General features: G+C 41.8%; 2 protein-coding genes and 4 non-coding genes across 12 annotated transcripts; all 6 read right to left on the minus strand.

Annotated features, from left to right (window-relative positions):
• Positions 1-8206: 8206 nt before the first annotated feature.
• LOC106591277 (immunoglobulin superfamily member 1) lies at positions 8207-110779 on the minus strand. 7 transcript variants are annotated; one of them, XM_082965211.1, is made up of 14 exons: positions 110587-110779; positions 75755-75799; positions 75213-75494; positions 74832-75110; positions 72824-73084; positions 72357-72638; positions 67644-67904; positions 67174-67458; positions 63888-64148; positions 63417-63698; positions 58054-58326; positions 57477-57581; positions 8599-8715; positions 8207-8432 (listed from the first exon to the last, which is right to left on the minus strand). In XM_082965211.1, the coding sequence occupies exons 1-14, from the start codon at positions 110615-110617 to the stop codon at positions 8353-8355; spliced, it is 2844 nt and encodes a 947-aa protein (XP_082821337.1). In that variant the 5' UTR covers positions 110618-110779; the 3' UTR covers positions 8207-8352. The 7 variants fall into 7 exon arrangements, with proteins under 7 accessions (XP_082821337.1, XP_082821336.1, XP_082821341.1 ...); XM_082965210.1 differs by lacking the exons at positions 8207-8432; positions 8599-8715 and adding exons at positions 53481-56603; positions 56769-56885 and having other exon boundaries at positions 110587-110777; XM_082965215.1 differs by lacking the exons at positions 8207-8432; positions 8599-8715; positions 110587-110779 and adding exons at positions 53481-56603; positions 56769-56885; positions 99181-105358.
• Positions 8895-52135, minus strand: LOC145861833 (neural cell adhesion molecule 1-like). Its single transcript, XM_082965446.1, has 7 exons — positions 52006-52135; positions 44063-44200; positions 43397-43546; positions 26915-27199; positions 22999-23283; positions 19083-19367; positions 8895-9779 (listed from the first exon to the last, which is right to left on the minus strand). The coding sequence occupies exons 1-7, from the start codon at positions 52133-52135 to the stop codon at positions 9682-9684; spliced, it is 1371 nt and encodes a 456-aa protein (XP_082821572.1). The 3' UTR covers positions 8895-9681.
• On the minus strand, positions 17496-17572 carry trnat-ugu (transfer RNA threonine (anticodon UGU)). Its single transcript has one exon. It is a non-coding gene; the product is annotated as a tRNA-Thr (tRNA).
• trnat-ugu (transfer RNA threonine (anticodon UGU)) lies at positions 21499-21575 on the minus strand. Its single transcript has one exon. It is a non-coding gene; the product is annotated as a tRNA-Thr (tRNA).
• On the minus strand, positions 25415-25491 carry trnat-ugu (transfer RNA threonine (anticodon UGU)). Its single transcript has one exon. It is a non-coding gene; the product is annotated as a tRNA-Thr (tRNA).
• On the minus strand, positions 29182-29258 carry trnat-ugu (transfer RNA threonine (anticodon UGU)). Its single transcript has one exon. It is a non-coding gene; the product is annotated as a tRNA-Thr (tRNA).
• Positions 110780-117501: the final 6722 nt, after the last annotated feature.

Raw genomic sequence — 117501 nt, forward strand, 5'->3', positions numbered from 1 at the left:
CAGCAGAGTACAGTTCAGTAGAGTTCAACAGACCATTACAGTAGAATAGGGTACAGTACAGTACTGTAGAGTAGGGTACAGTTCAGCAGAGCACAGCACAACAGAGTAGGGTACAGTACAGTAGACGCAGTGCAATTAAGTAGGGTTTTGTTCAGTACAGAGCAATAGTACAGGGCAATAGAGTAGGGAACAGTACAGTAGAGCACATTACAACAGAGTAGGGTACAGATCAGTAGAACACAGTACAATACATTCAACTAGAGTACAGTAAAGTAGGGTACAGTACAATAGAGCACAGTACAACAGAGTAGGGTACAGATCAGTAGAACACAAAACAGTACATTCAAGTAGAGAAGAGCAGATTAGGGTTTAGCTCACTAGAGCACAGTACAATAGAGGAGGGTTCAGTTCAGTAGAGAACAGTACAATAGAGTAGGATACAGTACAGGAGACTACAGTACAGAACAATAGAATAGGGTACAGTACAGTAGAGTAGGGTACAGTTCAAAAGAGCACAGTAAAATAGAGTAGGATACAGTACAGTAGAGTACAGTACAGTAGAGTAGGGTACAGTACAGTAGAGTACATTACAATAGAGTACAGTACAATAGAGTAGGGTACAGTTCAGTAGAGCACAGTACAAACGAGTAGGACGCTGTTCAGTTGAGCACAGTACAATAGAGTAGCATCAAAACACATTTTATTTGTCACATACACATTGTTAGCAGATGTTAATGAAAGTGTAGCGAAATGCTTGTGCTTCTAGTTCCGACCATGCAGTAATATCTAACAAGTAATCTAACCTAACAATTTCACAACAACTTCCTTATACACACAAGTGTAAAGGAATGAATAAGAATATGTACATGAAAATATATGAATGAGTGATGGCCGAACGGCATAGGCAAGATGCAGTAGATGGTATAGAGTACAGTATATACATATGAGATGTGTAATGTAGGATATGTAAACATTATATAAAGTGGCATTGTTTAAAGTGGCTAGCGATACATTTATTACATCAAGATGGCAAGATGCAGTAGATGGTATAGAGTACAGTATATACATATGAGATGAGTAATATAGGGTATGTAAACATTAGTGGCATTGTTTAAAGTGGCTAGTGATACATAATTACATACATTTTTCCATTATTAAAGTGGCTAGAGATTGAGTCAGTATGTTGGCAGCAGCCACTCAATGTTAGTGATGGCTGTTTAACAGTCTGGTGGCCTTGAGATAGAAGCTGTTTTTCAGTCTCTCGGTCCCCGCTTTGATGCACCTGTACTGACCTCACCTTCTGGATGATAGCGGGGTGAACAGGCAGTGGCTCGGGTGGTTGTTGTCCTTGATGATCTTTTTGGCTTCCCTGTGACATCGGGTGGTGTAAGTGTCCTGGAGGGCAAGTAGTTTGCCCTTGGTGATGCGTTGTGCAGACCTCATTACCCTCTGGAGAGCCTTATGGTTATGGGCGGAGCAGCTGCCGTAACAGGCGGTGATACAGCCCGACAGGATGCTCTCGATTGTGCATCTGTAAAAGTTTGTGACTGTTTTCAGTGACAAGCCAAATTTCTTCAGCCTCCTGAGGTTGAAGGGGCGCTGTTGTGCCTTCTTCACCACGCTGTCTGTGTGGGTGGACCATTTCAGTTTGTCCGTGATGTGTACGCCGAGGAACTTAAAACTTTCCACCTTCTCCACTACTGTCTCGTCGATGTGGATAGTGGGGTGCTCCCTCTGCTGTTTCCTGAAGTCCACAATCATGTCCTTTGTTTTGTTGACATTGAGTGTGAGGTTATTTTCCTGACACCAAACTCCGAGGGCCCTCACCTCCTCCCTGTAGGCCGACTCGTCGTTGTTGGTAATCAAGCCTACCACTGTAGTGTTGTCAGCAAACTTGATAAATGAGTTGGGATTTTAGCAAACTTGATAAATGAGTTTACCCACGACTGCGTATGGCTACGCAGTCGTGGGTAAACAGGGAGTACAGGAGAGGGCTGAGAACGCACCCTTGTGGGGCCCCAGTGTTGAGGATCAGCGGGGTGGAGATGTTGTTTCCTACCCTCACCACCTGGGGGCGGCCCATCAGGAAGTCCAGGACCCAGTTGCACAGGGCGGGGTCGAGACCCAGGTTCTCAAACTTATTGACGAGTTTGGAGGGTACTATGGTGTTAAATGCTGAGCTGTAATCGATGAACAGCATTCTTACATAGGTATTGCTATTGTACAGATGGGTTATGCCAGTATGCAGTGTGATTTCGATTGCGTCGTCTGTGGACCTATTGGGGCGGTAAGCAAATTGGAGTGGGTCTACGGTGTCAGGTAGGGTGGAGGTTATATGATCCTTTACTATTCTCTCAAAGCACTTCATGATGAATGAAGTGAGTGCTACGGGGCGATAGTCATTTAGCTCAGTTACCTTAGCTTTCTTGGGAACAGGAACAATGGAGGCCCTCTTGAAGCACGTGGGAAAAGCAGACTGGGATAGGGATTGATTGAATATGTCCGTAAACACACCAGCCAGCTGGTCTGCGCATGCTCTGATGACACGGCTAGGGATGCCGTCTGGTCCCGGCAGCCTTGCAAGGGTTAACACGTTTAAATGTTTTACTTACGTTGGCCGCAGGTTTTGGTAGCGGGCCGTGTCAGTGGCACTGTATTGTCCTCAAAGCAAGCAAAGAAGTTGTTTAATTTGTCTGGGAGCAAGACGTCAGTGTCCGCAACAGGGCTGATTTTCTTTTTGTAATCCGTGATTAACTGTAGACCCTGCCACATACTTCTCGTGTCTGAGCTGTTGAATTGCGACTCTACTTTGTCTCTATACTGACGCTTAGCTTGTTTGATTGCCTTGCAGAGGGAATAGCTACACTGTTTGTATTCGGTCATGTTTCCGGTCGCCTTGCCATGATCGAAAGCAGTGGTTTGCATTTCAGTTTTGCGCGAATGCTGCCATCAAACCACGGAGTAACATTTAAACCTATTATATTTATCATAGTAATTCAGGAGTAACATTAAAACAGAATAATATGCCCACCAACAGACAACTAAACAGAAAACCCTCAAATTACTGAATCCAGTTAATTAAATCAATGATGACAGAATGGTCAGATTAACTGATAACAAAAATAGCAGTGCAGATGGCATTATTTTGCAGAGATGTATTATAGGTAATTAATCTGTAGGGGACTTCTTAGAACGCTACAGACTTTGTAGCGCAGCAGAAATATCAGCGTTCCTCAAACCCAGAGGTTGTGAGTTAAATCCCAGGTGGGTTCATATTGAAAGTCAGGACTAAGTGATCATGTCGAATGTGAAGTGTATGACTTACCTAATAACCCCCATACCTTTTAATTACATCCCTTACAAAACACTTGTATTTTCACATGTGAAATAGCTGTTTTCACATGTTGAGCTGAAATGTTAACATGTGAACGTGTAGTTGTCATGAGTAGTTTCATGGTATCACATTAAAATGTATCCCCATGTTGTCACATTTATTTCATGAGATCATGTGTTGTGTGTTGACGTGCTAAAATATTTTCACATGTGTAGTTTAATATTATCACATGTTGCGATAACAACCCTGGTGCCATGGCAAAATTCCCCATTCCATCATCTCCCCCTCATTAATGATTGGCATAATACATTGTCTTCTGAAAGTATTCACACCCCTTGACTTTTTCCACATGTTGTTGTGTTACAGGCTGCATTTCAAATTGATTACATTGAGATGTTTTGCCTCTTGCCTACACACAATACCCCATAATGTCAAAGTGGAATTATCTTTTTGAAATGTTTACAAATTAATTAAAAAGGAAAAGCAGACATTTCTTGAGTCAGTAAGTATTCAACCCCTTTGTTATGGCAAGCCTAAATAAGTTCAGGAGTGAATTGTGCATAAGAAGTCACATATGTTGCATGGACTCACTCTGTGCAAATTTTGTGTTTAACATGATTTTTGAATGACTACCTCATCTCTGTACCGCACACAGACAATTATCTCTAAGGTCCCTCAGTCGAGAAGTACATTTCAAACACAGATTCAACTACAAAGACAAGGGAGGTTTTCCAATGCCTCTCAAAGATGGGCACCTACTGGTAGATGGGTAAAATAAAATAAAAACAGACATTGAATATCCATTTGAGTAAGGTGAAGTTAGTAATTACACTTTGGATGGTGTATCAATACACCCTGTCACTAAAAAGATACAGGTGTCCTTCCTCACTATGTTGAGGCCAATGATGACTTTAAAACAGTTTCAGAGTTTAAAGGCTATGATAGGAGGAAAGTGAGGATCGATCAACAATATTGTAGCTACTCCACAATCCTAACCTAATTGACAGAGTGAAAAGAAGAAAGCCTGTACTGAATAGAAATATTCCAAAACATGCATCCTGTTTGCAACAAGGAACTAAAGTAATATTGCAAAAAATGTGGCAAAGCAATACACTTTTTGTCCAGAATGCAAAGTGTTATGGTTGGGGCAAATCCAATACAACACATTAATAATGACTACCACTCTCCATATTTTCAAGTGGTGACTGCATCATGTTATGGGTATGCTTGTCTCGGTCGTCGTAGTAAGTGGACCAAGGTGCAGCGGGAATGTGTATACTCATCTTCTTTATTTGGTAAAAGGAAAAAAACAAAAGAAACACGTATACAAAAATGAACGAACAACAAACAGTCTTGCATGCTAACCCTAGCAGTGCAAAGAACAACCTCCCACAATTCCCATAACAAACACACCCCTAATTATAGGACCTTCAATCAGAGGCAACGAGAAACAGCTGCCTCCAATTGAAGGCCCAACCCCAATTAACTAAACACAGAACTAAACACCCTTGATCAGACATAGAAATACACAACATAGAACAAAGCCCAAAACCCCCGGAATACACTAATCAAACACCCCTCTACATAAACACACACCCCGAACCACAGAAAACAAATACCCCCCTGCCACGTCCTGACCAAACTACAGTAACAAATAACCCCTTTACTGGTCAGAATGTGGCAATGCTTGTAATCGTTAAGGATTGGGGAGTTTTCAGGATAAAAAAAGAAAACATAAGCACAGACAAAACCCTAGAGGAAAACCTGGTTGTTTGCTTTCCATCAGACACTGGGAGATTAATTCACCTTTCAGCAGGCCAATAACCTAAAACACAAGGCCAAATCTACAATGGAGTTGCTTACCAAGAAGACAGTGAATGATTGTCTAAATTACAGTTTGGCATAAATCTACTTGAAAATCTATGGCAAGACCAGAAAATGTTTTTCTCGTTATGATCAGCAACCAATTTACAGAGCTTGAATAATTTTAAAAAGAGTAATGGAAAAATATGTCACAGTCCAGGAGTGGAAAGCTCTTAGAGACTTACCCAGAAAGACTCACAGCTGTAATCGCTACCAAAGTTGATTCTATAAAGTAATGACTCAAGGGTGTGAATAATTATGTAATTAAGATATTTCTGTATTTCATTTTCAATACATTTGCAAACATTTCTAAAAACATGTTTTCACTTTCTCATTATGGGTATTGTGTGTAGATGGGTGAGAAAAATAAATAATGTAATCAATTTTGTCTTGCATCAACCAGTTTCCCCCTACTATGTAAAGCGTTTTGAGTAACTCAGTTAGTAGAAAAGCTCTATATAAATCCAATATACTTTACATTTTGTTATCACAGTAACTTCTCATAAGATCATGTGATAACATGAGATCACATGTGAAATGCATGTGTTTTTTCCATAAGGGTAGTGCCACTGTCTTATCCCATCATAACACAAAATAAACTGCTATTTTATGACAATGTTTGTTAACAATGTCAGTGTAAACCAACAAAGTACATTCATTAATTACTCTAGCACCATTCCTCAGCCGTATACCACTGCCGTATACCACTGCAGCTTGAAATGGCCATTGACATGTTCTGCAGCAGGTTTGTATGTATTAGGATGACTCATGTACTGGAGGCAGCTCTGCAGTGTAGTCACTATCTGGCACAGCCACAAAGTCATAAAATCTGATTTTGATTTTTAACCTAAACCTAACCCTAACTTTTACCACATTGCTAACTTTATGCCAGACCCTAAATTAGGATAAAAATCGTATTTTTGTTTTCATGTATTTTTTCGTTATGTAGACAATTTAGACTTTGCAGCTGGCCAATCTAGTGGATATTGCTCAACTCTGCCTCCAACAAAAGATTCATCCCAATAAACATCAACCTGTTGTTCTGGATACAAAGAAAGGACAGAGACCAAAATCTCAAACACCATTCAATCTCTTAGTTCAGTTTACTATAACTGTAGTGACGGAACTCTCAACCATTTACAATAATCACAACTTGATACTAGAACACATCCAACAAATATAGCATGTTGTATTCATTGTCATTTACAGCACATTTTGCAACCACTGAGTTAGCGCTACTCTTTAGTTCCTGAGTGGTGACCTGGTTAAATGCACACCACACCACCACACCATATGCTTTACAAGCTCAGGTTCTCACAGAGATTCAACATCAATGTAGGATGGTCACTCACTCTCACATCACATACAGGTGTAGGATCTTAATTTGACCTATATTTTCAGTGCAAAATAAACAGGATTTGAAAAACTAGTTAAAAATGTTGCTTGATTGGTGGTTAGGTGAAAAGCAGGCCAAAAGTAGGCTACATGGAAAGTGCAATACTGTTAAAGCTGCAAAATGTAACTTTTTGAGCGACCCGACAAAAGGGTTTCCAGGATAAAGTGTTAAGTTTCATTTTGATTCACATATTTACATTGTTGTGCTGAATACATGAATCCAAACATTTTAGCATCTTCACATTTTTACCAACTATTTACCTCTAAGTATTTGAAAGTGTATTTTTGTAGAGTGTGTGACACTTGTACAACATGTGAAGGAGCAAACATAAATAGAGAGAGAAAGGTTACCAGGGAAAAGCAGTCAGACTTCACCTTGAGTGGGTATAGCCAGGTAAACATCTGGGGTTTCTTATCGCCCCCTTCAGGGACAGGCCTGTAACTACTCCACATTCTAGTGGATCACAATATAGAAACTAATATGGTCATTGGTCACATAGCAACAGCATAAGCCCTCAGTCTACTGGGGGTGCCCTCTTATTCCTTCCTCTCTCTATCTCATCATAATAGTACAGACATGGAACACTTCTGTATGGGTTCATATCAGTACAAGTCAATCTGAATGTGGTTTACAGAAGACTGACAGCAATATATTGCATATAGATTTAGTTAGAAAGTGTTGCTTTACGTAATAAGAAATGTATAGGAACATTCAAGATGTAAATGCATTGTTTCAACGCAGAAATACAGAGAGTAAAATGAATATGTCCTTAAATCAAGTTATTATATATTGTTTGATATATGAGAATTCATACATCACACCTTCTCCATTTTAAGTTCCATAGTGGAACACTCATCTTTTAACAACTACTGAAACCATTTTACAAAATACTAACATGTTGAAAATGTATATCTGCTGTAAAGCATTTTTTTAATACAAAATACTTAGTAGACAGTATTTCAAAATGAATATAAGTCAAAAGTAAGTGGAGTTTAAAGGTAGACTCAGCGATATGACGTAGATGTAGAAAGTAAACTGCATAGTGGTTCAATTTCCACAACAACTAAGAGCGTTGAAGCATGATACTCAACTGCTCCTCTGTTTCGATCCTGTGACTTCCAGACTGAACAGCATGAAGTGAACCCGTGCATATGTGCAGATACTGTGTGTGCCTGTGAAGTCGTGCATCTCGCTCATCTCAATATCTGCGGTGGCTCTTGTGGCAATGTCATTTTGCTGAGTCTACCTTTAATATAAAAATAAGCATTAAAGCTGCATTATGTAAGTGTACATTTTTAATAACAAACTATAGCTACGTGTTCTATCTTAACTGTTAGAGCAGGTCGGCCAATCAAGAATAAACACATCTTTAGTATTTAAATTAGAATAAAAAACAGAAAAGATTCACGTACTGTATATATCCACCTGCATTTAAAAAGCATTACGGTATTTAAAATACAACATATACAAATTCGACTTTTAAATTAAAAAAGGCACTACACTCTTGTTTAATTAACAAACTGAAATAAAGACAGGTAAGTGTAATATTAAAAAAAATATATCTACATCAATCAACAATAACAAAGGAAAGCATACGATCCTCCAAAAGCTGAAAATGTAAACTTACAAAATCATAACATTCAGCATTTGTGAAATTCCATTCAGTGATATTAAACTCAGTAAACACTATCATATATCAACGGTAAAAACTTAACAATCAGAAAAGTGGTTGTTCAGCTTACAGTTCATACTGTAATGATCACACTGATGATTCGTTCTGTTCAATGACATCATCACATGGTATCTGGTCTTGAGGAGATGTGACTGTTGAACACAAACCTACAGGAATATAATGGATGGAAAGTAGCACTAGAGTTAAACTGATCCAACTGCTCTTTCAACTGTACACAGTTATACAATGTAACCCATCAGAGAGCATGACATATAGAAGGAGATAATCAAGCTGGATAAGCTGATTGGAAATACACTGAAAGAAAGTTCTCACCTCGAGCCCTGCAGCATTTCACCGTCAGCACGATGGACACCAGTAGAAATGGAGACACCACCAGTAGACCACACAGCAGCCTGGTCAGAGAGATGGAGACAACGGAACCTGGAGGGACTAGAAAAACACATGTTTTACCATCAAGACAAATGAACACACACACTGCTCTTCTCACATGCACACACACTGCTCTTCTGACCTCTCACTGTCACCCAGCTCTCTGGTGATTCTCCTTTACCAGATTTACACTTATAGAATCCTTCATCTGACTTGGATACTGTAGGGATGGTCATCTCTCCTGTGGTCTCATTCTTGATGAGTATTCCATCTTTGTAGAAATCAGCCTTGGGGTTAGGATTTGTTTCCTGATATCTAAATGTACAGGTCAGAGTCACAGAGTCTCCTTCAGTCACGGGATGGACAGGACTCTCTCACATCACCATCTGTATAACATAATATATAAATAATACTGTAAATCTGGATTCTCAACATCTTATGAGTTTGTAAATTTTTACATTTGACATTTTAGTCATTTAGCATATGCTCTTACCCAGAGTGACTTACAGTTAGTGCATTTATCTTCAGATAACTAGGTGGGAGAACCCACATTTATCAGTCATAAATTAGTAAGTACATTTTTCTATAGTAAAGTATTTATCAGGAAAGCTGTTGCTAACAGGGGAGAAAAGTCAAGTGTGACTGTTAGTTCAGATCTTTGGGGGTGGCGGGGTGTTTTATGAGATGCAGTCATTCAGTTACAGAATTTAAAATCATATCATACGTACCTGTAAAAAATAAAGTTCATGTTGTACAGTGGGAAGAAAATCCACGGTGATATTGACAGCATTACTGTACTCCCCTGACTAAAAAAATATCAGCAATTTATCATGAAACTGTTTTAGACTGACCAGTAATGTTTATCTGGACTGGGTCACTGTACAGGGTGTAGTAGACTGGGTCTCCTCTCCCAGCTCTGCACCAGTACTGTCCTCCATCAGAGACATTGAGCCTGCTGAGTGTGTAGGAGTATCCAGAGGTTGTGGTTACTGGTGTAGAGTCTGGTCTGTGTCTGTACCAGTAAAACTACCATCCAGGAGACTCTACAGTACAGCTCAGTGTCACACTGTCTCCTGTGAATATGTTCTCTTTGTCTGAAGTCAGTGTGGTCTTTGGCTGATAATCTGTTGGTATTTCAATGGGTTTGAGTGATAAGATAACAACAACAACAACAACAACTAAAGTTCTCACTATTCACAGTAACAGTGACAGCATCACTGATGGATGAAGATGTGGGTCTGGATCTTCTCTCTCCCTGACACCAGTAGAGACCCTGGTCAGACTCAGTAACTCTACTGATGGTGGATCTAGTATTAAGGTATTTATACTGGGACAAGCTAATCTCACTGTTGTCTTTGTACCATTTATAGCTCCAGTCACTGTAAGACCCAGCTGAACACGTCAGAGTGATGTTTCTCCGGGGTACACAGGGTTTGGATTTACGGTCACTGTAGTTTCAGGCAGAGCTGAGAGAAAAGAGCACTGAATATCAAAACATATGGAAACCTTAGAAATTTCCATCGATTTAGCGATGTTGGGATCGGCTAAACTTTGAACATTGAGATATTAAATGAATGATAGGAAATGAAAGATACTGGGTTATGTTAGAAGTGAATGGTTCTCAGAAGAAAGAGGAAGGCTTTGTAATGTGTTTGATAGAGGAGAGAGATGTGTTGATACAGGGGAGACAGATGGACATCTGCGTATTAGATGAAAGAGGGGTTGAGGTCAGGAGGTGAGGACAGATTCTCTTAAGAGAGTAATAAATGTTTGGAATCCTGTTACCCTCTTTATTAGCTTCCTGTTCAGCCATAAAATGTAAGGATTGGAGAAAGGGGAGTGTCTTAAGTAGGATGCATATAAACTGTGAAGTCTGAAATCTTTAGCTGTCTGTTGTCAGCTGTACAGAACCTTTGAGGAATGATTAAACTTGGTTAAAGCTTCTCTAGTGTCCGTGAGTTATTTACTCTGAAAAATAAGAACCTAACAGTGGTTTTGGAAAGTTCATTATAGGTGTATGTTGAATTTAAAGCTAGAATAGTTAGTTGCTACATCCATTTTTGGACTTATAAATGAATGATATAATGTATACCGGTATTGATTCTTGAAGAATATAATCTGGTTTTACTCCAATGTTTGTAAACAATGTAAATGTAAACAAACAATGTAAAGCCTCAAAACAATGTTAAAACTATCATTTGTTTATGGATCATTCTACAGAAGTGGTGCACATTGGGGCTTTACATTTGTTTTCTAATTTGTATCCTATTTTTCCCAACTTTCAACACGTCTTCCAACATCTGTCAGATAGACGTATATACTTCTCACACACTTTGTTTCTATTGTATACCTGAATTCCTACCACCACACTAAACTGGTCACTACAGAAACATAGTGAAATAGAAGCAGTAAAGGATCACCATGAACAGTAGTGGTCATTTTGATTAACCTATTACAGATTCATTTTAGAAACTGTATTTGCATACCAAATTAACTAAATAGTAAAAACATGATTTTTAACCAATTTTCAAAACCTTTAAATTGAATTTACAGAAATATATTCTCTATTCTTCTCTGTAAAATGTTCAATGTTGATTGTATTAATCTGGAACTTGATTGATTTAATTACTTATGCATCTAATTAATTATGTTGTTAGATGTTTAATTATCACTTTTCCTATCATTATTTTGGCAAAATAGCAGGTGTTTCGGTGTAAGGTTTCAAAAATAGAGAAAGCTAGATGTATAAAACTCATTTTACTATAAACATTGCCATTGACGGCTTCCACCATAAATCCTGTTGGGGCTACAGGTTAGCAATGAACCCCGAGCCGGGATTGCTAACAAGGCTGGAAATTCAAAACATCAAAAATCTAATCATTTCAATTTCTCAAACAATCAACTATTTTACACAATTTAAATGATAAACATCTCCTTAATCTAACCACATTGTTCGATTTTCAAAGAGGCTTTACGGCAAAAGCATAAAGTTAGATTATGTTAGGACAGTACATAGCCACAAAAGTACAAACATCCATTTTCAATTCAAGGTCAGGCATCACCAAAAGCAGAAACCAGCTTGAATTATGCACTAACTTTTGTCAATCTCCATCAGATGACACTCCTAGGACATTATGTTATACAATACATGCATTTTTTGTTCCATCAAGTTCATATTTATATCCAAAAACAGCATTTTACAGTAGCGTGAAATTCAGATTTTTTTCTTCTCTGAAATGCTTCCGGTGAACATAACAAAATTACTATTCGAAAACATTGGTAAATTATAATATTGTCATTCAAAGAATAATATATTATCATCTCGTAATTGCTACCGAATGGCCAGATCTCAAAATAACTTTACTGGGAAATCACATTTTGCAATAAACGGGGTGCTATGCTAAGAACAACAGGCTATGCTATACAGTTAGCATCATCTAAAATCGATAATAACATTGTAAATACCCCCTTACCTTTGATTATCTCCATCAGAAGGCAGGATCCCAGGTCCGGAAGCCATTCCAGGTCCGGAACAAATGTGGTTTCTTTTGACAAAGTTCATAATTTATGTCCAAATAACACCAAGTACTTAGCGTTCATTATGCTCCCACAAAACGTGGTGTGGGGCTGGTAAAATCACGCCGAAAAGCTAAAAAAACCTAGTAAATAATCTATTTATGTTCGTTCAAACATGTCAAATGTTGTTTAGCATTAATCTTTTGGTCCATTTTTAACGTTAAACATCAGTAATATTTTCACACAACCTATCCTATGTCTAGATAAAAAATGATGACAAACTCACGTCTCTCAGATTTATGCGCAGGCGCAAAAAAATGAAGTGATGACATGTCAACTTCCTTGGATTCTAATTTGCTCTCTGTTTATCATAGACGCTTCAAACAACTTTATAAAGATCGTTGACATCTAGTGGAAGCCGTAGGTGTTGCGAAATGAATCCTTTCTCACTATGGTATCTATAAAACAATGACACTAAATAGTACAGTCACAAAATCCACATTTTTTTGGATCTATTTTTCACAGGTTTTTGCCTGCAATATGAGTTTTGTTATACTTACAGACACCATTCAAACTGTTTTAGAAAATTCAGAGTGTTTTCTATCCGAATGTGTTAATAATATGCATATCCTAGCTTCTGAGTTGGTGTAGGAGGCAGTTAAAAATGGGCACATATTTTTTTCAAAATGTCTCAATACTGCCCCCGAGCCCCAACAGGTTTTAAAGAAGTCAACTGGGTGGGGATTTCTATGGTTTGGGAGTGATCAGCCAATGATCAGAGAGTATTTTCTTCCTCCAATTGGGTTGCCTCATAGAGAAAGATAGAGGACTCTAGTGCCCAAAAGCATGTTTTAGCATGGGCAGCACTATTGAGGACTTTCACAATTTTTAAGTATTCAACTGGGTTGGACTTCCTATGGGTTAAGAAAGATCACATAATTCCATCCAGGTCATCAGTGGGGATACCCAATTAATTATAATCGTGAGTAAACATTCCATAACTGCAGGTGGCAGTAAATCCTCAACCTTGACTTTATACCTGTCCACACACTAGGTGGCAGTGTACACCCTTTCAATTTGTTTGCCAACTCATAGAAGTAGTAGAAGTAGACAGTTGATGATTTCAAAATGGAGATGGCCTCAATGAAGTTGCCCATGCTCTCATAGATGCCATAATGGGACATACAGGTAGACAATGAGGCAATGTCTATCTAAGTCCATGGGTTACCTATGGTTTGTAAACCAAGTTTAAGACCAGAACATTGGTCCCAATATCCAGAACCAGTGAACTGAGACCATAACAAGTTAAAGACCAAATGTATGTGTTATTGAGTGGTCTCAAGACCAAGTCCACTAGATCCTGAGTCCATGGGCCCTTTCTTCAATTGTAAGAAACTCAAGTTGAGTAAACTTGAGTACAGTAGAACACAGTAGAGTACAGTAAAGTAGGGTACAGTAAAGCAAAGCACAATACAGTAGAACACAGTACAATACATTCAAGTAGAGTACAGTAGAGTAGGGTAAAGTAGAGTTCAGTAGAGCACAGTAAAGTAGAGTACAATAGAGTAGGGTACAGGTCAATAGAGCACAGTAAAGTAGAGTACAGTAGGGTCGAGTACAGCACAATAGAGTAGGGTTCAGTTGAGCACAGTACAATAGAGTAAAATATAGTTCAGTAGAGTACTGTGCAGTATTGTAGAGCACAGCACAACAGAGTAGGGTACAGTTCAGTAGAGCACAGTACAATAGAGTAGGGTACAATTCAGTAGAGCACAGTACAAAAGAGTAGGGTACAGTTCAGTTGAGCACAGTACAATAGAGTAGGGTACAGTACATTAGAGCACAGTGCAAAAGAGTAGGGCATAGTTCAGTAGAGCACAGTACAGTAGAGCAGGGTACAGTAGAGCAGGGTAGGGTACAGTAGAGTACAGTAGAGTAGAGTAGGGTTCAGTTGAGCACAGTACAGTAGAGCACAGTGCAATAGAGTAGGGTACAGTACAGTACAGTAAAATAGAGTAGGGTCCAGTTCAGCAGAACACAGTGCAATACATTCAACTAGAGTACAGTAGAGTACAGTAGAGTACAGTAGAGTAGAGTAGGGTACAGTTCAGAAGAGCACAGTACAATAGAATAGGGTACAGTACAGTTGAGCACAGTACAATAGAGTAGGGTACAGTACAGTGGAGCACAGTACAATAGAGTAGCGTAGAGTTCAGTAGAGCACAGTACAATAGAGTAGCGTAGAGTTCAGTAGAGCACAGTACAGTAGAGTAGGGTACAGTTTAGTTGAGCACAGTGCAATAGAGTAGGGCAGAGTTCAGTAGAGTAGGGTACAGTACAGTAGAGTAAGCTATAGTTCAGTAGAGCACAGTACAGTAGAGTAGGATAAAGTACTGTAGAGTACAGTACAATAGAGTAGCGTAGAGTTCAGTTCAGCACAGTAAAATAGAGTAGGGTACTGTACAGTAGAGCACAGTGCAAAAGAGAAGGGTACAGTTCAATAGAGCACAGTAAAGTAGAGTACAGTTCAGTTGAGCACAGTACAATAGAGTAGCGTAGAGTTCAGTAGAGCACAGTACAATAGAGTAGCGTAGAGTTCAGTAGAGCACAGTACAATAGAGTAGGATATAGTTCAGCAGAGTACAGTAGAGTAGGGTACAATTCAGTAGAACACAGTGCAATACATTCAACTAGAGTACAGTAGAGTACAGTAGAGTAGGGTACAGTACAGCACAGTACAATAGAGTAGGGTACAGTACAGTGGAGCACAGTACAATAGAGTAGGGTACAGAACAATAGAGTAGGGTCCAGTTCAGCAGAACACAGTGCAATACATTCAACTAGAGTACAGTACAAGTTGGGTAAAATTCAGTAGAGCACAGTGCACTAGAGCAGTGTATAGTTCATTAGAGCACAGTACAGTAGGGTACAGTACAGTACAACAGAGTAGGGTAGAGGTCAGTAGAGTAAAGTAGATTAGGGTACAGTAGACAGAGCAATAGAGTGGGGTACAGCTCAGTAGACCACAGTACAGTAGAGTAGGGTACAGTTCAGTAGAGCACAGTGCAATAGAGTAGGTACAGTTCATTAAAGCACAGTGCAGTAGAGTAGGGTACAGTAGAGTAGGGAATTGTACAGTAGAGCACAGTAGGGTAGGGTACAGTACAGTACGGTAGAGTAGGGTAAAGTTCAGTCGAGCACAGTACAGTAGAGTAGGGTATAGTACAGTAGAGCACAGTACAATAGAGTAGGGTACAGTTCATTAGAGTACAGTACAATATAGTCAGGTACAGTTCAGTAGAGCACAGTACATTAGAGTAGGGTACAATTCAGTAAAGTACAGTACAATCGGTTAGGGTACAGCACAGTTGAGCACATTGCAATAAAGTAGGGTATCGTTCAGTAGAGCACAGTACAGTAGAGCACAGTACAGTAGAGTAGGGTACAGTACAGTAGAGTACAGTACAGTAGAGTAGGGTACAGTACAGTAGAGTACAGTACAGTAGAGTAGGGTACATTACAGTAGAGTACAGTACAATAGAGTAGGGTACAAATCAGCAGAGCACAGTGCAAAACATTATATTAGAGTACAGTAAAGTACAGTTCAGAAGAGCACAGTACAATAGAGTAGGGTACAGTACAGAAGAGTACAGTACAGCACAGTACAATAGAGTAGGTTACAGGTCAGTAGAGCACAGTACAGCAGAGTAGGGTATAGTTCAGTAGAGTAGGGCACAGTATAGTACAATATAGTAGAGTAGGGTAGGGTACAGTACAGTATAGTACAGTACAGTACAATAGAGTAAGGTACAGTTCAGTAGAACACAGTGCAACACATTCAACCAGAGTACAGTAGAGTACAGTTCAGTAGAGCACAGTACAATAGAGTAGGTTACAGGTCAGTAGAGCACAGTACAACAGAGTAGGGTACAGTGCAATAGAGTAGGGTATAGTTCAGTAGAGTACAGAACAGTGGAGTAGGGCACAGTATAGTACAATATAGTACAGTAGGGTACAGTACAATAGAGTAGGGTACAGTTCAGTGGAGTATAGTGCAATAGTGTAGAGTACAGTATAGTAGCGCACTGTACAATAGAGTAGGTTAGAGTTCAGTAGAACACACTACAATAGAGTAGGTTAGAGTTCAGTAGAACACACTACAATAGAGTAGGGTACAGTTCAGATGATCACAGTACATTAGAATAGGGTACAGTACAGTACAGTTGAGTAGGGTACAGAACAGTACAATAGAGTAGGCTACAGTTTAGTTGAGCACAGTACAATAGAGTAGGGTACAGTACAGTAGAGCACAGTGCAATAGAGTAGGGTACAGTTCAACAGACAACGGTACAGTAGATTAGGGTACAGTACAGTACAATAGAGTATGGTATAGTTCATTAGAGCAAAGGTCAGTAGTGTAGGGTACAGTACAGTAGAGTACAGTTGAATAGGGTACAGTACAGTAGAGTACAGTACAATAGAGTGGGGTACAGTTCAGTTGAGCACAGTGCAATAGAGTAGGGTACAGTACAGTAGAGCACAGTACAAATGAGTGGGGTACAGTTCAGTAGAGCACAGTACAGTAGATTAGGTTACAGTTCAGTACAATAGAGCAGGGTATATTTCAGTAGAGCACAGGTCAGTAGTGTAGGGTACAGAACAGTAGGGTACAGTACAGTAGAGTACAGTACAATTTAGAAGGGGTATAGTACAGTAGTGCACAGTTCAATATTGTAGGGTACAGTTCAGATGAGCACAGTACAATATAGTAGTGTACAGTTCAGTGGATCACATTAAAATAGAGTAGGGTACAGTTCAGTAGAGCACAGTACAATAGAGTAGGTTACATTTCAGTAGAGCACAATACAATAGAGTAGGGTACAATACATTTGAGTAGCGAACAGTACAGTGGAGCACAGTACAATAGAGTAGGGCACAGTACAGTAGAGCACAGTGCAATGGGGTAGGGTATAGTTAAGTAGAGCACAGTACAGTAGAGTAGGTTACAGTTCAATAGAGTGCAGCAGAGTACAGTACAATAGAGTAGGGTATAGTTCAGTAGAGCACAGTACAGTAGAGTAGGGTACAGTTCAGTAAAGTACAGTACAATAGAGTAGGGTACAATGCAGTTGAGCACAGTGCAATAGAGTAGGGTACAGTTCAATAGACTACAGCACAGTAGAGCAGAGAAGGGTACACTTCAGTAGAGTACAATAGAGTAGTCTACAGTACAGTACATTTACATTTTAGTCATTTAGCAGACGCTCTTATCCAGCGCGACTTACAGTAGTGAATGCATACATTCCATACATTCTTCTCCGTACTGGTCCCCCGTGGGAATTGAACCCACAACCCTGGCGTTACAAACACCATCACTCTACCAACTGAGCCACACGGGACCAGGGTACAGTACTGTCGAGCAGAGTACAATATAGTAGGGTATAGTACAGTAGAGCACAGTACAGTAGAGTAGGGTACAGTTCAGTAGAGTACAGTAGAGTACAGTACAACAGAGTAGGGTATAGTTCAGTAGAGCGCAGTACAGTAGGTAACAGTTCAGTAGAGTATAGTGTAATACATTCAACTAGAGTAGAGTACAGCTCAGTAGAGTACAGTAGAGTAGGGTACATTACAGTAGAGTACAGTACAATAGAGTAGGGTACAGTACAATAGAATAGGGTTTAGTTCAGTAGAGCACAGTACAGTAGAGTAGGGTACAGTTCACAGTAGAGTACAGTGCAATACATTCAACTACAGTACAGTAGAGTACAGTTCAGTAGAGTACAGTAGAGTAGGGTACAGTACAGTAGAGCACAGTTCAATAGATTAGGGTACAGTTCAATCGAGCACAGTACACTAGAGTAGGGTACAGTTCAATAGATTACAGTACAATAGAGTAGGGTACAGTTCGGTAGAGCACAGTACAATAGAGTAGAGTACAGTACAATAGAGCACAGAACAATAGAGAAGGGTACAGTTCAGTAGAACACAGTGCAACAGAGTAGGGTACAGTACAATAGAGCACAGAACAATAGAGAAGGGTACAGTTCAGTAGAACACAGTACAATACATTCAACTAGAGTACAGTAGAGTAGGGTGCAGTTCAGTAGAGCACAGTAAAATAGAGCAGGGTACAGTTCAGTAGAGTACAGTACAATAGAGTAGTGTACAGTACAGTTGAGTACAGTAGAGTAGGGTACCGTTCAGTAGAGCACAGCACAATAGAGTACGGTACAGTACGGTATAGTACAGTATAGTAGGGTACAGTTCAGTAGATTACAGCACAATAAAGTAGGGTACAGTACAGTAGAGTAGGGTACAGTTCAGTAGAGCACAGCACAATAGAGTAGGGTACAGTACAGTATAGTACAGTAGAGTTGGGTACAGTAGAGTAGAGTAGTATATAGTAGTATTATTGTTTTGGTCAAATTGATGTCAATGTTTGGGGTCTTGGAGGGTTGGAGCCCCCTGTTGGCTATTCATCTCAATACTCTACTCTTTTTCCTGAAGTGTCCACTACCCACATGGTGGTCCTCTGTAACACAGTTGGTAGAACATGGACCATGCAACATTAACATGTAGATGTGCTGCCCGTGTTGTAACAGACACCATAATGGCACAGATACAAAGATGGAACCTCTATATAAATGTTTTCCTTTATGTTCAAACATGAAGTTTAGGAGTCAGTGTACAGGACAGACTCTTCTCAATAGAAATAGGTGTATAAACAATGACTCTGTACTATAATAAATTAACAATGTGTTTGTTATTGATTCACAGAACAACAGAAAATATTTCCCTGTCCCAATCATTTTTAGAGCTCACTGTAACTAAGAATTCTGACATGCAGACCATGATTGACTCAATATAAATAGTCAACAACATCAATAAAGCACAACAAAGTAACTCACCTTTTACAGTGAGAGAGACAGGATCACTTGGTTGTGAAGATGTGGGTCTAGACACTCTGTTCCCTTCACACCAGTACCGACCCTGGTCAGACTCAGCAGCTCTCCTGATGGTGAGGGTGTCTCCTGTTATAGTGTGTCTGACAGACTGGGACACTACATTATAATTCCTGTCTTTGTACCACTGATAGTTCCAGATACTGTCAGACCGCGTTGAACACATCAGAGTAACTGTCTCTCCAGTGTATGCAGTGTTTGGCTTTACAGTCAGAGTAGATTTGGGAAGAGCTGTGAAAATAAAGCACAAAACATCTGGATACATGCCTGGTAATTCAGCTGATGCTGTAACGTTGTGATAAAAGTATATTTTACATATGTTGACTCCATTCAGTTAGAATTTACATACATTTATATAAAGACAAATGCAGTCAGAGCAACAATCTTTCCAAAGTATTGCCTGACTTCAGTAAGTAGTACGGTAACTGTTATTTTAGACATATAAACTATATATGCAAAAGTATGTGGACACCCTTTCAAATGAGTGGATTCGGCATTTTCAGCCACAGCTGTTGCTGACGTGTATAAAATCAAGCACACGGCCATGCAATTTCCATAGACAAACACTGGCAGGAGAATGGCCTTACTGAAGAGCTCAGTGACTTTCAATGTGATACCGTCATAGGATGCCACCTGTCTAACAAGTCAGTTTGTCATATTTCTGCCATGCTAGAGCTAACCCGGTCAACTGTAAGTGCTGTTATTGTGAAGTGGAAACGTCTAGGAGCAACAACGGCTCAGCTGCAATATGGTAGGCCACACAAGCGCACAGAACGATACCGTCAAGTGCCGAAGTGCGGAGCGCGTAAAAATAGTCTGTCATCGGTTGAAACGCTAACTACTGCGTTCCAAACTGACTCTAGAAGCAAACTCAGCACATTAAACGCTCGTCGGGAGCTTCATGATATGGGTTTCCATGGCAGAGAATCTGCACACAAGCATAAGATAACCAATACAATAGAGCAGGGTATAGTTCAGTAGAGCACAGTACAGTAGATTAGGGTATAGTTCAGTAGAGCATAGTACAGAGAATTAGGGTACAGTACAGTACAGTTGAGTAGGGTACAGAACAGTACAATAGAGTAGGCTACAGTTCAGTTGAGCACAGTACAATAGAGTAGGGTACAGTACAGTAGAGCACAGTGCAATAGAGTAGGGTAATGTTCAACAGAGCACGGTACAGTAGATTAGGGTACAGTACAGTACAATAGAGTATGGTATAGTTCATTAGAGCAAAGGTCAGTAGTGTAGGGTACAGTACAGTAGAGTACAGTTGAATAGGGTACAGTACAGTAGAGTACAGTACAATAGAGTGGGGTACAGTTCAGTAGAGCACAGTACAATAGAGTAGGGTACAGAACAGTAGAGCACAGTGCAATAGAGTAGGGTACAGAACAGTAGAGCACAGTACAAACGAGTAGGGTACAGTACAGTAGAGCACAGAACGAATGAGTAGGGTACAGTACAGTAGAACACAGTACAGTAGATTGGGTTACAGTTCAGTACAATAGAGCAGGGTATATTTCAGTAGAGCACAGGTCAGTAGTGTAGGGTACAGAACAGTAGGTTACAGTACAGTAGAGTACAGTACAATATAGTAGGGTACAGTACAGTAGTGCACAGTTCAATATAGTAGGGTACAGTTCAGATGAGCACAGTACAATAGAGTAGGGTACAGTTCAGTGGATCACATTAAAATAGAGTAGGGTACAGTTCAGTAGAGCACAGTACAATATAGTAGGTTACATTTCAGTAGAGCACAATACAATAGAGTAGGGTACAATACATTTGAGTAGCGAACAGTACAGTGGAGCACAGTACAATAGAGTAGGGCACAGTACAGTAGAGCACAGTGCAATGGGGTAGGGTATAGTTAAGTAGAGCACAGTACAGTAGAGTAGGGTACAGTTCAGTAAAGTACAGTAGAGTACAGTACAATAGAGTAGGGTACAGTTCAGTAGAGCACAGTGCAATGGGGTAGGGTATAGTTAAGTAGAGCACAGTACAGTAGAGTAGGTTACAGTTCAATAGAGTGCAGCAGAGTACAGTACAATAGAGTAGGGTATAGTTCAGTAGAGCACAGTACAGTAGAGTAGGGTACAGTTCAGTAAAGTACAGTAGAGTACAATAGAGTAGGGTACAATGCAGTTGAGCACAGTGCAATAGAGTAGGGTACAGTTCAATAGACTACAGTACTGTTCAGTAGAGCAGAGAAGGGTACACTTCAGTAGAGTATAGTACAATAGAGTAGTCTACAGTACAGTACATTTACATTTTAGTCATTTAGCAGACGCTCTTATCCAGAGCAACTTACAGTAGTGAATGCATACATTCCATACATTTCATACATTCTTCTCCATACTGGTCCCCCGTGGGAATCGAACCCACAACCCTGGCGTTACAAACACCATCACTCTACCAACTGAGCCACACGGGACCAGGGTACAGCACTGTCGAGCAGAGTACAATAGAGTAGGGTATAGTACAGTAGAGCACAGTACAGTAGAGTAGGGTACAGTTCAGTAGAGTACAGTAGAGTACAGTACAACAGAGTAGGGTATAGTTCAGTAGAGCGCAGTACAGTAGGTAACAGTTCAGTAGAGTATAGTGTAATACATTCAACTAGAGTAGAGTACAGCTCAGTAGAGTACAGTAGAGTAGGGTACATTACAGTAGAGTACAGTACAATAGAGTAGGGTACAGTACAATAGAATAGGGTGTAGTTCAGTAGAGCACAGTACAGTAGAGTAGGGTACAGTTCAGTAGAGTACAGTGCAATACATTCAACTACAGTACAGTAGAGTACAGTTCAGTAGAGTACAGTAGAGTAGGGTACAGTACAGTAGAGCACAGTTCAATAGATTAGGGTACAGTTCAATCGAGCACAGTACACTAGAGTAGGGTACAGTAGAATAGAAAACAGTACAATACATTCAAGTAGAGTACAGTAGAGTAGGGTGCAGTTCAGTAGAGCACAGTAAAATAGAGCAGGGTACAGTTCAGTAGAGCACAGTACAGTAGAGTTGGGTACAATACATTTGAGTACAGTATAGTAGGGTACAGTTCAGTAGATTACAGCACAATAAAGTAGGGTACAGTACAGTAGAGTAGGGTACATTTCATTAGAGCACAGAACAATAGAGTAGGGTACAGTTCAGTAGAGCACAGTACAGTAGAGTTGGGTACAGTACATTTGAGTACAGTATAGTAGGGTACAGTTCAGTAGATTACAGCACAATAAAGTAGGGTACAGTACAGTAGAGTAGGGTACAGTTCAGTAGAGCACAGCACAATAGAGTAGGGTACAGTACAGTATAGTACAGTAGAGTTGGGTACAGTAGAGTAGAGTAGTATATAGTAGTATTATTGTTTTGGTCAAATTGATGTCAATGTTTGGGGTCTTGGAGGGTTGGAGCCCCCTGTTGGCTATTCATCTCAATACTCTACTCTTTTTCCTGAAGTGTCCACTACCCACATGGTGGTCCTCTGTAACACAGTTGGTAGAACATGGACCATGCAACATTAACATGTAGATGTGCTTCCCGTGTTGTAACAGACACCATAATGGCACAGATACAAAGATGGAACCTCTATATAAATGTTTTCCTTTATGTTCAAACATGAAGTTTAGGAGTCAGTGTACAGGACAGACTCTTCTCAATAGAAATAGGTGTATAAACAATGACTCTGTACTATAATAAATTAACAATGTGTTTGTTATTGATTCACAGAACAACAGAAAATATTTCCCTGTCCCAATCATTTTTAGAGCTCACTGTAACTAAGAATTCTGACATGCAGACCATGATTGACTCAATATAAATAGTCAACAACATCAATAAAGCACAACAAAGTAACTCACCTTTTACAGTGAGAGAGACAGGATCACTTGGTTGTGAAGATGTGGGTCTAGACACTCTGTTCCCTTCACACCAGTACCGACCCTGGTCAGACTCAGCAGCTCTCCTGATGGTGAGGGTGTCTCCTGTTATAGTGTGTCTGACAGACTGGGACACTACATTATAATTCCTGTCTTTGTACCACTGATAGTTCCAGATACTGTCAGACCGCGTTGAACACATCAGAGTAACTGTCTCTCCAGTGTATGCAGTGTTTGGCTTTACAGTCAGAGTAGATTTGGGAAGAGCTGTGAAAATAAAGCACAAAACATCTGGAAACATGCCTGGTAATTCAGCTGATGCTGTAACGTTGTGATAAAAGTATATTTTACATATGTTGACTCCATTCAGTTAGAATTTACATACATTTATATAAAGACAAATGCAGTCAGAGCAACAATCTTTCCAAAGTATTGCCTGACTTCAGTAAGTAGTACGGTAACTGTTATTTTAGACATATAAACTATATATGCAAAAGTATGTGGACACCCTTTCAAATGAGTGGATTCGGCATTTTCAGCCACAGCTGTTGCTGACGTGTATAAAATCAAGCACACGGCCATGCAATTTCCATAGACAAACACTGGCAGGAGAATGGCCTTACTGAAGAGCTCAGTGACTTTCAATGTGATACCGTCATAGGATGCCACCTGTCTAACAAGTCAGTTTGTCATATTTCTGCCATGCTAGAGCTAACCCGGTCAACTGTAAGTGCTGTTATTGTGAAGTGGAAACGTCTAGGAGCAACAACGGCTCAGCTGCAATATGGTAGGCCACACAAGCGCACAGAACGATACCGTCAAGTGCCGAAGTGCGGAGCGCGTAAAAATAGTCTGTCATCGGTTGAAACGCTAACTACTGCGTTCCAAACTGACTCTAGAAGCAAACTCAGCACATTAAACGCTCGTCGGGAGCTTCATGATATGGGTTTCCATGGCAGAGAATCTGCACACAAGCATAAGATAACCAATACAATAGAGCAGGGTATAGTTCAGTAGAGCACAGTACAGTAGATTAGGGTACAGTTCAGTAGAGCATAGTACAGAGAATTAGGGTACAGTACAGTACAGTTGAGTAGGGTACAGAACAGTACAATAGAGTAGGCTACAGTTCAGTTGAGCACAGTACAATAGAGTAGGGTACAGTACAGTAGAGCACAGTGCAATAGAGTAGGGTAATGTTCAACAGAGCACGGTACAGTAGATTAGGGTACAGTACAGTACAATAGAGTATGGTATAGTTCATTAGAGCAAAGGTCAGTAGTGTAGGGTACAGTACAGTAGAGTACAGTTGAATAGGGTACAGTACAGTAGAGTACAGTACAATAGAGTGGGGTACAGTTCAGTAGAGCACAGTACAATAGAGTAGGGTACAGAACAGTAGAGCACAGTGCAATAGAGTAGGGTACAGAACAGTAGAGCACAGTACAAACGAGTAGGGTACAGTACAGTAGAGCACAGAACGAATGAGTAGGGTACAGTACAGTAGAACACAGTACAGTAGATTGGGTTACAGTTCAGTACAATAGAGCAGGGTATATTTCAGTAGAGCACAGGTCAGTAGTGTAGGGTACAGAACAGTAGGTTACAGTACAGTAGAGTACAGTACAATATAGTAGGGTACAGTACAGTAGTGCACAGTTCAATATAGTAGGGTACAGTTCAGATGAGCACAGTACAATAGAGTAGGGTACAGTTCAGTGGATCACATTAAAATAGAGTAGGGTACAGTTCAGTAGAGCACAGTACAATATAGTAGGTTACATTTCAGTAGAGCACAATACAATAGAGTAGGGTACAATACATTTGAGTAGCGAACAGTACAGTGGAGCACAGTACAATAGAGTAGGGCACAGTACAGTAGAGCACAGTGCAATGGGGTAGGGTATAGTTAAGTAGAGCACAGTACAGTAGAGTAGGGTACAGTTCAGTAAAGTACAGTAGAGTACAGTACAATAGAGTAGGGTACAGTTCAGTAGAGCACAGTGCAATGGGGTAGGGTATAGTTAAGTAGAGCACAGTACAGTAGAGTAGGTTACAGTTCAATAGAGTGCAGCAGAGTACAGTACAATAGAGTAGGGTATAGTTCAGTAGAGCACAGTACAGTAGAGTAGGGTACAGTTCAGTAAAGTACAGTAGAGTACAATAGAGTAGGGTACAATGCAGTTGAGCACAGTGCAATAGAGTAGGGTACAGTTCAATAGACTACAGTACTGTTCAGTAGAGCAGAGAAGGGTACACTTCAGTAGAGTATAGTACAATAGAGTAGTCTACAGTACAGTACATTTACATTTTAGTCATTTAGCAGACGCTCTTATCCAGAGCAACTTACAGTAGTGAATGCATACATTCCATACATTTCATACATTCTTCTCCATACTGGTCCCCCGTGGGAATCGAACCCACAACCCTGGCGTTACAAACACCATCACTCTACCAACTGAGCCACACGGGACCAGGGTACAGCACTGTCGAGCAGAGTACAATAGAGTAGGGTATAGTACAGTAGAGCACAGTACAGTAGAGTAGGGTACAGTTCAGTAGAGTACAGTAGAGTACAGTACAACAGAGTAGGGTATAGTTCAGTAGAGCGCAGTACAGTAGGTAACAGTTCAGTAGAGTATAGTGTAATACATTCAACTAGAGTAGAGTACAGCTCAGTAGAGTACAGTAGAGTAGGGTACATTACAGTAGAGTACAGTACAATAGAGTAGGGTACAGTACAATAGAATAGGGTGTAGTTCAGTAGAGCACAGTACAGTAGAGTAGGGTACAGTTCAGTAGAGTACAGTGCAATACATTCAACTACAGTACAGTAGAGTACAGTTCAGTAGAGTACAGTAGAGTAGGGTACAGTACAGTAGAGCACAGTTCAATAGATTAGGGTACAGTTCAATCGAGCACAGTACACTAGAGTAGGGTACAGTAGAATAGAAAACAGTACAATACATTCAAGTAGAGTACAGTAGAGTAGGGTGCAGTTCAGTAGAGCACAGTAAAATAGAGCAGGGTACAGTTCAGTAGAGCACAGTACAGTAGAGTTGGGTACAATACATTTGAGTACAGTATAGTAGGGTACAGTTCAGTAGATTACAGCACAATAAAGTAGGGTACAGTACAGTAGAGTAGGGTACATTTCATTAGAGCACAGAACAATAGAGTAGGGTACAGTTCAGTAGAGCACAGTACAGTAGAGTTGGGTACAGTACATTTGAGTACAGTATAGTAGGGTACAGTTCAGTAGATTACAGCACAATAAAGTAGGGTACAGTACAGTAGAGTAGGGTACAGTTCAGTAGAGCACAGCACAATAGAGTAGGGTACAGTACAGTATAGTACAGTAGAGTTGGGTACAGTAGAGTAGAGTAGTATATAGTAGTATTATTGTTTTGGTCAAATTGATGTCAATGTTTGGGGTCTTGGAGGGTTGGAGCCCCCTGTTGGCTATTCATCTCAATACTCTACTCTTTTTCCTGAAGTGTCCACTACCCACATGGTGGTCCTCTGTAACACAGTTGGTAGAACATGGACCATGCAACATTAACATGTAGATGTGCTTCCCGTGTTGTAACAGACACCATAATGGCACAGATACAAAGATGGAACCTCTATATAAATGTTTTCCTTTATGTTCAAACATGAAGTTTAGGAGTCAGTGTACAGGACAGACTCTTCTCAATAGAAATAGGTGTATAAACAATGACTCTGTACTATAATAAATTAACAATGTGTTTGTTATTGATTCACAGAACAACAGAAAATATTTCCCTGTCCCAATCATTTTTAGAGCTCACTGTAACTAAGAATTCTGACATGCAGACCATGATTGACTCAATATAAATAGTCAACAACATCAATAAAGCACAACAAAGTAACTCACCTTTTACAGTGAGAGAGACAGGATCACTTGGTTGTGAAGATGTGGGTCTAGACACTCTGTTCCCTTCACACCAGTACCGACCCTGGTCAGACTCAGCAGCTCTCCTGATGGTGAGGGTGTCTCCTGTTATAGTGTGTCTGACAGACTGGGACACTACATTATAATTCCTGTCTTTGTACCACTGATAGTTCCAGATACTGTCAGACCGCGTTGAACACATCAGAGTAACTGTCTCTCCAGTGTATGCAGTGTTTGGCTTTACAGTCAGAGTAGATTTGGGAAGAGCTGTGAAAATAAAGCACAAAACATCTGGAAACATGCCTGGTAATTCAGCTGATGCTGTAACGTTGTGATAAAAGTATATTTTACATATGTTGACTCCATTCAGTTAGAATTTACATACATTTATATAAAGACAAATGCAGTCAGAGCAACAATCTTTCCAAAGTATTGCCTGACTTCAGTAAGTAGTACGGTAACTGTTATTTTAGACATATAAACTATATATGCAAAAGTATGTGGACACCCTTTCAAATGAGTGGATTCGGCATTTTCAGCCACAGCTGTTGCTGACGTGTATAAAATCAAGCACACGGCCATGCAATTTCCATAGACAAACACTGGCAGGAGAATGGCCTTACTGAAGAGCTCAGTGACTTTCAATGTGATACCGTCATAGGATGCCACCTGTCTAACAAGTCAGTTTGTCATATTTCTGCCATGCTAGAGCTAACCCGGTCAACTGTAAGTGCTGTTATTGTGAAGTGGAAACGTCTAGGAGCAACAACGGCTCAGCTGCAATATGGTAGGCCACACAAGCGCACAGAACGATACCGTCAAGTGCCGAAGTGCGGAGCGCGTAAAAATAGTCTGTCATCGGTTGAAACGCTAACTACTGCGTTCCAAACTGACTCTAGAAGCAAACTCAGCACATTAAACGCTCGTCGGGAGCTTCATGATATGGGTTTCCATGGCAGAGAATCTGCACACAAGCATAAGATAACCAATACAATAGAGCAGGGTATAGTTCAGTAGAGCACAGTACAGTAGATTAGGGTACAGTTCAGTAGAGCATAGTACAGAGAATTAGGGTACAGTACAGTACAGTTGAGTAGGGTACAGAACAGTACAATAGAGTAGGCTACAGTTCAGTTGAGCACAGTACAATAGAGTAGGGTACAGTACAGTAGAGCACAGTGCAATAGAGTAGGGTAATGTTCAACAGAGCACGGTACAGTAGATTAGGGTACAGTACAGTACAATAGAGTATGGTATAGTTCATTAGAGCAAAGGTCAGTAGTGTAGGGTACAGTACAGTAGAGTACAGTACAATAGAGTGGGGTACAGTTCAGTAGAGCACAGAACAAATGAGTAGGGTACAGTACAGTAGAACACAGTACAGTAGATTGGGTTACAGTTCAGTACAATAGAGCAGGGTATATTTCAGTAGAGCACAGGTCAGTAGTGTAGGGTACAGAACAGTAGGGTACAGTACGGTAGAGTACAGTACAATATAGTAGGGTACAGTACAGTAGTGCACAGTTCAATATAGTGGGGTACAGTTCAGATGAGCACAGTACAATAGAGTAGGGTACAGTTCAGTGGATCACATTAAAATAGAGTAGGGTACAGTTCAGTAGAGCACAGTACAATATAGTAGGTTACATTTCAGTAGAGCACAATACAATAGAGTAGGGTACAATACATTTGAGTAGCGAACAGTACAGTGGAGCACAGTACAATAGAGTAGGGCACAGTACAGTAGAGCACAGTGCAATGGGGTAGGGTATAGTTAAGTAGAGCACAGTACAGTAGAGTAGGGTACAGTTCAGTAAAGTACAGTAGAGTACAGTACAATAGAGTAGGGTACAGTTCAGTAGAGCACAGTGCAATGGGGTAGGGTATAGTTAAGTAGAGCACAGTACAGTAGAGTAGGTTACCGTTCAATAGAGTGCAGCAGAGTACAGTACAATAGAGTAGGGTATAGTTCAGTAGAGCACAGTACAGTAGAGTAGGGTACAGTTCAGTAAAGTACAGTACAATAGAGTAGGGTACAATGCAGTTGAGCACAGTGCAATAGAGTAGGGTACAGTTCAATAGACTACAGTACTGTTCATTAGAGCAGAGAAGGGTACACTTCAGTAGAGTATAGTACAATAGAGTAGTCTACAGTACAGTACATTTACATTTTAGTCATTTAGCAGACACTCTTATCCAGCGCGACTTACAGTAGTGAATGCATACATTCCATACATTCTTCTCCGTACTGGTCCCCCGTGGGAATCGAACCCACAACCCTGGCGTTACAAACACCATCACTCTACCAACTGAGCCACACGGGACCAGGGTACAGTACAGTAGAGCACAGTGCAATAGAGTAGGGTACAGTTCAACAGACAACGGTACAGTAGATTAGGGTACAGTACAGTACAATAGAGTATGGTATAGTTCATTAGAGCAAAGGTCAGTAGTGTAGGGTACAGTACAGTAGAGTACAGTTGAATAGGGTACAGTACAGTAGAGTACAGTACAATAGAGTGGGGTACAGTTCAGTTGAGCACAGTGCAATAGAGTAGGGTACAGTACAGTAGAGCACAGTACAAATGAGTGGGGTACAGTTCAGTAGAGCACAGTACAGTAGATTAGGTTACAGTTCAGTACAATAGAGCAGGGTATATTTCAGTAGAGCACAGGTCAGTAGTGTAGGGTACAGAACAGTAGGGTACAGTACAGTAGAGTACAGTACAATTTAGAAGGGGTATAGTACAGTAGTGCACAGTTCAATATTGTAGGGTACAGTTCAGATGAGCACAGTACAATATAGTAGTGTACAGTTCAGTGGATCACATTAAAATAGAGTAGGGTACAGTTCAGTAGAGCACAGTACAATAGAGTAGGTTACATTTCAGTAGAGCACAATACAATAGAGTAGGGTACAATACATTTGAGTAGCGAACAGTACAGTGGAGCACAGTACAATAGAGTAGGGCACAGTACAGTAGAGCACAGTGCAATGGGGTAGGGTATAGTTAAGTAGAGCACAGTACAGTAGAGTAGGTTACAGTTCAATAGAGTGCAGCAGAGTACAGTACAATAGAGTAGGGTATAGTTCAGTAGAGCACAGTACAGTAGAGTAGGGTACAGTTCAGTAAAGTACAGTACAATAGAGTAGGGTACAATGCAGTTGAGCACAGTGCAATAGAGTAGGGTACAGTTCAATAGACTACAGCACAGTAGAGCAGAGAAGGGTACACTTCAGTAGAGTACAATAGAGTAGTCTACAGTACAGTACATTTACATTTTAGTCATTTAGCAGACACTCTTATCCAGCGCGACTTACAGTAGTGAATGCATACATTCCATACATTCTTCTCCGTACTGGTCCCCCGTGGGAATCGAACCCACAACCCTGGCTTTACAAACACCATCACTCTACCAACTGAGCCACACGGGACCAGGGTACAGTACTGTCGAGCAGAGTACAATAGAGTAGGGTATAGTACAGTAGAGCACAGTACAGTAGAGTAGGGTACAGTTCAGTAGAGTACAGTAGAGTACAGTACAACAGAGTAGGGTATAGTTCAGTAGAGCGCAGTACAGTAGGTAACAGTTCAGTAGAGTATAGTGTAATACATTCAACTAGAGTAGAGTACAGCTCAGTAGAGTACAGTAGAGTAGGGTACATTACAGTAGAGTACAGTACAATAGAGTAGGGTACAGTACAATAGAATAGGGTGTAGTTCAGTAGAGCACAGTACAGTAGAGTAGGGTACAGTTCAGTAGAGTACAGTGCAATACATTCAACTACAGTACAGTAGAGCACAGTTCAGTAGAGTACAGTAGAGTAGGGTACAGTACAGTAGAGCACAGTTCAATAGATTAGGGTACAGTTCAATCGAGCACAGTACACTAGAGTAGGGTACAGTAGAATAGAAAACAGTACAATACATTCAAGTAGAGTACAGTAGAGTAGGGTGCAGTTCAGTAGAGCACAGTAAAATAGAGCAGGGTACAGTTCAGTAGAGCACAGTACAGTAGAGTTGGGTACAGTACATTTGAGTACAGTATAGTAGGGTACAGTTCAGTAGATTACAGCACAATAAAGTAGGGTACAGTACAGTAGAGTAGGGTACATTTCATTAGAGCACAGAACAATAGAGTAGGGTACAGTTCAGAAGAGCACAGTACAGTAGAGTTGGGTACAGTACATTTGAGTACAGTATAGTAGGGTACAGTTCAGTAGATTACAGCACAATAAAGTAGGGTACAGTACAGTAGAGTAGGGTACAGTTCAGTAGAGCACAGCACAATAGAGTAGGGTACAGTACAGTATAGTACAGTAGAGTTGGGTACAGTAGAGTAGAGTAGTATATAGTAGTATTACTGTTTTGGTCAAATTGATGTCAATGTTTGGGGTCTTGGAGGGTTGGAGCCCCCTGTTGGCTATTCATCTCAATACTCTACTCTTTTTCCTGAAGTGTCCACTACCCACATGGTGGTCCTCTGTAACACAGTTGGTAGAACATGGACCATGCAACATTAACATGTAGATGTGCTGCCCGTGTTGTAACAGACACCATAATGGCACAGATACAAAGATGGAACCTCTATATAAATGTTTTCCTTTATGTTCAAACATGAAGTTTAGGAGTCAGTGTACAGGACAGACTCTTCTCAATAGAAATAGGTGTATAAACAATGACTCTGTACTATACTAAATTAACAATATGTTTGTTATTGCTTTGGAATTTGGAGACTTCACAGAACAACACTGTACCAATACTGTCCCAATACTGTCCCAACACTGTCCCAATACTTTAACTAAGACTTATGACACAATATAAATAGTGGCCATCTTTATGACAAAAAACACGAAGTAACTTACCTTTTACAGAGAGAGTGACAGGATCACTTGGTTGTGAAGATGTGGGTCTAGACACTCTGTTCCCTTCACACCAGTACCGACCCTGGTCAGACTCAGCAGCTCTACTGATGGTGAGGGTGTCTCCTGTTATAGTATGTCTGTCAGACTGGGACACTACATTATAATTCCTGTCTTTGTACCACTGATAGTTCCAGCTACTGTCAGACCGCGTTGAACACATCAGAGTGACTTTCTCTCTAGTGTATGCAGGGCTTGGCTTTACAGTCAGAGTAGATTTGGGAAGAGCTGTGAAAATAAAGCACAAAACATCTGGAAACATGCCTGGTAATTCAGCTGATGCTGTAACGTTGTGATAAAAGTATATTTTACATATGTTGACTCCATTCAGTTAGAATTTACATACATTTATATAAAGACAAATGCAGTCAGAGCAACAATCTTTCCAAAGTATGATCTGACTTCAGTAAGCAGTACGGTAACTATTATTTTAGACATATAAACTATATATACAAAAGTATGTGGACACTCTTTCAAATGAGTGGATTCGGCTTTTTCAGCCACACCTGTTGCTGACGTGTATAAAAACAAGCACACAGCCATACAATCTCCATAGCCAAACATTGGCAGTAGAATGGCCTTACTGAAGAGCTCAGTGACTTTCAACGTGACACCTTCATAGGATGCCACCTGTCTAACAAGTCAGTTGGTCAAATTTAGAGCATATGAGCACAGTACAAGAGAGTAGGGTACAGTACAGTAGAATAGGGTAAAGTAGAGTGCAGTACAATATAGTAGGGTACAGTTGAGTTGAGCACAGTGCAATAGAGTAGGGTAATGTTCAGTAGAACACAGTGCAATACATTCAACTAGAGTACAGCAGAGTACAATTCAGTACAGTACAGTAGAGTAGGGTACAGTCCAGTAGATCACAGTACAATAGAGTAGGGTACAGTACAGTAGAGTAGGGTACAGTTTAGTAGAGCACAGTGCAAAAGAGTAGGGTATAGTACAGTAGAGCACAGTACAATAGAGTAGGGTACAGTACAGTAGAGTAGGGTACAGTTCAGTAGAGCACAGTGCAAAAGAGTAGAGTATAGTTCAGTAGAGCGCAGTACAATAGAGTAGGGTATAGTTCAGTAGAGCACAGTACAATAGAGTAGGGTACAATACAGTTGAGTAGGGTACAGTTCAGTAGAGCACAGTGCAATAGAGAAGGGAACAGTAAAGTAGAGTATGGTACAATTCATTAGAGCACAGCTCAATAGAGTAGGGAATAGTTCAGTGGAGCACAGTACAATAGAGTAGGCTACAGTACAGTAGAGTAGGGTACAGTTTAGTAGAACACAGTGCAATACATTGAAGTAGAGTACAGCAGAGTTCAGTTCAGTAGAGTACAGTAAAATAGAGCAGGGTACAGTTAGGTAGAGCACAGTACAATAGAGTAGGGTACCGTTCAGTAGAATACAGTACAATACATTCAATTAGAGTACAGTAGAGTAGGGTTTAGCTCAGTAGAGTACAGTACAGTAGAGTAGGGAACAGTAGAGTAGAGTGCAGTAGAGTAGGGTTTCGTACAGTAGAGGACAGTGCAATAGAGGGTTTAGTTAAGTAGAGCACAGCGCAATAGAGTCGGGTACAGTTCAGTAGAGTACAGTACAATAGAGTAGGGAACAGTACAGTAGAGCACAGTACAGTAGAGTAGGGTACAGTTCAGAAGAGTACAGTACAATAGAGTAGGGTGCAGTTCAGTAGAGCACAGCACAGTAGAGTAGGGTACAGTACAGTAGAGCACAGCACAACAGAGTATGGTACAGTTCAATAGAGCACAGTGCAATAGAGTAGGGTACAGTACATTAGGGTTCAGTTCAGTAGAGCACATTACAATAGAGTAGGGTACAGTTCATTAGAGAACAGTATAGAAGAGCAGGATACAGTTCAGTAGAACACAGTACAATAGAGTAGGGTGCAGTTCAGTAGAGCACAGTACAATAGAGTAGGGTGCAGTTCAGTAGAGCACAGTACAATAGAGTAGGGTACAGTTCAGTAGAGCACAGAACAATAGAGTAGGGTACAGGTCAGAATAGCACAGTACGGTAGAGTAGGGTATAGTTCAGTAGATCACAGTACAGTAGAGTAGGGTACAGTACAGTAGAGTAGGGTACAGTACAATAGAGTACAGTACAATAGAGTAGGGCACAGTTCAGTTGAGCACAGTGCAGTAGAGCACAGTGCAATAGAGTAGGGTATAGTTCACTAGAGCACAGTACAGAAGAGTAGGGTACAGTACAGTAGAGTACAGTACAAAAGAGTAGGGTGCAGTTCAGTTGACCACTGTGCAATACATTCAACTAGAGTACAGTAGAGTACAGTAAAGTAGGCTACAGTTCAGTAGAGCACAGTGCAATAGAGTAGTGTACAGTTCAGTAGAGCACAGTGCAATTGAGTTGGGTACAGTTCAGTATAGCACAGTACTGTAGTGTAGGGTACAGTTCATTAGAGTACAGTGCAATAGAGCAGTATTGTTCAGTAGAGCACAGTACAGTCGAGTAGTCTACAGTACAGTACAACAGAGTAGGGTACAGATACAGTGGGGGGAAAAAAGTATTTGATCCCCTGCTGATTTTGTATGGTTGCCCACTGACAAAGAAATGATCAGTCTATAATTTTAATGTTAGGTTTATTTGAACAGTGAGAGACAGAATAACAACAAAAATATCGAGAAAAACGCATGTCAAAAATGTTATAAATTGATTTGCATTTTAATGAGGGAAATAAGTATTTGACCCCCTCTCAATCAGAATATGTCTGGCTCCCAGGTGTCTTTTATACAGGTAACAAACTGAGATTAGGAGCACACTCTTAAAGGGAGTGCTCCTAATCTCAGCTTGTTACCTGTATAAAAGACACGTGTCCACAGAAGCAATCAATCAATCAGATTCCAAACTCTTCACCATGGCCAAGACCAAAGAGCTCTCCAAGGATGTCAGGGACAAGATTGTAGACCTACACAAGGCTGGAATGGGATACAAGACCATCGCCAAGCATCTTGGTGATCAAGGTGACAACATTTGGTGCGATTATTTTCAAATGGAAGAAACACAAAAGAACTATCAATCTCCCTCAGCCTGGGGCTCCATGCAAGATCTCACCTCGTGGAGTTGCAATGATCATGAGAACGGTCAGGAATCAGCCCAGAACTACACGGGAGGATCTTGTCAATGATCTCAAGGCAGCTGGGACCATAGTCACCAAGAAAACAATTGGTAACACACTACGCCGTGAAGGACTGAAATCCTGAGGCGCCCGCAAGGTCCCCTGCTCAAGAAAGCACATATACATGCCCGTCTGAAGTTCGCCAATGAACATCTGAATGATTCAGAGGACAACTGGTTAAAGTGTTGTGGTCAGATGAGACCAAAATGGAGCACTTTGGCATCAACTCAACTCGCCGTGTTTGGAAGAGGAGGAATGCTGCCTATGACCCCAAGAACACCATCCTCACCGTCAAACATGGAGGTGGAAACATTATGCTTTCGGGGTGTTTTTCTGCTAAGGGGACAGGACAACTTCACCGCATCATTTGACGGGGCCATGTACTGTCAAATCTTGGGTGAGAACCTCCTTCCCTCAGCCAGGGCATTGAAAATGGGTCGTGGATAGGTATTCCAGCATGACAATGACCCAAAACACACGGTGGCTCAAGAAGAAGAACATCTGTGGAGGGAGCTGAAGGTTCGAGTTGCTAAACGTCAGCCTGGAAACCTTAATGACTTGGAGAAGATCTGCAAAGAGGAGTGAGACAAAATCCCTCCTGAGATGTGTGCAAACCTGGTGGCCAACTACAAGAAACGTCTGACCTCTGTGATTGCCAACAAGGGTTTTGCCATCAAGTACTAAGTCATGTTTTGCAGAGGGGTCAAATATTTGTTTCCCTCATTAAAATGCTAATCATTTTATAACATTTTTGACATGCGTCTTTCTGGATTTTTTTGTTGTTATTCTGTCTCTCACTGTTCAAATAAACCTACCATTAAAATTATAGACTGATCATTTCTTTGTAAGTGGGCAAACGTACAAAATCAGCAGGGGATCAAATACTTTTTCCCCCCACTGTAAGTTGAGCACACTACAATAGAGTAGGGAACAGTACAGTAGAGCACAATACAATTGAGTAGGGTACCGTTCAGTTGAATACAGTACAATACATTAAATTAGAGTACAGTAGAGTAGGGTTTAGCTAACTAGAGCACAGTACAGTAGAGAAGGGAACAGTAGAGTAGAGTGCAGTAGAGTAGGGTTAAGTACAGTAGAGGACAGTGCAATAGAGGGTTTAGTTAAGTTGAGCACAGTACAATAGAGTAGGTTACAGTTCAGAAGAGCACAGTACAATAGGGTAGGGTACAGTACAGCACAGCACAGTGCAATAGAGTAGGGTACAGTACAGTACAGTAGAGTAGGGTACAATAGAGCAGGGTACAGTAAATAGAGGACTGTACTGTTCAGCAGAGCACAGTAAAATAGAGTAGGGTACAGTACGGTAGAGTACAGTAGAGTAGGGTAACAGTACAGTAGGGTACAGAAGAGCAGGGTGCAGTTCAGTAGAGCACATTACAATAGAGTAGGGTACAGTTCAGTACAGTACAGTACAGAAGAACAGGGTACAGTTCAGTAGAGCACAGTACAATAGAGTAGGGTGTAGTTCAGTAGAGTACAGTACAATAGAGTAGGGTACAGTTCAGCAGAGCACAGCACAACAGAGTAGGGTACAGTTCAGTAGTACACAGTGAAATAGAGTATGGTATAGCAATGTAGAGCACAGTACAATAGAGTAGGGTACAGTTCAGTAGAGTGCAATACAATAGAGTAGGGTGTAGTTCAGTAGAGCACAGCACAACAGATTAAGGTACAGTTCATTAGAACGCAGTGGAATACTTTCAAGTAGTGTACAGTAGAGTAGGGTACAGTTCAGTTGAGCACAGTACAAAAGAGTATGGTACAGTTCAGTAGAGCACAGCACAATAGAGTAGGGTACAGTACAGTAGGGTACAATACAATAAAGTACAGAACAATATACAGTATAGTACAATATATACAGCACAGTACAGTGCAGCAGAGTAGGGTACAGTTCAGTAGAGCACAGTTCAATAGACCATTACAGTAGAATAGGGTACAGTACAGTACTGTAGAGTAGGGTAGAGTTCAGCAGAGCACAGCACAACAGAGTAGGGTACAGTACAATAGACGCAGTGCAATTAAGTAGGGTTTTGTTCAGTAGAGTACAGAGCAATAGAGTAGGGAACAGTACAGTAGAGCACATTACAACAGAGTAGGGTACGGATCAGTAGAACACAGTACAATACATTCAACTAGAGTACAGTGAAGTAGGGTACATTACAATAGAGCACAGTACAACAGAGCAGGGTACAGTTCAGTAGAACACAGAACAGTACATTCAAGTAGAGCAGAGCAGATTAGGGTTTAGCTCAGTAGAGCACAGTACAATAGAGGAGGGTTCAGTTCAGTAGAGAACAGTACAATAGAGTAGGATACAGTACAGGAGAGTACAGTACAGTAGGGTACAGTACAGTACAGAACAATAGAATAGTGTACAGTACAGTAGAGTAGAGTACAGTACAGTAGAGTAGGGTACAGTTCAGTAGAGCACAGTACAATCGAGTAGGACGCTGTTCAGTTGAGCACAGTACAATAGAGTAGCATCAAAACACATTTTATTTGTCACATACACATGGTTAGCAGATGTTAATGAAAGTGTAGCGAAATGCTTGTGCTTCTAGTTCCGACCATGCAGTAATATCGAACAAGTAATCTAACTTAATCTAACAATTTCACAACAACTTCCTTATACACACAAGTGTAAAGGAATGAATAAGAATATGTACATAAAAATATATGAATGAGTGATGGCCAAACGGCATAGGCAAGATGCAGTAGATGGTATAGAGTACAGTATATACATATGAGATGCGTAATGTAGGGTATGTAAACATTATATAAAGTGGCATTGCTTAAAGTGGCTAGTGATACATTTATTACATCAAGACGGCAAGATGCAGTAGATGGTATAGAGTACAGTATATACATATGAGATGAGTAATATAGGGTATGTAAACATTAGTGGCATTGTTTAAAGTGGCTAGTGATACATAATTACATACATTTTTCCATTATTAAAGTGGCCAGAGATTTGAGTCAGTATGTTGGCAGCAGCCACTCAATGTTAGTGGTGGCTGTTTAACAGTCTGATGGCCTTGAGATAGAAGCAGTTTTTCAGTCTCTCGGTCCCCGCTTTGATGCACCTGTACTGACCTCGCCTTCTGGATGACAGCGGAGTGAACAGGCAGTGGCTCGGGTGGTTGTTGTCCTTGATTATCTTTTTGGCCTTCCTGTGACATCGGTTGGTGTAGGTGTCCTGGAGGGCAGGTAATTTGCCCCCGGTGATGCGTTGTGCAGACCTCACTACCCTCTGGAGAGCCTTATGGTTATGGGCGGAGCAGTTGCCGTACCAGGCGGTGATACAGCCCGACAGAATGCTCTCGATTGTGCATCTGTAAAAGTTTGTGAGTGTTTTTGGTGACAACCAACAAGATATGGACACCAAGTCAGTGGAAGAATGGTGGGAAAGGAGAAACTGGACTTGGGGCCAGGTAATCGAGAGATTTCGGAACGTACCTGGAAGAAACGGGAGGCAGCCCCCAATTTGTTTTTTTTGGGGGGGGCACATGAGTAGTTTGGCTGGGCAAGGGTTGAGGCCTGAGTCAACTACTCGTGCTTATTGTAGCGAGCATGTGCCTGCCTCTCGCACTCTCTCTCCAGTGCGCCTCCGTAGCACAGTATGTCCTGTGCCTGTTCCTCGCACTCTTCCTCTAGTGCGTGTCCATAACCGGGTACGGCCAGTGCCTGCTGTGAGCACTCGGCCCTTAGTGTGTCTCCCCAGTCCTGTGAGACTGATTCCTTGCTCCTCGCACTCTTCCTCCAGTGCGCATTCCCCGTCCAGAGCTTCCGGCGACAGTTCCCCGTCCAGAGCTTCCGGCGACAGTTCCCCGTCCAGAGCTTCCGGTGACAGTTCCCCGCCCAAAGCTTCCGGCGACAGTTCCCTGTCCAGAGCTTCCGGCGACAGTTCCCTGTCCAGAGCTTCCGGCGACAGTTCCCCGTCCAGAGCTTCCGGCGACAGTTCCCCGCCCAGAGCTTCCGGCGACAGTTTCCTGTCCAGAGCTTCCGGCAACAGTTCCCAGTCCAGAGCTTCCGGCAACGTTTTTCAGTGCGGAACCTACTGAGACGGCCTACAGTCCAGAACCTACTGAGACGGCCTACAGTCCGGAACCTACGGAGACGGCCTACAGTCCGGAACCTACTGAGACGCGGTCAAACGACCACCCTTCATCACTGACAAACGCTCCCTAAAACACTTCAGCGAGCAGGCCTTTCTAATCGACCTTGACCTCATCCCTTCTGTAGAGGATGCCTTTCATGGAGAATAAGAGCACCTCCTCCCAGCTGCCCACTGCACTGAGGCTAGGAAACACTGTCACAATCGATATATTTTTTTCCACCTGGCTACCCCTACACCGGACAACAGCTCTGCCCCCCCCCCCACCCAAATCCAGATAGCTGATGTTCTGAAAGAGCTGCAAAATCTAGATCCCTACAAATCAGCTGGGCTAGACAATCTGCACCCTCTCTTTCTAAAATTATCAGGCGAAATTGTTGCAACCCCTATTACTAGCCTGTTCAACCTCTCTTTCCTATCGTCTGAGATCCCTAAAGATTGGAAAGCTGCCGCAGTCATCCCCCTCTTCAAAAGGGGAGACACTCTAGACCCAAACTGTTACAGACCTATATCCATCCTGCCCTGCCTTTCTAAAGTCTTCGAAAGCCAAATTAACAAACAGATCACCGACCATTTCGAATCTCACCATACATTCTCCACTATGCAATCTGGTTTCCAAGCTGGTCATGGGTGCACCTCAGCCACGCTCAAGGTCCTAAACAATATCATAACCGTAATAGATAAAAAACAGTACTGTGCAGCTGTTTTCACCGACCTGGCCAAGGATTTCGACTCTGTCAATCACCACATTCTTATCGGCAGACTCAATAGCCTTGGTTCCTCAAATTACTGCCTCGCCTGGTTCACCAACTACTTCGCAGACAGAGTTCAGTGTGTCAAATCGGAGGGCCTGTTGTCCGGACCTCTGGCAGTCTCTATGGGGGTGCCACAGGGTTCAATTCTCGGGCCGACTTTTCTCTGTATAAATCAATGATGTCGCCCTTGCTGCTGGTGATTCTCTGATCCACTTCTACGCAGACGACACCATTCTGTATACCTCTGGCCCTTCCTTGGAAACTGTGTTAACAAACCTCCAAACAAGCTTGTTAGGGACAGACGTTCCCTAACACGCCACGTTGGTATAGCGTGGCGCGAATTACAAATACATCAAAAATACAAAAACTTCAATTTTTCAAACATATGACTATTTTACACCATTTTAAATACAAGACTCTCCTTTATCTAACTACATTGTCCGATTTCAAAAAGGCTTTACAACGAAAGCAAAACATTAGATTATGTCAGGAGAGTACCCAGCCAGAAATAATCACACAGCCATTTTTCAAGCTAGCATATATGTCACAAAAACCAAAACCACAGCTAAATGCAGCACTAACCTTTGATGGTCTTCATCAGATGACACTCCTAGGACATTATGTTATACAATACATGCATGTTTTGTTCAATCAAGTTCATATTTATATCAAAAACCAGCTTTTTACATGAGCATGTTTTGTTCAGAACTAGCATACCCACCGAAAACTTCCGGTGAATTTACTAAATTACTCACGATAAATGTTGACAAAATACATAACAATTATTTAAAGAATTATAGATACAGAACTCCTTTATGCAATCGCGGTGTCCGATTTTAAAATAGCTTTTCGGTGAAAGCACATTTTGCAATATTCTGAGTAGATAGCCCGGCCATCACAGCTAGCTATTTTGACACCCACCAAGTTTGGCACTCACCAAACTCAGATTTACTATAACAAAAATTGGCTTACCTTTGCTGTTCTTCATCAGAATGCACTCCCAGGACTTCTACTTCAACACCCAATGTTGTTTTGGTTCCAAATAATTCATAGTGATATCCAAATAGCTCAAATCACGTGAGTTCAAATCACTATCCGAAGGGTGACGCGCCGGCGCGTTTCGTGACATAAAAATTCAAAATATTCCATTACCGTACTTCGAAGCATGTCAAACGCTGTTTAAAATCAATTTTTATGCGACTTTTCTCATAAAATAGCGATAATATTCCAACCGGGAGACATTGTATCCGTTCAAACACTGAAAGAAGAAAATGGAGTCGTCACATGCACGCGCGCACCAGTGCCTTTGTTCTCAGAAGTACCACTCTCCAAAACCCCTACTGTTTTTCGCCCAGAGACTGCAGAGTTATCATTCAACGTTCTGGCGCCTTCTGAGAGCCAATGAAAGCCTTAGAAAATGTCACGTTACAGCAGACATCCTGTATTTTCGATAAAGAGGCTACAGAAGGCCAAGAAATGGTCAGACAGGGCACTTCCCATATAGAATCTTCTCAGGTTTTGGCCTGCCATATGAGTTCTGTTATACTCACAGACACCATTCAAACAGTTTTAGAAACGTTAGGGTGTTTTCTATCCAAATCTACTAATTATATGCATATTCTAGTTTCTGGGCAGGAGTAATAACCAGATTAAATCGGGTACGTTTTTTATCCGACCGTGAAAATACTGCCCCCTATCCCAAACAGGTTAAATGCCATACAACACTCCTTCCGTGGAGTCCAACTGCTCTTAAATGCTAGTAAAACTAAATGCATGCTCTTCAACCGATTGCTGCCCGCACCTGCCCACCTAGCATCACTACTCTGGACAGTTCTGACTTAGAATATGTGGACAACTACAAATACCTATGTGTCTGGTTAGAGTGTAAACTCTCCTTCCAGACTCACATTAAGCATCTCCAATCCAAAATTAAATCTAGAATCGGCTTCCTATTTCGCATCAAAGCCTCCCTCACTCATGCTGCCAAACATACCCTCGTAAAATTGACTATCCCACCGATCCTTCACTTCGGCGATGTAATTTACAAAATAGCCTCCAACACTCAACTCAGCAAATTGGATGTAGTCTATCACAGTGCCATTCGTTTTGTCACCAAAGCCCCATATACTACCCACCACTGTGACCTGTATACTCTCGTTGGCTGGCCCTCGCTACATATTCATCGCCAAAAACACTGGCTCCAGGTCATCTATAAGTACGCGCACCAGCATGTATATTTCACTGGTCGTCCCCAAAGCCAACACCTCCTTTGGCCGCCTTTCCTTCCAGTTCTCTGCTGCTAATGACTGGAACAAATTGCAAAAATCTCTGAAGCTGGAGACATATCTCCCTCATTAACTTTAAGCATCAGCTGTCAGAGCAGCTTACCGATCACTGTACCTGTACAAAAAAGCACACCCAACTACCTCATCCCCATACTGTTATTTATTTTTTGCTATTTTGCACCCCAGTATCTCTACTTGCACATCATTATCTGCACATCTATCACTCCGGTGTTAATGCTAAATTGTAATTATTTCGCCACTATGGCCTATTTATTGCCTTATCTTCCTAACCTTACTACATTTGCACACACTGTACATAGATGTTTTTATTGTGTTATTGACTGTAAGTTTGTTTATTCCATGTGTAACTCTGTGTTCTTGTTTTTTGTCGCACTGCTTTACGTTATCTTGGCCAGGTCGCAGTTATAAATGAGAACCCTTTCTCAACTGGCCTACCTGGTTAAATAAAGGTGAAATAAAATAAAAAATCCAGGCAGCTTCTCATTTTAACCTCTTTTAACAACACATTGTCGCGGTCACCCCTTCTCCTATGGAGGATGACATGTTCGATGCCAATATAACGTAGGGATGAAATTGAGTGGTTTGCTTACAAAAAGTCATCCACAAAGTGTTTGCACCAGTGTATAGAACATTATCCTTACACAAAATCTGAATTTTGCAGGTTGCAGAGTAAATCTCTGGTGCTCAGAACAAGAGGTAAAGAAAAGCATGGAATGCCTGGAGCTGTTTTGCATCAGCCTTCATAGAAGAGAGTGATTGTGATTGGCTGGAGGTACAAAATAAGTATTTCTTCTAAAAGGAGTATGTGCAGGTGAGCAGCCTACATGTTCAGTTGAAATACCACGATTAGGCTTTCTAAAAAGCTTTAACATGTCTACCTTACTGTAACTCTAAATCATTGCACTGAGTTGTAGGCACAACATATAACCCTTTATTAAGTAAGGAGACATGGGCAGGAATCAACATCTTGCTTGATAAATTAAACATGATTGACTCAACAACAAAAACAGAGTCTATCTGTATGACAAAATAGACAACAGAACAAAGTCATTTACCTTTTACAGTGAAAGTGACAGGATTACTTGGCAGTGAAGATGTGGGTCTAGACACTCTGCTCCCTTCACACCAGTAGAGACCCTGGTCAGACACACCAGCTCTACCTCATGGTGTGAGAGACTCCAATGTTACTGTAACCAGACTGGGATACTACATTATCATTCCTGTCTTTGTACCACTTATAGTTCCAGCTACTGTCAGACACTACAGAACACGTCAGAGTCACTGTCTCTCCAGGGTACACAGGGTTGGGTTTTACAGTCACTGTAGCTTTGGGCAGAGCTGAGGAGACAGAGCACAAAACATCTGGATACATTCCTGGTAATTCAGCTGTTGCTGTAACGTTGTGATAAAAGTCTATTTTACATATGGGTATGTTGACTCCATTCAGTTAGAATATACGGTGTATATATCTGTATTTAGATTAACCCTCATTGGCTCAGAATTTACAAAGTCCAGATTGAAGACAAACAGTGAGCTCACCAGTGATGATGATGGGGAAAGAAAAGCTGAGATATGACTTCTGACACTAATTTATATAAACTGTCCAATCCATGAGTAGAAGTGACCCACCCTTATCAGCAGGGCGGGTAATGACTGACATATCGGATTGTTAATCAAGCAAAGATTGTTTTTCATCCTTAGATAAATTATGGAAAGATATGTACTCACCAGTGACGATGATGGGGAGAGAAAAGCTGTGATTTGACTTCTGTGGCCGACCTCTCCTCCTCCCAACACACCTGTACTGACCAGCCTGGTCAGGGAGAGAGATGGTGATGGTTTTTCTGGTCTGACTGGGAAGCTCTTCTTTGTATCTGAACCAGCGGTACGTCCAGTCTGTGTACTCTGATATGTCACACTGCAGAGTGACTGTCTCTCCAGGGTAGAGGAGACCCTGTGGAGTAACTATCTTCACTGAGGCCGTGGGCAGAGCTATGGAAACAGTTATATGAAGACAAAAGTCAGAGCACCAATCTTTCCAAAGTATTATCTGATTTCAGTAAGTAGTACAGTAAGTATTATTTTAGACATATAAACTATATATGTAAAAGTATGTGGACACCCTTTCAAATTAGTTGATTCTGCTTTTTCAGCCACACCCAATGCTGACATGTGTAGAAAATCAAGCACACAGCCATGCGATCTCCATAGACAAACATTGGCAGTAGAATGGCCTTACTGAAGAGCTCAGTGACTTTCAACGTGACACTGTAATAGGATGCCACCTTTCTAACAAGTCGGTTTGTCAAATTTCTACCATGCTAGAGCTAACCCGGTCAACTGTAAGTGCTGTTATTGTGAAGTGGAAACGTCTAGGAGCAACAACGGCTCAGCTGCAATGTGGTAGGCCACACAAGCGCACAGAATGGGACCGCCGAGTGCTGAAGTGCGTAACGCGTAAAAATAGTCTATCCTCGGTTGAAACACTAACTACTGCATTCCAACTGCTCTAGAAGCAAACTCAGCACAATAAATGTTTGTCGGGAGCTTCATGATATGGGTTTCCATGGCCGAGAAGCCGCACACAAGCATAAGATAACCATGCGCAATGCCAAGCGTCGGCTGGAGTGGCGTAAAGCTCACAGCCATTGGACGCTGGAGCAGTGGAAACACGTTCTCTGGAGTGATGTCTGACGGACAAATCTGGGTTTGGCTTCCCGTGACATCAGCCAAACCCAGATGTGTCCGTCGTCACGGGAAGCTACCTGCCCGAATGCATAGTGCCAACTGTAAAGTTTGGTGGAGGTGGAATAATTTTCTGGGGCTGTTTTTCATGGTTTGGGCTAGGCCCCTTAATTCTAGTGAAGGGAAATCTTAATGCTACAGCATAAAATGACATTCGAGACGATTCAGTGCTTCAACTTTGTGGCAACAGTTTGGGGAAGGCCCTTTCCTGTTTTAGGATGACAATGCCCCCCGTGCACAAATCGAGGTCCATACAGAAATGGCTTGTCGAGATCGGTGTGGAAGAACTTGACTGGCCTGCACAGAGCCCTGACCTCTACCCCATCGAACACCTTTGGAATTAATTGGAATTCCGACTGCGAGCCAGTTCTAATCGCCCAACATAGTTTCTCACCATTCAGGTTGATAGTGATTGGATCACTGATGATTGACTGATATGGATCTGGACTGGATCTCTCCCTGACACCAGTAGATATTCTGGTCAGACTCAGCATCTACTGATGGTGAGGGTGTCGCCTGTTATAGTGTGTCTGACAGACCTGGATACTACATTATAATTCCTGTCTTTGTACCACTGATAGCTCCAGATACTGTCAGATCCTACTGAACACGTCAGAGTAACTGTCTCTCCAGGGAACACAGGGTTGGGTTTAACAGTCAGTGTAGCTTTGGGCAGAGCTGAGGAGACAGAGCACAAAACATCTGGATACATTCCTGGTAATTCAGCTGTTGCTGTAACGTTGTGATAAAAGTCTATTTTACATATGGGTACGTTGACTCCGTTCAGTTAGAATATACAGTGTATATATCTGTATTTAGATGAACCCTCATTGGCTCAGAATTGACAAAGTCCAGATTGAAGACAAACAGTGAGCTCACCAGTGATGATGATGGGGAGAGCTGAGCTGTGATATGACATCTGGGGCCGACCTCTCCTCATCCCAACACACTGGTACTGACCAGCCTGTTCAGGGAGAGAGATGGTGATGGTTTCACTGGTCGGACTGGGAAGCAGTTGGTTGTCTATAAACTAGTGTTACGTCCAGTCTGTGTAGTCTGATATGTCACACTGCAGAGTGACAGTATCTCCAGGGTAGAGGACAAACTGTGGAGAGATACTCACTGAGGCTCTGGGTAGAGCTGTGGAAACAAAGTTAAATATGAAGACAAATGCAGTCAGCGCACCAACCTTTCCAATGTAGGGTCTTACTTTTGTAGGTAATATGGTACATTTTATTTTGGATTTACATACACAAATGTCCCCTCTAAACTGTGCGCAGGCGGGCCCGGGGAAGTACCATGTGCATAAGAAATGTCAGCCCAAGCAGAGAAGCATGAGATTGATTTTCCATTTAGTTAACACAATCAAAGTTGCACTCTAGGTTGGGGATTGTGATCGAATCAACGCAATGTTAGGCACTTTCAATATAACATACCAAAACAACACGAAATATGCAAGCCATAGTATGCAAAACTAACTGTGCAAGAGATTTTCTTGTAGGCAGAGTGCACTGGTGTAGGATTGTATTACACTGACAGGCACAACTCAGGCCCATACTCTACACAGACTGGTGCGTCATAACCAATCAGAGCTGCGGTAGGCCCATTATGCAAATAGCCATTGCCACATAAAATATGGATCTGAGCCATTCAACAATGGGGGAGTGGTGGCTTCCTACAAGAGCACAACCTGTGTGCATTTCTAGCCATCTTTGAAAAAGGAGTCAGGTAAAGAGCTATTTTTTATGTCTTAAAGGGGCAGTGTTGTATTTTGAGACGGTCTTGAGACGAGCATCTGATTCGCTAATAATGGTTTTGTAATAATAATATATTTTATTTTTGTAAAGTGGTTTCTTGAATTAAACAACACAACATTTTCAGTCACCTCCTTGTCTGAAGTACATTAGAGTGAATTAGAGGGAACATTTGCACACAGACCATGTCTACATGGTAGCTCAGTTGGTAGAGCATGGTGTTTGCAACGCCAGGGTTGTGGGTTTGATTCCCACGGGGGGCCAGTACGGGAAAGAAAAAATAATAAAATGAAATGTATGCATTCACTACTGTAAGTTGCTCTGGATAAGAGTGTCTGCTAAAATGTAAATGTACATACACTGAGTGTACAAAACATTAGGAACACCTGCTCTTTCCATGACATAGACTGACCAGGTGAAAGCTATGATCCTTTGTTGATATCACTTGTTAAATCCACTTCAATCAGTGTAGATGAAGGGGAGGAGCAAGGTTAAAGAAGGATGTTTAAACCTTGAGTCAATTGAGACATGGATTGTGTGTGTTTGTCACTACGAGGGTGACTGGGAAAGACAAAAGATTTAAGTGCCTTTGAATGGGGTCTGGTAGTAGGTTCCAGGAGCACCGGTTTGAGCGTGTCAAGAACTGCAACACTGCTGGGTTTTTCACGCTTAATAACCTGTTGGGGATAGGGGGCAGTATTTGCACGGCCGGATAAAAAAAACGTGCCTGATTTAATCTGGTTACTACTCCTGCCCAGTAACTAGAATATGCATATAATTGTTTGATTTGGATAGAAAACACCCTAAAGTTTCTAAAACTGTTTGAATGGTGTCTGTGAGTATAACAGAACTCATTTGGCAGGCCAAAACCTGAGAAGATTCCAAACAGGAAGCGCTCTCTCTGACTATTTCTTGGCCTTCTTGATCATCTCTATCCAAAACAGGGGATCTCTGGCATAACATGACATTTTCTAACGCTCCCATAGGCTCTCAGAAGGCGCCAGAATGTTGAATGATGACTTTGCAGGCCATGGCTGAAAAACAGTAGCGCATTTGGACAGTGGTCGATCTGAGAACAATGAGACTGGGGCGCTCGTGCACGAGACTCCACCATGTTTACTTTCTCTCTCTTTGAACGAAAACAACGACTCCCGGTCGGAACATTATCGTTTTTTTATGAGAAAAATTGCATAAAAATTGATTTTAAACAGCGTTTGACATGCTTCGAAGTACGGTAATGGAATATTTTGAATTTTTTTGTCACGAAACGCGCCGGGCCCTTCTTTACCCTTCGGATAGTGTCTTGAACGCGCGAACAAAACGCCGCTATTTGGATATAACTATGGATTATTTGGAACCAAACCAACATTTGTTATTGAAGGAGAAGTCCTGGGAGTGCATTCTGACGAAGAACAGCAAAAGTAATTCAATTTTTCTTATAGTAAATCGGAGTTTGGTGAGCACCACACTTGGTGGGTGTCAAAATAGCTATCCTGTCATGGCCGAGCTATCTACTCAGAATATTGCAAAATGTGCTTTCACCGAAAAGCTATTTTAAAATCGGACATAGCGATTGCATAAAGGAGTTCTGTATCTATAATAAAGCAAAGATCCTCAGTCTTCAATAAACAGAGACAAGAAGAACAAGATCTTGTCAGAGAGGGCACTTCCTGTAAGGAATCTTCTCAGGTTTTTGCCTGCCATATGAGTTCTGTTATACTCACAGACACCATTCAAACAGTTTTAGAAACTTTAGGGTGTTTTCTATCCAAAGCCAATAATTATATGCATATTCTAGTTACTGGGCAGGAGTAGTAACCAGATTAAATCGGGTACGTTTTTTATCCGGCCGTGTCAATACTGCCCCCTACCCCCAACAGGTTAACAGTTTCTCGCATGCATCAACATTGGTGCACCACCCAAAGGACATCCAGCCAACTTGACACAGCTGTGGGAAGCATTGGAGTCAACATGGGCTAACATCCCTGTGGAACGCTTTGGAAACCTTGTAGAGTCCATGCCCCAATGAATTGAGGCTGTTCTGAGGGCAAAAGGGGGTGCAACTCATGTTTTGTACACTCAGTGTATATGTAAAATTATATAAATAGTGTCCATCTCTATGACAACAAAACAGACTACAAAGTTACTCACCATTCAGGGTGATAGTGACAGGATCACTGATGATTGATGATATGGATCTGGACTGGATCTCTCCCTGACACTAGTAGAGACCCTGGTCAGACTCAGCAGCTCTACTGATGGTGAGGGTGTCTCCTGTTATAGTGTGTCTGCCAGATTGGGATACAACATTATCATTCCTGTCTTTGTACCATTTATAGTTCCAGCTACTGTCAGACCCTACTAAACACATCGGAGTAACTGTCTCTCCAGGGAACACAGGGTTTGGATCTCCAGAGTAGAGGAGACCCTGAGGAGAGACACTCACTGAGGCCACAGGCAGAGCTGTAGAAAGACACATGAAGTTAGTTGATTCATACATAGAATCTGCTCTATCATGATTAAATGTAGTTAGTTGAGTCATACATAGAATCTGCTGTATCATGATTAAATGTAGTTAGTGTCACATTTTGGACATGGGAGCAGATTCTGGCCGGAGAGGGCCCATGGAGGAAGTCGGGTAAAGACCGGGAACGCTACCGGGGAACACGGCTGGCGAGAAAGCCGGAGAGGCAACCCCAATAATTTTTTTTTGGGGGGGGGGCACACGGGTAGTTTGGCTGGGCCAAGGGTGAGCCCTAAGCCAGCTCCCCGTGCTTTTTGGGAAGGACGTATGGAGTGGAGAGCGCCTAGGTATGCGGAAGTACGCACAATCTCGCCCATACGCACGCACAGTCCGGTCGCAAATGCCGTGCTAGAGTGGGCATCCAGCCTGGTAGGAGGATGCCTGCGCAGCGCATCTGGCCACCGGTGCACCTCCTAGGTCCAGGCTACCATACGCCCGCTCTACGCACGGCAACCATCAGGCCCCTGCACAGCCCAGTTCGCCCTGTACCAGCACTCCGCTTCTACAGGGCTACTAGTTCCATCCAGCCAGGACGGGTTGTGCAGGAGGTGCGATCGAGACCGCCAGTGCTTCTCCACGGCCCGGTATATCCAGTACCAGCACCACACACTAGGCCTCCAATACGTCAGCCCAGTCCAACTCAGCCTGTTCCCGCTCCTCGCACTAGCCTTAAAGTGCATGTCTACAGTCTGGTAGCTCCACTACCAGCCCCACGCTCTAGGCTTCCAGTGCGTCAGCCCAGTCTCGAGCTTCCGACAACAGTGTCCAGTCCAGAGTGTCTGGCAACAGTGTCCAGTCCAGAGTATCCGGCAACAGTGTCCAGTCCAGAGTATCCGGCAACAGTGTCCAGTCTAGAGTATCCGGCAACAGTGTCCAGTCCAGAGTATACGGCAACAGTGTCCAGTCCAGAGTATCCGGCAACAGTGTCCAGTCCAGAGTATCCGGCAACAGTGTCCAGTCCAGAGTATCCGGCAACAGTGTCCAGTCCAGAGTATCCGGCAACAGTGTACAGTCCGGAACCGAATGAGACGGCCTACAGTCCGGAACCGAGTGAGTCGGCCTACAGTCCGGAACCGAGTGAGTCGGCCTACAGTCCGGAACCGAGTGAGTCGGCCTACAGTCCGGAACCGAGTGAGTCTGCCTATGGTCCGGAACTGAGTGAGTCTGCCTACGGTCCGGAACCAAATGAGTCTGCCTACGGTCCGGAACAGAGTGAGTCTGCCTACAGTCTGGAGCTAGAGTCGGCCTACAGTCCGGAGCCCCCAGAGACGCTCTACAGCCCTGAGTATTCTGCAGGAGTGGACAGGTTGGGTGGGGGTAGTAGACCGGAACCTGAGCCACCTCCAGTATAGGTGGGTTGGGGAGGGGGGGGGGGGTATTGCACGAGTGCCGTCGGTGACGGCAGCCACCCTCCCTTCCCTCCCTTTAGTTTAGAGGTTTTTTTTTGTTTTGGGGGGTATTTGTTTATTAATGTGAGTGGCATCTGGGGTCTGCACCTTTGGGGGGGGGGGGGGGGGGGGGGGGGTAGTGTCACGTCCTGACCAGTAATAGGGGTATTTGTATTGTAGTTTGGTCAGGACGTGGCAGGGGGTATTTGTTTTATGTGGTTCGGGGTAGTTGGTTGTTTAGAAGGGTGTTTGATTTATTATTTCCGGGTTTTGGTCTATGTTATATGTTTTGTATTCCTATGTTCATTCTAGTATTAGTATTTCTTTGTTTAGGTCATTGGGTGTTGGACTCTCAATTGGAGGCAGGTGTTTCCTAGTTGCCTCTGATTGAGAGTCCTATATATAGGTATGTGTTTGTGTTGGCGGTTTGTGGGAGATTGTGCTAGGTATAGCCTTAATGCCTTACCGGCCTGTTATTCGTCATTGTGTTTTGTGTACGTGTTTATTTTGGTTTTTCCTTCTTTGCCAATTTAATAAAGGAAGATGAGTGCACATAACCCCGCTGCGTTTTGGTCCGACAATGATTTTTCTTTATCATCTGACGAAGAAGATTGTGACAGTTAGTTGATTCATATATAGAATCTGCTCTATCATGATTAAATGTAGTGAGTTGATTCATACATAGAATCTGCTCTATCATGATTAAATGCAGTTGGTGCACCAATCTTTCCAGAGTATCATCACCATATTTATTTCATTATTATATGAAATTAGATTTTTTTTTTAATTGGGGGGGATTGTAGGTAACTAGCAAAATAAAGGAACCACTTGAGTCAATGAGGGATACAACATATATTGTAAGCAGGTGCTTCCACACAGGTGTGGTTCCTGAGCAATTCCTAAGCAATGAACATCCCATCATGCTTAGGGTCATACATAAAAATACTGTGCAGGCACAGTTGCCCATTATTTTGGCTACCATGACTATGCCCCCATAGGATGACAATACCACCCATCCACAGGGAACGAGTGGTCACTGAATGGTTTGATGAGCATGACAGCAATGATAATCATATGCCATGGCCGTATCAGTCACCAGATCTCAACCCAATTAACCACTTAAGGGAGATTGTAGAGTGGCGCCTGAGACAGCGTTTTCACCAGCCATCAACAAAACACCACAGACACTTAGAATCTATGCCATTGAAGCTGTTCTGGCTAAAGACCCAGCACCTTATTAAGACACTTTATATTGGTGCTTCCTGTATTTTGTCAGTTACTTGTATTGTTGCTATTTTAACTAAGAATAATGACAAAAATACAATGATTGACTCAAAATTAATAGTGTCCATCTACATGACAAAATAACACAACAAAGTTACTCACAATTCAGGGTGATAGTGACAGGATCACTGATGATTGATGATATGGATCTGGACTGGATCTCTCCCTGACACCAGTAGTGACCCTGGTCAGACTCAGCAGCTCTACTGATGGTGAGGGTGTCTCCTGTCATAGTGTGTCTGACAGACTGGGACACTACATTATAATTCCTGTCTTTGTACCACTGAAAGTTCCAGCTACTGTCAGACCCTACTGAACATGTCAGAGTAACTGTCTCTCCAGGGAACACAGGGATTGGCTTTACAGTCAGTGTAGCTTTGGGCAGAGCTGCAAAAACAGACAACAGACATTTTTAAAACAACTGAACAGCATCCTTAAAAATGTGCCGAATGTCAAGTGGTTATAACAATGGAGGCACAGTTCCTGTGGTTAACGACAATTCTTAGCAACAAAAGAGTGATAAAATTAAGATCCTACATCTTTAGACCTACACCATATTTGCTGCTATCCAACTTTAGTGTAATTTACTAATAAGTATTTGCACTGTTATATCAATAAGGTATAAAACACACTAAAAAGCTAAAACATTTAACTGTCTTAATTTGCGTGATTGTCTTATTCCTTTTTTCCATCAAAGGCTTAGTAAATCAGGTAATTAGTGTTCATACACAAACACACTAACTCAGTACTTACATAGTAACACACAGAGCAAGGTGTGCTCCATTCTGTCCTGACGATGATCTCTGAACTACAGTTCTTCTGACAAACCCCTCTACTTCCTATATGACGGCAGATGGATCAGTTCACGTCTCTTTACCGACACACAGAGAAATAGAGAGAGAAGAATTCTACAGAATGTACAAAGACTGCAGGGAAAAAACAGGGTAGCGGTTAAAGCCGTGTTTATTTTTTGACAAACTTCTGCTTATGGTTAGCTACATTGCCTCACTGGTTATTCCTCATTATTGGAAGAAAGGAGGATGGAACGAGAAAAGAGACCTGAGATGAGTTGAGAGCTTGTGGTTTGATTTAAGAATGTGGAGAAGTTTGTTACATTTGTATAGATAGATAGATAGATAGATAGATAGATAGATAGATAGATAGATAGATAGATAGATAGATAGATAGATAGATAGATAGATAGATAGATAGATAGATAGATAGATAGATAGATAGATAGATAGATAGATAGATAGATAGATAGATAGATAGATAGATAGAACAGTATGACTTTGATGGGTTATTTATGCTTGTGTTTTAATTTGTTTGTTTATGTGATCAGTCTAATTCATCACGAAGTGTGCACGTGTATGTGTGTGTGATGTGTTTGTGTAGGTGTGTGGTTTGTGTGTAGGTGTGTGGTTTGTGTGTAGGTGTGTGGTTTGTGTGTGCATGTGTGTGTGGTTTGTGTGTACTGTATGTATGTGTGTGTGTACATCAGAGGAATAGCTGTCGGGTGTTCATTACCACAGACCAAAGATGGGAGGTGTTACAAAGCTGTAACTGGGTTTCCAGGATAAAGTGTTAAGTTGAATTTTTATTCACATATTTGCATTGTTGTGCTGAATACATGAATCCAAACATTTTAGCATTTTCCCATTTTTTCCAACAATTTAACTCCAAATATATGAAAGTGTATTTTTGTAGAGTGTAGAGTGTGTGACACACGTACAACATGTGAAGGAGCAAACATAAATAGAGAGAGAAAGGTTACAGGGGAAAAGCAGTCAGACTTCACCTTTAGTGGGTATAGCCTGGTAAACATCATGGATTTCTTATCGCCACCTTCAGGGACAGGCCTGTAACTACTCCACATTCTAGTGGATCACAATATAGAAACTAATATGGTCATTGGTCACATAGCAACAGCATAAGCCCTCAGTCTACTGGGTCTGCCCTCTTATTCCTTCCTCTCTCCATCTCATCATAATAGTACAGACATGGAACACTTCTGTATGGGTTCATATCAGTACAAGTCAATCTGAATGTGGTTTACAGAAGACTGAGAGCACTATGGTGCATAGAGATTTAGTTAGAAAGTGTTGCTTTACATAATAAAAATGTATAGAAATGTTTAAGATGTAAATACATAGGTCTTAACTCAGAAATACAGAGAGTAAAATGAATATGTCCTTAACTTTGGGACAGGGGGCAGTATTTTCACGGCCGGATAAAAAACGTACCCGATTTAATCTGGTTACTACTCCTGCCCAGAAACTAGAATATGCATATAGTTAGTAGATTTGGATAGAAAACACTAAAGTTTCTAAAACTGTTTGAATGGTGTCTGTGAGTATAATAGAACTCATATGGCAGGCCAAAACCTGAGAAGATTCCATACAGGAAGTGCCCTGTCTGCCAATTTGTTGTCCTTCTGTTGCATCTCTATCGACATTACAGCATCTGTGCTGTAACGTGACACTTTCTAAGGCTTCCATTGGCTCTCTAAAGCCGCCAGAAATTAGAATGGGGTGTCTGCTGTCTCTGGGCAAAGTATAGGAGCAGAGTTTGTAAGTGGTCAGCCTGGGGACAGTGAGACTGGAGATGCGCGGTCACGAGAACTCGCCATGTTTTTCTTTCTCTCTTTGAATGAATACAACGTTGTCCAGTTGGAATATTATCGCTATTTTAGAAAATAGCATAAAAATAGATTTTAAACAGCGTTTGACATGCTTCTAAGTATGATAATGGAATATTTAGAATTTTTTTGTCACGAAATGCACTCGCGCGTTACCCTTCGGATAGTGACCTTAACGCACGAACAAAACGGAGGTATTTGGATATAACTATGGATTATTTGGAACCAAAACAACATTTGTTGTTGAAGTAGAAGTCCTGGGAGTGCATTCTGATGAACAACAGCAAAGGTAATCCAATTTTTCTAATAGTAATTCTGAGTTTAGGTGACCCCGAAGTTGGCGGATGTCAAAATAGCTAGCCGTGATGGCCGAGCTATGTACTCAGAATATTGCAAAATGTGCTTTCGCCGAAAAGCTATTTTAAAATCGGACATAGCGATTGCATAAAGGAGTTCAGTATCTATAATTCTTAAAATAATTGTTATGTATTTTGTCAACATTTATCATGAGTAATTTAGTAAATTCACCGGAAGTTTTCGGTGGGTATGCTAGTTCTGAACATCACATGCTAATGTAAAAAGCTGTTTTTTTATATAAATATGAACTTGATTGAACAAAACATGCATGTATTGTATAACATAATGTCCTAGGAGTGTCATCTGATGAAGATCATCAAAGGTTAGTGCTGCAGTTTTGGTTTATGTGACATATATGCTTGCTTGGAAAATGGCTGTGTGATTATTTGTGTCTATGTACTCTCCTAACAATCTAATGTTTCGCTTTCGCTGTAAAGCCTTTTTGAAATCGGACAATGTGGTTAGATTAATGAGAGTTATCTTTAAAATGGTGTAAAATAGTTGATTGTTTGAGAAAATTGAATTGTGGTATTTTAGTTGGTTTTGTATTTCGCGCCGTGCGATGCCATTGGCTGTTGGCTAGGGGTTCCGCTAGCGGAATGTCTGTCCTCAACAGGTTAAATCAAGTTATTTCAAAGCAATACAATGATGTGGGAAATCACCACTTATTATTAGATATATGAGAATGAACACAAAATACATCACATCTTCTCCATTTTAAGTTCCACAGTGGAACATTCACCTGGCTCCTTTAACAACTACTGAAATTATTTTCCAGCACTTACATGTTAAAAATGTATATCTGCTGTAAAACATACATTTTTTTACAATAAATTTAGTAGACAGTATTTCAAAATAAGTCATAAGTAAGTTAATTTTAAAGGTAGACTCAGTGATATGACAGATGCAGAAAATAAATAAATAGTGGTTACATTTCCACAACAACTAAGAATGTTGAAGCTTGAGGCTCAACTTCTCTGCTGTTTAGATCCTGTGGCTACCACACTGTGAACAGCGTGAAGTGAACCCGTGCATATGCGCAGGTACAGTACTTTATGTACAGTACTTTCAATATCTGCGATGTTACTTGTGGCAACGTCATTTCGCTGAGTCTTCCTTTAATATAAAAATAAGCATTACAGCTACATTATGTAAATATACATTTTTAATAACAAACTATAGCTACGTGTTCCAACTCAACTGTTAGAGCAGGTCGGCCAATCAAGAATAAACACATATTTAGTATTTTAAAATCAAATTAAAAACGGAGAAGTTTCACATACTGAATACTCTATTCCCACCCGCATGTAAAAAGCATGACATTATGTAAAATACAACACACAAAAAAATGCTACTTTTGAACAAAAACAGGCACCACACTCGTTTTATTAACAAACTGAAATAAAGACAGGTAAGTGTAATATTTCATGAAAAATCAACATCAACAATACAAAGGAAAGCATACAAGCCAGCAAAAGCTGAGAACGTCAACTTAGAAACTCATAATATTCAGCATTTCTGAAATTCCATTCAGTGATATTAAACTCAGTAAACACTATCATATATCAATGGTAAAACCTTAATCATAAAAGTGGTTGTTCAGCTTACAGTTCATACTGTAATGATCACACTGATGATTCATTCTGTTCAATGACATCATCACATGGTATCTGGTCTTGAGGAGATGTGACTGTTGAACACAAACCTACAGGAATATAATGGATGGAAAGTAGCACTAGAGTTAAACTGATCCAACTGCTCTTTCAACTGTACACATCTATACAATGTAACCCATCAGAGAGCATGACATAAGAAGGAGATAATCAAGCTGGATAAGCTGATTGTAAACACACTGAAAGAAAGTTCTCACCTCGAGCCCTGCAGCATTTCACCATCAGCACGATGGACACCAGTAGAAATGGAGACACCACCAGTAGACCACACAGCAGCCTGGGCAGAGAGATGGAGACAACGGAACCTGGAGGGACTAGAAAAACACTTGTTTTACCATCAAGACACTTGAACACACACACTGCTCTTCTCACATGCACACACACTGCTCTTCTGACCTCTCACTGTCACCCAGGTCTCTGGTGATTCTCCTTGACCAGATTTACACTTATAGAATCCTTCATCTGACTTCGATACTGTAGGGATGGTCATCTCTCCTGTGGTCTCATTCTTGATGAGTACTCCATCTTTGTAGAAATCAGCCATGGGGTTTGGATTTATTTCCTGATATCTAAATGTACAGGTGTCACGTCCTGACCATAGAAAGCTTTTATTTTCTATGGTAGAGTAGGTCAGGGCGTGACAGAGGGTTTTCTAGTTCTTATTTTCTGTGTGGGGTTCTAGTTTAGTTTTTCTATGTTTGGTGATTGGTATGATTCCCAATTAGAGGCAGCTGGTAATCGTCTCTAATTGGGGATCATACTTAAGTAGCTTGTTTTTCACTTAGGGGTTTTGGGGATATTGTTTATGTGTAGTTGCTTTGTAGTCACGGTTCGTTTATTCTTTATTTGTTTTGTATTTTTCTAAACGTTTCACTTTCTAATAAATTATGTGGAACGCTACTCACGCTGCGCCTTGGTCCGATTATTCCAACAAACGTGACAACAGGTCAGAGTCACAGAGTCTCCTTCAGTCACGGGATGGAAAGGGCTCTCCAGGATCACATCACCAGCTGTATAACATAATATATAAATAATACTGTTAATCTGGAATCGTCACTCACAATACATCAACATCTTATGAGCTTGTACATTTGACATTTTAGTCATTTAGCAGATGCTCTTATCCAGAGTGACTTACAGTTAGTGCATTTATCTTCAGATAACTAGGTGGGACAACCACATTTATCAGTCATAAATTAGTAAGTACATTTTTCTTCAGTAAAGTATTTATAAGGAAAGCTGGTGCTAACAGCGGGAGAAAAATCAAGTGTGACTGTTAGTTCAGATCTTTGGGGGTGGCGGGGTGTTTTATGAGATGCAGTCATTCAGTTACAGAATTTAAAATCATATCATACGTACCTGTAAAAAATAAAGTTCATGTTGTACAGTGGGAAGAAAATCCACGGTGATATTGACAGCATTACTGTACTCCCCTGACTAAAAAAATATCAGCAATTTATCATGAAACTGTTTTAGACTCACCAGCAATGTTTATCTGGACTGGGTCACTGTACAGGGTGTAGTAGACTGGGTCTCCTCTCCCAGCTCTGCACCAGTACTGTCCTCCATCAGAGACACTGACCCAGCTGAGTGTGCAGGAGTATTCAGAGGTTGTGGTTACTGGTGTAGAGTCTGGTCTGTGTCTGTACCAGTAAAACTTCCATCCAGAAGACTCTACAGTACAGCTCAGTGTCACACTGTCTCCTGTGAATATGTTCTCTTTGTCTGAAGTCAGTGTGGTCTTTGGCTGATAATCTGTTGGTATTTCAATGGGTTTGAGTGATAAGATAACAACAACAACAACTAAAATTGTCACTATTCACAGTAACAGTGACAGCATCACTGATGGATGAAGATGTGGGTCTGGATCTTCTCTCTCCCTGACACCAGTAGAGACCCTGGTCAGACTCAGTAACTCTACTGATGGTGGATCTAGTATTAAGGTATTTATACTGGGACAAGCTAATCTCACTGTTGTCTTTGTACCATTTATAGCTCCAGTCACTGTAAGACCCAGCTGAACACGTCAGAGTGACTGTTTCTCCGGGGTACACAGGGTTTGGATTTACGGTCACTGTAGTTTCAGGCAGAGCTTAGAGAAAAGAGCACTGAATATCAAAACATATGGAAACCTTAGAAATTTCCATCGATTTAGCGGTGTTGGGATCGGCTAAACTTTGAACATTGAGATATTAAATGAATGATAGGAAATGAAAGAGACTGGGTTATGTTAGCATTTAATGGTTCTCAGAAGAAAGAGGAAGGCTTTGGAAGGTGTTTGATGGAGGAGAGGAGAGAGATGTGTTGATACAGGGGAGACAGATGGACATCTGCGTATTAGATGAGAGGGGTTGAGGTCAGGAGGTGAGGACAGATTCTCTTAAGAGAGTAATAAATGTTTGGAATCCTGTTACCCTCTTTATTAGCTTCCTGTAGAGCCATAAAATGTAAGGATTGGAGAGAAAGGGGAGTGTCTTAACCTGTTTAGGATATGGGGCAGTATTTTCACGGCCGGATAAAAAAAACATACCCGATTTAATCTGGTTATTACTCCTGCCCAGAAACTAGAATATGCATATAATTATTTGATTTGGATAGAAAACACCCTAAAGTTTCTAAAACTGTTTGAATGGTGTCTGAGTATAACAGAACTCATATGGCAGGCCAAAACCTGAGAAGATTCTATATGGAAAGTGCCCTGTCTGACCATTTCTTGTCCTTCTATAGCCTCTTTATCGAAAATAGAGGATCTCTGCTGTAACGTGACATTTTCTAAGGCTCCCATAAGGCGCCAGAATGTGGAATGAGATCTCTGCAGTCCCTGGGCGAAAAACAGTAGGGGTTTTGGAAAGTGGTCGTTCTGAGAACAATGACACGGGTGCATGTGAAGACTCCATTTTCTATTTTCAGTGTTTGAACGAAAACAAGGTCTCCCGGTCAGAAAGTTCATTATAGGTGTACAGTGGAGCAAAAAAGTATTTAGTCAGCCAACAATTGTGCAAGTTCTCCCACTTAAAAAGATGAGAGAGGCCTGTAATTTTCATCATAGGTACACGTCAACTATGACAGACAAAATGAGAAAAAAAAATCCAGAAATCACATTGTAGGATTTTTTATGAATTTATTTGCAAATTATGGTGGAAAATAAGTATTTGGTCACCTACAAACAAGCAAGATTTCTGGCTCTCACAGACCTGTAACTTCTTTAAGAGGCTCCTCTGTCCTCCACTCGTTACCTGTATTAATGGCACCTGTTTGAACTTGTTATCAGTATAAAAGACACCTGTCCACAACCTCAAACAGTCACACTCCAAACTTCACTATGGCCAAGACCAAAGAGCTGTCAAAGGACACCAGAAACAAAATTGTAGACCTGCACCAGGCTGGGAAGACTGAATCTGCAATAGGTAAGCAGCTTGGTTTGAAGAAATCAACTGTGGGAGCAATTATTAGGAAATGGAAGACATACAAGACCACTGGTAATCTCCCTCGATCTGGGGCTCCACGCAAGATCTCACCCCGTGGGGTCAAAATGATCACAAGAACAGTGAGCAAAAATCCCAGAACCACACGGGGGGACCTAGTGAATGACCTGCAGAGAGCTGGGACCAAAGTAACAAAGCCTACCATCAGTAACACACTACGCCGCCAGGGACTCAAATCCTGCAGTGCCAGACGTGTCCCCCTGCTTAAGCCAGTACATGTCCAGGCCCGTCTGAAGTTTGCTAGAGAGCATTTGGATGATCCAGAAGAGGATTGGGAGACTGACATATGGTTAGATGAAACCAAAATATAACTTTTTGGTAAAAACTCAACTCGTCGTGTTTGGAGGACAAACAATGCTGAGTTGCATCCAAAGAACACCATACCTACTGTGAAGCATGGGGGTGGAAACATCATGCTTTGGGGCTGTTTTTCTGCAAATGGACCAGGACGACTGATCCGTGTAAAGGAAAGAATGGTGCCATGTATCGTGAGATTTTGAGTGAAAACCTCTTTCCATCAGCAAGGGCATTGAAGATGAAACGTGGCTGGGTCTTTCAGCATGACAATGATCCCAAACACACCGCCCAGGCAACGAAGGAGTGGCTTCGTAAGAAGCATTTCAAGGTCCTGGAGTGGCCTAGCCAGTCTCCAGATCTCAACCCCATAGAAGATCTTTGCAGGGAGTTGAAAGTCCGTGTTGCCCAGCCCCAAAATATCACTGCTCTAGAGGAGATCTGCACGGAGGAATGGGCCAAAATACCAGCAACAGTGTGTGAAAACCTTGTGAAGACTTACAGAAAACGTTTGACCTGTGTCATTGTTATATACCCTTTGTTGGCAAAGTATTGAGATAAACTTTTGTTATTGAACAAATACTTATTTTCCACCATCATTTGCAAATAAATTCATTAAAAATCCTACAATGTGATTTTCTGGATTTTTCTTCTCATTTTCTCTGTCATAGTTGAAGTGTACCTATGATGAAAATTACAGGCCTTTCTCATCTTTTTAAGTGGGAGAACTTGCACAATTGGTGGCTGACTAAATACTTTTTTGCCCCATTGTATGTTGAATTTAAAGCTAGAATAGTTAGTTGCTACATCCATTTTTGGACTTATAAATGAATGATAATGTATACCGGTATTGATTCTTGAAGAATATAATCTGGTTTTACTCCAATGTTTGTAAACAATGTAAAGCCTCAAAACAATGTTAAAACTATAATTTGTTTATGGATCATTCTACAGAAGTGGTGCACATTGGGGCTTTACATTTGTTTTCTAATTTGTATCCTATTTTGCCCAACTTTCAACACACGTCTTCCAACATCTGTCAGATAGACATATATGCTTCTCACACACTTTGTTTCTATTGCATACCTGAATTCCTTACCACCACACTAAACTGGTCACTACAGAAACATAGTGAAATAGAAGCAATAAAGGGATCACCATGAACAGTAGTGGTCATTTTGATTAACCTATTACAGATTCATTTTAGAAACTGTATTTGCATACCAAATTAACTAAACAGTAAAAACATGATTTTTAACCAACTTTCAAAACCTTTAAATTGAATTTGAGAAATATAATCTCTATTGTTCTTTGTAAAATGTTCAATGTTGATTGTATTAATCAGGAACTTGTTGATTGATTTAATTACTTATGCATCTAATTACTTATGTTGTTAGATGTTTAATTATCACTTTTCCTATCATTATTTTGGCAAAAGAGCAGGTGTTTCGATGTAAGATCTCAAAAATAGCGAAAGCTAGATGTATAAAACGAATTTTGCTATAAACATTGCCATTGATGACTTCCACCATTTAAAGAAGTCAACTGGGTGGGGATTTCTATGGTTTGGGAGTTATCAGCCAATGATCAGAGAGTATTGTCTTTCAGCACTTGGGTTGCCTCAGAAAGATAGAGGACTCTAGTGCCCAAAAGCATGTTTTAGCATGGGCAGCACTATTGAGGACTTTCACAATTTTTAAGTATCAACTGGGTTGGACTTCCTATGGGTTACGAAAGGTTCACAGAATTCCATACAGGTCATCAGGGGGGATACCCAATTAATTATAATCGTGAGTAAACATTCCATAACTGCAGGTGGCAGTAAATCCTCAACCTTGACTTTATACCTGTCCACACACACTAGGTGGCAGTGTACACCCTTTCAATTTGTTTGCCAACTCATAGAAGTAGTAGAAGACAGTTGATGATTTCTAAATGGAGATGGCCTCAATGAAGCTGCCCATGCTCTCATAGATGCCATAATGGGACATACAGGTAGACAATGTCTATCTAAGTCCATGGGTTGCCTATGGTTTGTAAACCAAGTTTAAGACCAGAACATTGGTCCCAATTTCCAGAACCAGTGAATTGAGACCATAACAAGTTAAAGACCAAGACCACTAGATCCCGAGTGGTCCCAAGACCAAGACCACTAGATCCCGAGTCCATGGGCCCTTTCTTCAATCGTAAGAAACTCAAGTAGATTAAACTTGAGTACAGTAGAACACAGTAAAATAGAGCACAGTAAAGTACAGGAAAGTAGAGTAGACTAGGGTACAGTACAGAAAAGCACAATACAGTAGAACACAGTAAAATACATTCCACTAGAGTACAGTAGAGTACAGTACAATAGAGTAGGGTACACTTCAGTAGAGCACAGTACAATAGAGTAGGGTACAGTTCAGTAGAGTAGAGTCCAATAGAGTAGGGTACAGTTCAGTTGAGCACAGTACAACAGAATAGGGTACAGTACAGTAGAGTACAGTTCAGTAGAGCACAGTTCAGTAGGGTAGGGTACAGTACAGTAGGGTACAGTACAGTAGAGTACAGTAGAGTAGGGTACAGTACAGTAGAGTAGTGAATAGTAGTAGTGTTTTGGTCAAATAGATGTCAGTGTTTGGGTTCTTAGAGGGTTGGAGCCCCCTGTTGGCTATTCATCTCAATACTCTACTCTTTTTCCTGAAGTGTCCACTACCCACATGGTGGTCCTCTGTAACACAGTTGGTAGAACATGGACCATGTAACATTAACATGTAGATGTGCTGCCCGTGTTGTAACAGACACCATAATGGCACAGATACAAAGATGAAACCTCTATATAAATAATGTTTTCCTTTATGTTCAAACATGAAGTTTAGGAGTCAGTGTACAGGACATACTCCTCTCAATAGAAATACTGCATGTGTATAAACAATTACTCTGTACTAAACTATTTTAACAATATGTTTGTTATTGCTTTGGAGATTGGAGACTTCACAGAACAACACTGTCCCTATACTTTAACTAAGATTTCTGACACAATATAAATAGTGGCCATCTTTATGACAAAAATACAAAGTAACTCACCTTTTACAGTGAGAGTAATAGCATTACTAGGTTGTGAAGATGTGGGTCTAGACACTCTGCTCCCTTCACACCAGTACTGACCCTGGTCAGACTCAGCAGCTCTACTGATGGTGTGAGAGACTCTAATGTTACTGTAACCAGACTGGGATACTACATTATCATTGCTGTCTTTGTACCACTTATAGCTCCAGCTACTGTCAGACCCTACTGAACACGTCAGAGTAACTGTCTCTCTAGTGTATGCAGGGTTTGGCTTTACAGTCAGAGTAGTATTGGGAAGAGCTGTGAAAATAAAGCACAAAACATCTGGATACATGCCTGGTAATTCAGCTGTTGCTGTAACGTTGTGATAAAAGTATATTTTACATATGTTGACTCCATTCAGTTAGAATTTCCAGTGTATGCAATTAGATTAACCCCCATTGGCTTTAAATTTAGAAAGCTCAGATTGAAGACAAACAGTGAGCTCACCAGTGATGATGATGGGGAGAGCTGAGCTGTGATCTGACTTCTGGGGCCGACCTCTCCTCGTCCCAACACACTGGTACTGACCAGCCTGGTCAGAGAGAGAGATGATGGTTTTTCTGGTCTGAATGGGAAGCTCTTCGTTGTATCTGAACCAGCGGTACGTCCAGCCTGTGTAGTCTGATATGTCACACTGCAGAGTGACTGTCTCTCCAGGGTAGAGGAGACCCTGTGGAGTGACGATCTTCACTAAGGCCGTGGGCAGAGCTGTGGAAACAGTTATATGAAGACAAATGCAGTCAGAGCACCAATCTTTCCAAAGTATGATCTGACTTCAGTAAGTAGTACGGTAACTATTAATTTAGACATATAAACTATATATGCAAAAGTATGTGGATACCCTTTCAAGTTAGTAGATACGGCTTTTTCAGCCTCACCCGTTGCTGACATGTGTATAAAATCAAGCACACAGCCATGCAATCTCCATAGACAAACCTTGGCAGTAGAATGGCCTTACTTGTAACGTCCGTCGTATGAATTGGACCAAGGCGCAGCGGGTTGAGTGCTCATTTTGACGTTTATTTTAAATAACCACAAACACTTCACAAAAACAAGCAAACGGACGAAAACATAACAGTTTGCAGGCTAACCCTAGCAGTGCAAAACAACCTCCCACAATTCCCAAAACAAACATACTCCTAATTATAGGGCCTTCAATCAGAGGCAACGATAACCAGCTGCCTCCAATTGAAGGCCCCAATCCCAATTACTAAACATAGGCTACAGTAGAGCACAGAGCAATTGATAAGAGAATTATCTAATAAATGTAAATGAATCAATAAACCATGATGAATTATTAGTCATACAGCAGGTTTAATGAATAATCAATGTAATGATCAATGTAGGGATCGATTAGTCTGATTAGTTCCGGAAAGTCCAGGAACCACTGGAGATGGAAAGAAATGTGTGTATGCAATTAGTATAGAGAGATAGAGGGACAGATGGTCAAGGGAGTAAAAGCTTCAAAGAGTTCTTAACCTTGAGGGAAAAGAACAGGCTGAGCTCTGGATAGTGATAAACAGTGTGAGAAGTTTATGGGGGATGCAGGTCACCAACGGATTGTGTGTAAATGCATGTGCGTAAGTTAGCAAGAACTATATAATGACTGTTTTGTTATCCTGACCTCAGAACGTTCTCTGAATAAAGCTACAGAAACCTTTTGCAGAAAGCTGAGTCCTTGCTTAATTATTTTAACACATTGTCTTACAAACCTTGGGCATTAGTCAAGGCGAATTGATTATTGATCATTATCATCGAGATATAAAATTCCTTTAACAGCAATACATTCAGCTAGAGTACAGTAGAGTACAGTACAATAGAGTAGGGTACAGTTCAGTAGAGTACAGTACAATAGAGTAGGGTACAGTTCAGTAGAGTACAGTGCAATAGAGTAGGGTACAGTTCAGTAGAGCACACTGCAAAACATTCAATTAGTGTACAGTAGAGTAGGGTACAGTACAGCAGAGTATGGTACAGTACAGCAGAGTGAAGTACAGTAGAGTAGGGTACAGTACAGCAGAGTAGGGTACAGTACAGAAAGAGTAGGCTTTCAGTTCAGTAGAGTACAGTAGAGTAGGGTACAGTTCAGTAGAGTACAGTACAATAGAGTAGTGTTTCAGTCATTAGAGTAGAGAACAATGGAGTAGGGTACAGTTCAGTAGAGTAGGGTACAGTTCAGTAGCGCACACTACAATAGAGTAGGGTACATTTCAGTAGTGTACAGTACAATAGAGAAGTGGACAGTACAGTAGGGTACAGTACAATAGAGTACAGTACAATAGAGTAGGGTACAGTACAATAGAGTAGGGTACAGTACAGTAGACTACAGTACATTAGAGTAGGGTACAGTACAATAGAGTAGGGTACAGGTCAGTAGAGCACAGTACAAAAGAGTAGGGTACAGGTCAGTAGAGCACAGTACAAAATAGTAGGGTACAGGTCAGAATAGCACAGTACATAAGTGTAGGGTACAGTACAGTAGAGTACAGTAGAGTAGTGTACAGTACAGCAGAGTGTAGTACAGTAGAGTAGGGTACAGTACAAAAGAGCACAGTACAATATAGTAGGGTTTCAGTTCAGTAGAGTACAGTAGATAAAGGTACAGTTCAGTAGAGTGCAGTACAACAGAGTAGGGAACAGTTCAGAAGAGCACAGTAAAATAGAGTAGGGTACAGTTCAGTAGAGTACAGTGCAATGGAGTAGGGTACAGTTCAGTAGAGCACAGTGCAAAACATTCAATTAGAGTACAGTAGAGTATGGTACAGTACAGCAGAGTGAAGTACAGTAGAGTAGGGTACAGTACAGCAGAGTAGGGTACAGTACAAAAGAGTAGGCTTTCAGTTCAGTAGAGTACAGTAGGGTACAGTTCAGTAGAGTACAGTACAAAAGAGTAGGGTACAGTTCAGTAGTGTACAGTACAATAGAGAAGTGGACAGTACAGTAGGGTACAGTACAATAGAGTAGGGTACAGGTCAGTAGAGCACAGTACAAAAGAGTAGGGTACGGTACAGTAGAGTAGTGTACAGTACAGCAGAGTGTAGTACAGTAGAGTAGGGTACAGTACAAAAGAGCACAGTACAATAGAGTAGGGTTTCAGTTCAGTAGAGTGGAGTACAATAGAGTAGGGTACAGTTCAGTAGAGCACAGTAAAATAGAGTAGGGTACAGTTCAGTAGAGCACAGTACAATAGAGTAGGGTGCAGTTCAGTAGAGTAATATATAGTTGTAGTAGTGTTTTGCTCAAATAGATGTCAATGTTTGGGGTCTTGGAGGGTTGGAACCCCCTGTTGGCTATTCATCTCAATACTCTACTCTTTTTCCTGAAGTGTCCACTACCCACATGGTGGTCCTCTGTAACACAGTTGGTAGAACATGGACCATGCAACATTAACATGTAGATGTGCTGCCCGTGTTGTAACAGACACCATAATGGCACAGATACAAAGATGAAACCTCTATATAAATGTTTTCCTTTATGTTCAAACATGAAGTTTAGGAGTCAGTGTACAGGACAGACTCTTCTCAATAGAAATAGGTGTATAAACAATGACTCTGTACTAAACTATTTTAACAATATGTTTGTTATTGCTTTGGAGATTGGAGACTTCACAGAACAACACTGTCCCAACACTGTACCAATACTGTCCCAATACTGTCTCTATACTTTAACTAAGATTTCTGACACAGTATAAATATAGTGGCCATCTTCATGACAAAAATACAAAGTAACTCACCTTTTACAGTGAGAGTGACAGGATCACTTGGTTGTGAAGATGTGGGTCTAGACACTCTGTTCCCTTCACACCAGTACTGACCCTGGTCAGACTCAGCAGCTCTCCTGATGGTGAGGGTGTCTCCTGTTATAGTGTATTTGACAGACTGGGACACTACATTATAATTCCTGTCTTTGTACCACTTATAGCTCCAGCTACTGTAAGACCCTACTGAACACGTCAGAGTGACTGTCTCTCCAGTGTATGCAGGGTTTGGCTTTACAGTCAGAGTAGTTTTGGGAAGAGCTGTGAAAATAAAGCACAAAACATCTGGATACATGCCTGGTAATTCAGCTGTTGCTGTAACGTTGTGATAAAAGTATATTTTACATATGTTGACTCCAGTTAGAATTTCCAGTGTATGCAATTAGATTAACCCCCATTGGCTTTAAATTTAGAAAGCCCAGATTGAAGACAAACAGTGAGCTCACCAGTGATGATGATGGGGAGAGCTGAGCTGTGATCTGACTTCTGGGGCCGACCTCTCCTCGTCCCAACACACTGGTACTGACCAGCCTGGTCAGAGAGAGAGATGATGGTTTTTCTGGTCTGAATGGGAAGCTCTTCACTGTATCTGAACCAGCGGTACGTCCAGTCTGTGTAGTCTGATATGTCACACTGCAGAGTGACTGTCTCTCCAGGGTAGAGGAGACCCTGTGGAGTGACGATCTTCACTGAGGCCGTGGGCAGAGCTGTGGAAACAGTTATATGAAGACAAATGCAGTCAGAGCAACAATCTTTCCAAAGCATGATCTGACTTCAGTAAGTAGTACGGTAACTATTATTTTAGATATATAAACTGTATATGCAAAAGTATGTGCATACCCTTTCAAATTAGTGGATTTGGATTTTTCAGCCTCGCCTGTTGCTGACATGTGTATAAAATCAAGCACACAGCCATGCAATCTCCATAGACAAACATTGGCAGTAGAATGGCCTTACTGAAGAGCTCAGTGACTTTCAACGTGACACCGTCATAGGATGCCACTTTTCTAACGTCAGTTTGTCAAATTTCTGCCATGCTAGAGCTAACCCGGTCAACTGTAAGTGCTGATATTGTGAAGTTGAAACGTCTAGGAGCAACAACGGCTCAGCTCCAATATGGTAGGCCACACAAGCGCACAGAACGGGACCGTCAAGTGCCGAAGTGCGGAGCGCGTAAAAATTGTCTGTCCTCGGTTGAAACACTAACTACTGCGTTCTAAACTTCCTCCAAAAGTAAACTCAGCACAATAAATGTTCGTCGGGAGCTTCATGATATGGGTTTCCATGGCCGAGAAGCCGCACACAAGCATAAGATAACCAATACAATAGAGCAGGGTAGTAGAGCACTGTACAGTAGAGTAGGGTACAGTTCAGTAGAGTACAGTACAATAGAGTAGGGTATAGTACAGTAGAGCCCAATACAATGGAGTAGGGTACAGTTCAGTAGAGCACAGTACAATGGAGCAGGGTACAGTTCGGTAGAGCTCAGTACAATGTAGTAGGGTACAGTGCAGTAGAGCACAGTGCTATAGAGTAGGGTAGAGTTCAGTAGAGCACACTACAATAGAGTAAAATATAATTAAGTAGAGTACAGTACAATAGAGCAGGGTAAAGTTCAGTAGAGCACACTGTAATAGAGTAGGGCACAGTACAGTAGAGTAGGGTACAGTTCAGTAGAGTATAGTACAATAGAGCAGGGTAAAGTTAAGTAGAGCACAGTACAATAGAATAGGGTATAGTACAGTAGGGTACAGTACAGTATAGTAGAGTAGGGTACAGTTCAGTAGAGCACAGTACAATAGAGTAGGGTACAGTTCAGTAGAGCACAGTACAATAGAGTAGAGTACAGTACAGTAGAGCACTGTACAGTAGAGTAGGGTACAGTTCAGTAGAGCACAGTACAATAGAGTAGAGTACAGTACAGTAGAGCACAGTACAATAGAGTAGGGTACAGTTCAGTAGAGCACAGTACAATGGAGCAGGGTACAGTTCGGTAGAGCACAGTACAATGTAGTAGGGTACAGTGAGGTAGAGCACAGTGCAATATAGTAGGGTAGAGTTCAGTAGAGCACACTACAATAGAGTAGAATATAATTAAGTAGAGTACAGTACAATAGAGCAGGGTAAAGTTCAGTAGAGCACACTGTAATAGAGTAGGGCACAGTACAGTAGAGTAGGGTACAGTTCAGTAGAGTAGGGTACAGTTCAGTAGCGCACACTACAATAGAGTAGGGTACATTTCAGTAGTGTACAGTACAATAGAGAAGTGGACAGTACAGTAGCGTACAGTACAATAGAGTACAGTACAATAGAGTAGGGTACAGTACAATAGAGTAGGGTACAGTACAGTAGACTACAGTACATTGGAGTAGGGTACAGTACAGTAGAGCACAGTATAATAGAGTTGGGTACAGTTCAGTAGAGCAGAGTGCAATAGAGTAGGGTACAGTACAGTAGAGTACAGTAGGGTAGGGTACAGTACAGTAGAGTACATTACAATAGAGTAAGGTACAATTTAGTTCAGCACATTACAATAGAGTAGGGTACAGTTCAGTAGAGCGCAGTACAATAGAGTAGGGTGTAGTTCAGTAGAGTACAGTACAATAGAGTTGGGTACAGTTCAGTTGAGTACATTGCAATAGAGTAGGGTATAGTTCAGTAGAGCACAGTACAGTAGAGTAGGCTACAGTAGAGCACAGAGCAATTGATAAGAGAATTATCTAATAAATGTAAATGAATCAATAAACCATGATGAATTATTAGTCATACAGCAGGTTTAATGAATAATCAATGTAATGATCAATGTAGGGATCGATTAGTCTGATTAGTTCCGGAAAGTCCAGGAACCACTGGAGAGGGAAAGAAATGTGTGTATGCAATTAGTATAGAGAGATAGAGGGACAGATGGTCAAGGGAGTAAAAGCTTCAAAGAGTTCTTAACCTTGAGGGAAAAGAACAGGCTGAGCTCTGGATAGTGATAAACAGTGTGAGAAGTTTATGGGGGATGCAGGTCACCAATGGATTGTGTGTAAATGCATGTGCGTAAGTTAGCAAGAACTATATAATGACTGTTTTGTTATCCTGACCTCAGAACGTTCTCTGAATAAAGCTACAGAAACCTTTTGCAGAAAGCTGAGTCCTTGCCTAATTATTTTAACCCATTGTCTTACAAACCTTGGGCATTAGTCAAGGCGAATTGATTATTGATTATTATCATCGAGATATAAAATTCCTTTAACAGCAATACATTCAGCTAGAGTACAGTAGAGTACAGTACAATAGAGTAGGGTACAGTTCAGTAGAGTACAGTACAATAGAGTAGGGTACAGTTCAGTAGAGTACAGTGCAATAGAGTAGGGTACAGTTCAGTAGAGCACACTGCAAAACATTCAATTAGTGTACAGTAGAGTAGGTACAGTACAGCAGAGTATGGTACAGTACAGCAGAGTGAAGTACAGTAGAGTAGGGTACAGTACAGCAGAGTAGGGTACAGTACAGAAAGAGTAGGCTTTCAGTTCAGTAGAGTACAGTAGAGTAGGGTACAGTTCAGTAGAGTACAGTACAATAGAGTAGTGTTTCAGTCATTAGAGTAGAGAACAATGGAGTAGGGTACAGTTCAGTAGAGTAGGGTACAGTTCAGTAGCGCACACTACAATAGAGTAGGGTACATTTCAGTAGTGTACAGTACAATAGAGAAGTGGACAGTACAGTAGGGTACAGTACAATAGAGTACAGTACAATAGAGTAGGGTACAGTACAATAGAGTAGGGTACAGTACAGTAGACTACAGTACATTAGAGTAGGGTACAGTACAATAGAGTAGGGTACAGGTCAGTAGAGCACAGTACAAAAGAGTAGGGTACAGGTCAGTAGAGCACAGTACAAAAGAGTAGGGTACAGGTCAGAATAGCACAGTACATAAGTGTAGGGTACAGTACAGTAGAGTACAGTAGAGTAGTGTACAGTACAGCAGAGTGTAGTACAGTAGAGTAGGGTACAGTACAAAAGAGCACAGTACAATATAGTAGGGTTTCAGTTCAGTAGAGTACAGTAGATAAAGGTACAGTTCAGTAGAGTGCAGTACAACAGAGTAGGGAACAGTTCAGAAGAGCACAGTAAAATAGAGTAGGGTACAGTTCAGTAGAGTACAGTGCAATGGAGTAGGGTACAGTTCAGTAGAGCACAGTGCAAAACATTCAATTAGAGTACAGTAGAGTATGGTACAGTACAGCAGAGTGAAGTACAGTAGAGTAGGGTACAGTACAGCAGAGTAGGGTACAGTACAAAAGAGTAGGCTTTCAGTTCAGTAGAGTACAGTAGGGTACAGTTCAGTAGTGTACAGTACAATAGAGAAGTGGACAGTACAGTAGGGTACAGTACAATAGAGTAGGGTACAGGTCAGTAGAGCACAGTACAAAAGAGTAGGGTACGGTACAGTAGAGTAGTGTACAGTACAGCAGAGTGTAGTACAGTAGAGTAGGGTACAGTACAAAAGAGCACAGTACAATAGAGTAGGGTTTCAGTTCAGTAGAGTGGAGTACAATAGAGTAGGGTACAGTTCAGTAGAGCACAGTAAAATAGAGTAGGGTACAGTTCAGTAGAGCACAGTACAATAGAGTAGGGTGCAGTTCAGTAGAGTAATATATAGTTGTAGTAGTGTTTTGCTCAAATAGATGTCAATGTTTGGGGTCTTGGAGGGTTGGAACCCCCTGTTGGCTATTCATCTCAATACTCTACTCTTTTTCCTGAAGTGTCCACTACCCACATGGTGGTCCTCTGTAACACAGTTGGTAGAACATGGACCATGCAACATTAACATGTAGATGTGCTGCCCGTGTTGTAACAGACACCATAATGGCACAGATACAAAGATGAAACCTCTATATAAATGTTTTCCTTTATGTTCAAACATGAAGTTTAGGAGTCAGTGTACAGGACAGACTCTTCTCAATAGAAATAGGTGTATAAACAATGACTCTGTACTAAACTATTTTAACAATATGTTTGTTATTGCTTTGGAGATTGGAGACTTCACAGAACAACACTGTCCCAACACTGTACCAATACTGTCCCAATACTGTCTCTATACTTTAACTAAGATTTCTGACACAATATAAATATAGTGGCCATCTTCATGACAAAAATACAAAGTAACTCACCTTTTACAGTGAGAGTGACAGGATCACTTGGTTGTGAAGATGTGGGTCTAGACACTCTGTTCCCTTCACACCTGTACTGACCCTGGTCAGACTCAGCAGCTCTACTGATCGTGTGAGAGACTCCAATGTTACTGTAACCAGACTGGGATACTACATTATCATTCCTGTCTTTGTACCACTTATAGCTCCAGCTACTGTAAGACCCTACTGAACACGTCAGAGTGACTGTCTCTCCAGTGTATGCAGGGTTTGGCTTTACAGTCAGAGTAGTTTTGGGAAGAGCTGTGAAAATAAAGCACAAAACATCTGGATACATGCCTGGTAATTCAGCTGTTGCTGTAACGTTGTGATAAAAGTATATTTTACATATGTTGACTCCAGTTAGAATTTCCAGTGTATGCAATTAGATTAACCCCCATTGGCTTTAAATTTAGAAAGCCCAGATTGAAGACAAACAGTGAGCTCACCAGTGATGATGATGGGGAGAGCTGAGCTGTGATCTGACTTCTGGGGCCGACCTCTCCTCGTCCCAACACACTGGTACTGACCAGCCTGGTCAGAGAGAGAGATGATGGTTTTTCTGGTCTGAATGGGAAGCTCTTCACTGTATCTGAACCAGCGGTACGTCCAGTCTGTGTAGTCTGATATGTCACACTGCAGAGTGACTGTCTCTCCAGGGTAGAGGAGACCCTGTGGAGTGACGATCTTCACTGAGGCCGTGGGCAGAGCTGTGGAAACAGTTATATGAAGACAAATGCAGTCAGAGCAACAATCTTTCCAAAGCATGATCTGACTTCAGTAAGTAGTACGGTAACTATTATTTTAGATATATAAACTGTATATGCAAAAGTATGTGCATACCCTTTCAAATTAGTGGATTTGGATTTTTCAGCCTCACCTGTTGCTGACATGTGTATAAAATCAAGCACACAGCCATGCAATCTCCATAGACAAACATTGGCAGTAGAATGGCCTTACTGAAGAGCTCAGTGACTTTCAACGTGACACCGTCATAGGATGCCACTTTTCTAACGTCAGTTTGTCAAATTTCTGCCATGCTAGAGCTAACCCGGTCAACTGTAAGTGCTGATATTGTGAAGTTGAAACGTCTAGGAGCAACAACGGCTCAGCTCCAATATGGTAGGCCACACAAGCGCACAGAACGGGACCGTCAAGTGCCGAAGTGCGGAGCGCGTAAAAATTGTCTGTCCTCGGTTGAAACACTAACTACTGCGTTCTAAACTTCCTCCAAAAGTAAACTCAGCACAATAAATGTTCGTCGGGAGCTTCATGATATGGGTTTCCATGGCCGAGAAGCCGCACACAAGCATAAGATAACCAATACAATAGAGCAGGGTAGTAGAGCACTGTACAGTAGAGTAGGGTACAGTTCAGTAGAGTACAGTACAATAGAGTAGGGTATAGTACAGTAGAGCCCAATACAATGGAGTAGGGTACAGTTCAGTAGAGCACAGTACAATGGAGCAGGGTACAGTTCGGTAGAGCTCAGTACAATGTAGTAGGGTACAGTGCAGTAGAGCACAGTGCAATAGAGTAGGGTAGAGTTCAGTAGAGCACACTACAATAGAGTAAAATATAATTAAGTAGAGTACAGTACAATAGAGCAGGGTAAAGTTCAGTAGAGCACACTGTAATAGAGTAGGGCACAGTACAGTAGAGTAGGGTACAGTTCAGTAGAGTATAGTACAATAGAGCAGGGTAAAGTTAAGTAGAGCACAGTACAATAGAATAGGGTATAGTACAGTAGGGTACAGTACAGTATAGTAGAGTAGGGTACAGTTCAGTAGAGCACAGTACAATAGAGTAGGGTACAGTTCAGTAGAGCACAGTACAATAGAGTAGAGTACAGTACAGTAGAGCACTGTACAGTAGAGTAGGGTACAGTTCAGTAGAGCACAGTACAATAGAGTAGAGTACAGTACAGTAGAGCACAGTACAATAGAGTAGGGTACAGTTCAGTAGAGCACAGTACAATGGAGCAGGGTACAGTTCGGTAGAGCACAGTACAATGTAGTAGGGTACAGTGAGGTAGAGCACAGTGCAATATAGTAGGGTAGAGTTCAGTAGAGCACACTACAATAGAGTAGAATATAATTAAGTAGAGTACAGTACAATAGAGCAGGGTAAAGTTCAGTAGAGCACACTGTAATAGAGTAGGGCACAGTACAGTAGAGTAGGGTACAGTTCAGTAGAGCACAGTACAATAGTGTAGGGTACAGTACAGCAGAGTACAGTAGAGAAGGGTACAGTAGACAATAAAATACAATAAACAATGACTCTGTACTGTACTAAATTAACAATATGTTTGTTATTGCTTAACAGAACAACAGAAAATATGTTTCACTGTCCCAATAATTTTAGAGCTCACTGTAACGAAGAATTCTGACACGCAGACCATGATTGACTCAATATAAATAGTCAAAAACATCAATAAAGCACAACAAAGTAACTCACGTTTTACAGTGAGAGTGACAGGATCACTTGGTTGTGAAGATGTGGGTCTAGACACTCTGTTCCCTTCACACCAGTACTGACCCTGGTCAGACTCAGCAGCTTTACTGATGTGAGAGACTCTAATGTTACTGTAACCAGACTGGGACACTACATTATCATTCCTGTCTTCGTACCACTTATAGCTCCAGCTACTGTAAGACCCTACTGAACACATAAAAGTAACTGTCTCTCCAGGGAACACAGGGTTTGGTTCTACAGTTAGTGTAGCTTTGGGCAGAGCTGTGAAAACATATCACAGATTAGACATATTACCTAAACTGGATACATGAGTAACTATTTCAAATGACACTGTTATAGTGATACTGACTATAGTGAACTTACCAGTGACACTGATGGTGACGTCATCACTGGGTAGTGACCTCTGGGGCCGATCTGTCCTCAGCCCCTCACATCTATACTGACCAGTCTGACCAGTCTGACCAGTCAGAGTGATGGGGATGTTGAATATGATACCTTTACTGGTCTGACTGGGAAGGTGTTGGTTGTCTCTGAACCAGTAGTACGTCCAGTCTGTGTAGCCTGGTATGTCACACTGCAGACTGACTGTCTCTCCAGAGTAGAGGAGACCCTGTGGAGAGACACTCACTGAGGCTCTGGGCAGAGCTGTAGAAAGACACATGAAGTTAGTTGATTCATACATAGAATCTGCTCTATCATGATTAAATGTAGTTCTGAATATCTGGGAGCTGTTGGGGTGTATGGTCAGAACAGCCTTCGCCGGTCCTGCACAAAATCAAACCAGCATGATACACACACTAAAAACTGAAAATATGTCCAGCCAAAATCAGCTTTAAAAATCACAAATACAGAAATAGGATGAAGCATTAAAAGATGGAGGCTTGATGAAGTGAACAAATATCTACCATCATCATCTTCAGAGTGTCCAGAGATGATGTGTGTATTCAGCACTACAACAAAGATAGTCACATTGCACCAATATTAGCTTGAAATAAATAACATGCCATATTCAGGTTACTGATTACCAAATACTTTATACTTACTGTACTTTATTTTAAAGGTGCAATTTCCACATTTTTTTTTAGCACCATTCATTCGGAAAGAGTGTAACTTGTTATTGCCTCATTCGGAAAAAACACATGATTCCAGAACAAATCAAATGTTTTGGGACACTACACATATCAAATCAAATCAAATTGTATTTGTCACATGCACCAAATACAACAGACCTTACAGTGAAATGCTTACTTACAAGCCCTTAACCAACAATGCAGTTCAAGAAAGAGTTAAGAAAATATTTACTCAATAAACTAAAGTAATAAATAGTCACATTAAAATAAAAAGTAACATAATAAAAATAATGATAATGAGTCTATATACAGGGGGTATGGGTACCAAGTCAATATGTGGGGGAATGGTAGTAGAGTTATTTTGTACATGTAGGTAGGGGTAAAGTGACTATGCATAGATAACACACATTGAGTAGCAGCAGTGTAAAAACAATGGTAGGAGGGACATGTCAATGTAAAATGTCCGGATGCCAATTTCATTATTTGTTCAGCAGTCTTATGGCTTGTGGGTAGAAGCTGTTAAGGATCCTTTTGGTCCTAGACTTGGCCCTTCGGTACCGCTTGCCGTGCGATAGCAGAGAGAATAGTCTCTGACTTGGGTGACTGGAGTTTTGAACATTTTTTGAGCCTTCCTCTGACACCGCATAGTATATAAACTCAGCAAAAAAAGTAACATCCCTTTATCAGGATACTGTCGTTGAAAGATCATTCGTAAAAATCCAAATAACTTCACAGATCTTCATTGTAAAGGGTTTAAACGCTGTTTCCCATGCTTGTTTAATGAACCATAAACAATTAATGAACATGCACCTGTGGAAAGGTCGTTAAGACACTAACAGCTTACAGACGGTACGCAATTAAGGTCATAGTTATGAAAATTTAGGGCACAAAAGAAGCCTTTCTACTGACACCAAAAGAAAGATGCCCAGGGTCCATGCTCAACTACGGGAACGTGCCTTAGGCATGCTGCAAGGAGGCATGAGGACTGCAGATGTGGTGCAGTCATGAGTGAACAGGGAGTACAGGAGGAGACTGAGCACCCACCCTTGAGGGGCACCTGTGTCGAGGATCATCGTGGCAGATGTGTTGTTACCTACCCTTACCACCTGAGGGCAGCCCGTCAGGAAGTCCAGGATCCAGTTGCAGAAGGAGGTGTTTAGTCCCAGGGTCCTTAGCTTAGTGATGGTCTTTGAGGGAACTGTGGTGTTGAACACTGAGCTATAGTCAATGAATACCTCATAGGTTCTCACATAGGTGTTCCTTTTGTCCCAGTGGGAAAGGGTAGTGTGGAGTGCAATAGAGATTGCATCATCTGTGGATCTGTTAGGGCGGTATGCAAATTGGAGTGGGTCTAGGGTTTCTGGGATAATGGTGTGTATGTGAGCCATGACCAGCCTTTCAAATCACTTCATGGCTACAGACGTGAGTGCAACTGATCAGTAGTCATTTAGGCAGGTTACCTTAGTGTTCTTGGGCACAGCGACTATGGTAGTCTGCTTAACTTCTTTAGGATAGGGGGCAGTATTTTCACGGCCGGATAAAAAATGTACCCGATTTAATCTGGTTACTACTCCTGCCCAGAAACTAGAATATGCATATAATTAGTAGATTTGGATAGAAAACACTAAAGTTTCTAAAACTGTTTGAATGGTGTCTGTGAGTATAACAGAACTCATATGGCAGGCCAAAACCTGAGATGATTCCATACAGGAAGGCCCTGTCTGACAATTTGTTGTCCTTCTGTTGCATCTCTATCGACATTACAGCATCTGTGCTGTAACGTGACACTTTCTAATGTTTCCTTTGGCTCTCTAAAGCCGCCAGAAAGTGGAATGGCATGTTTGCTGTGTCTGGGCAAAGTACAGCAGCTCTGTTTGTGAGTGGTCAGCCTGGGGACAGTGAGACTGGAGATGCGCGGTCACGAGACTTCTCCATTTTGTTCTTTCAGCCTTTGAATGAATACAACGTTGCCCGGTTGGAATATTATTGCTATTTTACAAGAAAAATAGCATAAAAATTGATTTTAAACAGCGTTTGACATGCTTCTAAGTACGGTAATGGAATATTTTGAATTTTTTTGTCACGAAATGCGCTCGCGCGTCACCCTTCGGATAGTGACCTGAACGCACGAACAAAACGGAGGTATTTGGATATAACTATGGATTATTTGGAACCAAAACAACATTTGTGGTTGAAGTAGAAGTCCTGACGAAGAACAGCAAAGTTAATCCAATTTTTCTAATAGTAATTCAGAGTTTAGGTTGTCCCAAACTTGGTGGGTGTCAAATTAGCTAGCCTGTGATGGCCGAGCTATGTACTCAGAATATTGCAAAATGTGCTTTCGCCGAAAAGCTATTTTAAAATCGGACATAGCGATTGCATAAAGGAGTTCAGTATCTATAATTCTTAAAATAATTGTTATGTATTTTGTCAACGTTTATCATGAGTCATTTAGTAAATTCACCGGAAGTGTTCGGTGGGTATGCTGGTTCTGAACATCACATGCTAATGTAAAAAGCTAGTTTTTGATATAAATATGAACTTGATTGAACAAAACATGCATGTATTGTATAACATAATGTCCTAGGAGTGTCATCTGATGAAGATCATCAAAGGTTAGTGCTGCATTTAGCTGTGGTTTGGGTTTATGTGACATATATGCTTGCTTGGAAAATGGCTGTGTGATTATTTGTGTCTATGTACTCTCCTAACATAATCTAATGTTTTGCTTTCGCTGTAAAGCCTTTTTGAAATCGGTCAATGTGTTAGATTAACGAGAGTCTTATCTTTAAAATGGTGTAAAATAGTTCATTGTTTGAGAAAATTGAATTGTGGCATTTTAGTTGGTTTTTGTATTTCGCGCCGTGCGACGCCATTGGCTGTTGGCTAGGGGTTCCGCAGGCGGAACGGGGTTCCGCTAGCGGAACGTCTGTCCTCAACAGGTTAAAACATGTTGGTATTGCAGACTCGCACAGGGAGAGTTTGAAAATGTCATGAAGACACTTGCCAGTTGGTCAGCGCATGCTCGCAGTACACTTCCTGGTAATCGGTCTGGCCCTGTGGCCATGTGAATGTTGACCTGTTTAAAGGTCTTACTCACATCGGCTGTGGAGAGCGAGATTACACAGTCTTCCGGAACAGCTGGTGCTGTCATGCATGTTTCAGTGTTATTTTCCTCGAATAGAGCGTAGAAGTAGTTTAGCTCGTCTGGTAGGCTCGTGTCACTGGGCAGCTCTCGGCTGTGCTTCCCTTTGTAGACTGTAATGGTTTGCAAGCCCTGCCAAATCCGATGAGCGTCAGAGCCGGTGTAGTACGAGCCTGTGTAATATGATTCAATCTTAGTCCTGTATTGATGCTTTACCTGTTTGCGTCTCTCTGTGTGAAGTAAAGGTGGTCCAGAGTTTTTTCCCCCCCTCTGGTTGCACATTTAACATGCTGATAGAAATTTGGTAAGATGGATTTAAGTTTCCCTGCATTAAAGTCCCTGGCTAATTGGAGCTTCGCCTCTGGGTGAGCTTTTTCCTGTTTGCTTATGGCGAATACAGCTCATTGAGTACGGTCTTAGTGCCAGCATCAGTCTGTGGTGGTACATAGACGTCTACGAAAAATACAGATGAAAACTCTCTAGGTAGATAGTGTTGTCTACAGCTTATCATGAGATACTCTACCTCAGCCGAGCAAAACCTCGAGACGTCCTTAGATATTGCGCACCAGCTGTTATTTACAAAAATACATAGTCTGCCGCCCCTTGTCTTACCAGATTCTTCCGTTCTATCCTCCCAATACAGAGTATAACCAGCCAGCTGTACTGTATGTTTATAATGTTGTCGTTCAGCCATGACTCCGTGAAGCATAAGATATGACAGTTTTGAATGTCCTGCTGGTAGTTTAATCTTCCGCGTAGGTCATCGATTTATTTTCCAACGATTGCACGTTTTCTAGCAGAATGGAAGGCAGTGGGGGTTTATTCCATAGCCCACGAATTCTCAGAAGGCAGCCTGCCCTCCGGCCCCTTTTTCTCTGCCTTCTCTTCACGCAAATGACGGGGATCTGGGCCTGTTCCCGGGAAAGCAGTATGTCATTCACATCGGGCTCGTCGGACTCAAAGGATAAAAAGGAGTATGCCAGTTTGTGGTGAGTAATTGCAGTTTTGATGTCCAGAAGTTATTTTCAGTCATAAGAGACCGTAGCAGCAACATTATGTACAAAATAAGTTACAAAATAAGTTACAAACAACGCAAAGAAACGAACAAAAAACACAATTGGTTAGGAACACGTAAAACGTAGGCCTTCTTCTCCGGTGCCATCTTGTGTCATGGCTCACATCAACACCATCATCCCGGAAACCCTAGACCCACTCCAAGTCACCTGTTCCCTGGAACAGGCACCCCACTGCCAGGTCTCTGACCTCCTCCCTATACGCTTTGCCTATTTGATGGTTCGTCTGAGGGCATAGCGAGATTTTTATAAGTGTCCGGATTAGTGTACCGCTCCATGAAAGCGGCAGCTCTAGCCTTTAGCTCAGTGCGGATGTTTGCTGTAATCCATGGCTTCAGGTTGGGATCTGTACGTACGATCACTGTGGGGACGACGTCGTCGATGCATTTATTGATGAAGATGGTGACCGAGGTGGTATACTCCTCAATGTCATTGGTCATCTGACCACTTCCGTATTGAGCGAGTCACTGGTACTTCCTGCTTTGGTTTTTGCTTGTAAGCAGGAGTCAGGAGGATAGAATTATTGTCAGATTTGCCAAATGGAGGGCGAGGGAGAGCTTTGTATGTGTCTCTGTGTGTGGAGTAAAGGTGGTGTAGGGTTTTTTTCCCTCTGGTTGCACATGTGACATGCTGGTAGAAAGTTGGTAAAACTGATTTAAGTTTGCGTGCATTAAAGTCCCCGGCCACTAGGTGCACCGCTTCTGGATGCACATTGTCTTGTTTGCTTATGGGCTTATACAGCTCGTTGAGTACGGTCTTAGTGCCAGCATCGGTTTGTGGTGGTAAATTGATGGCTACGAATGATATAGATGAGAACTCTCTTGGTAGATAGTGTGGTCTACAGCTTATCATGAGGTACTCTACCTCAGGCGAGCAAAACCTTGAGACTTCTTTAATATTGGAAATCGTGCCCCAGCTGTTATTTACAAACGGACACACACCCCCACCCCTCGTCTTACCAGACATAGCTTCTCTGTCCTTCCGATCCTCACATATGCATTCCTCTTTTCCAGGTGGTTGAGAGCTGTGTACATGGATCTTCACATGTGATCACATAACCTTTCACATGTGGAATCAATGAAAACCATTTGGTTTTAGAACACTTCACATGTGATGATATTTCATATGAAGTTTCAGATGTAGATATTTTTAACACTACATTTCACAGGTGATGCCCTAAAATGTGTCGTTAGGATGTCCCCGGGCCGTCACACAGTCACAGTGTTTTCAACGTTCATATTTGACACACTTTGACATGATTACATTGTGATTGTTTATTTATACTGTTATTATTATTCAAGATATCCACTTGACCAAGAAAGAGAAAGTAACTTAACTAAATGACTACCGACCCATTGCACTCACTTCCATCATTATGAAATACTTTGAGGGGCTTGTCAAAGACTACATCACATCCTCCCTCCCCGACACACTCGACCCTCTCCAATTCCCCGACTGTCCCGACAGATCCACGGACAACACAATCGCCATTTCAATGCACACAGCCCTCACCCACCTGGACAAGAGGAATGCATATGTGAGGATGCTGTTTATTGACTACAGCTTGGCTGTCAATACTATAGTGCCCTCTAAGCTCACCAGAAAACTCACAGCCTTGGGACTGAACTCCTCCCTATGCAACTGGGTCCTGGACTTCCTGACGGGCAGCCCTCAGGTGGTGAAGATAGGCAACATTACCTCATCAACACAGATTCTCAACACATGGGCACCACAAGGGTGCATCCTCAGTCAACTGCTGTACTACCTGTAATAACACAACTGCATGGCCACACACAGTTCCAACTCCATCATCAAGTTCACTGGCGACACAACAGTACTAGGCCTGATTATCAACAGCGGCGAGACACCATACATTGAGGAGGTAGGCACTCTGCCAGTGTGGTGCCAGGTAAACAACCACTCCCTCACCTTCAGCAAAACAAATTAGCTGATTGCGGACCTCAGGAGGAACCAGGTTGGACATGCCCCCATCCTCATCAATGGGGTCACAGTGGAAACAGTCAAAAACTTAAAGTTCTTTGGCGTACATATGTTAGAGGAGCTGAAATGGTCAAACCACATGGACACCGTGGTGAGGAGGGCTCGACAGCAACTCTTTAACCTCAGGAGGCTTATGAAATTTGGCCTTTTCCCAAGGGGCCTCACAGTATTCTACAGGAGCACCATCAATAGCATGCTGTCGGGCTGCATTACAGCCTAGTATGTCAACTGCATCACAGCCTGATACCGACAATTACCCTGCCCACACCCTAATGGACATTTGTATTTTTCATTGTCACAGTTGTAAATATGTATATATTATATTATTTTATTTATTTTTATTATTGTTTCATTTACACCTGAACTGTTGGATCTCAGAGCTTAAGTAATTCAGTGTACACTGCAATTACATCTGTGACCTTATGCATGTGACTAAATAAACAACTAATCTAAATGCAACATGTCCTCACAAGCATTTCACTACACCCGCAATAACATCTGATAAATATGTGTACGTGACCAATAAAATGTGATTTGATTGAAACTAACAATCTCTTGGTTCATGGCATTCCAATCTTCCACGGCACCGTTTCTGTGTCAATAACTGATTTCACCTGTATTCCTAAATGTTGAACTTTACTGTAAATCTCAGCTTTGTTTAAAAATACACTCAATAAAACCTATTATATTTATCATAGTTATTCAGGAGTAACATTAAAACAGAATAATATGCCCCACCAACATTAGACAATTATACAGAAAACCCTCAAATTACTGAATCCAGTCAATTAAATCAATGATGACAGAATAGTCAGATTAACTGATAAGTAAAATAGCAGTGCAGATGGCATTATTTTGCAAAGTGCAGAGATGTATAGGTAAATCATCTGTGGGGACATCTGAGAATGCAGAAGTACAGACTTGTTAGCACAGCAGAAATATCAGCGTACCCCAAATTTAGAGGTTGTGAGTTTCAAATCCCAGGTGGGGTCATATTGAAGTGATCATGTCAAATGTACAGCATGTCACTCACCTTAAAACTCCTACACCATTTAATTACATCCCTTGCAAAAAAGACTGTTTTCACATGTTGATCTGACATTTTCACATGTGAAAACAAGAGACGTGAGGTAAATCTTGAAACCATATGTTCACATGTATTAAATTAATATTAGCGGCACCTTTTCACGAGAGAAATATTACGTTTACACCTCACATGTGAACTGCAACAATTTCACGTGTGAAAGATTTTCACATGGGAAAACCTCTCTGTAGAATTGCATTTTCACATGTGAAAAAATGGTAAACTTGAAAATTGAAATTTGCTGTTTTAGTTGTGAAAATTTTATCACGTTTAGTTTCATGGTATCACATTGAAATTGTGTTGTCACATTTATTTCACGAGATCATGTTTTCATGTGCTAAAATATTTTCACGTGTAGTTTAATGTTGTCACAAGTCACTTTACATGTTGTCAGCTACAGTACGAGCAGCATACCACCTTTCATCCCACTGCTGTCTTGCCTCTGAAGCTAAGCAGGGTCGGCCCTGGACTATCTCTGGATGGGAGACTGCTAGAGGTGGTGTTGGAGGGTCAGTAGGGGCCATTCTTCTCTCTGGTCTAAGGAGATCCCAGGGCAGTCTAGGTGACATTTCCTTGCTTAGGGTGCTGTCTTTCTGATAGGAAGTTAAACGGTTGTCCTGACTCTCTGTGGTTATTAAAAATCCCAAGGCACTTATTGTAAGACTAGGGATGTTAACCCTGGTGTCATGGCAACATTCCCAACCTGGCCCCCTTCCATCATAGCTGCCTAATCATCCCCCTCATTACTAATTGGCATAATACAGTGTCTTCATAAAGTATTCACACTCCTTGCCTTTTTCCACATTTTGTTGTGTTACAGCCTGAATTTCAAATTAATTAGATTGAGATGCTTTGTCACTGGCCTACACACAATACCCCCTGGGATAATTACAAATGAAAAGCAGACATTTCTTGAGTCAATAAGTATTCAACCCCTTTCTTATGGCAAGCCTAAATAAGTTCAGAAGTGAATTGTGCTTAACAAGTCACATAATAAGTTGCATGGACTCACTATCTGTGCAATGATAGTGTTTAACATGATTTTTGAATGACTACCTTATATCTGTACCCCACACAGACTATTATTTCTAAGGCCCCTTAGTTGAGGTGAATTTCAAACACAGATTCAACCACAAGACAAGGTTTTCCAATGCCTCTCAAAGATGGGCACCTATTGGAAGATGGGCAAAATTTTAAAAAAAAGCAGACTTGAATATCCATTTGAACATGGTGAAGTTGGTAATTATACTTTGGATTGTCTATCAATACACCCAGTCACTAGAAAGATACAGGTGTCCTTCCTCACTAACTTGCCGGAGAGGAAGGAAACTACTCAGGGATTTCACCATGAGGCCAATGGAGAGTTTTTAAAACAGTTAAAGTTAAATGGCTGTAATAGGAGAAAACTGAGGATCGATCAACATTGTAGTTACTCTACAATACTAACCTAATTGACAGAGTGAAAAGAAGGAAGCCTGTACAGAATACAAATATTCCACAACATGCATCCTGTTTGCAACTACACACTAAAGTAATTCTGCAAAAAATGTGGCAAAGCAATACCGTTTTTTGTACTGAACACAAAGTGTTATGGTTGGAGCAAATACAATACAATACATTAAAAATGAGTACCACTCTTCATGTTTTCAAGTGGGGACTGCATCATGTTATGGGTATGCTTGCAATCGAGGACTGGGGAATTTTTCAGGATAAAAAATAAACAGAGTTAAGCACAGGCAAAATTCTAGAGAAAATCTGGTTGTCTGCTTTCCACCAGACCCTGTAGATTAATTCACCGTTCAGCAGGACAATAACTTAAAACAGAAGGCCAAATCTACAATGGAGTTGCTTACCACGAGGATTGTCAATGTTCTTGAGTGGCTGAGATACAGTTTTGACTTTACTTGAAAATCTATGGCAAGACCTGAAAATGATTGTCTAGCAATGATCAACAACGAATTTGACAGAGCTTGAATCATTTAAAAAATAATAATGGGAAAATATTGCACAGTCCAGGAGTGGAAAGCTCTTAGAGACTTACCCAGAATAACTCACAGCTGTAATCGCTTTCAAAGATGATTCTATAAAGTAATGACTCAGGGGTGTAAATAATTACGTAAGATATTTCTGTATTTCATTTTCAATAGATTTGCAAACATTTCTAAAAACATGTTTCACTTTGTCATTATGGGTATTGTGTGTAGATGGGTGAGAAAAGTAAACAATTTAATACATTTTGAAATCAGGCTGTAACACAACAAAATGTGAAATTAGTCAAGGGGTATGAATACTTTCTGAATACTTTCTCCACCTAATAGCTGATGTGTGGTGAGCGTTCTGACACACAAATGGTCGCCTTGCATCACCCAGGTGGGTGCAACACATTGCTGGTGGATGAGGTGAGTTTCCCCCTACTATGTAAAGCGCTTTGAGTACATCTGGTAAAAAAGTGCTATATAAATTCAAAATATAACACAGAATATACTGTTATTTCATGACAATGTTTGTTAACAATATCAGTGTAAACAAACATTGTACATTAACTCATTCCCCTAGCAACATTCCTCAGCTGTATACCACAGCAAGTGGTAAGGTGGCCGTTTTGTGGTAGTTTCAATTACGGACTAATAAGCATTTGTACTGTTTTATCAATAAGGAATAAAACACAAAACTAAAGCATAAAACTGTACATGCATGTCTTATTCCTTTTTTCCATCAAAGGTTTAGTAAATCAGGTAATTAGTGTTCATACACAAACACACTAACTCATTCTACAGAAATGAACAAAGGCTGTGACAAAAAATAGTAGCGTTTAAAGGCGTGTTTATTTTCTGACCAACCTCTCTGCATGGCCCCAAACTGCATGATCTCACACTGGTTCCTTCCTCTTTATTGGAGGAAAAGAGGATGGAACGAGAATAGAATAGATGCTTGTAGGCCCTTTGCTAAGTTGTCAGGTTTCAATACTACCCAGCTAATTTCAGTTGTTCCACTGATCACCAAGTAAATTTAACAACTTCAGCCTCCACCCACTTAACAAACACACACACACGTGTACACACTTACATGCATCCACCCGCACATACACACACACATGCATGCATGCTTGCACGCGTGTGTCCTTAGAGACAACCCAACAGCTGAGGATAAACTGTTACAGTCTTTCACTAAAGGACCTTTACAACGGTGAACTTTCTCTCCGTCTAATAGATTCTGCAAGGAGCATAGGACCATGGAAAACAGAGTAGGAAGGAACAACCTGTTTAGTCATACCACTTCTCCAAGAGAAAATAAACAAGTGTAAACAGAGAGTGTACATACGGGGCTGACACTCTTCTCCAATAGCTTGTCTCTTTCCCTTCTTTCTTTTCTCTATTCTTTAACCTTTCTCCCCGGCTCTGCCCCGAGGGCTAAAGCATCCGGGTGAGGATTGCCATGCCCTGATCTGTTTCACCTGTTCCTGTGATTGTCTCCACCCCCTCCAGGTGTCGCTTATTTCCCCCAGTGTATTTATCCCTGTGTTTCCTGTCTCTCTGTGCCAGTTCGTCTTGTATGTTTAGTCAAGTCAACCAGCGTGTTTTTCCCGTACTCCTTTTGCTATTCCCCTTTTTCTAGTCTTCCCGGTTTTCACCCTTGCCTGTTTCTAGACTCTGTACCCGCCTGCCTGACTATTCTGCCTGCCTTGATCACAAGCCTGTCTGCCACTCTTTACCTCCTGGACTCTGATCTGGTTTTGACCTTTTTGCCTGTCCACGACCATTCTCTTGCCTACCCCTTGGATTATTAACCTGTTTAGGATAGGGGGCAGTATTTTCACGGCCGGATAAAAAACGTACCCAATTTAATCCAGTTATTACTCCTGCCCAGAAACTAGAATATGCATATAATTGTTTGATTTGGATAGAAAACACCCTAAAGTTTCTAAAACTGTTTGAATGGTGTCTGAGTATAACAGAACTCATATGGCATGCCAAAACCTGAGAAGATTCTAAACAGGAAGTGCCCTCTCTGACCATTTCTCGGCCTTCTATAGCCTCTTTATCGAAAACAGAGGATCTCTGCTGTAACGTGACATTTTCTAAGACTCCCATAGGCTCTCAGAAGGCGCCAGAACGTTGAATGATGACTCTGCAGTCCTTGGCTGAAAAACAGTAGCGCATTTGGATAGTGGTCGATCTGAGAACAATGAAACGGGTGTGCGCGTGCACGTGAAGAGTCCATTTTACATTTTCAGTCTTTGAACGAAAACAACGTCGCCCGGTCGGAATATTATCGCTATTTTATGAGAAAAATCGCATAAAAAATTGATTTTAAACAGCGTTTGACATGCTTCGAAGTACGGTAATGGAATATTTTGAATTTTTTTGTCACGATACGCGCCGGCGCGTCACCCTTCGGATAGTGTCTTGAACGCAAGAACAAACGCCGCTATTTGGATATAACTATGGATTATTTGGAACCAAACCAACATTTGTTGTTGAAGTAGAAGTCCTGGGAGTGCATTCTGACGAAGAACAGCAAAGGTAATCCAATTGTTCTTATAGTAAATCTGAGTTTGGTGAGTGCCAAACTTGGTGGGTGTCAAAATAGCTAGCCATGATGGCCGGGCTATCTACTCAGAATATTGCAAAATGTGCTTTCACCGAAAAGCTATTTTAAAATCGGACATAGCGATTGCATAAAGGAGTTCTGTATCTGTAGTTCTTAAAGTAATTGTTATGTTTTTTGTGAACGTTTATCGTGAGTAATTTAGTAAATTCACCGGAAGTTTTCGGTGGGTATGTGTAATGTCTTGTCTGTGGTGTGGCGGAAAGAAGCGCAGGAAGCAGCGAACACTGTGTGGTAATTTTAATTAAGAACCACCCGTACAAAATAAGAGGTCTCCCAACAACAGGGAAAAAATACAATGAACAAGCACAGTCAACAAACGCAGTTGACATACAGAAAAACAATCCCGCACAATAGGGTGCGGGCCAGCTGAACTAAATAGCCCTCTTAATTACCTAACTCAGGGCAGGTGAGAAAACATAAAAAAAAGGGAAAAACAAAAAGGGAATCGGTGGTAGCTAATAGGCCGGTGACGACGACCGCCGAGCGCCACCCGAGCAGGAGGGGGCGCCACCGTCGGTAGGAATCGTGACAGTACCCCCCTCCTGACGCGCGGCCCCTGCAGCGCGCCGACACCGGCCTCGAGGCCGACCCGGAGGACGAGGCGCAGGGCGATCCGGACGGAGGCGGTGGAACTCCTTCAACATGGATGGGTCCAAGACGTCCTCCGCCGGCACCCAGCACCTCTCCTCCGGACCGTACCCCTCCCAGTCCACAAGGTACTGCAGGCCCCCCGCCCGGCGTCTCGAGTCCAGAATGGCCCTTACGCTGTACGCCGGGGACCCCCCGATGTCCAGGGGGGGTGGAGGGACCTCCGGCACCTCATCTTCTTGTAGGGGACCAGCCACCACCGGCCTGAGGAGAGACACATGAAACGAGGGGTTAATACGGTAATAGGAAGGGAGTTGCAACCGATAACACACCTCGTTTATCCTCCTCAGGACTTTGAAGGGCCCCACACACTGCGGCCCCAGCTTCCGGCAGGGCACGCGGAGAGACAGGTTCCGGGTCGAGAGCCAGACCCTGTCACCCGGTGCGAACACCGGCGCCTCACTGCGGTGGCGGTCAGCACTCCTTTTCTGCCTAGCACTGGCCTCCTTCAGTGAGTCCTGTACTGCTTTCCAGGTCTCCTTGGAGTGCTGAACCCAGTCCTCCACCGCAGGAGCCTCGGTCTGGCTCTGGTGCCATGGGGCCAGGACCGGCTGGTACCCTAGCACACACTGGAAGGGTGACATGTTAGTAGAGGAGTGGCGAAGTGAGTTCTGGGCTAACTCTGCCCAAGGAATATACCTCGCCCACTCCCCTGGCCGGTCCCGGCAATACGACCTCAGGAACCTGCCCACCTCCTGGTTCACCCTCTCCGCCTGCCCATTGCTCTCGGGGTGATAACCGGAGGTTAAACTGACCGAGACCCCCAGCCGCTCCATAAACGCCTTCCAGACCCTGGATGTGAACTGGGAACCCCGATCAGAGACAATATCCTCCGGCACCCCGTAGTGCCGGAAGACGTGGGTAAATAGGGCCTCCGCAGTCTGCAGGGCCGTAGGGAGACCGGGCAAGGGGAGGAGACGGCAGGACTTAGAAAACCGATCCACAACCACCAGAATCGCAGTGTTCCCCTGAGAGGGGGGAAGATCTGTCAGGAAGTCGATAGACAGGTGCGACCATGGCCGTTGCGGAACGGGGAGGGGCTGTAACTTCCCTCTCGGTAAATGCCTAGGAGCCTTACTCTGGGCACAGACCGAACAGGAAGAGACATATGACCTCACGTCCTTAGCCAAGGTGGGCCACCAATACTTCCCCCTTAGACTCCGCCCTGTCCTCTCTACACCAGGATGACCCGCCGCAGGTAGCGTGTGCGCCCACCGAATCAACCGATCGCGAACATCGAGCGGCACATACATGCGCCCCACGGGCACCTGCGCAGGCGCAGGATCCAACACCAGTGCCCGCTCGATGTCCGCGTCCACCTCCCACACCACTGGTGCCACCAGCCTAGACGCTGGAATGATGGGAGTTGGATCGATGGGGCGGTCATCCGTGTCATACAGACGGGACAGCGCGTCGGCTTTAGTATTAAGGGAACCCGGTCTATATGAGATGGTAAACCTAAACCGGGCGAAGAACATGGCCCACCTTGCCTGACGTGGATTCAGTCTCCTCGCTGCCCGGATGTACTCCAGGTTTCGGTGGTCGGTCCAGATGAGAAAGGGGTGCTTAGCCCCCTCAAGCCAGTGTCGCCACACCCTCAAGGCTTTGACTACCGCTAGCAACTCCCTGTCCCCCACATCGTAGTTACGCTCCGCCGAACTGAGCTTCCTTGAGAAGAAAGCGCAGGGGCGGAGTTTCGGTGGCGCACCCGAGCGCTGTGATAGCACGGCACCCACCCCAGCCTCGGATGCGTCCACCTCTACCACGAAAGCTAAAGATGGGTCCGGGTGCGCCAACACGGGCGCGTCGGTGAACAGGGTCTTCAACTTCTTGAAGGCTCCGTCCGCCTCCGTCGACCATCTCAAACGCGCCGGCCCCCCCTTCAGCAGTGAGGTAATGGGAGCCGCTACCTGGCCAAACCCCCGGATAAACCTCCGGTAGTAGTTGGCAAAGCCCAAGAACCGCTGCACCTCCTTCACCGTGGTTGGAGTCGGCCAATTACGCACGGCCTTAACGCGGTCACACTCCATCACCACCCCCGTGGTGGAAATGCGATAACCCAGAAAGGAGACGGCTCGTTTGAAAAACTCACACTTCTCAGCCTTAACGTATAGGTCATGCTCCAGCAGTCTACCAAGCACCCTGCGCACCAGGGACACATGCGCGGAGCGGGTGGCGGAATATATCAGAATGTCATCGATATAGACAATCACGCCCTGCCCGTGCAGGTCCCTGAGAATCTCGTCAACAAAGGATTGAAAGACGGCTGGAGCATTTTTCAACCCATACGGCATGACGAGGTACTCATAATGGCCTGATGTGGTACTAAAGGCGGTTTTCCACTCGTCTCCCTTCTTGATACGCACCAGGTTATACGCGCTCCTGAGATCCAATTTTGTGAAGAACTGTGCTCCGTGAAATGATTCCACCGCCGTAGCGATAAGAGGTAGTGGGTAACTAAACCCCACCGTGATCGCGTTTAGACCTCTATAATCAATGCACGGACGCAGACCTCCCTCCTTTTTCTTCACAAAAAAGAAACTCGAGGAAGCGGGTGAGATGGAGGGCCGAATGTACCCCTGTCCCAAGGATTCCGTGACGTATGTCTCCATAGCCGCCGTCTCCTCTTGTGACAAGGGGTACACGTGACTCCTGGGAAGCGCAGCGTTAACCTGGAGATCTATCGCACAATCCCCCTGTCGATGAGGTGGTAATTTAGTCGCTCTCTTTTTACAAAAAGCGATCGCCAAATCAGCGTATTCAGGGGGAATGCGCACGGTGGACACCTGGTCTGGACTCTCCACCGACGTGGCACCTATGGAAACTCCTAGACATTTCCCTGAACACTCCTCCGACCACCCCTGGAGAACCCCCTGTTTCCATGAAATGAGGGGATTGTGACCAGCCAGCCAGGGGACCCCCAGCACCACTGGAAACGCAGGTGAATCAATAAGGAAAAAGTTAATGCTTTCCCTATGATTCCCCAGCGTTACCATGTCCAGCGGCACCGTAGACTCCCTGACTAGCCCTGACCCTAATGGTCGGCTATCTAAGGAGTGCACGGGGAAGGGGGAATCTATCGGCACCCGTGGAATGCCCAGCTTAATGGCAAGTCCACGGTCCATAAAGTTCCCAGCTGCGCCTGAATCGACTAGCGCCCTATGCTGGGAAGAGGGAAAAAATTTAGAAAATGAAACAGGCAAAAACACATGACCAACAGGGGGTTCTGGGCGAATCTGGTGCTGACTCACCTGAGGTGACCGAGAAGTGTTCTGCCTGCCTTCTCGACTCCCAGACTGGCTCCTCCAGCACCGGTCGGCCGTGTGTCCTCTCCGACCACAGCTGGTGCAGGAGGAGCCACCTCCTCCGGTGCCCCTTGGCACGGCCCCCCCTACCTCCATAGGGGTAGGGGCGGGGGTGCACGGGGGTGGAACGGGCAGGACCCTCTCCGAACGCCCGCGGGCAGCCAGCAAATTGTCCAACCGTATGGACATGTCAATGAGTTCGTCCAGGGATAGATTGGTGTCCCTACAGGCCAGCTCCCTGCGGACGTCCGCCCGGAGACTACACCGGTAGTGGTCTATGAGGGCCCTGTCATTCCACCCCGCTCCAGCAGCCAAGGTCCTAAACTCCAGCGCGAAGTCTTGAGCGCTCCTCGTCTCCTGCCTGAGGTGGAACAGCCGTTCACCCGCCGCTTTACCTTCGGGGGGGTGGTCGAAAACAGCCCGAAAGCGGCGGGTAAACTCTGGGTAGTGGTCCCTCGCCGAGTCTGGAGCGTTCCAGACCGCATTAGCCCACTCCAGAGCTCGGCCCGTCAGGCAGGAAACGAGGGCACTTACGCTCTCCTCTCCTGTAGGAGCAGGTCTGACGGTGGCCAGGTACAACTCTAGCTGGAGAAGAAACCCCTTGCACCCAGCCGCCGTCCCATCGTACTCCCTCGGGAGTGCCAGGCGAAGCGCGCCAGAGCCAGACGTCGTAGGAGGAGGAGATGGTTGTATCGGGGGGGGTGTAGGTGGAGAGAGGATACCACTCCTCTCCCATCGTTCCATCCTCTCCATCATCTGGTCCATGGCGGATCCGATGCGATGCAGGACCGATGTATTGTGCTGGACACGTTCCTCCATTGAGGGTAGTGGAGTGCCCGCTGCTCCCGCTGATTCCATGCTCCTTCTGGTGGTGCGGGATTCTGTAATGTCTTGTCTGTGGTGTGGCGGAAAGAAGCGCAGGAAGCAGCGAACACTGTGTGGTAATTTTAATTAAGAACCACCCGTACAAAATAAGAGGTCTCCCAACAACAGGGAAAAAATACAATGAACAAGCACAGTCAACAAACGCAGTTGACATACAGAAAAACAATCCCGCACAATAGGGTGCGGGCCAGCTGAACTAAATAGCCCTCTTAATTACCTAACTCAGGGCAGGTGAGAAAACATAAAAAAAAGGGAAAAACAAAAAGGGAATCGGTGGTAGCTAATAGGCCGGTGACGACGACCGCCGAGCGCCACCCGAGCAGGAGGGGGCGCCACCGTCGGTAGGAATCGTGACAGTATGCTAGTTCTGAACGTCACATGCTAATGTAAAAAGCTGGTTTTTGATATAAATATGAACTTGATTGAACAAAACATGCATGTATTGTATAACATAATGTCCTAGGAGTGTCATCTGATGAAGATCATCAAAGGTTAGTGCTGCATTTAGCTGTGGTTTTGGTTTTTGTGACATTATATGCTAGCTTGAAAAATGGGTGTCTGATGATTTCTGGCTGGGTACTCTCCTGACATAATCTAATGTTTTGCTTTCGTTGTAAAGCCTTTTTTGAAATCGGACAATGTGGTTAGATAAAGGAGAGTCTTGTCTTTAAAATGGTGTAAAATAGTCATATGTTTGAAAAATTGAAGTTTTGGGATTTTTGAGGAGTTTGTAATTCGCTCCACGCCCTATCATTGGATATTTGAGCGGTGTTCCACTAGCGGGAACATCTAGATGTAAATTGCAAGACTCCAACCATCTGCCTCCTGCATCTGGGTCTCGCCTTGTGCCTTGATAGAGGAGAGACAATTTCTTTGTTCACTATGGTACAGTTTTAACCCTATGTGACAATAGTATGCCATTTTTCATTACTAACACTGGTGCTCCCAAAAAGTTAGGATCAGCACATGAAATTTAGGACCACCAGAAAATAATGTGTTATATTGATTGATATAGAGCTTATATTGGACCTACAGTGAGGGAAAAAAGTATTTGATCCCCTGCTGATTTTGTACATTTGCCCACTGACAAAGAAATGATCAGTCTATAATTTTAATGGTAGGTTTATTTCAACAGTGAGAGACAGAATAACAACAACAAAAAACAGAAAAACGCATGTCAAAAATGTTATAAATTGATTTGCATTTTAATGAGGGAAATAAGTATTTGACCCCCTCTCAATCTGAAAGATTTCCGGCTCCCACGTGTCTTTTATACAGGTAACGAGCTGAGATTAGGAGCACACTCTTAAAGGGAGTGCTCCTAATCTCAGCTTGTTACCTGCATAAAAGACACCTGTCCACAGAAGCAATCAATCAATCAGATTCCAAACTCTCCACCATGGCCAAGACCAAAGAGCTCTCCAAGGATGTCAGGAACAAGATTGTAGACCTACACAAGGCTGGAATGGGATACAAGACCATCGCCAAGCAGCTTGGTGAGAAGTTGACAACAGTTGGTGCGATTATTCGCAAATGGAAGAAACACAAAAGAACTGTCAATCTCCCTTGGCCTGGGGCTCCATGCAAGATCTCACTTCGTGGAGTTGCAATGATCATGAGAACGGTGAGGAATCAGCCCAGAACTACACGGGAGGATCTTGTCAATGATCTCAAGGCAGCTGGGACCATAGTCACCAAGAAAACAATTGGTAACACACTACGCCGTGAAGGACTGAAATCCTGCAGCGCCCGCAAGGTCCCCCTGCTCAAGAAAGCACATATACATGCCCGTCTGAAGTTTGCCAATGAACATCTGAATGATTCAGAGGACAACTGGGTGAAAGTGTTGTGGTCAGATGAGACCAAAATGGAGCTCTTTGGCATCAACTCAACTCGCCGTGTTTGGAGGAGGAGGAATGCTGCCTATGACCCCAAGAACACCATACCCACCGTCAAATATGGAGGTGGAAACATGCTTTAGGGGTGTTTTTCTGCTAAGGGGACAGGACAACTTCACCGCATCAAAGGGACGATGGACGGGGCCATGTACCATCAAATCTTGGGTGAGAACCTCCTTCCCTCAGCCAGGGCATTGAAAATGGGTCGTGGATGGGTATTCCAGCATGACAATGACCCAAAACACACGGCCAAGGCAACAAAGGAGTGGCTCAAGAAGAAGCACTTTAAGGTCCTGGAGTGGCCTAGCCAGTCTCCAGACCTTAATCGCATAGAAAATCTGTGGAGGGAGCTGAAGGTTCGAGTTGCCAAACGTCAGCCTTGAAACCTTAATGACTTGGAGAAGATCTGCAAAGAGGAGTGGGACAAAATCCCTCCTGAGATGTGTGCAAACTTGGTGGCCAACTACAAGAAATGTCTGACCTCTGATTGCCAACAAGGGTTTTGCCACCAAGTACTAAGTCATGTTTTGCAGAGGGGTCAAATACTTATTCCCCTCATTAAAATACAAATCATTTTATAACATTTTTGACATGCGTTTTTCTGGATTATTTTGTTGTTATTCTGTCTCTCACTGTTGAAAGTAACCTACCATTAAAATTATAGACTGATCATTTCTTTGTCAGTGGGCAAACGTACAAAATCAGCAGGGGATCAAATACTTTTTTCCCTCACTGTATATGAATTCTAGCTACTTTTGAAGCACATATTGTGCCCGGGAAACTAATATGTAACAATGGAGAGACATTGGTTTGTTATAAAAGCTAAAATGTGTATATGAATACCTGTCATTGAAATTGCTGTACTTTCTGGAATATTAGGATTCTACACTGTGTAAAAACACTATTTTCCTATTGAGTTGCATTACATTGAAAATTGTACACTGTCTCTCTAAAACGTCAGGTGACTGAACAAAGTGTAAACCAGGTATTCCCAAACTGGGGTACGCCAAATAAAAAATTTCACATTTTCAAACAGTCCATTTATATTTTCCAACGGGGCTATACATTTGGGTGAGTTTTTTTTCTTCACCTGAGTAGCCTCGTTTCACTGCCAAAAATGTTGTTAAACCATCTAGTGTTCAGCGAAATAACAACAATGTCAAATAAAGGTAGCCTAGTCAAATAATTAACATCCGCGTCCACATAACATCCACGTCCACATTAACCGTCACTCTCTCGCGGGAATTCCACTAACGGTCCGTATGTAGACAAACGTGGCTATGAAAAAGCCAACTGACACTTACTCTTGTGTTACTGACTTGTTGCACCCTCGACAACTACTACGATTATTATTATTTGACAATGCTGGTCATTTATGAACATTTGAACATCTAGGCCATGTGCTGTTATAATCTCCACCCGGCACAGCCAGAAGAGGACTGGCCACCCCTCATAGCCTGGTTCCTCTCTAGGTTTCTTCCTAGGTTGTGGCCTTTCTAGGGAGTTTTTCCTAGCCACTGTGCTTCTACACCTGCATTGCTTGCTGTTTGGGGTTTTAGGCTGGGTTTCTGTACAGCACTTTGTGATATCAGCTGATGTAAGAAGGGCTATATAAATACATTTGATTTGATTAGCTGCTGCTCACTCTGTTTGCCATTGATAAATGGTTAAAAGTAAGGCCCGCGTCCAGAAACACATAGCAGCTATACTGGTATACTGGTAGTATAGCTACGAGCAGTACTACACCTGCACCTGTCGATGACACAAGTTGTTCTGCTTCCACGAGCACATCCAATGCCAGCATCAGTAATTCTACATTTGTTGTGTTACAGCTGGATGAGTCAACAGACGTGGCGGGCCTGGCACAGCTCCTGGTTTCTGTCCGTTACGGTTATGGGGGCTCAATTAAGGAAGACATCCTCTTCTGCAAACCACTGGAAACCAGGACAACAGGAGAGGATATTTTTAAAGTACTGGACAGGCCTGACAATGTGGGGCAGAACCTGTTATGAGCCTCACATTTTTAGCAAAAATAAATTAAATGCAAATATTATTATAATTTTTCTTTTTTGGGGGGAGCTTGCCTTTTTGCATGTTATTTTGGCATTAATGTGTCATATCAGTTTACAAACATTGTAAAAAATATAGCATTGTTAATAAAGCCGCATATAAACATGGTGTCACGGTTGTCGTAAGGATTTGACCAAAATGCAGCGGGAATGTGTATACTCATCTTCTTTTTAATAGGCAGAAAGAAGGAAAACCGAAACAAAACACACGTATACAAAAACAACGACGAAACAGTCCTGTAAGGCAACTAGGCTATACAAAGAACAACTACCCACAGAAAAACACCCCTCTTAAATAGGACCTTCAATTAGAAGCAACTAGGAGCAACTGCTTCCAATTGAAGGTCAACGCCATTAACTAAACATAGAACTAGACATACTAGATAAACAGAAATATACTAACATAGAACATAGCCCAACAAACCCCGAAACACTCTAAACAAACACCCCTCTCAAAACAGAACATACCCCAACAAACCCCGAAACACTCGAAACAAACACACCCCTGCCACGTCCTGACAAACTACAATAACAAATAACCCCTTTTACTGGTCAGGATGTGACACATGGGCTGAGTCCGAATACCCATACTAACATAGTATATACTACATACTACATAAACTCAGCAAAAACAGAAACGTCCGTATCTGGTGTGGCCACTAGCTGCATTAAGTACTGCAGTGCATCTCCTCCTCATGGACTGAACCAGATTTTCCAGTTCTTGCTGTGAGATGTTGCCCTACTCTTCCACCAAGGCACCTGCAAGTTCCCGGAGATTTCTGGGGGGGAATGACCCTAGCCCTCACCCTCCAATCCAATGGGTCCACACATGCTCAATGGGATTGAGATCTAGGCTCTTAGTTGGCCATGGCAGAACACTGACATTCCTGTCTTGCAGAAAATCACGCACAGAACGAGCAGTATGGCTGGTGACATTGTCATGCTGGAGGGTCATGTCAGGATGAGCCTGCAGGAAGGGTACCACATGAGGGAGGAGGATGTCTTCCCTGTAATGCACAGCGTTGAGATTGCCTGCAATGACAACAAGCTCAGTCCGATGATACTGTGACACACAGGGCCCAGACCATGACGGATCCTCCACCTCCAAATCGATCCCGCTCCAGAGTACAGGCCTCGGTGTAACGCTCATTCCTTCGACGATAAACGTGAATCTGACCATCACCCCTGGTGAGACAAAACCGCGACTTGTCAGTGAAGAGCACTTTCTGCCAGTCCTGTCTGGTCCAGCGATGGTGGGTTTGTGCCCATAGGCGACGTTGTTGCCGGTGATGTCTGGTGAGGACCTGCCATACAACAGGCCTACAAGCCCTCAGTCCAGCCTCTCTCAGCCTATTGCGGAAAGTCTGAACACTGATGGAGGGATTGTGCGTTCCTGGTGTAACTCGGGCAGTTGTTGTTGCCATCCTGTACCTGTCCCGCAGGTGTGATGTTTGGATGCACTGATCCTGTGCAGGTGTTATTACACGTGGTCTGGCACTGCGAGGACGATCAGCTGTCCATCCTGTCTCCCTGTAGCGCTTTCTTAGGCGTCGGACATTGAAATGTATTGCCCTGGCCACATCTGCAGTCCTCATGCCTCCTTGCAGCATTCCTAAGGCACATTCACGCAGATGAGCAGGGTGTTTTTCAGAGTCAGTAGAAAGGCCTCCTTTGTGTCCTAAGTTTTCATAACTGTGACCTTAGTTGCCTACCGTCTGTAAGCTGATAGTGTCTTAACGACCGTTCCACAGGTGCATGTTCATTAATTGATTATGGTTCATTGAACAAGCATTGGAAACAGTGTTTAAACACTTTACAATGAATATCTGTGAAGTTACTTAGATTTTTATGAATTGTCTTTGAAAGACAGGGTCCTAAAAAATGGAAGTTTCTTTTTTTTGCTTTTTTTTCCTATTTAGTAATTTAAGTATACTGTAAACGAACAGTATCCTTTCAGTTGAGCATACTTGCGTAGCGCTATGCCTGTCTACTGGAAGTTGATGCTTGAAGTCGGAGCGTTCAGCCGTTCTGACCATCACAAGTGTTCATCACAAGTGTTCTGACCATCACAACGGCAGTCAAGCACACATCACAAGCTTACTGGCTAGCTACTTCCAGGCACAAATGAGAGAACACTTCACTCTGACAATTGTACTCACCACAGCGGAACTAGTTAGGCTGTTTTCATGTTATCCAGAGCATTGGTGACTAACTGTTGCTGGTAACAGTTTAATGACGCTTTTTTGCCAATGTTTACTGACACCGGCCATATTCAACGGGTGTTGAGCTTTCGCAAATTCATCAATTATTCTGCGCTCTTGCACACTCAGACCAGAGTGCTCTAAAATTAAAGTAGAAAGCCTGAGCGAATTTATGTTCATTGAAAACGCACAAAGACTATACCACTTAGCTAAGAATGATGTGAATAATCAAGTCAATAAATGTTGGGTAGTTAGGTAGATAGCATGTAGACAAGTTTGTGGTATTAGTAGCCAACTTACTAGGTAGCTAGCTAACATACCAGTACCTACTGTTGACTTACCCCATTCCGTATGAATTTGCGAGGCTACATTCAAACGAGGCTGCAATGAAAACTAATGCGACTGTAGCGACTGTGTTGGCATCACAATCTGTGGTGTGTTTCTATCCAAGCGTTGATTGACATGGGCCCTCAGACGCTGTTCGTTAAATTGTGACGTGTCATAACGTAATGTACAGCACGCATTAAAAACAAGAAAGGGACAGGGTAAGGGGGGATACCTAGTCAATTGTACAACTGAATGCATTCCTTTTTTGCATCATCATTGGAAGCCATCATGACTCTCAAAAGCCGCGACAGCCGCTGTTTACTTCTGAAGATAACTTTAGCACCGCCCTAAAAGCCCGATTCAAATTCGACACAAACCTTCAAATAGGTATGCAATGACACATATAAACTCTTTATAGTGTTTTATTTAGATTTTAGAGGTGATAAGTTGGACAGATCGGGTGAAAAAGCTATTTTTCCACATGGCTTATCTCTCCCTTCCCTTTCACTAGGTTTCGCTTCCCCATCCGCTATTTTTAAAAAGACCCGACAGAGCTCATTGCCTTCTTTAATCATGCAGAGACGGGCGGCATGAAGGTCTCGTCATTGATTTTGCTGGAAAGGGGAGAAATCGAACTTTACAATGATATTCATATTACTTTTGACCTGGGCGCTAAAATACGGTCAATTGTACATTACAGCGCAATATACAAAAGTGCGTTTGCGAACTATACTGCTATAAAGATACGCTATGTGGTTCGTAACGATAGCGTAGCCAACACATTGTCAGACAAAATAACGTGTAGCGTAACTTATTTGAAAAGTCATTACTTTACTACATTGCTCAACATTGTCTTAGCTTTGACATAATTAGTTAAAGCAATGAATTTGTATCCGCTCTCGTTGGACTTCAGCTGAATATTTTCCACCTTTTTCCTCAAATTTGAAAACGTTGTGAAGCCACACCCATTTTCTAAAGAATTGCATTATGGGCCCTTAAAGTACGGAAATAGTGTCCACTGCGTGTATACTTCGTATTTCGGCAAATGTAGTACGACATCCAGAAACTTTTGGCATACTAACTCTATCCATACTATGACCAATAAGCATACTACATACTCAACTTACATCACAAATAGTAGGTTCGTGTGGTTAGTTTGAGTATTCAAACAGAGCCATGGTCTCTTTTTTGTTTTCTTGAGTAAGGCAGCTCCAAAATGGTGTTTCAGCCTAGCTCAGTGCTTTCTGTGGTTGTGGGGCAAGCCAGCAGAAAATACGGAGCGTTGCGCTGTGATTGGCTCAGTGTTCTGTCACTCACGGGGACACTACGTCACCACCAAGTCTAAGGGTAGACCTCTAAAATTGTAGCCCCTTGGGTGCTGCCATATTTATGTTAGAAGTGCCCATCCAAGAAGGCTCAAGGTCATTGGACACAGATAAAATGACGTCAAATCATGTACAGTAGCTTTGATTGGACTGATCCTTTCAAAATCTTAGGTAGCAGTCATCATCATGAATCAAGTTGACAATCTACTGGCTGTCGTGGACGAATCAGAATTAGTTGGGTAACATAGATAATTAAGATGTTTTATTATTATAATATGCTTATTTGAGGTACTTGTCATTAGAAAGTGTCCATTGGACTCTGGTGTCTTTTCAGTTACACATTTCCTGGGGCTCAGACACTTGGGGCCCAGAGAGGGGAAGAGGTCAGACTTGTCTTTTACTTGTCTCTGTTGCTCTGCAGAATATCAGCAAGAGAGGAGGACAGAATGAAATATTGTCTTCATATGTGAATGTCTCTTTACCTATGCTTAAACCATGTGAAGGGATGGCGTGATTACTGGGGAACCAATGACTTGTCTCCACAATGTCTGTGAGCAAGTCACACCCTCCTTTTCCTTATTGTGGGGAGGTTTATGGCAGTGTCTGGGACCATGGTCTCTTAGATCTCACACTTATCCTGTGATAATATATGGCCTAGAGGCTCACTCCCTCCAGTGAGCCTGTCCAGGAGTGGAGTCAAGAGGGGGTTTGCTTGAGATGGAAGTATCTAGAGTTGACAATTGATATATGCCATTGGATGAAATAGTTCTGTTCAATACCGTACCAGGGAGGGACAGTTCTAAGGAGACCAGATACTGGGCTATACCATTAATCCTGTTGACATAGCAGTTACTGTCTGATGTGTTTTATTGATATCTGTCATACAAAACTTAACCTTTGTGAACTGTTACTAAGTATATGTGGTTTGTCAATGTACGTTGAAGGGGCTGTATCGTTGCTATAAAAGATCCCTGAGCCATTCTGCAAGTACCTCATTAAATGATTCATTCGAGAGAATGCATTATTGGGGGTCAAGAACTTTTGCAAAAGTATCTTAAGTATTAAAGATGTAGTTTAACTCGAACTGGTGTGTTTGTAACTCCTCATTTGGTAATGCGGAAATTAGCCACCACATTTGGCGACGAGGATGTGATGTGAATCTTCACTTGGTGATCGCTCCTGACGACCTAGGTAAATCGTGCACGAGGGATCCCTCAAACTTGGGATCTCAGGGAAACCACACTTCGGGAACGAAGCAGATGGACCCACCTTTGATCTGAGAGGCAGCGAGCCGAGTGGATACCACATTTCGAACTTAGTTTTTTCTAAAGAAAGAGGTGAGCAAAACACACTTGAAGTCGAGTTTTTAGAAAAGCCTCTGTTACGTGAGCTCTGAGTGTGTATTCCTTTGTGAGGGGGGCACCTTGGAGACGTAAACAGGTCCGAGTCAGAGGAGAGCAATCTGAGAGTTTGCGGACTCAATGATACTCTGCCACTGGTCGGTTGCGGGCGACCTAGAGCCGTCCCGACACTGAATTGATCACAGTGGGGATTGGTGCGGTCTGTGGGGGTGAGGGGCCAGGGTGACTGTGTGTTCTGTGTGAAACATGGTACTTGGTGAAGCCCTATTGGAATAAGGACCTAGTTCTGAGAATGTCTGTGTGACTGTCTAAGTGACCCTCAGAGGTGGTGAATTCCAATTATTTTAAATGTGCTAGCCAGGTATGCCCTGGGTTACTCTGTGAGTATTTTGTTAAAGTTACCACTAGGTAATCTTTGTAGGAGCGTTCTGTGTGAGCGTGAGTAGGTTTACTCTGTGTGAGTAACCTTTCAATTATGTTCTGATGTTCTGTGTGAACATCGGACCAGTTCTGTGTGAGTATCGGGCCAATCCTGTGTGGGTGATCCTTAAAGTTCTGTGTGAGTACCTAAAAGTTTCTAACGTTTTATATGGATTCTGTGAAAATATGATAAATTGTATGTGTGTGTATAATCGATTACTAGAGATTTGATAAAGAAAGTAATGCTGAGAATATAACTAGATACAATTTAAACCACCCATTCGTAGATGTACGTAGGTTTTGAGTTGGTATCTTTAATGGATAATTTGATAAAGATGAGGTTTTAAGCGTTATTAAACTGTCTACAATGTTTGGGAAATTGTGCTCTAGAAACTGATTGGAGTGTGTCCACTTTTGGTTATCTTACCCTAACCATGTAACTATAAATGCTTATTGTATTATCCCCGTCTGGGTACAACAGTTGAAATAACACTGCCCTTAAGGTCTGAAACTATTTTATTTTTCCTCCCAGTATGAGAGGAGTTGCTGGATTTATTGAATACACCGTTTTCCATAAAGTTGGAGCGAATTAAGATGGAATCTCGACGTAATTGATAAAGTCAGACAAAGCCTAGGGTATCCATCAAACTATTTATCATTGGCTGATTTTAATATGATGAAGTAAAGTCATTGAAATACGATGAGAAAACATCTACTTTTATTAAAAGGCGCAAGATCTGTTTCCTAGTCTATGAATGTTGATTTTACTCTTTGACTGCTAATCTATTCATTTGGCATGTGAGAATCATCGCTGGTGTAAATCTTGGATTTTTTTAAGAGGGCTATTTTCTGGGGAATTGTCTCGGTAATACGCGCCTGATTTTACGACTACAGACAATTGTGAATGGGTTTATTTGCTGGGAGTCTGGTTCATTTAAATAGCATTGGTGGTACAGGGGTAGAATTGTCACCTGCCACGCAGGAGGCCAGGGTTATCCTAGCCCATGCACCAGGGGACTGATTATAATTCTACTATTGATATGTTTTGCCTGGAGAGATACGGTTGCTAGCGTTTGTTTAAGATATAAATGTAACGTTTTGATAGCTTGATTAGTTTAAATTGAAAGACTAATTCATTAGAAAATAATAGCGAGGGAATGTTGATATAATACGTTGTCTGTTGCTGGAACTGACATACAGAGAAAGAGTTGAATGTAGTATTTTATAAGTATGGCGATTTACATGTTACTTTTAAAGTCTTGGATATTTCATACGTGTGAAGCTGAAAGAGAAGAGGAAGTTGTAAAGTTTGGTTTTAATCTTACTATAGAGGTAAGGCAGAACGTTGGTTGAGTAGTGGGTTATATTTTTGCTTACGGGTAAAACAAAAGATGAGAAAAGAATTGTTTATGTGCGCTATGCTTGGGCTATGTTTGGCTGGAAGGAAGGATTTGGTGATGTGAAGCTGGTTATTGATTCTTGGTTTGAATGTTTAGGTAACACCAGTGAATTAGAGAAGGAAGTTTATGTATTTAAACATTATACTCTGTTTCCATTACGTGGAACAATGTCAGGACAGTACAGTGAATTGCAGGTTGAGTTAATTTTATTTTACAGGGACAGTGCGAATTCATCACAGTTGTGCGTGTGCTTGGCCGGCGTGCGCGTTCCTGTAAGACGTAGAGTCGCAAGATAGCGCAAGGACGAGCTTTGTAAGGGAGGTGAGTGTAACCGAGATGGTGCGCGCTAAAAGCGTTTCAATCGGTGACGTCACTCGCTCTGAGACCTTGAAGCATAGTTTTGTTACTTATGTAGTAAAACAATTTCATATGTTTTGGAAATTAGCTAGGTTGCATTTGGTTATTTGAATTACCTTTTTCATTTGCTTTTAAAAGAGAGGTTGGAATCAAGTATGATGCCGTGGAACTTAAAATCAGATACCACGTGGAACTTTTCCCCTGATACATAGACATCTGTCTCAGGGGCGTCAGTTGTTTTCTTTGTAAGGAACATGCAGACTGTGTTTGGTGTTTTATTTTAATTTTATTGAGATGCAAACATGAGTCTCTGAGCAACTTTGTCATCTCAACCATTACAGTAGTGAGTTTTTGTGTAGGTTGTTTGTTAATTGCATGCATTTATCACTTTATAATCTGCATACATTGGAACTTCAGACCCTGTACTGACAGAAGGAAGATCATTCATGTATGAGCTGAACAGTATTGACCTTTGGGGGAAATGTAAACATTGTATATTATGAGTGGAAAAAAGTTAGTTTTGATTCTTACGCTGATGAGACAGCACACATTTTTTGAAAGGTTTTAGATTTGTTAAACAAGGATTGTTTTTACTAAATTTATGCAACAGGTTGAAATAATTTGATTGCTGGAAAGAGGTTATGGGTTTGTTTATTGTTTACTGTTTATTGTTTATTTTTGGTGTTGTTTTCACTTAATGAAACATTGTATTATCTGATGTGTTTGAGTAGGATTCTTTCCTCCAGGACGGATGAAAGTCAACTGAAGTATGTATGTTAAAGGCGACATGGGAGAACACGTCTCAAATTACATTTTATTAAATGCCTGGGATTAAATATTGCTGAACAATCCAAAGGTGGAAAAAGCTATCACATATTTGTTGGACATTGGTCTAGTAATGATACCAGGATAATTGTATCTAAGGGTCAATTAAGCATGCATATACATTGATGCAGATTAAAACTAATGATTTGAGGGAGTACAGTGGAATTATCATTAGGTTTTGTTTGTAGTTAACTTTTGGGTTTCTGAATCAGTTGTATAATGAATGCTAACGAAGTGTTTTGTGTTTGTCTTTGGGAAAATGGGGATTTCATTGTCTCTCTTTGGAATGTTTCCTGGGGCTATAATCTTGGGTGAGTGAGATTGAGGCTGTAAACTACCAAAATGGAAAAGGCCTGGAAATGTTTTGTTTGTTTTTACTTTAGGGTTTGATAATACCCACACACAACACATTTGTTATTGCTATTTGTTTGTGTTGTTAACATAGTATGTTTGATTTGTTTTTCTATTTCCTGTGGGATTGGTGTGTTTCCCATTTGACTTAGTGCTAAGATATCTTAAAGGGGTATACACATGGAAGTTTTTTTCCTGAGTTTTGATTAAAGATGTGGATTCTTTTGTTAATGAAATGTTCTGGGTAACCTGTGATACAACATGTAGAAAATGTTTGAGGTTTACATTTTTTTTTGTCTAAAATAGTAATGAAACATTTCTGTGAAGGGGTGGTTTGACTTATGACCTTTGTCTGGGTTTTCCTGTGTGGTCTGATCAGCCTCATGGGAAAGCCATTTGGATAATACATTTTAGGTCATTTGTTATACTGATTTCAAGGTAATTCGTGAAATGTATAATTATGATGGAATTTAAAGTTCTTAGACTTTGGACCTATGTGATATAGGGCATTGCCTTTCACTAAGGGTAGGCTGCTTGAAGTCTGTTTTCCTATGACCATATGGGTAATTTATTTTTTCTTTGTGGAGGTTTTCAGAGTTGTGATTTGCATTTGGTTATGTTATTTGACATTTTCTTTTATCTTTTGATTTGTAGTAGTGTTTTTTTATACATTACTCTCATTGAGAGTCATGTGTTAAAAAATGGGGGAGGATACAGTCCTTTGAGGGTTTGGATTCAGTTCTTTGAAATTTGCATTGAAGTTTACACACCTTGAGTGATATGTGAAGGAGTGTATTGTTGTGTTGTTTGTTCTGTTCTATTCCTGATGGGTTATAGGTCTAACTTCCTGATTCTGTGGCTCTGCGATGGAGTTGAAATTGTGATGGGAAGTATTAGCCAATTTGAAAGAATAGTTTCAATAGAATGTGTTGTTATTTTCTTTGAATAATGTTTAGACATTTGTATTAAGAATAATTGGTAAAAGTAATAATTTATCATGTAGTGAATGAACTGAACTAAACTGTTGTTCTGATCTGTTCTTTCGAGGTTATCATGAAAAGTGACATCAGACGGTATCTTAATGCATGGAAGAGATAATTGGACCGAAAAGTGTGTGTACCTCAAACCCCCTCTAATTGGCTGAAGAAGGAGTGACGAAGGCATTGAATATGGCCCTGTCCGAACCATTTCTACTGAGAGGAATGGCCGAGCCAGCAACCGGTGTACAGTATCCGATCTAAGCTATCAACTGCTTTTCTCTCATGTTTCTCTCAGGAGTGTGAGAGGAGTCCACGTGGAGTGAGCATGGGGAAAGGTGCTGTTCTAAACTTTTCTTATGTTGCTGATATATTGGTTGACGAATGGACAAGACATAATGGGCATCTAAGGTGAAACATTGACATTGGGACATTATAATGGGTCATTCACTTTGAACTTTAAAGTTATCTGAAGAAGAACGAAGAGGACGCCAGAAGAATCAGTGCCTGGAGAGAGGGGTTTGGTCAACTGTGCCCAAAACTGTTTAGACTTTTGGGGTATCAGGTTGATTGTAGAGGTCTACACCACGTAAAATTATAGTTATTTAGATTAAGAATGCATTGAGATACTGATCTGTAGAATAATCGTGATAAAATTGTTAATAGTAGAAATTATGGGATAATTATACTGGATGTTAAAATGAATGGACATTTTGCTAATATTGATGTGTGTTTAAATTTAGTTTTTACTTTGAGTGATAAGACAAATTTGAATCACTGAGCAATGTCATTTTGAAATTTTGGTTGGATAATTAACTGAGTTCTAATTATGATTTTATTTGGAAATTGAATGAATTTTAAAACTGAAGGATTGATTTTGAGTTGAATATGTTAATATATAAATGGGTGAAGAAATTAATGTATTAGAGATAGATTGTTTTGATTGTTGTTATGCACTAAGGATGTTGAGGTTATTATAAGCATGCCATGGTGAATGCCATGGGTGAACTCTGATCTGGAGAGTGAAAATGATCCTAATCTATTTGGATCTATAGGCATTGCCTTATAAATAGTGGAATCATGATGTTTGTCTTGGGTCATGTTCATTAGGCACCAAGGGGATACATTTTATTTTAACTAGGAGTCACTACCTGGATTTGTACAACAAGATATGCTAATTGTAGTTTCTGGGATGGAAATAGTCATTTGCAACACACTATGCTGATCCATTGGAGTGTGATAGATAACTAAAGATTATTTTATTAAACTTCATTCTTGCATGCACTGCATTATGCATTAAATATGTGATTTTCACTGTCTATGGAAAATATAGCTTTGAATCTCATAAACTGTATGCATTTTTGGTTTTTCTTCGTGGGTTCGTGCAGGTGACTGTGTATCATAGCCTTCCCAGACAAATTGCTAGAGTGTTTAGTAAATGTTGGGGGATGGTAATAAGAGACAGTGCTGAGTTTCTTGGGATGTTATGTGCAGGAACCCCATGCAATGAGTTATTGTTTTGTGATTTTTGGTTTATGTAGAATATATGTATGTTCTATGTGAATGAATGTTCTTAAATCTGGTGATTTTCTTTTAAGTTGAGAGGGGACACAGAGGGATGACTGTCTTTTCTGTTGTGATGAAGCCTGTGTTTAGACACTGGTTCTGCTGTAACGTTACTGTTCTGATTCTCTAGAAGGGACGGAGTCCCTTGAGAGGGGAATGTCGTGGATGAATCAGAATTAGTTGCGTAACATAGATAATTAAGATGTTTTATTAGTATAATATGCTTATTTGAGGTACTTGTCATTAGAAAGTGTCCATTGGACTCTGGTGTCTTTTCAGTTACACATTTCCCTTAGCTGGGGCTCAGACACTTGGGGCTCAGAGAGGGGAAGAGGTCAGACTTGTCTTTTACTTGTCTCTGTTGCTCTGCAGAATATCAGCAAGAGAGGAGGACAGAATGAAATATTGTCTTCATATGTGAATGTCTCTTTACCTATGCTTAAACCATGTGAAGGGATGGCGTGATTACTGGGGAACCAATGACTTGTCTCCACAATGTCTGTGAGCAAGTCACACCCTCCTTTTCCTTATTGTGGGGAGGTTTATGGCAGTGTCTGGGACCATGGTCTCTTAGATCTCACACTTATCCTGTGATAATATCTGGCCTTAGAGGCTCACTCCCTCCAGTGAGCCTGTCCAGGAGTGGAGTCAAGAGGGGGTTTGCTTGAGATGGAAGTATCTAGAGTTGACAATTGATATATGCCATTGGATGAAATAGTTCTGTTCAATACCGTACCAGGGAGGGACAGTTCTAAGGAGACCAGATACTGGGCTATACCATTAATCCTGTTGACATAGCAGTTACTGTCTGATGTGTTTTATTGATATCTGTCATACAAAACTTAACCTTTGTGAACTGTTACTAAGTATCTGTGGTTTGTCAATGTACGTTGAAGGGGCTGTATCGTTGCTATAAAAGATCCCTGAGCCATTCTGCAAGTACCTCATTAAATGATTCATTCGAGAGAATGCATTATTGGGGGTCAAGAACTTTTGCAAAAGTATCTTAAGTATTAAAGATGTAGTTTAACTCGAACTGGTGTGTTTGTAACTCCTCATTTGGTAATGCGGAAATTAGCCACCACATGGCAAATCCTTTTTAATCCTTGTCATATGAAGACAAATAATGAAGAGAAATTATAGATAAAACTTATCGGTGCTCATCGGCCGTTGGAGATAAACATAACACAACAAGTTGGAAATCGCAAATTCAACAATGAGTGGTTTGGAAGGAATCAGTGGCTAACTGCAAGCATTGCAAAGCAATCATTAGCCTGCTATTCAGGGGAGTGGCTGTGTGGTCCCAAGTCTAAGATTAGGGGTCTATTTTCCTAGTTTAAAATTATAAACAATCAACATTGGCAATGCTGTCAATGAAGCATGATTTGTGCCTTGATCAAAGCAACTGTTAACTCGGAACTGCAAAATCTGAAAAATGTACATGCTTATATCGCGACTGGTAATAGTAGACAGTAATTAGTGTGCATCAGGTGCCAAGTGACTCGTGCTCACCAGAGGTAGTGGCGTCTAAGAGGTGACATCAAACAAGCACTTGAAGCAAAATAACTCACGTGGACCGAATCCCACAAAGTGGGGTTGGTTCAGTTAGTAGGCACAAAGCAACTCAATGCAAGGCTAACTTAATACAAGAGCTAAAATAGCTAAACCCAGATGGTGGTTAGCTAGCTTTCATTAGCCGTGAGGACTAGAAGTGTAGCTTAAGCTCAGCATAGGCCGGTACTCAGTAAAACCTTACAAAGCTCACTGGTTTTGATTGAGAGCTGCCTGAGAATGTTTGTTTTCCATGGGGTACAGGGGCCCATAATAACTTTGGGGAAAAAAGAATTGCTTAACTGGGTTTTCCGTGTGCAATTTGATGATTAGCCATGAGCTTTTGGTGTTAGCTAGCTAGTGTTCACCTAGTTGGCTAATAGCCTAGCTAGATAGTACCACGTTAGCTGAAGACAACCTTATGAATAGCATTGTCAGTCTTCAGTCTTGATAGTCTCTTTGACCACAGCACCATGAGGTATGCTTGCAGCCAAGCATACCTATGCTTGCAGCCAAGCATTACAACACTCAATAATCTCTTAGTACAGTTTACTATAACTGTAGTGATGGAACTCTCAACCATTTACAAAAATCACAACTTGATACTAGAACACATCCAACAAATATAGCATTCTGCATTCATTGTCATTGACAGCACATTCAGCAACCACTGAGTTAGCACTACTCTTTAGTTCCTGAGTGGTGACCTGGTTAAATGCACACCACAACACCACACCATCTGCTATACAAGGTTCTCATAGAGATGCTACTTCAATGTAGGGTGGTCATTCATCTCCACCTCATATACAGATATATGATCTTAATTTAAACTATACTGTCACAGCAAAATAATCCTGCAGCCTCCGGATTTAAACATTTAGTCCAAAATGTTGCTTGATTGGTGGTTAGGCTATTAGCAGGCCAAAAGTAGGCGACATGAAAAGTGCAATACAGTTAATATAACCATGTGTTGGTTTTCAGTTAATTCATGTAAATCACAAAGCTCATCTGCATTTCCTGTGGTTAACGACAATTCTTAGCAACAAAAGAGTGATCAAATTAAGATCCTACATCTTTAGACCTACACCATATTTGCTGCTATCCAACTTTAGTGTAATTTACTAATAAGTATTTGCACTGTTTTATCAATAAGGTATAAAACACACTAAAAAGCTAAAACATGAAACTGTCTTAATTTGCGTGATTGTCTTATTCCTTTTTTCCATCAAAGGCTTAGTAAATCAGGTAATTAGTGTTCATACACAAACACACTAACTCAGTACTTACAGAGTAACACACAGAGCAAGGTGTGCTCCATTCTGTCCTGACGATGATCTCTGAACTACAGTTCTTCTGACGAACCCCTCTACTTCCTATATGATGACAGATGGATTAGTTCACGCCTCTTTACCGTCACACAGAGAAATAGAGAGAAGCATTCTACAGAAATGTACGAAGACTGTGAAAAAAAAGAGTAACAGTTACTGGTGAGTTTATTTTCCGACCAACGTCTTGTGATTAGCTACATGACCTCACACTGGTTCCTTCCTCTTTACTGTATAGAAGGAGGATGAAATGAGAATAGATACCTGAGATGAGATCAGAGCTTGTGATTTGATATCAGAATGTGCAGATGGTTGTTTCATCATTCCACCCACAACGCACAGATAGATAGATAGATAGATAGATAGATAGATAGATAGATAGATAGATAGATAGATAGATAGATAGATAGATAGATACTGACTATAGGCCTCCCTTCAAGCCTAGGGTGCTAACCTCAGTTGTTCCACTGAGCCCAAATAGACATCTTCACCCCCACCTCTTTCCCTCTCCTCACCCTCTCTCTTCACACACACACTACTGCTCAGTAATAGCATGTGTCAAAACCACAGTCAGCTAGCTAACTCACTCATTACTCAGATGGTCCTGAGGGACACATTTAGTTAAAAATGGTCTACATAGATATGTATTTGTTATTGTGTTGTTAATGTGATGTGTATCAGGATAATTGTTCATGTATTTTTCATGTGTGTGTGCGTTAGTGTGGTGTGTGTGTGTGTGTGTGTGTGTGTGTGTGTGTGTGTGTGTGTGTGTGTGTGTGTGTGTGTGTGTGTGTGTGTGTGTGTGTGTGTGTGTGTGTGTGTGTGTGTGTGTGTGTGCTTCAGAGGCATGCACATGCATTACCACAGACGAGAGAAAGGAGGAGTTTCAAAGCTGTAACTGGGTACATGAATCAAAACATTTTAGAATTTTCCACTTTATTCCAACAGTTTACCTCTAAGTATATGAAAGTGTATTTTTGTAGAGTGTAGTGTGTGACACACGTACAACATGTGAAGGAGCTAACATAAATAGAGAGAGAAAGGTTACAAGGGAAAAGCAGTCAGACTTCTCCTTTAGTGGGTATAGCAAGGTAAACATCTGGGGTTTCTTATCGCCGCCTTCAGGGACAGGCCTGTAACTACTCCACATTCTAGTGGATCACAATATAGAAACTAATATGGTCATTGGTCACATAGCAACAGCATAAGCCCTCAGTCTACTGGGTCTGCCCTCTTATTCCTTCCTCTCTCTATCTCATCATAATAGTACAGACATGGAACACTTCTGTATGGGTTCATATCAGTAGAAGTCAATCTGAGTGTGGTTTACAGAAGACTGACAGCACTATGGTGCATAGAGATTTTGTTAGAAAGTGTTGCTTTACATAATAAGATGTTTCAACTGAGAAAAACAGAGTCAAATTAATATGTCCTTAAATCAAGTTATATTTCAAAGCAATACAATGATGAGGTGAATCATCACTTTTTATTTGCTATATGAGAATTCAAACAAAATATAACACACCTTCTCCGTTTTAAGTTCCATGGTGGTACACTCATCTGGCTCCTATAACAACTTCTGAAATTATTTTACAAAAGACTTACATGTTGAAAATGTTTTACAAAATACTTAGACGGTATTTCAAAATTATTATAAGTCAAAAGTTTGTGGAGTTTGTGGAGCTGGTAGACTCAGCGATATGACGTAGATTTAGAAAGTAAACTGCATAGTGGTTCAATTTCCATAACAACTAAGAGCATTGAAGCATGAGACTCAACTTCTCCTCTGTTTTGATCCTGTGGCTATGACACTGTGAACACCGTGAAGTGAACCTGTGCATATGTGCAGATACTGTGTGTGCCTGTGTGAGAGTGAAGTCTTGCATCTCGCTCATCTCAATATCTGCAGTGCTACTCGTGGCAACATAATTTTGCTGATTCTATCCTTAATATAAAAATAAGCATTAAAGCTGCATTATGTAAAGATACATTTTTAATAACAAACTATAGTTACGTGTCCCATCTTAACTGTTACAGTAGGTTGAACAACCAAGTATAAACACATCTTTAGTCTTTAAAATTCTAATTAAAAACGGAAACGATTCACGTATAGTTTATATCCACCTGCATGTAAAAAGAGACACTATGCTCTTGTTTAATTAAAAGACTGAAATAAAGGGAGGTAAGTCTAATATTTCAAGAAAAACAAAATTACAATGCCGCCATTGGACTCTGAAGCAGTTGAAACAAGTTCTCTGGCGGGATGAATCACACTTCACCATCTGGCTGTCCGATGGGAAATTCTGGATTCTGGATGATAGAGAACACTACCTCCCCGAATGCATAGTGCCAACTGTAAAGTTTGGTGGAGGAGGAATAATGGTCGGGGGCTGATTTTCATTGTTCTGGCTAGGCCCTTTAGTTCCAGTGAAGAGAAATCTTAATGCCACATTACATTATAAAATGACATTGTAGACAATTCTGTGCTTCCATCTTTGTGGCAACAGTTTGGGGAAGGACCTTTGCTGTTTCAACATGACAATGCCCCGTGCACAAAGCGAGGTCCATACAGAAATGGTTTGTGGAGATCGGTGTGGACGAACTTGACTGGCCTGCACAGAGCCCTGACCTCAACGTTGGAAGCAAAGGTGGGGACCAACTCCATATTAATTCCCATGATTTTGGAATGAGATGTTCAACGAGTACTTCTGTGACAAAACAACAACACAGAGTTACACATGGGATAAACAAACGTACAGCCAATAACACAATAGAAAATCTGTATACAGTGTGTGCAAATGAAATAGGGAGGTAAGGCAATAAATAGGCCATAATGGCGAAGTAATTACAATTCAGCAATTAACACTGGAGCAATAGATGTGCAGATGAGGATGTGCAAGTAGAAATACTGGTGTACAAAAGAGAAGAAAAAAGAAAAAAGAAATATATGGGGTAGGTAGTTGGTTGGATGGGCTATTTACAGATGGGCTGTGGACAGCTGCAGCGATCAGCTGCAACGATCGGTAAACATAAAGTGGTTTTTCCTTTAAAAGTTGCAGTGTACTGCGGCACAGCTTGCGTGGTGCCGCAGAATTCTATGGCACGTTATTTAAGTGCCAACCACTGGTACCATTAATGCTAGTTAATCCTAGTTTGACCACGAGAGGGCATCTGTATGAAGCATGTGATAGCCTTCAATAGTGGCTGTACTAGAGAATTTAAAACCTTTTTTTGTGAGAACATAGTATATGAGACTGATTTTAAGAAATTTTGCTAAATTAATTTGATTAATATTATGGTGTTTGTATTCCAAGAAAAACTAAAAACCCTTTGGGTTTCCATTAGGATGGAACGGAAAATATGCTGCTGTACAAAGTGACGTCGGGACTAGGCTACAGTACTGGACTATTTTGCTAAAGAATCCTGTGTCGTGCGGGCACGCGGGAGACGGTGGTTCAATACCCTGATGGGGAGGAAGAAATAGGCTGTCCTTGTAAATAATATTTTTTTCTTAACTGACTTGCCTAGTTAAATAAAGGTTTCACTATGAGCATAACATTTCTACATCCTAATTGTATAATTGTAGTCTAACCAATACCCAAACAGAGATTCAGTGAAAATAAAATCTCATTGATTTATCAAGACCTGTCCCCATGCTTGTCTCAGAGAAGATCAAAACGATGCTAAAATAGATGTAGGCTATTGCTTCAAATCCTTTGTCAATACATTTTTATAAATAATACACACCACTTTTAACAACACATTACTCAACACTAGTGAGACTCGTGTTGCCTACGGTAGGCCTACAGTATATCGAAAAATATGACGTGACTCTCAACCAATAATTACATATAGAGGATTGGAGGATTCTAAATTAAAACCAAAAGCTGCCTCATGGGTCTCCCGGTAAAGGCCGGCACGGGTATCTGTAGAAACGCATTTTGCGGTGACTTAGACAGCTGGGCCACTGGGGAGGCCCCATCCACAAAGTATGAAAATACAGAGAGGTGTTGGTAAAGATATATTATCCTGCTAATAATGGGCTAATGGGCTATTATAATACTTTATATGGTGTCCAGGTCAGGATAATCAAAACATTTCTTTATTAAAGACTATCAGAAAGAATGTTGGTAGTTATTTATTTTCATCCAAAGCCATGAATGACTGAGTCACTCAGCTTTATGTAGGTGCCGCTACAGTATATGACTGTGCCATCAACTTGATAATATATAACGATATTTTGGAGGTTATTTCATTTTCAAAAAAACAAAAATGATCGATTGTAATCTGAATAAAGACCAAAATAGTATTTGGAAAGGCCAAAACATTATTTTCTGTTTTTAGATGGAGAGAAACGCTGGGCCAATTGTGCGCCGCCCTATGGGACTCCCAATCATGGTCGGATGTGATACGTAATAATAACAATAATACTTTTTGTTGTATTATTTGTTTTGTCTTTTCTGGTGGATTAAAGTGAAATTGCAACCAATCAAATCAAATCAAAGTTTGTCACGTGCACTGAATACAACAGGTGTAGACAATACAGTGAAATGCTTACTTACAGGCTCTAACCAATAGTGCAAAATAAAGGTATTAGGTGAACAATAGGTAAGTAAAGAAATAAAAACAACAGTAAAATGATAGTTGAAAAAAGCAGTAGCGAGGCTATATACAGACACCGGTTAGTCAGGCTTATTGAGGTAGTATGTACATATGGTTAAATTGACTATGCATATATGACGATCAGAGAGTAGCAGTAGCGTAAAAGAGGGGTTGGCGGGTGGTGGGTGGCGGGACACAATGCAGATAGCCCGGTTAGCCAGTGTGCGGGAGCACTGGTTGGTCGAGCCAATTGAGGTAGTATGTACATGAACATATAGTTGAAGTGACTATGCATATATGATAAACAGAGAGTAGCAGCAGCGTAAAAGAGGGGTTGGGGGTGGCACACAATGCAAATAGTCCGGGTAGCCATTTGATTACCTGTTCAGGAGTCTTATGGCTTGGGGGTAAAAACTGTTGAGAAGCTTTTTTGTCCTAGACTTAGCACTCCGGTACCACTTGCCATACGGTAGTAGAGAGAACAGTCTATGACTGGGGTGGCTGGGGTCTTTGACAATTTTTAGGGCCTTCCTCTGACACCGCCTGGTGTAGAGGTCCTGGATGGCAGGCAGCAATCACGGCCGGTTGTGATACAGCCAACCTAACTAAGAAATACATATGACGATAGAATTCTCCCCCTACCCTCCTTCTAGGCAAGTTTATTGTCCAGCTACCTGCTAATAGCCATAATGACGCTGTACAACATGACCGTGTGTGTTTGAAAGAGTATTTTCCAGTAAGCAACAATTTGTTTACCTTCTTTGTTTAAATAGTTCTGTAATTTAGTGATATTTATTCCCATAGTAATTCATTATCGATCCATAACCAAATAAACATTGTCATTTTGAAAGAGTATTTGTATCATTATTTTATTAACGAAAGCATAAAGATGCCATTATTAGTTACATTGTTTTAGTTTGAACGTGCAGACCGGCATTAAAAACAACGGGAACGTTTCCCTTGTCAGTGCAATTATTAGTGCAATGCCCCTTAAAGTGTTGCTCTGTGCGACCCAGTGTGGCGGGGTATCCCATGGGCTAGGTCCGTCTTCTGTGCGTGGCTCTGCGGCCCATCCCATGCCCCCTGCCCTCATGCCTTGAACCATGCGCGCTTTCTGTGGATACAGCTGGAGAACTGCAAGGCAATCCCATTGTGCGCCACTCGGGATCCATGATCAATATGACCAATATACAGTTGAAGTCGGAAGTTTACATACACTTTGGTTGGAGTCATTAAAACTCGTTTTTCAACCACTCCACAAATTTCTTGTTAACAAACTATAGTTTTGGCATGTCGGTTAGGACATCTACTTTGTGCATGACAAGTCATTTTTCCTACAATTGTTTACAGACAGATTATTTCACTTATAATTCACTATATCCAGCGGGTCAGAAGTTTACATACACTAAGTTGACTGTGCCTTTAAACAGCTTGGAAAATTCCAGAAAATGATGTCATGGCTGATAGGCTAATTGACATCATTTGAATCAATTGGAGGTGTACCTGTGGATGTATTTCAAGGCCTACCTTCAAACTCAGTGCCTCTTTGCTTGACATCATGGGAAATCAAAATAAATCGGCCAAGACCTCAGAAAAAAATTGTAGACCTCCACAGGTCTGGTTCATCCTTGGGAGCAATTTCCAAATGCTTGGAGTTACCACCTTCATCTGTACAAATAATAGTACGCAAGTATAAACACCATGGGATCGCGCAGCCGTCATACTGCTCAGGAAGATGATGCGTTCTGTCTTTTAGAGATGAACATACTTTGGTGCGAAAAGTGCAAATCAATCCCAGTACAACAGCAAAGAAAACAGGTACAAAAGTATCTATATCCACAGTAAAATGAGTCCTATATCGACATGACCTGAAAGGCCGCTCAGCAAGTAAGAAGCCACTGCTCCAAAACCGCCATAAAAAAGCCAGACTATGGTTTGCAACTGCACATGGAGAAATCTCCTCTGGTCTGATGAAACAAAAAAAGAACTGTTTGGCCATAATGACCATCGTTATGTTTGGAGGAAAAAGGGGAGGCTTGCAAGCCGAAGAACACCATCCCAACTATGAAGCACGGGGTGGCAGCGTCATGTTGTGGGGGTGCTTTGCTGCAGGAGGGACTGGTGCACTTCACAAAATAGATTGCATCATGAGGCAGGAAAATTATGTGGATATATTGAAGCAACATCTCAAGACATCAGTCAGGAAGTTAAAGCTTGGTCGAAAATAGGTCTTCCAAATGGACAATGACCCCAAGCATACTTCCAAAGTTGTGGC

Source organism: Salmo salar, chromosome 18 (assembly GCF_965601325.2).
Source record: "Salmo salar chromosome 18, fSalSal1, whole genome shotgun sequence".
In the NCBI taxonomy this organism is placed as follows: domain Eukaryota; kingdom Metazoa; phylum Chordata; class Actinopteri; order Salmoniformes; family Salmonidae; genus Salmo; species Salmo salar.

What these genes read in the sequence shown, in the direction of transcription:
- LOC145861833 (XM_082965446.1), bottom strand. Translation starts at nt 52,135, where the DNA reads ATGACAGGAGACACCCTCACCATCAGTAGAGCTGCTGAGTCTGACCAG. An exon ending in ATACAAAGAAGAGCTTCCCA is followed by an intron (nt 43,547 to 44,062) that starts GTCAGACCAGAA and finishes CTGTCTCCTCAG; the next exon opens with CTCTGCCCAAAGCTACAGTG. An exon ending in TGTCTCTCTCACTGTAAAAG is followed by an intron (nt 19,368 to 22,998) that starts GTGAGTTACTTT and finishes TTATTTTCACAG; the next exon opens with CTCTTCCCAAATCTACTCTG.
- LOC106591277 (XM_082965211.1), bottom strand. Translation starts at nt 110,617, where the DNA reads ATGGAGCACACCTTGCTCTGTGTGTTACTCT. An exon ending in CTTGCTCTGTGTGTTACTCT is followed by an intron (nt 75,800 to 110,586) that starts GTAAGTACTGAG and finishes TCTTTGTTGTAG; the next exon opens with TGCTGAATACACACATCATC. An exon ending in TCTCCCCATCATCATCACTG is followed by an intron (nt 63,699 to 63,887) that starts GTGAGCTCACTG and finishes TTATTTTCACAG; the next exon opens with CTCTTCCCAATACTACTCTG.